The following is a 103,526-nucleotide window of genomic DNA, read 5'->3' as shown; positions in this document are numbered from 1 at the left end:
ATAGCAATTAGCAAATCTGCTGGGAAATCAGGTAGGTGGTCAAGAAAAGTAATAACATAGAACACCGTCAACAAGCTATAAACACTGACATTCAGGGAATTTTAAAATTTCGAGAAATTTTATAAAAACGATTTTAAAATTATACTTAATGAAATCATCACAGGAAAACTGTATCCCAATGACTAAATAGGTTGTCCATACAAAATATGCAATAGGAAACTGCACACCATTCACACAAAACCTTATAGGACATTGCTGAAAGCAAAGAATCAACATATTATCAACTTATTTCCTGTCAGACCTTTTGTACCTTTGACCTTAACAGCTTTTGACCATACATTTATGTAAAACGATTAGCCAAATTTACTTTGAAAATGATGAAATATTAAAAAATTTGATCGATATTTTAAAATAAAATTACTACATTGTCATCACAAATATATGGAACGGTTGTTTTCGTTTTTATTCCTACCTTTATCGGATTATTTGATTGGTTTTTTAATTGATTGGTTATTATATTTCTTTTTATATACTTTCTATATTTATTATAATTTTATTTAATTAATCGATTTAAGTTGTTCCCGCCATAAACTCTAACCTTCAAAGTATTTTCAAAGTTTTGCAATCTTCACCAACAAACAAAATATGGCTTGTTTGTTTGAGACGATAAATAGGCAAAGGGAAGAAATGCTATTTGGCCAAATCTTTTAATTCGTAGCCAAATCTGTATCATGAACAGTGAAATACGAATCGAGTTGACTGGGATGAAATGAAGTCTCAGAAAAGGTCATCATTGGTCATCAAGGTCAAGCATTCAAGTGGAGCTCAATTCCATAGATACTTTTTACTTTTTTCTGCCCACCTGATGATCGGCAAAGAGCTCAAAGCTCAAAAGGATCTATTTTTTGTTTCCCATCAACCTTCTATTATGTTACCAGCTGTTTTGTTACGATATCTTGTCATTAACATCTACTGTTATCCGCTAAATGCCTTGAATTAGTTCCTACCATAAAGTACGTCTTACCATAGATTATACTTAGGTTCCCACCTAAAAACTCTCCATTGTGACAGTGCTGAAAAAAGAAAATTTCATCCTTGTTCGACTAAATTTAGAGAATTTGTTGTATTTTGAAAGATTTCGAATAAAAATAATACGGAAGGGGGCCACCGGATACATCACATTATTATAGACTATAAAATTTATTACGTAAAGAAAATCTTGAAACCTAAAATTTTCATAATTTGTGTAAAATTTATAATATAAAAGTATTATCACTTATGTTTAAGCGCCTAAAGTGAAATTAAATGAACAAACCCATCAAATTTCGCATTATGCGACAGTGTCGCCACCCTAATTTATTTACTTTTTGCAAGACGCGTATTATTCAGGATCGGTATACGTCACTCCTTAGACCTTTTCTTGGAATAAATAAAACTGTGTGAATGAAGCGTAATAATTATGTTTATATTATGTAAACCTACAACTAATTACAACGAAATTTATAAACCACAGTATTTCAACAAGAATTTAGGTAGGTATTATGAAGGACCCATTTTTGTTTGTTTAATCTACAGTAAATAATAGCATAATCAGCCAATAGATGGCGTTAACTAGAACACGTTTTACATTTTGTTAGGCCCATACTTGCAAATAAAAAAGTAGAAAATTAACAAAATGATTCACCTTAGGTAATGTCAATGTATTTCACTTTTCTGTTCTCCTCGCGAAAACCGGTCGTGACATTAAGCAATTGCTAAAATATAAGGGTTGAAATAATTTCAATGATAAGCTTTATACATGATAAAATTAAATTTAATAATCTACGAATAAATAATAATACGTAAATAAATGTCATACATACAAATAATAATAAAATAAAAAATTATAATGACGTAACAAAACTTATAGAGAAATAAGAAAAACCAAAAATGTTCTCTCCGGCGGGGAATCGAACCCCGGTCTCCCGCGTGACAGGCGGGGATACTGACCACTATACTACTGAAGACTTACTGTAGTTGTTTAAATTTTAAAATACATACTTACTAAAAGTAGACACAAAAAATAGATTTTATTATTACGAGGGCAGACGTAGATAAGAATGGCGGGCAATCGAATATTATTGCATAAAAAGGGGAGGCCTATGCCCGGCAATGGGTACTAAAGGGAGATTATAATTGAGATAAGTATCAACCAAGAAAGGCTGACGTCTGAAAGGCCTTAAAACTCATGTCCAATCCCTATGTAGCATGATAGGAGCTACGCCGATACCACGCAATGTAGGATAAGGTCAACAAGAAGATAATGAAGAACATAAAGATTTTGGTAATACAAAGCCCTACATTAAGGTGCCTGTCCACCGGAGCGGAGCAAAGAAACGGAGAAATATTAACAAATAAGATTATACAAAATCAAAATCATAAGATTATAAAATTATTTCGTGTACCCTTAATTAAGCGCGGAATTTAGGCTGCCACGATAGATAGGTCGTTGTACTATGAGGATTCAGTTTCTAGCAAACTTGGACGGAATGAATGAGCCACGTAATTCAACCCGCAACATTTACAACGCCTAATTACTGACGCTAGAGCGTAATATATAATCGCACGCGTAGATATCGGCGGTATGTGGGTAGATCCAGCCTATTTTTGGCAATTAGTTACGCGTCCCGCTTTGTGAGGACCATAGATTATACACTTAATATATTTGGTGAGGACAGTCGTCTATGGGCCCGGTAGCCACATAAAATCAAGCGGGTAGAGAGCTCTTTTTTCCCCTACCTATGCTGATAGCCTTGAGAGGCTATTTCAGCTTCACCCTAACATGTAGGTGAGCTCACGGGGCTCAAACTGGAAGTGTTGCTAACACTGGCAAGAGCAGTGCTTCGCAGAATATACCGTCGGATCGGAAAGCCGACCCACTGAGAAGTTCCGGCGAGAAATTCAGTGGGCTGTAGTATCGGTTAATTCGCTCGTAGAGCCTTTCGTCGCAAGCGTCGGGTTCGACTAGGACAGTGACTGGTGAGAGCTCGTTCTTTCTACGAAGCAATTAAAAAATTACGACCCTTATGAAACTTGTCTAATGCTCTTTCTGTATTTTGTTACAACTTCACAAAGACTTATGCCCTTCACAAGCCACTGCTCCGCTTCCATTGCTCAGTCTTCCATGATTGCTTATTACTATGAGTACTCAATTTTTTATCGCCCTATTATTCAATCGAATCCGGAGGCCATTCAAAATTAACGACTAAGAAAATAAACAAAACTACTACAGCATTTTTGTACAGTTCAGGAAAAATGTATACATTTATTTCCTGTTATTGTTATTCCAACTTACATCGGTATAATATTTGCTACTAAAATCTTACTAAAATGCTACTAAAATCCCGTTTACGGGTTCGTCTCTTCAACTAACTACACTACTAAAATACTTTTTGAGTTTATGTTCTTGACCGAAAGATTTCTAAAATCAGTAAAAATTAGTTTAAGAGTAGGCAGGCTTGGCTCTGCCCCTGGTATTGCTGACGTCTATTAGCCACGGTAGCCACTCAAAATCAGGTGAATCGTATGGACGTCAGCCAAAACGGGCAATATAAAAAAATTGCCTGGTCAACCTTTTTTGTGTGCACTGAACAATATAACATAATATAGGCCTATGTCCAGCAGTGGGCAGATAAAGGCTGATGATGATGATGATGATGATGATGAACAATATAACAGGCTAATAAAAAAATGAAGACACCACTTATTTCTTTTAAAAAATTCTCCCTTACGGGAAACCGTAAGTCGAGTTTTTAAAAGCGTTGAATGGCTATGCAGAAAAAAGAATGAAAGATCTACATTCGTTAAATAAATTACAAACTTTGCCTTAGATATTGCCTGGTAAACGCCGCTGAAATTAGTTTATGTTTTTGCAATGCGATGTTATTTCTAGCCTAAGAGGCTATTCCAATTACTGTCGGACCGGTAGGCGAGCTCACGGGCTCAACTTGAAAGAATTGCTGAAACTGGCCCTAAAAAGAGCAGTGGTTCACCAAAACTAACACCGAATCGGAATCGCCAATGCGACTTACACACCGAAAGTGAGAGAGGCGGCGTGAATTAAAAAAAAAACAAACCAAAGGCATTGGGGGTGTCAAAGAGTGTAGAACCAAATAAAAATATCGACGCTTGAAAGGCAAACGTGACTAAGCGACAATAAATGCTTTGTACATAAATGATAGGCAATAACCATATTCGATGCGCAAAAAAATATATATTTCTAGGTCTATCAAAATCATTTCAATCCTACAGCTATTCTACTACGGGTATTTCAACTTTAAATTAGTCTACTGTAAAGTTCATGCATTGTCGCTTAGTCACGTTTGCCTATCAAGCGTCGATATGTAGCATCTTCAAACTTTATTCGATTGTAATAAATAATTCGAATAAGCCGAGAGAACGAACGCTCATTAGTTGAATATTTACACAGTAATATTATGTAGGTACATCATGAAATAAATATCCTACGTTTGTTCATTTTATCCCTATCACTTGACACACACTCGTGCAGTCCAACTATAGGCACGGTTGTGGTAGCACTGTTGATATGATTCTGATGCGTACATCATTCGAATAAATTTAAAAGCTAAATAAGTAAAACAAAAAATTAAAAGTCTTTGTTAATGTTCATATTTGACGTGCTTTAATTAAATATTAATGCAATTTGAACATGCTGAAATGTAAGTACATACAATCTATATCGGTAACAGCCACCAACTTAAAAAATTGAGCTTATTAATATGTAATCTGAAAAAATAAATAACGAAATGGCCCAGTTAAATAAACTTACAAAATCTTTTTTTTATAGGATTCCGTTAATATTTAAGTTTTAAATATAATTAATTAGTTTACCGCGTCATTTTTCAACAAAAACTACATCTAGGCATACCCTTTCTCTTTTTAAGTATAGAAGCTTTATAATATAATAGCTTTATAAGTACAGAAAGCTGAATAATATAAGCTTTCTTATAACATGGAGTGAAAAGTACTTTTATCAAACTAACTAGTTAAACGTCAAAATTTAGAATTCTGGAGGACAGTAATTTTTATCTAACATCTACAAAATATAAATAGGCAAAGACGTAACATTAAAGTCCCATTTTAGTCTGTTTTTACGACCGTTTTTTTTTTTTTTAGTGTTTTGATGGGCTGCATCTTATCAATATTTTTAATTCAAATAGTCCGGTTCTTTTTCAAAATGACAACGGCAAAACATCATAATCAATACAATCCAGTGAATGAAATTCCCCGTCTAAAGGTCAACTCTTATCAAAGACAACATATCTATATATTAATACGTGAAGCAAAAACTTTGTATCCCTTTTTACGAAAATTGCGTATGAAATTTTCCACACTTATAGAGAATATAGAGTAGAAGTGCACAATGCTAATATTTTTTTAAAATAATGCATAAAAGATACATTAAATCAATAAAGAAAACATTACACACACTACATACCATGTATTTGACGCACACACGCATGCATACTATTTATTGTCAAACTTTTGTTCTTGAAGTCTGTGGTTAAATTAAGAATAGATTAAATATTGTTTGTCTTTATTAATATTTTTTATAGTGTAGCCTTGGCGAAATTTGTGATTATAGAAGTATAAAATACAATCATAATAGTGTACAAACTTACAATTACAATTATAGTCGAATTTCGACTACTGCGGGACCTCTAGTTTTTAATTAAAGCGCATGCATTCCTATTTTACGTTAACTGTCCGACGAACAAAGATATGCATTTAATTAAAACCGATACAAGATTTTGAGTGTACCACGATGATCCATTTTTAGACATCCCATCGATAAATTACACATTAAACCACATTAAAAAGGATAAAATTGCATTCGTAACGTACATTTGTTGATTATCTGAGCTTATCGGCTCATATACGGTAATAAAGGTCAATGTGACTGAGTACCGTGTTATAGACATTGGTTACACGACGTTTGAGGAATTGTCGCAAACAATTCCGTTATTATTATTATTATTATGTACCTACAAAGTTTTTATTCTCGTATTTCGGTAAATATTGAAAAAGCCACGGGCTTACGCCAAGTGGAGTTCATTTTCAGTTTAAGTTTCGTTTGATGTTTCGTCCTGCAAAAACTTCCGAACAATTCGGCACGTATTTAAAATTGTGGCTTTTTGCATGGTAAGAAATATATTTTTGGGTAAATAACAAGCTATAGGAGCTTGTTATTATTATTATTATTATTATTACAAGATTATTACAGAACGATCACGATTTTAAGAATAGGGGGAACTTGGCATCTATATTTTTGTAAAAAGCCGCCCCACATCTTTTGAAGTCGTCGTGGCCTAACAGATAAGACGTCCGGTGCATTCGTGTTGAGCGATGCACCGGTGTTCGAATCTCAGGCGGGTACTAATTTTTCTAATGAAATACGTATTCAACAAATGTTCACGATTGATTTCCACGGTGAAGGAATAACATCGTGTAATAAAAATGAAAGCCGCAAAATTATAATTTGCGTAATTACTGGTGGTAGGACCTCTTGTGAGTCCGCGCGGGTGGGTACCATCGCCCTGCCTATTTCGGCCGTGAAGCAGTAATGCGTTTGAAGGGTGGTGCAGCCGTTGTAAGTACCTATACTTGAAACCTTTGAACTTATATCTCAAGGTGGGTGGCGCATTTACGTTGTAGATGTCTATGGGCTCCAGTAAACACTTAACACCAAGTGGGCTGTGAGCTCGTCCACCGATCTAAGCAAATAAAAAAAATAAAAAATAAAAAAAACATCTTACAAAGCCGTTTTCTTATTCGAACTCGCACTGTTCGCGAGCTAAAAATTGAGACACAATCTGTATTTGTGGATCCAGCCGCTATATTAATTGGCATTCAGCGTGTCACACGCTCTGTCTTAATGAAACAACTGCAGAACAACAAACATTCATCAAGAAATAAACGAAGACAAAAGGAAAACTATAGTTTCAATCTTTGCTATCAGCAAAATTGTTCGTTATTGAATTGATTCGATGAATGAAAAAATGGTAGCTTATCGTCATATTAAATTGAAGAATGTAAAAAGGAAAAAAAAACCCTAAAATTTCTTACGATCCGCGAGAAGACGAAGCGTCTTTATGATAGATATATGACTAGATATGGACTAGATTGAACAGATATATTTGTCACTTGATCTCAAGCGACATTAAAAAATTCGATTCGGAAGACGTAGATTTAACCGAAACCCAAAATGAAACGAAAATGAGGTTTGCGATTTCTTTTAACCGAATTTCCACCAGATCTTCTCAGTTGATCGCGACTTCAATTTGTGATAAATTCAGCGTAGCACTTCTCTTGCTAGGGCAGATATTAGTAAATTCTTTCAAACTGGGCCCTGTGATTCGGTCACTAACCAAAGTCAAGCCAGAATAGCCCTAAGAGACTACTGGCTCATAGGCAAATAAAAAAAAGTGATTTCTTCATGAAAAGTAACCCATATGGAGAGTAACTCATTTTTAAAATAAAAATCGCTAATAACTTAAAGCTTTTAAAAGTAGAATTTCGCATTTATAATATTAGTATAGATAAGTAAGCTAGTAATCAAACCCGGAAAATTATAATTTGCGTAATTACTGGTAGGAAGACCTCTTGTGAGTCCATCCAAGCAATAAAAAAAAAGCTTAAAAATAAAATTTAAGTTATAAATCGTTTTTCGTGTCCTCGTACTTTTATAAGCATTGTCCCACAATTTTCTAAATTAACCCTTTTAGTTCTGAGCTTATTTTCATATATTTTGCAGAAATTGCTAAATAATTTTTGAAAAACAAAAATAACCTGATAAAAAACATTACCTTAAGTTAATATAGGTACGTTAAACTCTTTCAAAAGATTTACAGCCTGAGCCTTTGGAAGGATTTCAGCACATTCGATTCGTCTCAGTTGTTCTCAAGATCCCAGGGGCTTTTTCACATCAGTATAAAGAAAGAAACATTTTCATGGACTCCCAACCCTTAAAAAAAACAGTTTGAAGACAAGTTACAAACTAATGTTAAATACTTATAGGTTTATAGATCTCGCCGGATCTTCTCAGTGGGTCGCGTCTCCGATCCGGTGGTAGATTCTGCGAAGCACTGCTCTTGCTAGGGTCAGTGTTAGCAACTCTCCGTCTTGAGCCCCGTGAGCTCACCTACAAACGTTAGGGTGAAGCTGGAATAGCCTCTCAAGGCTATCAGCATAGGTAGGAAAAAATAAATAAAAAATAGGTTTATTAATTAAGGCATTATACCAAAACAGTTTAAATCGATTTCTAAAAAGTAAGAGGTTCTCAATTTAATTGCATTTTTTGTGTATATTAATTACCTCAGAAACTTCCTTTCTTGTGAACCGATTTTAATGATTCTCGTTTTTTGATTGACAGCTGATACTTCTCAAGTGGTCCCATTTACCAAGACCTGACCAGTAGTTTGTGAGCTAACCTCAAATATGCCTACTTATTTAACTTTAATAATGATATTGTAGTTTTATCATTGTCTAACTCGGTTATCTATTCTGTTAAAAAAATGTATTATTTCCTTTATACGACAACCACACCAATTAATCATAAATAACACTACTGGAATATTTTCTCATAAATACCTAATAGTTATTCTCTTTTTACAGTGATGAAACAAACTTTATATTACATTCAACAATACTTACGTATACAGACAACGTAAAATGTAAAATATTAATGGCTCTATTTCATTTAAACAAGCTGACGGCAAATTGTCGTCAAGGCTGACTGTGAGCAACCAATTGCCGTAAATTGATCTACAAATATGTTTTATTGAAGCGGACCTCCAGTCATTGGCAACTATTGCGTTCATTCGTAAATCGATTGTGAAAGCAATTTAGACGACTCCTCTCTTGTTGGCTGATAATTATCAAAGAAAAGTCATTAGAATTTTTATTGCTTAGATGGGTGGACGATCTCACAGCCCGCCTGGTGTTGAATGGTTACTGGAGTCCATAGACATCTACAACGCAAATGCGCCACCAACCTTGAGATATAAGTTCTAAGGTCTCAGTATAGCTACAACGGCTGTCCCGCCCTTCAAACCGAAACGCATTACTGCTTCACGGCTGAAATAGGCCCGCGCGGACTCACAAGAGGTCCTACCACCAGGAATTACGCAAATTATAATTTTGCGGGTTTAATTTTTGTCACACGATGTTATTCCTTCACCGTGGAAGTCAATCGCGAACATAATTTTTTGAGTACGTATTTCATTAGAAAAATTGGTACCCACCTGAGATTCGAACACCGGTACATCGCTCAACACGAATGCACCGGACGTCTTATCCGTTAGGCCACGTCGACTTCAAAACGAGCTATTTCAGCTTCTCCTTGACGTGTAGATGAGCTCACGGGGCTCAAGCTGGGCGTGTTGCTAACACTGGCCCCAGTAACAGCAGTGCTTCGCCGAATCTACCATCGGATCGGAAAGGCGACCCACTGAAAAGATCTGTGGAGAAACTTGGTGGGCTGCGTCTATGGGTTAATTTACTCGTCGAGCCCTTCGTCGCAAGCGATGGGTTTGGCGAGGACGGTGACCGGTGCTCGAGGTACCTAAAAGCACCGTTAATGGATCGAGAGAATCCGTAATGACGTATTTAGGGCGACGTCGACTGTTTACCATTCGGTCCACAGGTTTAGGTATGTAATTTCCGGCGACCACGACAAGACAAGGCATTCCAAACACCGGTCACTGTTCTCGTCGAACCCATCGAATGCAACGAAGGGTTAGTCGTGTAAATTAACCCATAGGCATAGCCCACTGAGCTTCTTGCTGGATTTCAGTGGATCGCGATACCGATCCGGAGGTAGATTCAGCGAAGCACTGCTCTTACTAGCAAAGTCTCCCAGGCTGAGCCCCGTGAGGTGAAGCTAGCATAACCCCTCAAGGTTATTAGCAGTAGGTTGGCAAAAAAGCTATTTAATAAGATTCCAGTACATTAATTCGTCATGGCCTAATAGATAAGACGTTCTGTGTACTAGTCTCGAGCGATGTGATTGTGCCGGGGTTCAAATGCCGCAGACACGTGTTATTTTTTTGAAAGAAAATACGTATATAATACACGTTCACAAACGACTTCCAAGATGAATGAACAACATTGTGCAATCAATACATTATGTAATCAATGTTAAGTGGTTACCGAGGCCCATGGACATCACAATGTGCCTGACGCCTTGAGACACGACGTCTTGTCGGTATTCTAAAGTAACAAAAATTTTTTTGTGGTTCTGATTTTTGTTTACACAATGTCACTCCTTCACTGCGGAACTCATTTGTGAATAGAGTGAAGTATGTATTTCATTAGAAAAATAAGTACCTGTCTATGGGATTTAAACACCAGCACGATGCGAGTACACAGGTCGTCTAGTCGTTTAAGTCACGACTATAAAACAATAACTAATGAAAACCTCAAACAATGCCTTCGAACACGTCTTATTTGTTGCTAAAAATATGTGTTGTAATTGCATCGTTCGTATAATAATAACAGTTTTGTCTCTTTGAAGTGATAACAGTGATAGCGTTCCTAATAAGAATATAACCTATGGACTAAATAAAATTCGATCAGTCAGTTGTCGAACGCTGTGGAGTTTGCGCGTGACGTACTTTACGTCACAAAATGTAAGTCGTGATTAGTTATTTTTAGATACATATAATAACATGTTCTATTTAAGGAAATAATGTTATTAACTTTATATATTTTAAGATTTCCACTTGATTAAACACAATATCGACATGAATTAGATTTGTTCCATTTAAATAAATAAATAAAAATATTTATAATGTTCTAAAAGACGTATTTTGTTAATTTTTTTCCGTAGCCAAACTTTTTTAAATTATTGAAAATACACGATTAGATTTTAAAAGATTTCAATTTCAAAAACGACAGATAATAGTTTTCTCTCTCTTTCTACCGAAGTTACACTTTCGACATGTTTGTTGATAGAGTTTTACTATTAAATTGTATCTAATTAAATCGAACCAAATATTTAAAACAATATCTTTAAGTGTTACACGAAAAATCCTTCTGTTTGATTTAGAAAAACAGAATAATTTAATAGTAAAACTTTCATATAGGCCCCAGAGTCTAAAAAGTCTGTTCTTAGCCTATCAAATATTAAGTGTATAATTATGTTAGCCTATCTTAAGAATCCAGCGAAGGCCATAAACTCAAAAAAAAAAAAAGAATCCGCCGAAGTAATAGGTAAATAACAATCAAAGAAAACATGACATCCGAAATAAACCGAACTATTACATCATGTTCCATTGACGTGACTTGTACATTAATAAGACAAGTATACAAGTAGCGGAGAACGCAAGATACTTCCAAATACCTAAATATCACAGTACTCGTACATAATAATATTATGACTAATATACAGTAAAATGTTTTATTTATATTATTGTATTGTTATTTATATTTAACTTTATCACAGACACAGAAGTCATACAATATTAATAGACAATTAACACAATGACCTCTTGTAAAAACTTCCCGCACTTAGTGATGAGTGATTACTATGCCCTTATGTAGAGTGGCTGGCAAGAGCTGGATTAGAGAAGCCGGTGATCGTGCTCAGTGGCGAGCAAATGGAGAGGCCCTATGTCCAGCAGTGGACTGCTATAGGCTGATGATGACGCCTCATAGAAATCATAGGCTCGAGACACGAGATCTACATTAGGATTGAATGGTCCTTCGAGCCGAAAAGTATGACTTCCTCAATTGACAAATAAGCAGGACGGCAAACATCTGATACAGTTCAGGGATTGAATGACATTAGCCGAATTTTTTTTAAATTAAATCCTATGGGCTATTATTGTATTGCTGTCGAAGGCAGACGAACTCACAGGACCACAAGTGGTCATGGACCATGAACTTCGGTAATGTCAGGGCCACTGCTATGTCGCATCCAACATTATATAACAAAGCCTAGTTGGAATTGTGACTTTTGTGTCCTGAATTAATTTTGTTTTCATTGAAAAAGATAAAAAGAACGTAAGCTAGAATTAGTTGTCGTGTTCATTGACACTAAGTATTTTCAAGAATATGTACTTTTTACTGTCTTAGGAATGGCTCTTTATTGAAAAACTTGTGTTCTGTAAATCAACCTATATAGTGCTGGGGAAAATTAATCTATTTTAGTATTATTATACACACTATTTAAATAATATTCGGGTCTTTTTGCTGATTATTTTCATTTCATTCTACAGTAGTGAATCCGCCTTTGGTATTTGATTAAAGCAGTAACGATTTAAATAAAAGAATGGAAAAAAGGTAAATTTTATCCATAAAATATTTTATATAAACTAATCATCTTTGTTTAATTCCAGTACCATTAGTAGAAGCTATGAAGATCGGATTTATAGGCGGCGGCAGGCTTGCGTTTGCTTTGGCGAACGGCTTTATTTCGGCGGGTAAATATAATTCAAGAATATTCTTGGCTAATAATAGACCAGTGGAAGCCTATCCAGTCCACCCCATATTTGAAACTTAGCGGTTTTCAGATCGCTTAGACATAATAACGAGAGCATTCATTGCCTTGAGATCGAAGTCTCAAAAATATTGCAAAACAGTTCTCTCGCGAAAATAGGAATATAAAAAATTATATGAATACGTCACAACATTAAATTGAAATAACTTTTCGTCTTCTGATTTTACAGCGATTTGAAGACAATGACCATATGTACATACGTAAAAACTCATTGCTCCATGATCACCAATAAAAACTCTAAATGAGGATCATATTCATTTTCATTGTTTTCATTTTCAGGTCTGGCAAAACCCGACGAAATCACAGCTAGCTGTCATCCTTCCGATGTTGCCAGCGCCAAAGCTTTTCAGGTTTTTTTTTAAATAAAATATCTATACAATTCGTGTCTTATTTATAACGACGTTAAAGAATACAATTATTTATAAACAAAACAATAACGTCTAGTTTAAAAACTAAGAAACGTCTCTAAAATAGCTAAACGAATTAACAATAAATTTTAACTTTCTTTCAAATTCTGTGGAAACTATTCAAGATATTAGATGGAAGATATAAAATTATTGTATTATTATCGGTCCTTGCTACTTGTGCAAATGATAATGGGAGGTCCTGAAGTCTGTGAAAATCAGTTCAATGATTCCGTTACATCCACACAAAGCTATTAACACTAAACACACCATAACGGGCCAAAATGACCCGTTTTGAACTTTTGCATTGAAAATGCATGTATCATCTTATTGCTTTTGCACATTTGACGTCATGACTTTTTCTTACCAATTAATCTACAGTTATTACGTTTTACATTTTTTGTTTTGTTTATTTTGAGGAATATTTGTCGTATCCCGTTAACTACCCGCTATGGTAAAAATAGGTACCAGTAAGTGTTGGTATGATATTGTTAAAACTGTAATAGTGAAAATTATTTTGTTTGCATTCCAGGGCTTGGGAGCTACAGCGTTATTCGAAAACATATCCGTGGTGGAGAGGTCTGAGGTGGTGATAGTATCTGTCAAGCCCGATGTCGTGGTACCCGCTCTTAAAGAGATAAAAAACCTGCCCTCGGCAAAGAATAAACTCTTCATTTCCGTTGCCATGGGAATTACTATCGCTACAGTCGAATCGGTATTGATATTATTAATTTTTATATATTTTATTTCCAACAAAAAAGCTGTTTGCTGCAGAAACTAGACAGAATTAGAGTTTCAATACATTCTACAACAACTTTGTTTTTTTGTAACTCAGACCTGACAAGTATGATTCAATTTTTCAAGCGTGAAAATGTAGCCACAGAAAACTTCGCAGACTGGACTGAACACACAGCAACAATTGAAATTGATTAATAGTAAAGATATATTTTCTAGAATTTGCCTTCTGAGGCTCGCGTGATTCGTGTAATGCCAAACACTCCGGCGTTAGTGAAAGAAGGCGCAGCTGCCTTTAGTCGCGGTACTAAAGCCACAGCGGAAGACGCACAACTGACGTCACAGCTCTTCAAGGCGGTGGGTACCTGCGATGAGGTACCAGAGTACCAAATGGACGCTATAACCGCCCTTAGTGGAAGTGGACCCGCTTATGTGAGTGAATTTTGAAGTTTACTTAGTACATTCTTAGTAAAGTAAAGTCTAAAGAAGTTTTCGTGGCCTAAAGGATAAAACGCGCGGCGTTCGTATCGAGCGATGCAACTATGCCGGTATTCGAATCCGGAGAACGTAGGTATACCATTTTTAAAAATTAAATACTTGCTTATCACATGTTCACGAATGACTTTCACGATGATGGAATAATATCGTGTAATAAAACCCGTAAAATTATAGTTTCCGTAATTACTAGCGTTAGGGCGTCTCGTCAGACCGCACCGGGTAGGGTACCACCACCCCGCCTATTTCTGCCGTGAAGCAGTAATGTTGTAGCGTTGTACTTACTATAAAACTGAAAATTAGAATTAATGTTTTTTATTTTATTATTGCTTAGGTGGTATAAATATCAGAGGTATATAATATAGGTATTAATAACAGAGTTAAATGGTTTTTAGAAATCGGCTTTAACTGAAAATTGCATACTTTTGTAAAAATTTGTTTCGAAAACAAGCGGAGTAAATACGGTCGAAGAACTATGCTATATTTCCCATATTATTTTTATTGTTGATTCTTAGGTTTACATGCTAATAGAATCTCTAGCTGATGGTGGAGTTCGTTGTGGCTTACCTCGCGACCTTGCACTTCGCCTGGCCGCCCAAACCACCCTGGGTTCCGCAGCCATGGTCAAAACTGGTGATCATCCAGCCATGTTGAAAGACAATGTCACCAGTCCCGCAGGGTCTACCGCTGAGGGAACATATCACTTGGAGAAAAACGGTAAAGTCTAGTTTAATTTTTTGGGTTAGATTGGTAGACACGGATGATACTACACCGTCACTAGCTACTCTAGTAATTAAATATATTAAATTTCCTAACTCAGCATACTTGAAGCAATTAACAACTGCTCAATTCATATCATACCCTGTGCCTATGCTAGCGCCATTTTGGAGGATTTTTGAACTGTTATTTAGTGATGAAAGTGGACGGTTCTCCTTACCTCTACCCTCCTTTAAACGATACTCAGAAATTGCCTAGCATTGACAATCCAAAATAAATTATTGACAAGAAATATAAGTCTTGAAGCGTTTAAATTACGATCGGATCCTTTCGATACAAATTCTGATTTTTGTTGTAAATTTTGTGTGGTATTTATATTGTAAATTTTTTTTTAATTGTATTTAATTTTGATATTATGTTGTTTCCAGGTTTCCGTTCTGCCATAATCGGTGCAGTGTCTGCGGCAGTAGATAGATGTAAGATTGTAAAAAAACAATTGAACGATTAGACCGCATAATTATCTACAAATGATCTAGTTTAGTTTACCAAAAAACTTGTGAAAATTTTCGAACACATGTGTAAGAGATGAACGAGATGTGTTAGAGAATATAAATGTTTTTGTGAGAAAATAAATAATGAAATTTAAACCCACTATTTGTTTTTTTTAACCTGTTATTTCTTCGCTTCGAAGTTTTTGGTACAAAAACTGTTTTGACGATATTTAATATGAATTGGCAGTAATATAAAAGTACCGGTAGCAATACAGTGCCATCTATAGGCCATACGAAGCATTAAAAATTGGGTCTCGCATAATACCAACAGGTATATGACAATAAAAACACCCTGTCTAAGTCATAGCTGTCAAAGTCAAAAATCCCGCTTCGATCTGACATAAAGACTTTTCACTAATCTGTGATAACGTCGAAATGGAAAACCAGTTTTGTCCTCTGTTCAAAACGACTCGTTAATAAAATAAAACGAAACGTCACGCCTTTAAATGGAGAGTGAATTGAATTGAATTAAATTGCATTCAGGCTGAACGTGAATCCGTGACCTTGTTAAGACTCAGCTAATAGTATTGTTATTTGTCACGCCCGGTGCTTTTTCAGTTGTTCTGTTTACATGCAAGACGAGCAGGATCGCGGTACATTGTCAGTCAAAACAGAAATAGAATACAAGTCATAAACAGGAGCGCGAAGGCTTCGCAAAATGAATCTTGACCTTATATTTTGTGTTAAATCAACCTACGCCGATTAATAAAGAGACTCCTACGCGGCCCGACGACAGATCCTACGACACAATAAGATTCAATACTATCGAAAAGTTTAAATATAATCATACTTAAAAGTTATCTAAGCGAAAGTGGTGGTAATCGAATTAATGTTTCATTTTAATATGAAAATCACCTAAATCCTCAGATGTCTTTGCTTATCGAATTTGCAGTCAATTGAATGTGAGTACCTATCTCTAATATTTAATTAATATCAATCAACATCTGCACCGTAGAAAATGAACAGAGCGAAAAAATCGCATTAAAAACGTTTTAAGAATCTAAACCAAAATAGTAATAAAATCTAGTTCTCAATCATTTTAATATAACATTAACTAATTTACACATAGTTCATCTTAAGCATACAATATAAGAACAATACCCATAAATCACATTGAGATATTGACATAAAAAATGGAGCAATTTTATAAATTAAATTTTAGAAACTCTTAATTTAATTCTTTTAATAGCAAAGAGAAAAAAAAATTTTTTCTATAACATTTTATTTAAATAATGTGAAATTATGTATTTATTCTTAATAAAGCATTTTTTTTCTAAATAGTTGTAAGCTGAAAATGTTGACAGGATTTCAGCTTTATTCAGATAATTTAGCGATTTCAAAAACTGTTTTAGATTAATAATAAATAGAATTTTTATAATAAAATATATCGAAAATATAATAAAAATATATCTGTCAGTATTTATTAGTCCGCTTGGTGTTAAGGAGGCTACTGAAACCACAAGAAACATTATTCAGGAATTAAATTGAAGTATTATTTGTAATAGAATAATAGGAATTGTAGGATTTTAAGAAGGAACATCAACAATTCTCTGAGCTGTTAAGACTAGTCTTTGACACTAATAGATATATTGAGAAAATCCAATATCCAATTTTCCTCCATATGCTAGTATGCCAACTGGTATGTTAACATACCATTAAAATGTCATAGGTACTAACCACTTAACTCTAAACTAGAATATTAACTCATTCTTCATTAAATAATTAATATTAAAAAAATATATTGTATTTAATAAATCATAAAATAGCAATATATAAATCTAAAAATATTCATAACATATCTTTGTTCACAGGATCATTGTTTGTTATATGACATTATTAAATTTCATTTGATTATTCACATAAGTAAGCAGTGCAATATGAATTACATTATATCTTAAAAGTTTATCAAACTGAAGGAATCCCCCGTGCTACTCTGTCATAAGACGAGAATGGATGAGAGTGATGTTATTGTATCGTCCACTGAAATTATAAAAGGTATGTTTATATATTGATACCATTAAATATTGATGACGATTAATATCTCATTTGTAGTTCTCCTAAGTACATTACGTAACTAAAAGTGATTAATGCATATAAAATTCTCGTTATGGTCTTCCAAGAATTTTTTATTTAAATGGAACTACTTCTCTTGTTTCAATTATGATGAATTTTAATAATAAAATTTGTTGATCGTGATCATGGCATCTATAGAAATATGCTTTTCTGATTATACATTATCTTGTGGTTTGATATGGGCAAAATTTTAAATGAATAATGTTTGAAATTAAAACTTACTTTACAGTGATGAAGACAGTTCACTAGATATTAAGTTTGCGGCTTCAGAAATAATAAATATGTAATGCCCATTTTGATAGCAATTTATCTTTCTTGAAACCTTCATCTTGCAATATGAAGTCGAAATTTGAATTTTATAATGGGTCTACTGGCATCAGAGCCAATGGCTGTTTCACTGCAAATGTAGGCAAGATGGTGGTATCTAGCTTAGTAGACTTAAGCCTTACCATAATGATGTTAATGGAGAAAAAATTAAATTTCAATATTTCACATCTATCTTCTAAGTTATGTTAATACTGGTTTTTTCCCCTTTTTCCTTTAGTATCTATTGAGTATCTTTAGGCTTACCTATAATACACAAGGACATAGCACGATTCTATAGAAACACAATTTTGAATTTATACCAATGAACCAGATTTTTGGGTGAACAGAATTCATGCTTACACTCAACAGCCATGGTCAGAAACTAGTAATTTTTTAACATAACTTTATTTACTTACGGACGCGTCTCGGCCTCCTCTTCCTCAACCATTTCTACGAACCTTGCAGAAGTATTACGAATACTCGGTAATTAGATAGAATTCGCCTAGTACCAATATTCTAGTCTCAAGGTGGACGTCCGCATTCACGTTGTGATCATACCTACCAGCTAACACCAACTTATCTGCATAGCTTATCTGTCTATACACCTACAGCTGTGAAACCAACCTTGAATTTTCTCATTAATAATATTAATAAATAACGGGACCTCTTAGTTTAGTTCCAAAAAGCAACTAATTATCCAATCCAGTTGGTTTTCATCCATAAAATATAGTAACGTTATTATGGTAAACCCGATTCACGAAACAGGTGATATTACGCCCACTGTATAGAATCATCGCTACAAATTTATGACTGTTGATTTTATCGCAGGCGCGATTTCATTCAATATTCAATCCCTAGGTATAAATACACTTACGATAATGTTATTTCTGATGATGTCTTGTTAATCAATGACTTTTTTAAAGAATTTGGTGATCAAAATAGATATAGGTATCAATGTTGTTTTTGAAATAGGGCTCCCTTAAAAATGCATACTCCAACATATACAGGAACCTGGATGTTTTGCTAACAAGATATAACATAGAATTTGCTATTCACGCTCAATCTTACAATAAATGTATATCGTAGCTATTTACCATACCTTAATATACAAACGAACATCATATCGTTTTGGTACAAGACATTCATTTCTCGATGATTTTCAAATATGTATTTCAAATAATCATAATAGTAGGTATTATCGAACAAAAAGACTCACAAGTTTTTTTTTTTTTTTTTAATTATTGCTAGATGAGTGGACGAGCTCACAGCCCACCTGGTTTTAAGTGGTTACTGGAGCCCATAGACATCTACAACGCAAATGCGCCACCCACCTTGAGATATAAGTTCTAAGGTCTCAGTATAGTCACAACGGCTGCCCCACCCTTCAAACCGAAACGCATTACTGCTTCACGGCAGAAATAGGCGGGGCGGTGGTACCTACCCGTGCGGACTTACAAGAGGTCCTACCACCAGTAATTACGCAAATTATAATTTTGCGGGTTTGATTTTTATTGCACGATATTATTCCTTCACCGTGGAAGTCAATCGTAAACATTTGTTGAGTACGTATTTCATTACAAAAATTGGTACCCGCCAGCGAGTTTCGAACACCGGTGCATCGCTCGATACGAATGCAGCGGACGTCTTATCCTTTAGGCCACGACGACTTTAAATAGTAGGTATTATCGAACAAAAAGACTCGCAAGATGTAAAACACACAATAAATATATAGATGCGAATTCTAATTTATAGTCATTTTTTGTTTATTTTATCATTTGTAATGAATTCGATCGTTGACAGTTTGGTTTGATTTACTATGTGTATCTGTTTACAATATGCTACTTTTCTGCCATAACTATTCGTTAGTAGCCTAGGAGGCTATTTCAGCTACGACCGGACGGAGGAGAGCTCACGGTCTCAACCTTATAAGAATTTGCTAATACTAGCCCTAGCAAGTGGTGCTTCGCAGAATCTACCACCGGCTCGAAATCGCGACCCACTGATAAGATCCGTCTAAAAACTCTATGGGAATTGTTACTATCTTCCAATAGACAAGTAAATGATCTAGCAAGTAAAAATAATCTTGAAAGCCAATTACTATTAAAAACTCCTTGAAGCTGGAGGCTTTGTTACACGTTTTTTTTTTGACTTTACTTAACAATACAATTACTAAGTCACATTTGATAACACAATACAAAATAAACATATTCCGCTCCCGCGCAAGCAGTTTCGGGTTGTTAACTTGAATGAATATTAAAAACATGAAATTACAATGTAAACAACAGTACAACATTTGTATCTATGGCTCCTCGAGGTCTGACCTTCGCACGCCACTGATTGATCTGCCGTGAAATTACTCACTACCTACTGTATAGGTTTGTTACCATCACATCTGATTCTGACACCGATCGCCGTTTTTATAATGACTTTCATTTATTTTTGTACAAACTTTGTTAAATCAGAAATATTATGATAAATTCCTGTAATAATCTATATACCAGTAATCATATTAAATATCCTTGCCAAGTATGAACATTTTAAATATAATTATGTGATATTAGTGACTTGTACCAAAACAACGGAATCATTTTTATTTATTATCGAACTAGCGACCCGCCCTCGCTTCGCTTCGGAAGCATTAATTTTTTTTCCTGCGATGTTACCCGCGGTTATAGTCGTACCGCAGGTGACGCCGCGGGGCGAAGCTAATCTTAAAAAAGTAGCCTAAGTTACTCCTTATATCATCAGCTACCTATTAGTGAAAGTCTCGTCAAAATCGGTCCAGCCGTTTCAGAGATAAGCCGGAACAAACAGACCGACCAAAATTGTAAAAAAATATATTTTGGTGTCTGTACCGTATATATATTTATATGCATGTAGTAAAAAGCGGTTATTTCAGTATTACAAACAGAAACTCCAATTTTATTTATATGTATAGATTGGTACTATATGGTATAAACTATAAAACTTACATATTCTTGGAGTATCTCTATTTATGAAACCTTATTAAGTAAGAGTGATATTTTAGAGAAAGTGCAGCGAAAAGTTATTAAAATGGTCAGAATATTAAAAGATACAGCCTAAAAACAGCCAATAATGGACCTTGCGAAGCGTAGATAGCAAGGAAAACATATCAAAACATTCAGGTTCATGTTTTAAAAAAAAAAAATTATTTGTGGTAGCGACAGTTTTTATTGGTACGCCAATTAATAAATTTTATAGGTTTGATTTTTAATACACAATGCTATTTATTCAGCGAATTTTCTTATAAACATTGATGCCCATCTTCGGGATTTGAACACCGGCATATTCGCGTACACCGGGCGCCATAGGCCAAGACAGGTCGATAACTTGGACTAAAATAATTTAATGTCTCGTACGCTGTCTAAGAGTGCATACCAAGTATTATTATGAACTATTACGTCTATTTGCGCGTACTTCGCTATTCAATGTATCTATTGTTGCAAATGATGTGACAATAAAAACCAGCAGCGTAACGACAAGTTCTTTTATTTGTGCGAGAATGCAGAAAGCAGGTAGAAATGGCTGGCACGGCTTGTTTTATTAACACTATCCCCCCTTCGTTGGCTTTGGCTGGCGGCGGCTGTGGCGGTGGCGGTGGCGGTGGCGGAAGGGGGCGTGTTAACATGGCTTGGCGGCTTGGCTGGCGGCAGGGCATGACAGCTGACGTCATATCCGTTACACTATATATTAATACGCGAAGGAAAAACTTTGTATCCCTTTTTACGAAAATTGCGCGGACGGAGGAGTATGAAATTTCCCACACTTATAGAGAATATAGAGAAGGAGTGCAGAATGCTAATATTTTTTTAAATTATGCCTAAAAATACATTAAATCAATAAAAAAACATTACACACACTACCATGTATTTGACGCACACAAGTATGCATACTATTTATTTATTGTCAAACTTTTGTTCTTGACGTCTGTGGTCAAATTGAGAATAGATTAAATATTGTTTGTCTTTATTAATATTTTCTATAGTGTAGTCTTAGAAAAATTAGTGTACAAACTTATAATTTCAATTAATTATAGTCGAATTTCGACTACCGGGCGACACTAGTTTATTTGATTTCAGAACGTCAATTTTCTCTTCATTTGCACATTAGATATTACATTAAATATGAAAGCTTGTAGTATTCACTGCAGCTTTATAGTATAAACATAATTGATATCTACATTTTAAATCAGTTTTATATACTACAATATTTAAGCGAACCAATAATTATATTCAAATCGCGCACTTTGTAAAATTTCATTTTTTGTTTGAAGTTCAAGTTTAGAAGTCGAAAACCTTGACTTCATTATTTACGTTGCGTGTCCTTATCGGTGTCTCAATAATAGAAAATTTTAACTAACAAACTGGCTACTGTAAGTTATTTGTACATTTGATGTGTTAGATTATTCCATATTTGACCTTTTGTTGTTTGTTTCATGTTAAGTTATGTTATTAACATAACTGGTTTACTGGTGGTAGGATCTCTTGTGAGTCCGCACGAGTAGGTACCACCGCTCTGCCTATTTCTGCCGTGAAGCAGTAATGCGTTTCGGTTCGAAGGGTGGGGCAGCCTTTGTAACTATACTGAGATCTTAGAGCTTATATCTCAAGGTGGGTGGCGCATTTACGTTGTAGATGTCTATGGGCTCCAGTAACCACTTAACACCAGGTGGGCTTTGAGCTCGTCAAACCATCTAACTAGCTATAAAAAAAAGTTCTTATTTTACATTTGCTTTTTTTTTTATAAAAACTAATTCTTACTGAACGAAAGGCATAAATACCGAAATTACAATAAAGTTATGAATTTCTACTACTCGTTCGCTCAGTTGAAATCGACAAATCGCACAGCAAAAACTTGTAACTTTCACGGCTACCAAAAAAACTTGATAGATTATTATCCAGAGTGCGTGCAAAAGGCGAGCCTATTAAAAGAAATACACGAAGAAACACAAGACAATACGGTCGCGTATAGATTGTTTTAGAACAAAATTTCCCATCGGCATTTGCCATTTGAAGAGCGGCTCTTCACCAATGGCGGATCCAGGGGGGGTTATGGGGGTTATGACCACCCCTGAGCTAGTTCCAGGACTTAGGTGGACCACTAATTGAATATAATGATTTTATTTATATATTTTGTCACCATACAGATTTTATGTAACTACATACCTTCAATATTTAATTAATTTAATATAATATAATAACTTTGTATAATGGCAAACGTCGAATGGAACGAACGCATCTAAATTTGACTATGTGACCCCCTCCTGGCGCCAAAGCTGGATCCGCCCTTGTTCTTCACATACATATGCACATACGTACGTCAACGTGCACACAACGAGACTTCTAGTGCACACGTACCTAGGTACTCTGGGTTTCTGGTGTTAAGTAATCCTTTGAATGTTGTATGGATCGATTGAGTCTGCGTTCGAACGATGACGCGATGAGATCTGTTAATGGTGCCATAAAAACGGCATTACGTAGTTTCTGATCATCAGAACTAAATGGATCGGTGCTTAGCACGAAATCTTTCGTTTGCACGCATTAATGACGGGTGTTGAATGTGATAATATAAAAAACCCAAATCTATTAGAATATAATTATATGTATGACTGAGTTTCTCGCCGGATATTCTCAGTGGGTGCGTTTGTGATGCGGTGGTAGATTCTGCGAAGCACTGCTCTTGCTAGGGCCAGTGTTAGCAACACTCCGGTTTGAGCCCCGAGAGCTCACGCTAGGGATAAAAAGGATTTCAATATGTAGGTATCGAATATCCTTTGTAATCGGAATATATTTTATAAACGGGTCGTCAAATGGAAAGTAGAATAAAAAGTAAAATAAACCTTATCACCCACCACTATGCCTGAAGTATATATGTGTTTATTTTGTCATCTAGGAACGTATCCCTATAGTTCCATATAAGTAAATTACTATTCAATATTCACGGTTTCTGTATTCGCGACATATTTACGGAACATTAACCCCGCGAATAAAAAATACTTTTTACTGTACACATCGATTACAAATATATATAGCAGTGTCTTGTCCGTGCATTGGCATGGCTGACGTTCTTGAATGACAGTACTCACTCACCGTCAGGTGGGCCCAATGCGACTGACTGACTGAAGTCGTCGTGGCCTAAAGGATAAGGCGCCCTGTGCATTCGTATATAGCGATGCATTGATTTTCGAATCCCGCAGGCGAGTACCAATTTTTCCAATGAAATACGTACTTAACAAATGTTTACAATTGACTTCCACGGTGAAAGAATAACGTGTAATAAAAATCAAACCCGCAAAATTGTAATTTGCGTAATTACTGGTAGCAGGACGTCTTGTGGATCCTCACGGGTAGATACCACCACCGCCCTGCCTATTTCTGCTGTGAAGCAGTAATGCGTTTCGGCTTGAAGGGTGGGGCAGCCGTTGTAACTATACTGCGACCTTAGAACTTATATCTCAAGGTAGGTGGCGGCATTTACGTTGTAGATGTCTATGGGCTCCGGTAACCATTTAACACCAGGTGGGCCGTGAGCTCGTCCAACCACCTAAACAATAAAAAAAAAAGACTGCATAGGCATAGGTAAATTTATTTCAGGCTCAAGTTTAGTATTTCCATCGCGTCTTCTACAAGTATTCTTTCTAAATCTATCCATCTCAATATTTATTATTTACCAAGCCGTTGCAAACTGTCAAAATATAGTTAGGTACGTATGTATATAGAAGACGACTTGTATCCACCGGAATATCAAATGATTTGGTCGGAAACGTCGAATAAAATGTTAAAAGACAAGGACCTCTCGGCCAAACCTACACACCGTTCTATTGAACGTGGGCACATCTGTTTGATTGTCGCGGAGCTGTAAAATTTCAATAATACACTTATTAGGCCCGACACCTTTTTAAACACAAACCGTTTTTTTTTTGTGGGCGACACCAAATGGTCGATTTAAAAGCCTCCGAAATTCCTTATTTTTCCGTGAGCCTTAGACAACAATTTACTTGCTTTAGTCTCTTTTAGCCCACTGAGTTTCTCGCCGGGTATTTTCAGTGGGTCGCGTTTCCGATCCGGTGGTAGATTCTGCGAAGCACTGCTCTTGCTAGGGCTTGAACCCCGTGAGCTCACCTACACGTCAAGGAGAAGCCTGAAATAGCCTCTCAAGGCTATCAGCATAGATAGGGAAAAAAAACTTGCTTAAAGATAAAAAATAAAAACAATTGAAATTTTACAGCTTAAATTACGCTTACGAATCGAATTACACTATCAAATGGCCGAAATTTTACACCGATACGCGATATGAAAAAAAAGAAGGAATTATTGAGACTTATTAGTAAGGATTTACTAAGGGCTTTTATGTAGTGTAGTGTTATTAACCGTATTTCGAAATAGCTAAAGTCGACCAATGGTCTATATCGATGGTAAGGAGATGAGAACGACCGCTTGGTCCCAACCACGATTCATTGTTTAGAACAAGCATCGGAAAACGGCGATACCGATGTCTTAAATGGGCGTACAAAAAAAAAAAAAAAGATTGGGTTCATTTAACAATTCTTCACAAATTCTTTACAAATCTACGGAGGCACGGAAGACGGTACTCCAAATAGAGTATGAAGTGGATCACAAAAAAACCTGAAATCTTAAAACATTGCGGTGATACCAAGATTTTGATGACCTCTCGTTTAATATAATGATACCTCTAGTCTTTGGGCAACGCCCGAATCGATTTCGACGCAGCAAGCGCCTTCACGCCTATTAAGTACCTTATATCGGTCGTAAACAATCTTAAATTCACACGTAAAATCTTAATGATGTCCAAACTATGTTATTACGATTTAAGGGCTACCGATTTGAGGATATAAAGTTAAAACCTATTATCGAATAGACACGATCGCTCTCAGTAGGTGTCCTTAGAGTCTATAATGTACTCAATTTATCAAGTTTTGCATTTGTAGGGCTTCCTTGTAAAGCTGTAACGTAAACCGTTTTAGTACCATACATCAGCCCGCTGAGTTTCTCGCCGGATCTTCTTAGCGGGTCGCGATTCCGATGCGGTAGTAGATGCATTCACGATTCGCACTTGTGCGGGTGAAACTGAAAAGTCATTCGGGCCATCAGTGATATCTCCTTTCGAAAAAAAAAGCATTGTCCTATGTTGGAGACACGCTAGGATTGATTTGATTTACCGGTTCAATCTTTATTTTTGATGCCAATCAATGTGTAATTTGAATAATGGTTGGCGTATCGTTACCGCGAAATGTAACAGCAAAATCCGGTACATGAAGAAAATTTCCTGTCAGGTATGAGATTTAAATCAGTATGCAAAATTGGCTTCAGCCAAGTTTAAAATATCAGCAATTTCCTATTAGACCGGATCTCATGCAATATAGGTGTGTAGCAAAGTGTCAGGTTGACCTTGACGTTACGTAAGCGTATGCAAACCTTAGACACGGACCAAGGACAAGCGCTCGGCGATTTTATAATTCATAAACAAACAGTGAGAACTTCGGATGGCGTGCAGTTAAATGCCACCTTATCCGCTAAATCTGTTTTAATCACGTAATATAAACAAAATTTAGTTTTTTTTAGTGCTCCTATGACATTGGCCGTAAGCAACAGTTATACTTGATCAGTTTATCTTAAGTTTTTTGCAAAGTAATTATTACAAATGTCAATTAAAGGCGAAAAAGTTATTCCCGTTGAATGCTTGTTTTATAACATTACCATTTTAGTTCAACGACCCTGAGGAGGCTGTGTCCTTAATATTTATGTATTTCATATCTGATAAAAGAAACGGCACGTCCAAAATTGTCTTTTACCTTTTCGAAATTAAGTCTTAAGTTCAATTCATGCATACAAGCGCGACAGGTGATTATACTATTTACGTATTAAATCAGTTTTAAAAAGGTCAATGCAACAAAAATGGAACTGAATTCCTTGATTTTAATACAGTTAGTTACCCGCGATTTGAGATTTTGGCGTTTCAGTTACATTACTTCTGACTTTAAAGGAGTGCTATTTGGATGGTGTTTACAGAGCGCTATGACATGTCCTTCTTCAAACGAGGCTTGCGGAGAGTACTTTATGGTAGGCAGCAGCTTGGCTCTGCATTGCTGAAGTCTGGCATTGCTGAAGACCATGGGCGACGGTAAGCACTTACCATCAGGTGGGTCGTATGCTCGTCTGCCTACAAAGGCAATAAAAAAATATTACCGTCAATATTTACTAAGGTGTGAAGGATTCGTTAACCAACGTAGATGAATTAAGAAAATCTTTATTAAAGTAATAAAATTAATTTCTGTTTTCGCCTCTGACTCGAACCACAAGACAAATCGGTTGCACGTAAGAGTAGGAAAGGCAATTATAGCCGCCTGAAGGGTGGTTAACTGAAGCGTTCTTTGATGGAAATGCATTTTAGGTTCAGTTGTAATTGCATTATTAAATTGTAGAGGGTCAATTTTATTATCATTTCGTGCTTGTTGATGTGAAATAATGCTTTATATTAAGCGAAAATATTTTGTGATTCGAGTTTATGAAATATATTATGTGAATGTTATTTTTCACAAAAGAAAGCGGTAGCTAGTAGAGTATTCAAATGTCGACGAATAATAGCTTAATCATCCGAGACAATTTAATAAATCTAAAATTATCACATTGAGACAATTTCTACTAGAATGTAATGAAACTAATAAAAGTGAGACTAAATTGAAGAATTAGGTTAATTATGTCTACGATTAGTGAAAATCGAAGCAATTACCATTACTTCTATTCACGTAGCTTCCTATCTTTAGTACTTTTTATCTTATCTTGTTTCTAACGAACCACCCAAGACTTCGATCCTTAAGAATCTTCGGTGTTTACCCCCTGGTCTTTAATCTTCTGCAAACAGTCGTTACTTGAATCCTTATCAACGCATTAATATTGTCAATTCTCTGGTAACAAGCTCAAAATCAAAATTCATAAATTATTTCTTACAATAATAAGTACTTTCAGTAAACTTAAAATACACATTGACTTAGCTAGAATTTTTTATTATTATCAGAAGTTAGAAATATTTTATTGGATTAGTTTCGGGTGTTTGTTAAATAATGAAAAAATTACACATTTTTCATGACTTCACCGCAAAATTGGGGTGTAAACGTGTGGGAAGGGTAGCGAAATACTCTCCACTACACACACTAGCTTACATATGTATACATAACAAGTTTAAAATATTAATTATTACTTCATTTTAAAACGAATACCTTTTGTGCCTATCATGAAAAGCTTTGTTGTGGATGAAAAATTTACAAACTAATGAATAAACCTAAAAAGAAACAGATCCGCGTAAAAAAGTATTTCATGAAGAAGAAAAAAAAAAAGTCGGATAACAATAGATTTTCCAACACATTTTCTGTCTGTTTGTCGTTTGAATAAATACGCAAAGTTTACATATATAAAAATCCCTTTGAGACTAGTGTTTCCTTAACGGCTTTGTGACATGCAAACAGGGCATGCACCCTTTGCCTAGACAACGCTAGACACTACAAACTTTTCCGTTCGACATTTTCTTGTTTTTGTCACGATCGTTTTACTGCTTCGTGTTTTACAAATTAATTCGAAACTAGTTTGTATAGCATCGGTGTTTTATGGTTTGCGTGTCGAATTTAGGCCACTACACATTTTATAGGAAGGGAATTAATTGATCGCCTACAACCTGTTAAGTTGTCTCATATATGTTTCTGATACCGTCATAGTTTCTGTCTTGCAATAATATTGCTATAACTGCAGCCCTAATCTAATTAATTCTGAGACTACTTGTAGACAAACTGAAAAGCTTTTTGTAGACTCTATTGACGTCTTATAGACTTCCTACGTATCGTTCTGTTAAGGAATCGTACCTACTGAATTTCTCGCCGGATCTTCTCAGTGGGTCGCGATTTCTATCGGGTGCTATGAAACACTGGTCTCGCTAGGTCAGATGTTATCAAATTATTTCAAGCTGAGCCCGTGAGCTCGGTCATCAGAGAAGCCAGAATAGCCCTTAGTAGTTAAATAGCTAGGCAAAATAATTGAATATGCAATTTCGAAAAGGGCACAAGTCGAATATTTTGTCAAATACGTTTTTTCATATACATGTAGTTTTGAGGCTTACCTACACCCATTTTATAATAATTACAGCAATTGAAAATTGCTAATTAACATTAAAATATATCTCAAAAGTTAACATCTTAAATTTTACACTGCTTTAGAAAATAATCAGTTTTTTTTTCATTTCCTGAACATTTTACATTTTCAGAGATGTGCCCTTTTCGAAATTGCATATTCAGTTGTAACTAGGAATCAGTGCTCTAACTTTCTAATCTTACCTTTGCCTTTCAGATAGATTGTATTTCGCAACACTAAAAACGGGCTACAAACCGAAACCCACGCGGAACAGCAAATACTTCCACATCGAAGATGAGATCGTTTACGAGAATTTCTACTTCGACTTCGGTCCGTACCACCTGTGCCACCTGTACCAGTTCTGTAAGAAACTCAACGAGGAGTTGGACAGGAATCCGAAGAAGAAAATAGTTTACTATACGAGCAACAATGAGAATTTAAGGTTAAACGCAGCGTATCTTATTGGCAGCTATCAGGTTTGTTCATTGTTAAGGATGATTTACGAGCTAGTTATAATTTTAAGTTGGATTTTTACTGGAGTACGCTCGGCTATAGAACTGCACAGTCAAGGTTCTATAATTCTGTGAACATTTTGATGGAAATTAATTTAAACAAACTAGATAGCATGTATAGTTTTATTCTTTACTAGCGACTCGCCCTCGCTTCGCTTCGGAAACTGTTATTTATTATTGATTTCTCCACTATGTAATGGATGTTATTATACATATAAACCTTCCTCTTCAATCGTTTGATCTATTAAAAAAAACGCATCAAAATCCGTTGCGTAGTTTTAAAGATTTAAGCTTAAATAGGGATATAGGGACAGAGAAAGCGTATCTTCCGTTTCCCTTTTAATACCTACTTCGTTAACTAGACGAAGCCCACTGAGTTTCTCGCCGGATCTTCTCAGTGGGTTGCGATTCCTATCCGGTAGTGGATTCTGCTAAGCGCTGCTCTTGCTAGGGTTAGTGTTAGCAAATACTCTCAGGTTGAGCCCGTGAGCTCACCTACCAGTCCGGGCGTAGCTGGAACAGCCAACTAGACTACCAGCCAATGGGTAGGGAAAAAATTAACAAGATGCTGTTAATAATACTATTTTTCACCATACTATCCGTACACTTTTGTAGTTCATTGTACATGAGCAGACGTGGACAAAGTTCGCCTTGTGTTAACTTTGACTGTTACTATCTATGGTGGCAATAAAATAAGCAGTAACAATATCTTGATAGAATATGTATATCGCTAAACGCCTTAGAATGTTGGTTCAACATCATTCACAGTATAAGTAATTTAGAGGTCCTTTCATATTAAGAAATTTTACGTCACATTTACTTTAACAACGCTTGGGAAACCAGCAGGCCGGTGCTGATACTAGCTAGAGAGTGGTAAATTTATTATTCATTCGCACCAATAACAAAAGTAGGTAAAATCTATTCAAAAGCTTCGGCAGAAAAACAGTAAAGAGCAAAGTTCACTAGAGCAATCAAAAGTCCCAAGAAAGATCTTAGATAATGTTTTATGGTGGTTAATTCTAACCATAACTCGAATATCGGCATCTAGCTTGGGCATGAGGTTGCATTCGCGAGTGTAAGCGCTTTCAAATGGAATTACGAAAAATCACTGGGCTTTGTTATGGTATTGATTATCATAAAATTAAATTTAAAAAAAAAAGCATTAGTTCGCCAACCCTATATAAAAGTAATAAGTGAACACATACATTTTAGACGAATTTATCTTGAGTTTTGCAAACATATTATACTGGTAAACTATTTCGCGGGGATGTCGCTATTTGTAGAAATGAAAAACCTATGTTTTAATCTCACATTGATAGCTGAGTCTTTTATTTATATGTTTAATTCCTGCAGTTTCCGCCCACTATCTACGCCGGTTGCTTGTATTTTTGTTCCCTTATCTCTGTAGGTAGGTTTTTATAATTTTTATTTTGAGAAATCAAAATCGCTTTAATTTTAACCGTAAATAAATTTACAAAAGCCATAGCGAAAGTGCCAGTAGTCACGGAAGACGTTTATAGTTTAAAAAAAAAAACCTATGATTAAAATCTTAAAACAGTTTTAGGGGAATACCTTTTTGTTGTGATTAAAAGATCTGCCTATATCGCTCCGTTGTTTCCGATACATATCTCATATAGCATGTCATTTCATTTTTTGTTCGGGGACCTTATGTCAAGGCTGGCCGTTTATTCGTATTATTTCAAGCGTTTATTACATTATTTAGGTCAATTAGTTTTCCTATACTCGACCTTAAATTATTAACTACATCGAAATGTAAGGTAAAATGTAAAAGCGGTATACATTTTTAATTGTTTTATTTCAGTTTAAATGGTACTTGTTCTGGATACAATGGCTTTCGTATAATTTATCTAAGGTTTTTAGTACACTCTTGAACTGCAGATTATGAATTATGTTTCATAATATGTATATTTAGTTATTTACCTATACAACAATAAAATTATTTAAAATATCAGCCGGCTTGTGCTAATATTAATACTGTATAGTTTGTTAAGTAAAGCGCTATACACGAGACAACAGAGTGATACAAATCAATCAAAAGCTTAACCCTAGAAATATCATTCTGCGATTAGTCCCGTTTCATCATCATCTTTCTCCTGCCCTTCTCCCAGTCACCTGGGGTCGGCGCAACATGTTTTCTCCTTCCATACTCCTCTATCATATACCATTTCTTCGATCACTCCCCTCTTACACATATCGTCTTTCACGCAATCCATCCATATCTTCTTAGGTCTACTTCTTCCTCTAAATCGAATAGTCCCGTTTATCAAACTATATTTAACACACTAAAAATTCGGGAATAGTAAAATTTTCAGTTTATAATGTAAGTACATGTAGCTATTCTATCTGCTGTCATATTTATAGACGTTCAAAGCATAGAGCCTGGTCTAAGTTTTCTTTTAAACGAATTCATGTATAGTTTTTATCTTGTGGACTTAACTTTTTCAAACTTTTTACTGTTGTATCAATCATTTACTGTTGAAAATTTTAAAACCATAACCATATTCAACATTTATGCCTCCAGATTTATACCTCAATATTTTCTAATAAAAGTTATCGGCTTAGTCTATCTTTCACAATACTTAAACATCGTCTAGGATTTTTAGACCAGACAATCATAAAAATCATATTAAATTATGATTATCTTTTAACCGTTTTCAAATCCAATTGAGTTCTCAATTTCAGGCGTATCTTTTTGATAACGCTGAAGACTCTTCAGACATATTGAACAGGACTTAGGTCTTCTCCAATATGTTTTGATGAAGTTGGCCATATTAATAATAATTTTATTATCATCTAAAATATCATTCGAATAGAAACTAAAACCATGTTTCTGCAGTGGAACGGTTCGACCAATAAACCAATCGAAGCGTGTAGCATTAATATAAATATTCTCAGCAGGTGACCGGTTTGTTAGTTGTTGAAATGCGATCCGCTACCGCTAATTGGGGATAGAGGACGTCTCCCACGCGTTTCATTATTCAATAACACCCTACGGTTGCCTGCCTACGTTTCGCGAGAATATTGTCGCGAAACCGTATGATGACCTTGGAATTTATTTTTTGTCGTACTCGACAGGATTGTTTCATAATTGTATTCGTTAAGTTCATTATCTTCTGATTGATGCATAAGTCGTTAGTTTTCTATTCACTGTTTTCAAACATTGGAAAAGTTTGACAAGTGATCTACATATTCCTTATTATATCGTGATCAGTTAGTTGGTCATGGGTGCATTAGTATTAACCCTTTGAGCGCGAACCGTCGATAGATCGACTCTCTATTAATACGTATAAAGTACGGAGCGTCAGAATACCAACTATTTGCGCAGTTTGAATATATTATATTATGTAGGTAGTAGATTTCGACCTGTACGGATGTGTCTTAGCGCGCGCATGTATAAAGTTATAACATTTACATACATATAAAACAACAATTTAAAATTATTTTGTTGTAAATTTTGCATTGGTTTTTGTTTATTTTTTTAAAGTTAAAGTTTATATTAGGTACATTTTTTTATTATAATAAGCTCAGCATTAAAGGGGTTCAGTAGAACTGCTACTATCGGTGTCGTGCACATACATCCATGAGTCGTCCGTGGTCAGGAAACTTAGAAATATTAGAAACGTCGGAAATAATACAATAACAATTAATCAACGCGAGATTTACCGTAAAAGTTTGTTTTAATTATGGCAACGATTCGACAAACCGACGAAAATACTACAATTAGTGTTGTTCTATAGCATCTTGCCCCGGCTAACACGGACGGATATTATTCTGATAGTTCGATACAGTTATTATAAATATTTTTATTTCAAACTAGCTGACACGGCAGACTTCGTAGTGCCTCAATCGAGAAATAAAATACCTAAAATTTTGTATAAAATAAACTTAAAACAAACAAAAGGAATCCGTCCGACGGGGGACACATCAAAGGAAAAACAAAATTGTTATTTTTATTTAATTCCGAGCATTTTCATATTTATCTACCTTTTGACCCTTCTCTGGACTTCGCAAATAATTCAAGAATAAAATTAGCCAAATCGGTTCAGCCGTTCTCCAGTTTTAGCGAGATTAACGAACAGCAATTCATTTTTATATATAGAAGATTATTGATTTCTAAACTGTAAATATTATAGCTTAATTGCTAAATCGCATGCTCTTCCTTCAAAAGTAATGGACTTCTCAAATAAACTGTGATTATTTAATTACCCAATCCCTAAGGGGTAAAATTTTGAGAAATGATATATGTATGTGTACATTATTTCTTTACCAAACGTTATAAAAAGAATCGAGTTTCTTTAAAAATGACGCATTTCTATAGTGTTATTATTATTCTTATTATATCTCCTGTAGTGTCAAATATCGAAAAATCCCTCTTTGATGACGCTTACACTCTAAATATAATCCAAAATATAAAATCGCTTTAGTTTTTCCTGATCGCAAATACGTTTTTAGTAGCCCGCTTATCAAATCGGTATCAAAACAAAAACATAGATAATATATATTAAACTGCAATTAGAGATATGAATTTGCACGGCCTTTACTGCAAGTTGGGTTTGTTGCGATCCCGTGTTCGTATGGCGACAATACTGTTAACACAACAACAGTAACCTGTCATCATGGCTGTTCGTTTAGACCGGAATAAGAGGCTTTTGGAATTGAAATGATAGATGTCCTTCAAACGGGAACACACAATTGCTTCTCGACAAAAATCTCTTAATACGTTGACTGCCACATAGGTAACCGGTGCCCTACGCGGCGCACCGAAGTAATTATGACGATTTATATCTTCGATCTACATACTAAGGCGCCGGAATATGAGTTGACTCTGGGACCAATCCGCAGATACTGAGTGTACGGTTTGTCCACACAACCCTCTGTTGTGATAATGATAACAATTACAATACTGATGAATTGTTTATTGATATGATTATACTGATTAGGATTCATTGATCTAATTATGAAATTACATTATGCGAGTACGCGACGCCTTGATGATGGCGGTACACGAACTGACTCGAAAATGAATGACTTTGATGTAAAATGCATCGGTATGCAATATGTATCTCGCAGGTCTGCTGGAAGAGATTTCTTAAAGAAATAAGCAGTGCCTTTGTACATAATTTTCCTATTACTCTGTACTATGTATTTTTTTCTGTGCGTACATAAATAAATAAATAAATAAAAATGATGTACGCGCTGGCCCGTACACTGAGAATGAGTCCATTTTTTAAGAGACCTAAAAGTCTAAAGCATACACTAACAAACAAAAGAAGGCAAATTACGTAATCCAGGCGCTTAGTAACAGAAATCGACGTAATTACTTCAGTGCGCCGCGTGGGGCACCGGTGACCTACACGGCAATCAAAGGGTTAAAACAACATCCGAAATATAGATGTCGATTTGTCTTCACTTTAAAATTTTTTCGGTACATCGATTCTCAAGTGATACGCTTACATCGATTTATTATTATATCGATAAGTGAAAGGCTGTTTGGTTTAAGTGAGAAGAGTTTACAATTTGGAAAAAATTATCAGAACAAAAACAAACTTCTTCAGATATTTCAACAAAATAAACTTAAATGAAGTTCAATGTAAAAAAAAACATCGAAATGTTGATGCTAAATAAAACGCACCTTTAATTACAAAGATAAATGTCGCGTATTAACCCAAATGTCGCTTAATACATTGAATGCCAAATGAAAAATCTGGTATTTTCATTGAGGCCACGGTGCTCACCGATGAGCTTTTTACTGAGTTCAGTAACAAGGTCATGATGTGATTCTTATGCCCAGAACAGTTGTTCTGGGCATAAGAATCACCCGCGAGCCGCGTGAGGATTCCAACGTAAACGTTTCCTACAAGCCACAGATTGCAGCTATCAAACAAAACGCGCCTGGAAGTCAGCCACGTGGCCCTTTAGCCGAACCGAACGGCATGGTTTTCAAATCCATTAGAAACTTGTAGTTTTTACCAAGGACTTTTAAAATATCTTAAAAACTAGACGATTAAAGTCGATAATTTTTATTTTTCGTGCAAATTATCGCATTTTATAAATTTTAGAATGAAAATCTCAAGTTGATAAAAATTACTGATTCCCTGATATTGGCTTGGTCCGAATAGTATAGTACGCTAGGCCCGCCGGTGGGTCGCAAAGCGTTCAACGTGTTAAACGAAATACCATTTCACCCCTCGATACTATATTCATTGAAACTGTTACACAGAAACTTCTTTTTTTTTTCTACATAAGCTGATAGCCTTGAGAGACTATTTCAGCGTAACCTTAACTAGTAGGTGAGCTCACGGGGCTCAAACCTGACGACGTTGCTAACACGAACCCTAGCAAGAGCAGTGCTTCGCAGAATCTAATCCGCATCGAAAATGCGACCCACTGAGAAGATCCGGCGAGAAACTCAGTGGGCTGTGTCTGTGGGTTAATTCGCTCGTTGAGCCCTTCGTCGCAAGCGACGGGTTCGACGAGAACGATGACCGGTGCTTGAGGTACCTAAAAGCACCGTTAGTGGATCGGTAGACCATGAAACTTCAATGTTTCAGGTAATATATCTAAAGTCAAGTCCGGCAGCTGTGTACAAGCAGCTGACCGACGGCTCGGAGTGGTCGTTGTTGAATTTCCGGGACGCGTCCGGAGGCCCGCCGCTGTTCGATATATCGCTGCTGGACGTTCTACAGGGCATCAAGGTGGCACACGAAGCCGGCTTCTTCGACTTTGAGCACTTCGATGCCGAACAGTATTTGTTTTACGAGGTAATTTGATAATTTCGTTTGAGTTTTTCAAATTTTTATATAACAACGCATCATGCAATTTTACTGGTGGTAGAACGTCTTGTGAGTCTGCACGAGCAGGTACCAACGCCCGCCTATTTCTGCCGTGAAGCATTAAAGCGTTTCGGTTTGAAGGGTGGGGCAGCCGTTATAACTATATTGAGACCTTAGAACTCATATCTCAGGGTGGGTGGCGCATTCACGTTGTAGATGTCTATGGGCTCCAGTAACCACTTAATACCAGGTGGGCTGTGAGCTCGTCCACCCATCTAAGCAATAAAAAAAATCTCCTACCCTTCTCCCAGTCATCTGGGGTCGCGCAACATGCTTTCTCCTTCCATACTCCTCTATCATATACCATTTCTTCGCTCACTCCCCTCTTACACATATCGTCTTTCACGCAATCCAACCGTTCTTCTTAGGTCTACCTTTCCCGCTATATCCTTCCACATTCATAGTCAAAACTCTTACCAATTTTCATTTCATAACAATGCATTTACATAACAATGCATATCACTAGGTTATGTATGGAAATGGTAGTGCAAGTTAGAGGGGGAAGAGGTCGACCGAAGAAGACATGGATGGAATGTGTGAATGACGATATAAGAGAGAGAGAGAGAGAGCGAGGAGTGAGTGTTAAGATGACGGCTGATAGAAGAAAATGAATGAATGAGAACCACGCTATGTATCATACTTTCAGTTATTGATATTTCGCATTACCCACAAGAATCACAAAAAAAAATATCCGTAACCTCACTTACTTTTGTTTTTTTGTTTTTGCTTATATGTGTGGACGAGCTCACAGCCCGTCGGGTGCTAAGTGGTTACTGGAGCCCATAGACACCTACAACGTAAATGCGCCATACACCTTGAGATAAGGTCTCAGTATAGTTACAACGGCTGCCCCACCCTTCAAAACGAAACGCATTACTGCTTCACGGCAGATTATATCAACTTACTTGATTGACAACTTAATTGATTATATCAACATTTCTGATGAACCTAATAGATTATTAATTTCAGAAAGTTGAGAACGGCGATCTGAACTGGATCGTCCCGGGTAAGATGTTGGCGTTTTCCGGGCCGCACCACCGGTCGCGTCTTGACCGCGGCTACCCCCTGCACAGTCCCGAACATTATCACGACTACTTCCGTACTCATAATGTGAGTTTTTTTTCTACCTATTCTATTACCCTCGAGGGGTTATTCTAGATTCACCGAACTAGTATGTGAGCTCACGGTGCTCAAAGTGATGTAATATAGTATAATAATAATAATAGTCATTTATACTTCTATACTAATATATAAATCTACAGTGGTTTTTACGGATGTTCCGTTATAACTACTGAACCGTGCATCCGATTGACTTGAAACTTGGTATCCGTGTAGAAAATACATGTACTTAATGGATAGGCTGATATTTGTATGAGTGTTGGACTCCCTACACTAGTTGCGGGGGCGTTAATTATGAGAATCTTTGTGGGGGTGAGAAATAATAATGTTAATTTTAAATGCCTAACGTAGAAGACTGGTACAGCTAGTACAATATAATTTCGCTAACGTCATAGCGTTTTTAAATTCACCAAAGAAGCCTTAAAAGCTTATACTAAATTTAGATAAAAAAAATATTGCTTAGATGGGACGAGCTCACTTCCTACCCGGTGTTAAGTGGATACTGGAGCCTATAGACATCTACGACATACATGTGCCACTCACCTTGAGATATAAGTTTTAAGGTCTCAAGTATAGTTACAACGGCTGCCCCGCCCTTCAAACCGAAACGCATTACTGCCTCACGGCAGAAATAGGCAGGGTGGTGGTACTTACCCGCGCGGACTCACAAGAGGTCCTACCACCAGTCAAGAAGTGCAACCTCTTTGACAGGACGTTTCTTTGACTATTTCTTTTCGAATTCTTGTCAAGTCTCTGTCTTAGTCTGTGTCTATGTCTAGTCAATGTAGGTCTTACGTCCTGTCAAAGAGGATGCACGCCACGACAATTCCTTTTTTTAAAAACCTAATCGGGAGACCCCGCGTAACAGTGCGAAGGGTATATATAGATTGAGGGGATATGGCGGTATCACTGCAGGTGCGCGTGTGTTCCAGGTGACCACGATCGTCCGTCTGAACAAGAAGTCGTACGACGCCCGCCAGTTCACGTCCCACGGCTTCGAGCACAGGGAACTGTTCTTCGTCGACGGTTCGGTGCCCTCGGACCTCATCGTGAACCGCTTCATTCGTATCGCGGAGGCTGCTAAGGGCGCGGTCGCGGTGCACTGTAAAGGTATGTTTACATTCAGAATATCATTGGTTATTCAGTTTCAACTAGTTATATATTATGACTTGAACAGATGACTCTCATTTTCCCGGTCAGCGTTCTCGAGTAAATTAACCCACAGACACAGCCCGGTGAGTTTCTCGCCGAATCTTCTCAGTGGGTCGTGTTTCCGATCCGGTGGTAGATTCTGCGAAGCACTGCTCTTGCTAGGATTCGTGATAGCAACGTCGTCAGGCTTGAGCCCCGTGAGCTCACCCACTAGTTAAGGTTACGCTGAAATACTCTCTCAAGGCTATCAGCTTAGGTAGGCAAAAAAATAAATCTCATTTTATTTGTCGCATAAACATCACCCTGCGAACACTCTTCACGCCGTGTATAAGTACTGGGTGTTAGGAGACCGCTTCCGAAAACGAAGACAGACAATAGTATTAAAGACACCTTTAATAACAAAACGAAAAAAAATCGATCCTGATTTCAAAAAAAAATCATATTTTTAAACACCGCGCTCGGGCGTTCGTTGATCCGAGCATCAGCTGTTTTTGATTTTGTGTTTCATTGCTGGTTTTTTTAAATAATAATTTAATGTATTTTTATGAAACTATTGTTTCATTTAGCTGTACTGATACGATGGACCATAAATAATGCTAATAAACCGTTTTAAAAATATGATTTTTCTTTTAAATCAGGATCGATTTTTTTCCGTCCCATCATCAAAGGCGTCATTCATACTATCGTCTGTCTTCGTTTTCGGAAGCGGTCTCCTAACACCCACTATATAGGGTGTAACAAAAACGCCGTTATTTATTGCCGTTGCTTAGCAACCCTGCTTATTGTTACTTTAACCCATAGACACAGCCCACTGAGTTTCTCGCCGGATCATCTCAGTGGGTCACGTTTCCGATCCGGTGGTAGATTCTGCGAAGCACTGCTCTTGCTAGGGTTTGAGCCCCGTGAGCTCACCTACTAGTTAAGCCTGAAATAGCTTCAGGCTATCAGCTTACGTAGGAAAAAAAAAATTGTTACATTAATGATTTAGAATGTAAATTCTCCCATCCACCTTGAGACATGAGGTCTATATCTCGATGTTATTTTAATGTGGCTGTCACATGATTGATGAAATCCCGGTATATTGATGTGCGCTGTGTCGCTAGCCGGGCTGGGCCGCACGGGCACGCTGATCGCCTGCTACATGATGCGGCAGCACGGCTTCACGGCGCGCGAGGCCATCGCGTGGCTGCGGGTGTGCCGCCCGGGCTCCGTCATCGGACACCAGCAGTGGTTCCTCGAGAAGTAACCCTTCAACTATTTATATTAAAAAAAACGTAACGTTACAGTCGACCCCTTGCATTATAATTGGTACAAGCTTCAGTAGTATCGCGCTCGATTTGACGGAATTTGGGAGAGGAACATAATTAATTATTGGAAGCCATATTCAAAGAACCAATTTAAATTAGCAAACAAATTTACACCTTAAATTAGCTAATTTTTTTGCAGCTAGCGACAAAGAAAATTGAATATTTTCTAAAATATTTCGATAAATAAGTGAACGATACCAGTAGTTTATGGACGCATTGCGCATATGTACTTGAGAAAACTGTTATGTCACAAAAAAAATAATAGAATATGGCGCGGTATTGTAAGCTAAGGGTAAACTTGTAAATAAATAAAAACTTTTTTTTTTCAATTCTTCATCTATCTATAAATCTAGTATAAAATAATATTCAGAAACATTCATTTAGAAATTTATAAATTAATCACGTGTCAAAAACTAAATTCGATTAATTGAAGAATTTCTAGAACTATTCAGAATGTCGGTTAATTTGAATCTGTTTTGTTTTTTCTTCGTCCAGTATCCAGTCGCGGATGCACGCAGAAGGGGAAGCTTACCGTCGGCGGCACAACGTCACGGCGCTGCCCGTCTACACTAGAGGGATATACAGCGACCTGCCCCGCGACCAGACGGTGCTCGACAACCACAAACCCGTATCCCTCAACAGCATACTGCAGAACAACAGAGTCGCTAACAAGGTCGGTACTGGTGGTGACGCACTGCACTGCCGCTCACAGAAGTCGTGGCCTAAAGGATAAGACGTCCGGTGCATTCGTGTTGAGCGATGCACCGATTGTTCGAATCCCAGGCGGGTACCAATTTTTCTAATGAAATACGTACTTCTATTGACTTCCACAGTGAAGAAATAACATCGTGTAATAAAAATCAAACCCGCAAAATTATAATTTGCGTAATTATTGGTGTGAGGACCTCTTGTGAGTCCGCGCGGGTAGGTACCACCGCCCTGCCTATTTCTGCCGTGAAGCAGTAATGCGTTTCGGTTTGAAGGGTGCGACCGCTCCAACGTTGGGGCCAATGCTATTTTCTAATTCCACACGTTGGGCGAGTGGTGTTGGGGCCTATGTTGGGGCCAACGTGTAGAGCCAGCGTGAGACATTAAGTGTACCGAGCGTCGGGACTACACAGGCCAATCTTACCATAACACTAATTACCGTTCTAATGAAATATGTACCTTATGAGCTTGATCAAACAAACGTGTATTAAAAATCACACGTACATTAAAGATTTATGTAGTGGCTTGTGGTATAGCATTATAAGCAAGGGTAGGATACTATTATTCTGCTTATTTCTACCACGAAGCAGTCACGCGCTTATGAACTTTTTTGAAGATTTCCACGCAATTATTAAAAGAGCGACTCTTGGATACAAACATAAATAAACTCGCCGCCGTATCACGTAACATCCTCTGGCGAGGTTTCCTCACGCCTATCCTTCTTCATACGAGGCCTTAGGAGCTCATTTCACGCCCGACTCGTTTGTCTTCTGATCGACCAAGACTTTTATAAATAACGAAATGATCAAAGGAACCAGTCGCTTCACCAGCAGTCATTGCAATAAATAGTTCAAACAAAACTCGACCGAGTACAAGGCTATCAGATGTACTAGAATTGTTTAATGAATGATCGCCCTTTCCGCAGCTGGACAACGGCAACATCATAAACACAACCGAAACCGATTCCGAGAACAACGTGACCACGGTCATCGGAAAATACAAGACCACACCGACGCCGATGTTGCCAACGAAGAGCGTCTTCGCGCCCAAACTCAACTACATGCTGCCGACGAACAACGTCCGCAACGCCAACAACACGAACCTGAAGCAGCCGACCAGGATGAGCACGAACTTGAAGAGCTACGTGTCAAAGACGTCCACGTTCCCGCCGACCAGGAGCTCCAACCCGCAGGTCAAGCTCGCGTCTACTGCCAAGCCGTTCGCGAGCAAAAACAGCTTCCACGGGCAGCGGGCCAACCTAGCGCGACCCGTCATGGCGTACGGACACGCCAGCAGCCCGCTCAAAACGTTCACCAGAAAAACCGGGAGCGTCGGCAAAATCACGAGCGACGCGACGTCGGGCAACACCGTCAGCAACGTGAACTCAACCCTATCCGCCTTGACGGAGAACTGCCATTTGAATGGCCAAAAACGTTTACCATCCGAGCCTAATCTGAAAAACGTCTCGCAAAATAAATCCATAACTAATAACATACCGAGGAAGAAGTTGATTATCCGCTCCAACTCTAGTTCAAGGAAGAAACTGCCCAAGGGCAATAATCTGAAAGGCTTGGAGCCAGCGCACGATTTGTCGTCCAGTGATACCAGCGTCACGAACATAGCGGCGGGTCCGCTCGACACGCCGTTCAGGTTTCGACGGAAAAGGGACAAATCCAACAGCCCCGAGCCGATGGACTGTCTCTCCAACTCTATTATAACTGCTGACGTCACGTCCGACAACGTCGAGGAGTCCAGCGACTCCCAAGGCAACAAGCTCTACAAGATAAAGGCGCTCCGGAAGAAATGCCCGGCTTTCGGAGTGAGCTTGCTCAAGAAAGACGGCATACAGACCAGGTCGAGCAGTTGTGCCAGTACTGCGGTTAAGAAAAAATGATTGAAGTGAAGTCGTCATTAGGTAAGTTGTTCGCACTGTACACACAGATTTATAATGTGCATAGCGCATCTAATATATTCGCGTTGTAACAGAAGTCATATCAATGTAAAAAGACATGTCCGAGCAAATTTGAGACTAATTCTTATAGAAAGAGAGTGTTAAACGCTGTTATTCGTGAATCCCACTTGGAAACGACCTCAAATGTATGTAATCTCATTAGTGTAATGTATTGAGGTGTGCTGCGATTTTTAGAGTATCATATACTGTAGTCTAGATCTTATCAACAACGATCGATTTATTGTTAAATTGGAGTTCATTTATTCAACAAAATAATATACTTTTTTTGTATATTTAATATGATTTCGTGTAATTTAAACATGTTGGAAATAGTAGTACATGTATGTATACATCCATCCTAAAAGATTGCAGCATCCTCGACACGTAAGTCCAAAGTGAATTAATGTATACTGAATGGTACTAAATGTTTTTGTTCAATTTTCTTCCGTATTCTGTCCCAAATGGTCCTATACTTTACCTAATCTAGAATATCAGTGGTGCATAAATATAAATTAACACTACTTTTGTTAAAATATGTAGTATAATAGTTGAGAATTTTTAAAACTGTGAAGTTGTTTTTCTTTTATCATTTGTAGTATGACGTCACTATATAATTGCGTGCAACGGACGGAGTTGAGCTATATTATGTCGTCATAGTAGTCGGCGCACTAAAACTATATTGTTATAAATCACAATTTGTTGATATCCTTCATTGAAATGTTAATTTATTGACACTGACATTGTCGGTAGGGATGGACGTTTAAAATATACATCGATGTTTTTTTCGATGTGATGCATCGATCGGTCACATCGATGGTAATACGATGTATTGGGAAATACATCGATGTTTCTTATATATCGATTGTTTTAGGTTAGGCATTAATTAAAACAAAAATATGTATTAATCAGGAAATATATGTATTAAAATTAAAAATCACCGAGACAACACATTTTTTTTACATATTCCAATATTTTTTGTCAATGCTATGTAAAAACAAAAGTTTGCTTAATCTCTTCCCCTTCAGCCGGTTTCTTTGTTCAGTCATAACTAGCCCTGCCTGTGAAAAAAGTCTTTCTGAAGGGACTGACGTGCCAACTATTGTTAAATACTTAAAAGCTATTTTGTACAGCTTCGGGAATTGTATTTTGTAATCTCTCCAAATTTCTAACGGATTTTCTTTAAGTCTTCCAACAGGAGTTCGGAGATAAACGGAAAGTTCGTCAGACAAAACGTCTTCAGATTTGTTAATTTTCCAGTTACGATGCACTAACTTATGGTGATCAGTCCATAATGAAAAGGCCTCTTCATTTTTATCGGACTTGTCAGAATCGGACTCAGGTTCTTCATTGCTATGCAAATTCTTCTTCATTAAATCTTTAATTTTCGTAACAGCATTCGAACAAGCTATCGGATCATTGAAATGCATTCTTTTAAACCGTGGATCTAAAATACTTGCGATAGCCAGAGCATTCACATGTTCTATTGAACCCATTCTTTTATTTATTTAATTAATAGCAAGTTTCTGCACCTCTTTCGCTACGGGATCTTCTATAACAGCTGAAGTTATTTTAGAGAGCATGCAACGAACTAAGGGAATAATTTTACTACTTGTGCAGTATTTATCACCTGAAATTTCTTTTGTAGCCGCTTCTAAGGGTCGCAATACCATGATGACAGACGATACAGTAGATATTTCCGATGCACTCAGCATTGCAGGTGCTCTAGGGTGGCGGAAGAGAATATCATTTATGACACTACGGAGTTCTAGAAATCTTTGTAACATATAATATGTACTGTTCCAGCGAGTATCCACGCTTTGTATTAATTTTACCTCAGCTGCTCCAGCAGAAGACTCCGTAGCCGCAGCAGTAGCTTTACGTAATTCATCACTAGCAATGCAACTCTGTTTAAACCAAGTCACTATTGATTTTACTTTAGAAACAATGTTTCTCCACTCAATACATATCATTGTGCCTTCAGCCACCAAATTCAGAGTATGGGCAAAACATGGGATGTGTTTCCTTCTACCAAACGCTAATTCGATCGCCTTAACTATATTGGCTGCGTTGTCAGTAACAACAGCTGTTACATTCTCTTGATCGATTTTCCAGTCTTGACATACCTTTAAGAGAATTTCAGAAAGATAATCTGATGTATGTCTTTCATCCAATTCGTACACACCTAAGGTGACTGAATATAGTTCAATGTCTATTCCGAAATGTGCTGTGATGCCCAAAAAACTTTTCATATTCAAGGTATCCGACCAAATATCTGTTGTTAGGGTTATATCTTCTATAGAGGACAACATTTTCTTAATTGTTTCTGAAATTACTTCATATTTATCGTCCAGCCAGCGTCTTAGAGTTGTTCTACTCGGGAGCTTATATTGAGGAGCAACTGTTTTCATTAGAGTTTTGAAGCCTTCGTTTTCAACGATTGAGAATGGCTGATGGTCTTTGCAAATCATGAATAACAAACAGTTGTTCAGTTTCCTTGTCTTCGCTCCAGATTCTGAGTAAGAGGAAATATCTTTAAAAGCGGCCTGTATTGTTCTTTGGCGTTTTAAAGGTGTAACGTTTTCGTCTAAGTCTGAATCAATGGTTTCATTTACGGTTTTTGGTAACGGTGCACCGGATCTTTGACTGCCACTGCAACTTGGAACAGGTTGAAACTGAAGTACTCCATCATCCATTTTATTATAAGGCGTAACTTTGGTATCCAGATCCAGAGGATTCGATATTTCGTCTGTAGTAGTTACTGCATTGAATGTAGTTTGTTTCGGCTGAATTTCGAGATAAGCAGCCTTATGAACATTACGAATATGTCCAATTAAGTTCGTAGTGTTTCCAGCAGACTTAATTTCCTTTTGACATAGTTTGCATTTCGTTTTCTTATCGTCAATTTTGTTAAAGAACTGCCAAACGGAACTTTTTTTCTTAGGTCCCATTATAACTGAAAGTAAAAAACAAAACTATATAGGACTGTTTACAGGGAATTTATAATAATACCTATTAACTGCCTAGTAGAATACAAATAAGTATAAGCCGCATTTTAATCGATAATATTAATATAGTAATTATCGATAACTTGGCATCACTACAATAGATAGTATTATTATTTCACGGTAAAAAATATAACCTTTCAATCAAATCGTATCATATTGCGAAATTAATGCATTCGTCGTAAAGTAGGTACATAATCTTCTCTTTTATATCTTAGTTATAAGCACGCGCAATATAAAACGTAAAATATAATAATTGCTTTGTACTTTTTGACAACAAAACAATGTGTCATTTCCAGTAAAGTTTCACTAGCAAAACCATTATCATTATCACTAAATACATTATTCTATTTATTAATACACATACCTGACATACCTGTTCATAAATTAGTTTCTTTTTTAGATTTAAACAAGGCAAAAACTCGTATCGTAACAAAAACACAATATACATTTACACAGCAGAAACTCGGTCGGCCATATTGTTGTTTTGGTTTAATTAATATTGGCAGCACTGATTATAACGTTTCGTTTCTCTTTTCACTCATAGTATAGTAATCTCATAATTTGCGTACCTAATCGATGCATCGAATGAAAAACATCGATATATATTCGATGTTGAAGTATTTACAATACATCGGTTCAAGACGATGCATCGTTACTATACATCGAGTATTTTAAATAAATCGATGTATATCGTCCATCGCTAATTGTCGGAAATTTTTGCATAAATGGGTCTGAATTCAACATGACTTTGTAATCAATAAAATGTCCTTTTTTAATAGAATACGTATCCAGAACGATTGACATACGTTGTTCTGAAGAATAAAGTTGGATCAACTTTTATTTGAAATCTTTTGCTTGATATTCTAAACTGTATACTGTCAATTTAGATTAATTATTGAAAGAAAACTCACGCGAAATAATGATAAATTATACAAACCAAATAAGCATGTAATTTTCAAAATGTCTTAAAAATTCCTTTTCCAATTGAATATTTACTTTTAAGGCTCATTAAATACTAACTATAATAATATAAGAGAATCAAAAAATATTTAGTAAGTGTTAAATTTTAGAACAACACAAATAACAAACTTAAATTTAATACTTACTAAGTATTTTATTTAATTCACATGAAACCACGATCAAACATTTCCGCTGTAAATTATTACAAATAAATTAAAATTAAATGTAGAAGTTAATTCCTAAAATTGAACGAGTTACTAAACGATTATCGGGTTTAAGAATAATATTAATAATAATTATATATTTTTGTAGAATTTAATTGTAAGTGATAAAAATCGATTGCCATTTTGTTTTATTTTTATTAAGGAATGTTTTATCTGTTAATATTCTGTTGTAACATAGATTATAAATTGGTTAATCTAATTTTTGGATGTTAATTATTTACTTTGCAATACCCGTATACATAATTAGATGCTTTATTTTTCATAACAAGTGTAATAGTTATTTAAACTAAAATAGTGCAATGTACTTTATGTAACAAAATTATAATATATTAAGTTTTCTTAAAATCGTTTATGTCACAAATGCAATAACACCACTATTGTGGGGACTTGAAAACTGTTCTTTTTATATATTAAATATTTACAAACTATAAATGCCAGTTGTAGTATATTGTGCTATCTATATATATATATATATACCTTGTGATGTTGATTGGCTTGTCACGCTTCAAGCCATATACATAGTGTTGCTTTGTTTACATTCATTTTTGCGTTGTGTTTAAATGTTATCAAATAGGTAGTACTACATATTTATAATGTTCTTTAAATTTGATAGAGCAAATATACTTCTATTGTTAAAATACGCAATTTTTATTCATAGAATACTTCTCGCAGAAGACTATGTATGCAAGGTCTATGGTCGGTGATTCTTAATGAAAAATATTGAACAAATATTATCTTATGTTTCTTTCTAAAATTTACGAGTTTTCTATGTTTTATACCTTAAATGCGTCTAAATGCTATACTAATAGTTCCTTTATTTTCTATTGACTTTTAAAATATGTATTTACATAGTTAAGTAAAAACGATATCAACTTTTGTAAATAATATATAAATATACATTTCGCTATCCTGCTCTAACTTGACTTGTATTCTTAAAGCGTGAGTGAGACAGTTTGAATTATGACTAGACTTTATGTTATCGGTATTATTACGTGCAATGTATAAGGAGACTATCGGACTACTGTAATGGAAAAATAATTTTGAATTGTGAAAAAAGCTTTAGAAAATCATACGTGTTGTTTATGGAAACTGTTTACATTTTTTCTGCTATGCTCTCATTTAAAAGCGAGTACTCATTGGTTCAGTGTTAGATTTTAATAATGTAATAATTAATGAATATTAGCGATGACCTGCGATGTATTTTGTCTGAATGTTTGTCCAAATGAAGTTTCTGAAGTCTTTATTTTCATAAACTTGTTTATTAAATGCAATATATTGATTTGTACAGAATTCACAGCTACGATAAAAGAATAATCGCGGTTAAAAGCGTCCACGTCGGTTTCCGGTCATACTCGGAAATAGTGTTTTTTTAAAGGTTGGTGAGGCGAGGTAGAGGCCTTTCCAGTTTCACCAGGACAGGTGGGCGAGCAAAGGCTCAGCCAGGAGGGGTGGGATTTGCTAACAGCTGCCCGAGCGCCTCCGAAGGAGACCTAGCAACTCGAGAGCAGCTGCTTCGCGAATGAATCTACTACCGAATCGAAATCGCGACCCGCTAAGAAACTCAGCGGACTGATATACGGGCTAGGCCTATATGTCTTCTGCTTCACGAAACTTTTATATACGCTTAAGTGAGTTTAAGGCGTAAAATACTTAACTACCCCATTTGCTTTGAACATTAATTACTCCTAAAGTCTGTTAGTACTGCACTGGAGTGTGTTTTAATCAACTTAGTTACTCGCCGATCCTTGGGTCGCGATTTAGATCCGGTGGTAGATTCAGCTACGCACTGTTCTTGTTGTTACTAGCGTTAGCATGTTCTCTCGGACTGAGCCCCGTGAGCTCACCTACCAAACCCGCGCAACTGTCATTGCCCCTCAAGGGAGCCGGTAATCAGGTAGTTAAAAAAATGTGGCTAACGATTCCGCCTGGTGGCCGCCGCTATACCTGATCATGGTTTTTTTTTATTGCTTCATAGGTGGATGAACACACGGCTCACCTGTTGTTAAGAGTTTAGACTTTAGAGCCCACAGACATCAATGTAAATGTCGCCACCCGACTTGAGACATGAGTTGCAAGTCTCGGTTTTATAGTACAACGGCTGCCCTTCAAAATGTAACGCAATACTGCTCCACGGCAGAAGTAGGTAGGGTGGTGGTACCTACTCGTGTAGACTCAACACGACAATCCACCACCACCACCACCACCACCAGATCATACTTTGATGTACACTAATTGGCAAAATGTTATAATTTTAATTTTAAATAAAAATGCAGTACGTTAGTGTCAAGTTTTTCTTTTAGTACACGAATCTTATACGAAAAATCTCAATATATATATTTTTTTTAAATGGTCTTGAAAAAAAACTTCGAATGAATCTAATTATCTCATCTGTTAAGTTTTACCATAAATGTGTTATTTGTTGAAAACTAAATAACTCGGCCGATTTGGTTGATTGAATGATTCTAGCGGCTTCCACGTTTGGAACTCTTTACAAATTCTCCAATGACTTTAAAAACATAACTATTAAATTTATATTATTATTGAACTATATAATATGTATATGAAATTAAATTGACTGCTTTTTTAACTATTTATACTGATTAACTTAAAATTGTTGTTTAGATAATTTTTTTTAATTATTAATACTACAATTGAAATTGTCTTAACACTAATTTAGTTTTGTTATACTCCTTCCCAGTCCGATAATAAATCGAACTTATTCTTATCAAGCACATCGAGGGGTGAAAGACTATCTTACCTTATACCTTTAAACGAGCAATTCTTGTATATTAATATATAGGTATATAATGTGAATCTCTGAAACGGCTCCAACGATTTACATAAAATTTAGTATACAGGGGATTTCTGGGGCGATAAATCGATCTTGCTACGATTTATTTTCAGAAAATGTTGTTTTATTCGTGTTTTCAATAATCAACTTTATTGATGATCAACTTTATGACTTCCCGACATCTATTGGCGAATAATAATACTATTTTTTATTGCTTTAAAGACACAACAAGATGGCGTTATAAAAAAAAAACCGACCAAGGCTCGGTCATCATCTAGTTTGGTTTAAGCGACATTTCGTTTAATAAGCGACATTTATCTTTTTTTTTTTTATGATTGAGAGATTACTGGTGGCCCGAAGGCCTTTCCAGTTTCACCAGGACAGGTGGGCGAGCAAAGGCTCAGCCAGGAGGGGTGGGATTTGCTAACAGCTGCCCGAGCGCCTCCGAAGGAGACCTAACAACTCAAGAGCAATTGCTTCGCGAATGAATCTACCACCGGATCGGAATCGCGACCCACTGAGAAGATCCGGCGAGAAAGTCAGCGGGCTGATGCATGGGCTAGGTTGCACGTCGACCTCTTTGTCGAGTTCAACGAGTACGGTTACTGGGGTCCCTAAGCCTGCTCCTAGTATTAGAGCTGAAGGCATCTAATGCAAAGGTTATTGGATCTGATGGATCCGTAAGGACGTGTCTAGGGCGACATTTATCTTAGTAATTAAAGGTCCGTTTTATTTGGTATTAGCATCAACGATTCGACATATTTAATTGAACTCCAATTGAATATGCAATTTCGAAAAGGGCACATGTCGCATATTTTGTCAAATACGTTTTTTCATATTTATGTAGTTTTGAGGCTTACCTACACCCATTTTATAATAATTCCACTAATTTTCAATTGCTAATTAACACTAAAATATATTTCAAAAGTAAATATTTTAAATATTACACTGCTTTAGAAAATAATAAGTTTTTTTCATTTCCTGAAAATTTTACATTTTCAGAGATGTGCCCTTTTGAAATTGCATATTCAATTAAGTTTATCCCATTCCCCAAATAGCTGAAGAAGTTATTTTGTTATGATTTTTTTTCCAATTTTAAACTTTAAATGGCTCTCCTGCAAAGTTGCAAGTTTCGTTAAAGTTAAACCAATATGCCTAGTTAACTTAGTTTTTGGTCCAAGTTTACAGAATATCACTTATTTTAATGAGCTGTGAGACACTATGTTCAATTTACTTGAATACTTTAAAGTACTGTCGACGTTTAAAATATAGTAAAAGATTCTTGCTATGAATTTTTCCGTAAAATTCTATAGTAATGAGAGATATGATATGTTAATTATTTTCGTTAATACAATTTTTTTTATCTATTATGCAATTTAAAAATGTGGGATGTTCAATAGAAGGCGTCATTCAATTTATTATGGGGGCCTGGCGACCACTTAGTGTAACGTGACCCTGAGATTTACTCATCTAGTCCAATAAAAACCGAAAGGCGTGTTTAACCATTTTTTAATCAGTAATAAGTCTAAAAAGACAATGTGTGCGGTTCATGACGTCACGTCACGTCTGTTAAAGTGCGGACGTGAGAGAGGTAACGATATGTTGTACCATATGTCCACTATTTCTTAATACCATTGTTAAATTTTAGTTGATTCATTTTACAACTAAATTAATGGTATTTAAAAATATATAATTTTCAAATGAATTTTTACATTATTGTTAGGAGAATGCTAGCCCACATCCGGCTGAGCTCGTGAGCTCTGTTTTCAATATTGAGTCATTCAATGAACAATACACTTGAGACCTCAACTCTTGTCTTAAAGTGAGTAGTGGCGCCAGTTAGATTGTGTACGTCTGAGGCTATGATAACCCACTTCAAAGCACTGAGCAGCTGGATCGAGAACTTCACAGCCCAGTTTGAAGTAGCAGTAGGTATTTGCTGTTGATTTAATACTCCACAAACAAGATTAGTTCACCCTGGCATATATTCATTTCAAGGTGGGTGGCGTATTTACATTGTAGATGTCTATGGGCTCCAGTAACCATTTAACACCAGGTGGGCTGTGAGCTCGTCCACCCATCTAAACAATAAATAAATAAATAAAAATAAAAAAAATGTAAATATTTTAAAGTACATTAAAAAACATAATCATTACTTTCTTTTTCTGCAGCCACTTCGTTAAAAAGGATTCCATTTATTCGAATTTAGGTCTTGTGTACATTGGTAGTAGGTTTTCCAGTTGTAGTGATATTGATTATAATTGTAATGTATTTATTAATATTTCGTTGTGTGTTAAGGTATAGTCTGTTCTGGCATTAGTGGTGTCACGAATCACTATGTGTGTTCAGTACTTTCAAGACCCACATATTTATTTGACTACTAATTTCTGATTTCCTTTCAAGCCTTATTCTTGATTTCATAAAATGTATAAAACACATTCATAAACACTTTGATATCCAAGTTCAGTTATGAATTATTCACTTGCTTTTGAAATGGAATATGGACCGTTTATTTTGAAAGTGTTGTAAGTCCATTTTCTTTTGTTTCGAGAAAATTAAAGGTAAAAAATACAGGCAAATCATATGAGGTCTGGCTATGCCACCTACCTCTGTCAATTGGACTTACACCACTTTCATAATCGATGATTATGCAATTTCATTTACCGACCGATTTTAAGTTGTAAAAAACATGGGATTTTTTTGAGAAATTAAACACGGACTAGTTATATATAAAAATTTACATTAAATAAAGCATGAATTACGTGATAGCTCATTTTTCTCAAAAATGGAGTTACACCACTTTCAAAATAAACGGTTCAATATATTTAATGACTGAAATCACCATCTATTTATACATTGTGTTGGAATGTTGAGATTATAGTTATGGTAGTGAGGGCGTAGGGACCAGTGTTGAATCATTGAAATATTGGCAGTTTGTTTTCATATTTCACATATATGTATACAGGGATGATTTGTATAACTGAAAACGAATGCTATAATATGATTTCTATGGTGAGAATTTAAAGATAAGAAAATATTATATGCTTCATAAAAATATTTTTATCTACTGCCTAAAAAAACATTTTGTTTTTGTAAAGTTGAGACAGAATTTTTCAGTACATTACTGGAAATCGTATGTTAACTTTGTATTAAATAAAATATTATTATGTATGTTGTTTAATTAATATTTTAAATGATAAACTAATGCACTATTGTTAAAATGTATCAAGTGTGTTAAAGGAGGCATCAGTCTTCGGTGTTTACGCTTGTGCTTAATTAAAATAAAAACAAAACAATTTAATTTTACGTAGTTTTATTTACAATCGGAAGTAGTTATGTCAAGGAGGAAACATCATTTTGAAGACAATTACAAACAATTACCAGCCTATTAATTTATCAAAACTAGAATGTTTTCGATGTGGTGTGGCAAGCATTGGACAGGGGGGACAGTTCAACTGATAAGTATTTTAGACAGTCCATTTTTTTATTGGTTAATAAACATCTGTCCAATATCTTTGGTCCTGTGATGGGATAGCTACTGCCACACACTTAAATATCTTTTAGATGGTATCTACATACAATATTCAGTTCTGTATACTAACATACTTAGTACTTATTAGATATTTAATTAATGAAGTTTGGATTTATATTGTTGAAAATAAGAATATGACTGAATCTTAGTATTGTGTGTGTGCTCTTGGTTCAGATATTTTAGACAAATATGGTGTTTTTATATCTTAAATAATCTTAATTTGGTTTTTTATTAATCTAAAAGTGTCTTTAACTTTTTGAAGCTTAAGAAATCGAGTCAACAGGGCAAAACGCACTGAACCGATTCGAATACAACTGCTGTTCTGAAATCTAGTAATTTTATAGACAGTTTCCGTGATGAACATCGATGTAAGAAATGATACTCATGGAACTACAGCGGGGTAACAGTTCGCCTAAACTATTATGGCCTTATTAATAAAATCTTAGATTAATAATTAGTGGTGTTGCTTTACATTATCTACTTTTCAATTACATCAAACGTTATCTAATAAAAATCGATTTAAAAAAAAAAGGGCTTAATAGCAAGCTATTAATATTTTTTAATCATTGTGAACTAGTCAGGATGTTATGACTAAATAGCCCACTGAGTTTCTCGCCGGATCTTCTCAGTGGTCGCGTTTCCGTTCCGGTGGTAGATTCTGCGAAGCACTGCTCTTGCTAGGGCCAGTGTTAGCAATACTCCGGTTTGAGCCCCGTGAGCTCACCTACACGTTAGGGCGTAGTTGATATAGCCTCTCAAGGCTATCAGCATAGGTAGGAAAAAAATATGACTAAAACCAATGATGATAACATCATTGACTAAAACCAATGATGATAACATCATTGACTAAAACAATAGGCTGTTTTAAAGGTGGCGAAAATTACGTAGAAGGAAATTACATCGATGGTTAGTAAGTTAAGAATAGAACGTTAGAAAGACAAAACTGCGTAAACTAAGACACACCGTGTTTATTATTAGCTCGTTCTTATTTGCTAAATTAATATTCGTACTCAGATACAATGACAACTAGTCTCGCAACAGCGCTGCCCGCGAATTGGCTCCTTTGGTATAGAGACATCGTGAGTTCTAATTCAGCCACTTGAGGGCCTCCCAGTGAGCACAGTAGCGACACTACGCAGATATTGCCCGACGGACGCATGCTGTAAATACATGTAAACATTAATTTCTGAGTTTTATGTGTATTTTAAGTGATTCTATTTTTATAGACTGCTATTTTTAAATACGCTTTTATTAGCTTCATACTTTGAATGACTGACTAATGCTTTTCAGGATATTATCAAAATAACCTTTCTACTCATATCTGTTAAAAAAATTTAACTACTGATACCATGCACCCCACGCTTTTTTTTACAATAAAATCATTTTTTCTTACACTATTTTTAATTCAAATTTATTAAGATTTATTTTCTATTTTTTAGTGTAATTTTCTATAAAAGCGTATTTTTTTAGTTTTTAAACTATTATTTATTGGTTTCAACGCATATGATTGTCACGTTATAAATGCTTGAGATATCGACATAGTCAAAGATAAGTATGTACCTATTCATTATTTTAAAATTGATTTTTCTAAATATTAGTAAGAAGGTAATATTTAAAAAAATCCCGCACAAAAATTTGTTATATGCGTTCATTTTATACGAATAAATATAGAGAAAAGAGGATACGATATTGTAGGAAACCATTCTTTAGCGGTACACTTGGGTTGGCTGCGTTTTTAACATCGCCAATATTTATCGATTATCGTAATTAGACCACATAAAAATATTACTCGAAACATCGCAAATCTGTTGGTTGCACTCCGTGTGAGGCTTGAACGCTTATCATTCTCATTTCGAAGCTGACCACAGAGTCTTGCCACGAAGGACCGTGCATCGTGAATAGGTCCACCTAAAACAAAAAAAAAACACTGTAGGAAAGGAAAAAATCTCACAGCTTAATGTTAAATGGTCATCACAACCTATAAATACCACAGCGTGAATGCCGCCATTCATATAGAAATATAAGATTTCATTACTTTAACTCAATTTTATTACATTAAAATATAAGGGATATTTTAAACTGAACAGTAAATTTAAGTAAAAAGTTATTAAGCATATTAAAATGGACAATAGTTACTACCTACTGATAATAAACGAGACTCCGGCATAGGTATCAAATGTATCCGCGTATGCATCTTTTGTAAAATAAAACAAATCAGATAATATGATCCCAGAAGGATCATTTTTCAGTATGAAACATGTATAAAGGGTGTGAGAAAAATTATACCTGCATCAGACCCTAAACTCGGATACATTATCTATGCCATGGGAACCAGTCTCTTATAATTGAATATATACTGTTAAATATACAAAACAAATTTATACAAAACATACTATTGCTTGATCGAAGTGAGAATCGAGCCTGCAACCCTCAATCTAGCAGTCAAGGGCATCGATAATGCGCCATCGGATCAGTCATAGACAATTACATAGATAAGACCAATAAAAACCCAAATTTGAAATGCTCCTAGCCCCGGGAAGAAGTTATTCTGTACAGATTGCTTAATTGCCTCTCTTAAACCATTCCTTCTTCTAGCATTACGGCATAAACTGACCATTTTCCCTGGTTATTTTAAACTTTAAATAAGAAAACCTTTTTTTTATTGCTTAGATGTGTGGACGAGCTCACAGCCAACCTGGTGTTAAGTGGTTACTGGAGCCCATAGACATCTACGACGTAAATGCGCCACCCACCTTGAGATATAAGTTCTAAGGTCTCAAGTATATTTACAATCGCTGCCCCACCCTTCAAACCGAAACGCATTACTGCTTCACGACAGAAATAGGCAGGGCAGTGGTACCCACCCGTGCGGACTCCCAAGAGGTCCTACCACCAGTAAACCTTCTTCGTTCGTGTGATTATTTACTGGAAAAACGGCAAGAGAGATACTCACGCTTCCCGAAGGCAGGAATATGTTTGCGACGAACGTTATGAAGTGATAGCTGTATGTACTGGGCAGCTGCAGACACGACCAATCTGACACCAGGCACGTTCTCTGTATTCTTGTGCATCGACTGTAAATAAGTTTTCGCGGTTTTTTTTATTTTTTATTGATTAAATGGGTGAACGAGCTAACAGCCCACCTGGTGTTAAGTGGTTACTGGGGCCGATAGACATCTACAACGTAAATGCGCCCACCCACCTTGAGATATAAGTTCTAAGATCTCAGTATAGTTACAACGGCTGCCCCGCCCAAACCGAAACGCATTACTGCTTCACGGCAGAAATAGGCAGGGCGGTGATACCTACCCGCGCGGACTCACAAGAGGTCCTACTACCAGTTAAAATTAACTACTTATCTCGCTTACTGGCGTAAGTTAGGACATCATGCACCAGGCTGTGGTTCGTTCTGTTATATCTCCATGCTGAACCCTAAATAGTTTATTCTCGAACCACTGACTAGACATTCCGAAGGGATATAGGTTGTAAAGACGAAAAAGAAGGCAGTTGTTGTAAGTCGGAGTTAGGACGCGGCTGCTGAGTCCCTCTGAGAATTGTTATCTTTTTAATTAATATGATAAAGTTTTATGATAGATATCCTTTTATTTTTGTAAACGAGCTCAAATCGCATAACAGTTCGGGTTTGAAGGACGGGGCAGCCGTTGTACTGTGAAACTGAGACTTTGAAATCATTTCTGAAGGTGGTTGACGACATATTTTATATGTTGTTGATATTTATGTGCTCCGGTAACCATTTAACACCAGACAGACCGTAACCCGAATAAGTAATACCAAAAAAAAAATCTAAGTAATAAATTTATTGGATGTACAATAAAATAAAGAAATCAATGAGAAACTAAAAATTTCTTGTTGAACGCATATCAATACTACTTCAAAACACGAATTGCTTGTTATTGAATGCGCTTTATAGAAATATAGCCTATGTTCGTCAGGGACAATGTCGGCTTCTAATGGAAAAAGATTTTTTCAAATCGGTCTAGTAGTTTCGGAGCCTATTCGAAACAAACAAACAAACAAATCTTTCCTCTTTATAATATTAGTATAGACTAGCGACCCGCCCTCGCTTCGCTTCGGAAACTGTAATTTATTATTGATTTCTCCACTATTTAATGGATGTTATTATACATATAAACCTTCCTCATCAATCACTCTGTCTATTAAAAAAACCGCATCAAAATCCGTTGCGTAGTATGTATTTATTTAAGCATACATAGGGATATAGGGACAGCGAAAGCGACTTTGTTTTATACTATGTAGTGAAGAGAAAATAACTTACTGCTTAGACTCTAGTCTATATCCAGTCGGGCACTCGATCTTGTGACAGTGGTAGCTTCCTCTTGTATTCTGACACACATTTCCGGAGTCTGACGTGCGGGCACACGCAGCTTCTCCCGTCTCGCATTCGTCTATGTCTAAACAATGAAACAAAATATTTGAATAATCCAGCATGTTATTTTCTTACCCCAAAGCAGACGTGTATTACGATGCCCACTGAGTTTCTCGCCCGATCTTCTCAGTGGGTCGCGTTTCCGATCCAGTGGTAGATTACGCGAAGCACTGCTCTTGCTAGGGCCAGTGTTAGCAATACTCCGGTTTGAACCCCGTGAGCACATATCTACATGTTAGGGCGAAGCTGAAATAGCCTCTCAAGGCTATCAGCATAGGTAGTAAAAAAATGTATTACGATTTGAAGCATGTGACGGTCACTCGATAAATATTTTTTATTGCTTAGTTGAGTGGTAGTGTAAAATGGCCATAAGAGCCCTATCATCATCATCATTTCAGCCTATCGCCGTCCACTGCTGAACATAGGCCTCTCCAATAGATTTCCAGTGCGACCGGTCCATTGCCACCTGCATCCAACGAGACCCAGCGCTTTTTACTAGGTCGTCGGTCCGTCTAGTGGTAGGGTAGGTGGCCGTCCCACACTGCGCTTGCCAGTACGTGGTCGCCACTCCAGGATCTTTCTGCCCCATCGACCGTCCACTCTTCGTGCTATGTGGCCGGCCCATTGCCACTTCAGTTCACTAATTCTACGGGCTATGTCAGCAACCTTCGTTCTTCTACGGATAAAGATTAAGAGCCCTATAGATATCAACAATATTAATACCGCTACAGACATAGACATGACTGCTAAATTTCAGTTCCATAGTACAACGGCTGCCCCGCTCTTCAAGCCGAAACGAAGTAGTGCTTCACGGCAGCAATAAGCGGGGTGGTGGTACTCACCCGAACCGGCTACCACCAGTTTGCGGCGGTGCTTACGTTGCTATAGCTTTTACCCCTGCAACCGCTTAAGCTCAGATAAGCCACGATCTTATCTATACTTACAATAGCAATAAATGATTCCATACCAAGATTTCAAAGTTATTTTGTGTATTTACAATTAAGTTACCTATGCAACTTCTGTTGTCTTCAGAAAGCCTGTAGCCAGCAGGGCAGGCGCATCGATAGCTCCCTGGCTCATTGACACATTCGCCGGCGCACAATTTCCCTCTAATACGGACAGACGTCCACTCTTCGCATTCGTTTACGTCCACGCACGTCCTGGAATAACATCACGAGGAAAGTTTTAGAAAGCTCATAGTAAATTATGACTATGTTTACTGCGATGAATGACAAAACATTTAATTATACTTTCAAAGGTATGTACATAAGACGATAAAGCATCATGAGAAACTAGATGACGGTAGATTAAAAAAAAACAAGAGTTTTTCTGTCTCATGCGAGGTTCGGACGTGGGTTGTTGAGCGACAGGAGGTTTTAGTCAGTTCGACTCCGACATATACTCCTGACCAAAAAAAAAAAAGCCCATCAACCCTCTATAGTTTGTAAAACGGAACATAAGTGTTTGCACCTATTATCGTTGCCGACTCGATAGCCCCGCTTGCAGTAGCACCGATATCCGCCCCATGTGTTGGCGCATCCGTGCTGGCAGACGTTCGGACTCTCGCTGCACTCGTCTACGTCCACGCAGACCTTATCGTTCGAGGCCGCGTTGCGGAAGCCTTCATCACATTCGCACCGGTACGAACCAACTGTGTTCTTGCATCGGGAGTACGATGAGCACGGCTAGAATTTACAAATAGACAGTTGTTTGGAAAAACGACATTTACGACATTTTATATATTACTAGCTGATCCGGCAGACTTCGTAGTGCCTCAATCGATAAATAAAAGACCTAAACTTTTGTATAAAATAAACTTAAAACAAACAAAAGGAATGCGTCCGACGGGGGACACAACAAAGGAAAAACAAAATTGTTATTTTTATTTAATTCCGAGCATTTTTATATCTATCTACCTTTTAAACCTTCCCTGGACTTCCAAAAATAATTCAAGACCATAATTAGCCAAATCGGTCCAGCCGTTCTCGAGTTTTAGAGAGACTAACGAACAGCAATTCATTTTTATATATAATAGAAAGACTAGTGACCCGCCCTCGCCTCGCTTCGGAAACATTAAATTTTATTATTGATAGCTGAGTGCCGCGATGTCACCCGCAGTTATTGTCGTACCCTGGGTGACTCCGCGGGGCGAAACTAGTCTAAAAAAAGTAGCCTAAGTTACTCCTTCTATCATCAGCTACTTATCAGTGAAAGTCTCGTCAAAATCAGTCCAGCTGTTCCAGAGATTAGCCGGAACAAACAGACAGACAGACAAACAGACAAAAATTGTAAAAAATATTAATTTGGTGTATGTACCGTATATATAGGTATATTCATATTATTATGCAATGTAGTAAAAAGCGATTATTTCAATATTACAAACAGACACTTCAATTTTATTTATATGTATACCTAGATGTCGACGCAACGTCACTATTTAGTTAACTAAAAATAGTTAAAAGTTAACTGTTTCTTTAATGTGAACAACTGTTTAAGAGAGTGTTAATGAGAATTAATGACTAACCTACCCCCACTTTCAATTATAAATACAAGTGACTATTGTCACACAAAACACCCCGCTTCGATAAAGCGGCACGACACGAGAACCCTCTTATCGTGGCCGCCGGTAACTACATTCCCGATCCTGCGGACAGAATGGAAAGCAGTCGACGTCGCCCCAAACACGTCATTTCGGATCCTCCCGATCCACTAACGGTGCTTTTAGGTACTTCAAGCACCGGTCATCGTTCTCGTCGAACCCGTCGCTTACGACGAAGGGCTCGACGAGTAAATTAACCCTTAGACACAGCCCACTGAGTTTCTCGCCGGATCTTCTCAGTGGGTCGCGTTTCCGATCCGGTGGTAGATTCTGCGAAGCACGGCTCTTGCTAGGGTTCGTGTTAGCAACGTCATCAGGCTTGAGCCCCGTGAGCTCACCTACTAGTTAAGGCGACGCTGATATAGCCTCTCAAGGCTACCAGCTTAGGTAGGAAAAAAAAAAAAGAACGCACAAAACACCGGTCATCGCTCTCGTCGAACCCGTCACTTGCGACGTAGGGCTCGGGGAGTAAATTAACCCACAGACACAGCCCACTGAGTTTCTCGGCGGATCTTCTCAGTGGGTCGCGTTTCCGATCCGGTGGTAGATTCTGCGAGGCACGGCTCTTGCTAAGGTTAGTGCTAACAACGTCGTCAGGTTTCAGCCCCGTGAGCTCACCTACTAGTTAAGGTTACGCTGAAATGGTCTCTCAAGACCATCAGCTTAAGTAGAAAAAAAGATAATGAAAATAGTTACATTGCCATGTCTGCATTCGTCGATGTCATCACACCCGTTCTGTCCAACAAGTCGGTGACCGGCTGGACACTGGCAAGAATATCCGCCGTAGAAGTTTTCGCACCGTTGCAGGGGACCACACTCTGATGTATTCTTTGCGCACTCATCGATGTCTGTGTTAAGAATTAAAAATATCGAGATATATTAAATAGCCTAAAAAATATGGTAAACTTTTCGAAAACCCTACACGTTTTGTGTTTTTTTTTATTGCGTAGATGGGTGTACGAGCTCCCACATAACAGACATAAGTTGTAAGGTCTCAAGTATAGTTACAACGGCTGCCCCACCCTTCAAACCGAAACGCATTACTGCTTCACGGCAGAAATAGGCAGGGTGGTGGTACCTACCCGTGCGGACTCACGAGAGGTCCTACCACCAGTAAGAGTTGAGATTTCTTTAAAATTCTCATTCATAATCAGTCGCGAAATAATCTCGCACTATTTAGTTTATTCATCGTGTTCACTCAAAAACGTCAAATTAACTGGTGCTTTTAAATTAAATTTAGAAGTTTCACTCGAAAAAACCAAATAATAGCAACGAGCTAGTTATTTACATCAAAATGCCTCAAGTTCTGTTCAATATATTATTATGTGCAATTCCTCAAATTGTCCAAGCTGAAATTATTAGATCGCTTACCTACACACCGCTTATCCTGTGTTACTTTATAGCCCCAAGGACACGATGATACCACAGCTCCACGGTCTGAGAAGCGGGTGAAGCTAGGTCTCAGAGACCAGGGCCCGCGCTGACCGTATTGCGCACCCACCGTGATCACGTTGGTATTGTCGGGGTAGCGGGGCTCAGACGGCGAGTACGACGGAGGGGGTGGGTGTGGGGCAATCGGTGATATGGGTGAAGCCGGCACTAAAGACGGATCTAGAAACAATAATTCCTGTTTCGGTTTTCGGGAGTCATAACTTAATTAAAATTAATTTGACGGCTTAATCTTGCGTCTCTTATTGTCATTATATCATTTGCAATGTTTCAATCAATCAATACATGAAGTTTTTGTTAAATGTAACCAATTCAGTAGCACAATGTTCACTGTTGAATCTAAACTATATATATGGTCCGAGCTTAAACCAAACAGATGAATCGGGTGTAATCTGTACTCAGTACAGCCGTTCTTTAAAAAGCCATCTATGATGATAGCAAGCTTACTATACCAAATAATTTACAGTAACAAATACTCTTTTAAAATTTTACATCTAGAAAATGAATATCCAATGGAGACCCAATATAACTTGAAACAATTCACGAACCTGCAGTAGGTTTTTCGTTTTCAGCTCGGCATCGCCATCCACACACACAGCGGAAACCTCCGTCGATGTTAACACACTCCTCATTTCGAGAGCACGTTGCTTTGTTAGTCGCGCATTCGTCGATATCTGACATAATGCAAATAGGTACTAAATTCATCATCATCATTGTTCAGCCTACAGACGTCGACCGCTAGACACAGGCCCGTATAAATTCCAAATTGTTAGAAGTTCACCAAAAGTGACCATATGAGTTGCGATGGTAGCGTGAGGAATTACTGACCCTTACTTTTTGAGCATGCACGATTACAGTAAATTCAGAGCATATTGTGGAAATGCTTAGATAATTTCATGGTGCCAGAACTGAAAGACTTCTGGTTTTGACCAACATCCTTCCATATAAATGGGGCATCCTCACATACTTTCGTCCAATAGGTCTCTGCCAAGAGTACGTTAAAATTTCCCTGCCAAATTTATCTCCAGGAGATAACTGTTATGGACTTTTCCTTGTGGGGTTATTTCAAGCCTTAAACTTATAACAATAAACCGATTTCTATGCTCGATTTAAAAGAAACTAATTGCTTCGACATCGCGGCCTTAAAAGTCGCTCAGTCGTCATTGTAAATTTTACTGTTCGACTAAAATTGACTAAATGAATTTCTTGAACGCGGAATCATGGATTAAGAAGATTTTATTTTAAGAAATAAATTGCCAAAAACTGTACTTTGATCATTAGTAAACATTTTTTATAGAAGACATCATGTGTTTTTTATTTATTATAGCGACTCACAAAATTTTATCTTTTTTTTTGGAGCACCCTGTATTTTCCCTTAATTTAAAACATAGTAATTTACGTTAACACTGAACAAACGATTTCTGTTGGAAGAACTTACCAACACACTTTCCATACTTCGTGTCATAGGTGTATCCCAGCTCACAAGCAATCGCTGGATATCTGCCTCTGGACCGAGGTGGAGTATACTGCCACTCTGGTAAAGATACTGAAAATATGTAATAAATATTATACTCAAAGTCACTAATATTGTTACCTAGCATGCGGTTATCTATATCTATACTAATATTATAAAGAGGAAAGATTTGTTTGTTTGTTTGTTTGTTTCGAATAGACTCCGAAACTACTGGACCGATTTGAAAAATTCTTTTTCCATTAGAAGCCGACATTGTCCCTGATGAACATAGGCTACTTTTTTTTTTTTTTTATTATTATTTTTTTTTTGTTTCATGTGTGTTTTAATGTTTCCGAAGCGAAGCGAGGGCGGGTCGCTAGTTGGTTATAAATTAAACGATCAGTAGTATCGTATTTCTCGCTTAAGTCTATTCTTGAATATATTTTTATTGCAATTATAAAAAGACGAATCCCGTGATCACGGTGATAAGGGGCTACTTATAGATATCGGCAATGGAAAGGGCAGGCCGCCTAGCAAAAAGCAGCTTTAGAAGAATTTTTAAATCCGATAGACATTTGAAAGTTCTTTTGATTATTTAATAACACACTGTTTTATTACTCGACGTAAATTGGGTGCAAGCTCAGGAGCTGTTATAGTAATCAAATTCGCGTGCCAACTGAATTTCTCGCCGGATCTTCTCAGTGGGTCGCGATTCCGATTCGGTGGTAGACTCTGCGAAGCACTGCTCTTGCTAGGGCTAGTGTCAGCAAATTCTCTCAGCTTGAGCTCGTGAGCTCGTCTACCGGTTCAGGCGTAGCTGAAATAGCCTCTTAGGCTACCAGCGAATACACCAAAAAATTAAATTCGCAAATGCGCCTAAGCTTAGTAAGGGCATATGTGCGATTACAGGAGAAACAATTGCTTACTTACAAAAGCCGGTAAGCTCCAGAATAATAATCTAATCGCATACTGTCCATTCAAGGGTTCTCGAAATATATTTTATCAGCTTCACAATGCTTAGGTAATCATCAAATTTCACATTAAAATAAGACAACAACGGAATTTCTTGGGCTTCATTTTTCTCTAAGAACATTGAGCCTTCCTCGATTAACAATTGCTATGTTTTTGGGTAGTTACCAGAAATAGTCCTTGGAGTGGTAGTACTGGTCGTTGTTGAAGTAGTGCTGGTTGTAGTGGGAGGTGGAATGGGTATGCACCATCCTTGCTGGTTTCTTTTAAAGCCAGCAATACAGTCGCAGCGATAGCCGCCTGCTTTATTTATGCAGTCCTCTAAGTTACTGCAGATATGACTTCTTTCACATTCATTTATATCTAAAACAAAACACGTAACTGTAAAATGGAGCAATTCAGATCTACTATTTGGCTTCTAGTTTAAGGAATCTCTTTATATCTCAATCTATTAAGCTGTGTACATAATAGACAATAAGAAGGTTTGCTAAAAACTTGCATTGATATATATATAGAAAAAAAGCTTATATTTTTACATACGTTCATACATTTTTTAAACTTCATTTAAATACAGTACATACCAACACAATTGCCAAAGAAGTCTTTTTCATATCCGTTTAAACAATGTACTTCGTTAGGGTCAAACGCTGGTGTATCGGTAGCTTCTGGCTTGTCCCTTCCAATAACATTTGTCCAAGTTTCTTTAGGAATTGTGTTTGTATCCAGTTCGATACCGCCATCATCTTCTTTTTCTTTTTCAATAGTTATAGGGTCTTTTGGCCTTGTCACACCCGTGACATATCCAGGTCTAAACGGCGAAGGTCTTCTAGAATTGTCTGGTCTACTAGGGCTATGAGTAGGTCTTCGAAATACCTCTGTAGTAGTTTCTGGTTTAATCGGCGTTGTTATTTCCGGTCTTCTCGGTGTGTAATCTGATCTACTGGGACTGTAATCTGGTCGTCGAGAAATTTCTGTGCTCGATGTAACTTCTGGTTTTTTTGGTGTGGTTGGTTCTACCCGACTAGGAGTGCTCGGTCTACGATTATACGGGTATGAAGGTCTTTTTGTTGAAGTCGTATATCTTGGTCTATCATAATATGGATAGTAAGGGCGAGATCGTCGTGTTGTTAATGTTGTAGGCTTAGTAGTTGAAGTAGTTGTTCTTTGGGTCGATGTGGTTGTTCTTGGTGTAGATGTTGTTGTTCTTTGTGTAGATGTTGTTGTTCTCTGTGTTGATGTTGTTGTTCTTTGAGTTGGATAGGTTGGTCTGGTAGTTGACGTTGTTGCTGCAATTTCTGGAGCAGTTTCATTGTCATCCCTATAAGAGACGTGAATTAATGGGCAAACAGAAAAACAAAGATTAAACTGAAAAATGAATAACGTAAAACATCAGATTAAACATTTTAAATATTAAAATTAACTGAGCAATGTATTTTAGGAATCGCCAAATTTATTGCTTTACCACTTTCATTTATACTACACACATAAAAGAGTAGTGGATTAAAATTGAAAGAAAGAAATTCCTTAAATTCAATAAAAAACAAAATTAAAAAATATTATCAGTAACTTCTTTTACCTATAGAGATTTAATTTATATTAGCTGCCACGAATCTTAGTATATAGGATTACCTTTTATTTCGTTTTTTTTCCTACGTAGTCGTTGGTAGCTTAACTATTCCAACTTCACGCGGCCTGGTAGGTGAGCTTACGGTCTCACCCAGAGAGAATTTCGAACACTAGCAAGAGCAGCGCTTTGCCGAATTACGTTATAATACTCATTGTAAAAATGAATATTTTAAAAAAATCTAATAGTTAAAAAAAAAAGCTATTTTTTGTAAATTGGTGGTAGTCATTTTGACGTTCAACAAGTATGTACTTTCATTTATTTTGAAAAATTTTTTTTTATTTGATTTGATTTGAATCTACTACCGGATCGGAAACGCGACCCACTGAGAAGATCCGGCGGGAAACTCAGTGGGCTGTGTCTATGGGCTAGTTCGCAAGTCGAACTCTTCGTCGGTGACCGGTGCATGAAGAGCCTAAAAGCACCGAGACGATACATTTTGTAGTTTTGATTCGTTTTGTATGATTACTAACACTACTTACTCCGAATCGTAATATTCGTATTCATATAGCGGCGGTACCGGTGTGGTGGAGGTAGTGGATGGTTGGCGATAAGTACATGTAAATGAACCAAGAACATTGAGACAGTGCAGACGTGGACCGCAGTTGTCTAGCTTCAACGCACACTCGTCGATGTCTAAAATGTAAATGTTCTATTTGAATAATATCATTATTGAAAAAAATATTTTATAAAAAAAAACTTCAGAGGTGTCAAGGGACACCCGGATGGAACGAAGTTCCTTTCGATTAATTAGTGAAGGAATTGTAATTTTTTTTTAAGTTATAATAATAAATTACGGCGTTATGAAGAAGAAAAAAACAATACTATGAACTAAATTACTATTGTTGAAACGCTATCTCGAGAAACTGTACTCATTACGCGGACCAATCGGATACGAGCAATGTCACGCGATAAGCGTCTACACGTTGATTGGTCAGAATGACGGATCTAAAAAGTGTCGTGACAACTTTTCGTAAGAATTTTTTCCGTCTAGCCCCCTTTCACAACGCGCGATAAGGAACTTCGTTCTAATCTAATAATCTAAAATGAAAAATAAACTTGATTAGATCATTTTTTTTTTTCATATTACCGTTATTATGACTTAAAGTTTGTCGCCAGATTTACGTGTGTAAATTAATTTCATGAAATACATACATATTACATTATATATTACATAATGTTTTTTTTGTTTATTAATGAAGGAATGTTTCTAAATTAGCTTGCATGATTTGACCGAAACTACTTACTATAGATGTTGAGATTACAATTTAAATAAAGATATACGAAACATAACTTCCGAAAAAGGGGGAAAAACTTCAGCAATTTTACAAATACTGTAAAACTAGCTTTCGGTAAAAGTATTGTTAAGCCTGTTACTATACCAATGAATACGTAAGCTATGTGACATATAATATGACATTTTCTTCATTAAAAGTGGCTTGAAAATAGCTGATTTAACTGTGCCTTCATAAATGTACATGAATCGATGGTCCTTTGTTTACAAAAGCAGACTTAAACTTAGACTTACCCACACAGGATTCCAAAAGGGAATCTAACTCGAAACCATTCTTGCAGCGACACTCATGCGCGCCGTAAGTATTGATACAATTTTGAAATTCATCACAAAGATGCGTTCCTTCGCGACACTCGTCGATATCTGTGTAACAATAATCACTCAAATAGCTTATACAAATTGTAAGCATTGATAACTCAAAACAATTTATTAGAATATTATAACACAATAAGGATATCCGTGTTGTAAAAATATAGTAAAAGTGGCCTATTAATATAAATTATTATAATAAGTAATATTTAATAATTTTATTAATATTTTAAATTTTAATATATATTTAATATTTAATAATTAATAATTTTATAGCAAACCTTCGCAAACCGTTCCACCTGGCCGCAGTCTCATTCCTTCTTGACACTTGGTTTTGGCGAGTCTAGCAAGAACGAACGAGTAAATTTGTTAATTATCAAATAACACAACTGGAGACTTTTTTAATTTATTGCTTAGGTAGGTGGACGAGCTAACGGCCCACCTAATATTAAGTGGTCACTGGAGCCCATAGACATTTACAACGTAAATGCCGCCACTTATCTGAGACATGACTTCTAAGGCCTAAATTTTTACAGTACAGCGGCTGCCGCACCCTTCAAACCGAAACGCATTACTGCTTCACGGCAGAAATAGGCATGGCAGCATTTTATTATTTATTCATTAATTTATTATTATTCCACGGACTTGTAAAAGAATTTACGAACCACATAGTGTTTCATGGTTACTGGATGCAATAAATATCACAACGTGACCACGCAGCTTGGGACACAGAGTCTACGTTGTAGCACATTTAAAACCATAATGCATTACTGCTTTTTTATTTTATTGCTTTGATGGGTGGACGAGCTCACAGCCCACCTGGTGTTAAGTGGTTACTGGAGCCCATAGACATCCACAACGTAAATGCGCCACCCACCTTGAGATATAAGTTCTAAGGTCTCAAGTAAGTTACAACGGCTGCCCCACCCTTCAAACCGAAACGCATTACTGCTTCACGGCAGAAATAGGCAGGGTGGTGGTACCCACCCGCGCGGACTCACAAGAGGTCCTACCACCAGTAATTACGCAAACTATAATTTTGCGGGTTTTGACTTTTATTACACGATGTTATTCCTTCACCGTGGAAATCAATCGTGAACATTTGTTGAGTACGTATTTCATTAGAAAAATTGGTACCCGCCTGAGATTCGAACACCGGATGCATCGCTCAACACGAATGCACCGGACGTCTTATCCCTTAGGCCACGACGACTTCCCAAGGCAGAAGTGTGGAACCTGATGGTGAATGTGTTACATACCTCCGTGAATTACACGAAAACTACCTGTCTGTGGGATTTGAGCAGCGGCATAGTCAACCTTCGTATTATTGTCCAAAATTGTTGTTGTTTTTTTTTTCTTTTTTTTTTATTGCTTAGATTGATGGACTCACACTTTATCACTCAATATAAACTATATTAGGGACTTACTTGGGAAGAGAGCTGATCTTTGATTTGCAATTGTATGCTCCGGGTAAATTAACGCATATTTCAGTCCTCTTACACACTTCAGTGCTTTCTTCACATTCATCGATATCTATAAGGATAAAATATTTATTTCTACTAATACTAATATGATATTAATTATATTACACGGAACTAGTGGTGGTAGGACCTGTTGTGAGTCCGCGCGGGACGGTACCACCGCCCTGCCTATTTCTGCCGTGAAGCAGTAATGCGTTTCGGTTTGAAGGGTGGGGCAGCCCTTGTAACTATAGGTACTTAAAACTTATATCTCAAGATGGGTGGTGCATTTATGTTGTAGATGTCTTTGGGTTCCAGTAACCACTTAACACCAGGTGGACTGTGAGCTCGTCCACTTATCTAAGCAATAAAAAAAATCAAAGAAAATACAGTAATAATTTTTTTTATTTATTGCTTAGATGGGTGAACGAGTTCACGGCCCACCTAGTGCTAAATAGTTACCGGAACCCATAGATATCAACAACCTAAATGCCGCCACCCACCTTGAGACATGACTTCTATGTCTTAGTTCTATAGTAGAACGGCTGCCTCACTCTTGAAACCGTAATGCATGGACCCGTGTAGGCTCACAAGGATCCTTACCGGTAGTAACACATTGTAATAATAATTAATTAAGAACACATGCTTATAAACAATCACAATTGTTTTACTCACTTACCTTCACAAATTCCTGTAGAGGTATTAACCTTAAACCCTGGAGCGCACCTCTTGGAAACGTGATCTTGACAGAAGAAGCTACCGTGAGTGTTTATACAGTGTTGAGAAAGTCTTTGACAGTCATCCAAACTCTCCTCGCATTCATCGATGTCTGTAAAATTAACCAAGAACTCAATATTTTTTAAATAATTCAAGAAAATTAAACATCCACACAGTGGCAGTTTAAAAATAATTCAGTAAAATAGAATCGATTGATTGAAGTCGAACACCCAGACCCCAAATACCAAGTATATCGTTCACAATGACACTAACTTGAACCAGAAATGTAAGTTATATACTTACAGTAGGTACTTTAGGTTGTAACTTTGTTTTAAGCGTCAAAACGAAACTGTCTCGGGCCTTTTTTTCTCCTACCTGATGGTCTTGAGAGACCATTTTAGAGTGACCTTAACTAGTAGGTGAGCTCACGGGGCTCAAACCTGACGATGTTGCTAACACGAACCCTAGCAAGAGCAGTGCTTCGCAGAATCTACCACCGGATCGGAAACGCGACCCAATGAGAAGATCCGACGAGAAACTCAGTGGGCTGTGTCTGTGCGTTAATTTACTCGCCGAGTACTTCGTCGCAAGCGACGGGTTCGACGAGGCCGTAAAGACACTATAAGAATGTACACTAACCGATACATTCGTCGTCTGGTCCAGCTCTGAAGCCTGGAGGGCAAATTTCATTCCTTACTGGAGCCACAGGTGTCGTCACTTCGGGTGCTCCAGGAGCCGACTCTATCACTGGCTTGCCCGGTTTTCCAGCGCATTTGTAGCCTCCTATCGTATTCTCGCAAAGGTATTTCGGACACGGCGGTCGTGGTAGCTGACATTCATTTATATCTATGCAAAATCAAAATATAATAACAATTAGAAGAGTCTATAGTCTGATGGCTAAAAAGTGGGTAAATTCTTTTAGTAGATACCAATACTATGGTATTTCACAAATGACATCCACGATGAAGGGCTCACGATCGATTAGTTGTAAAGGTAGCAGCATAAATTGGTATTTACTAGTTTTAAGGTGTGTTATGATTCTGAGGGGGTACGGTCATATAACAATCATGTTTCAAGGATGAAATATCCTAGCCTTTATGAGATCCATCGAAGACTTCGGTCTGAAGTTATTCAGGTTGTGATGTTTATTTACGCTTATAACTAGGAAGAACCGAGTTTGTGTCTTTCTAGAATAATAAAGTGTTTATTAGTGTTCTCAAATTTCAATTTCAATTAATATCATATTAGTATCGTTTTTGAAAACGCTGATCTGATCTGGTGGCTGGCTGAAAGAGTTTTCCTAAAATGCACCCGAAAAAAATATACTTTTGTCTTTTTTTCTTCTGTTTTTGGAACTAAGTTCCTTATGGGACGCTGCGGAGGAGTACCCTAACCGGGAAAAAACGTCCGTAACGTAAGATTTTTATTAGTAATGCACACAGTGTACGACTTAACTTTGTAATAACATACAAAAATAACATTGTTTTTATTTATTTTTATCAATAAAAAAATCATAATAAAAAATGAACTATACCCGAATAATTATTTTCTTTATACCTCTATATAATAGAGATACTTCTATATTATAGAACTTAAAATTAATATTTTTATATATATATATTTTTTGTATAATTTTCAAATAAACCTCACCATCACAGACTTGATTAAGAACATTCTTTTTGAATCCCGGCGGACAATTTGATCCCACGTCGCGTTTGGTTGTCGGCTTGAGAGGAACACACTTGTACGAGCCGGGAGTGTTGTGACAGACGAATCCTTCTTCTGTGCAAATGTCATCATCGGCTTCGGCGCATTCGTTGACATCTAGATGGGAATAAATGGACGTATACGTAATGGACGACGGTAAGACGGTAAGTAGTTCCATGGAACAATAATAATAATACATAGTACAACAACAATACACAATAACTTCAACTTTTTTTTATTGCTTAGATGAGTGTACGTGCTCACAGCCCACCTAGTGCTAAATAGTTACCGGAGTCCATAGACATCGGTATCGGAAACGTACGTGACATTTATCTTTGTAATTAAAAGTGATTTTTGTTTGGTATTAGCATCAACCGTTCGATGTTTCCAATTGAACTTCAATTAAGTTTACTCCATTCAAATAACTGAAATATTATCTCCAAATTTTAATTTTTAAATGGGTCTCCTGTAAAGTCTGAAAAATATCGCTTAAACCAAATAGCCTTCACCCCTCGATATAATAAGGGCTCATATTTTTCGGACATACAAAAGCTTATGAACGTAATAAATGTTTATCACTGCTATGATCCTGTGGTTTTTAAAACGAAGTTCCTTATGGGACGATGCGGGGGGGTACCCTAACCGGGAAAAAGCGTCCGTAACGTAAGATTCTTATTCTTTCATTCATTAATATAACTATTGTATTGATTATGAAAATTCTATAATTGCCTATTATTAATACTGTTCAGATTTGGCTTTAAAGATTAGATCGCCAAAATTAACAGGAAATATATCCGAGGAATCCTACAAGCATACCTACTACTCATAATATAGTCATAGTATGTACCTTTACACGACTTTTTATCGCTATGCAGCCTAAATCCATCACGGCACGAACATCTTATGGTCTCTTGCTCGACCTCACAGATTTGGGCACAGGAATCTTTAGTGCATTTGACCTTGGGTTTTGCTGTCGATGTAGTTGTGGATTGTAGCGTTGTCGTTTCAACTTTTTCTGTTGTCTCTGGCTCATTAGCAGCGGCCTACAAGCACCAAAGTATTTTAAACATTTTGAAAAGACACGAAATTAAAATACCGTAATGTTAAGTTTAAAAAAATGGGTAGCACATAATATAATACAAATAAGGATCGGCCCATAAGTCCATTCAATAGTTGTGTTAGCTTTGCATACTTTGTTATTTTAATAACTCGATAATTAAATGAAATTACTGATGATAATGTTTCACGTTTATGTCAAGATTCTCGTTATTAATAATAATAAGTATAATAATAAATAACAGGGAACAAATTACGCACGGTCATCCGACCCCAAAATTAGGATCCCTATGTTATGGGTACCAGAGACTGACATACAGACTTATATAATAATATGTTTGAATATATACTTATATAAACATAGCCCGCAGACAAAGAGCAAACCAAGTAAAGTTAACGTTAAAGTTAAAGTATATTATTAATTTACTGACGTTCCCTTTATTTAACCAATGCTAAATCAAATATCTTTCAAGGCCATATATTCTTTGAAATAATGTTATATTATATTCCGGAGACTCTTAAATAACTTTAAGATTTAACGAACGATTATGAATAAATCGTTTTTTTTCAGTCTTCTTTCATAAAGTTCACATTCTGATAATGACTTGTGAATAAGTTGCTTCTGTGTGCAAAGAAATACAGATGTCAAGATATATTTTTTACATCAAAATAGACGGCAGCTAACATTATATTCAAATGTTGACGAACAAGTAAGTTGTCTGTGGCCGCGAAAACTCAAATGTCGGCAATTAAAAAGATTAAATTAACAAACACAAGATTATATCGTAAAAATAGGTACATTAAATTTTGACAAAAGCGGAGAGGGAATGATAAAGCCTATTTATGATTAGGAGTCAGCAAAATAAATTACTAAAACAATTTACCGAACAACACTGATGAAAAGCTTTCTTGCGTAGAATCGTCGATGGACTATTGTACTCCTCATTAACTGGCGTACCGCAACCTTCCAATCCTTGAGTCTTTCCAATGGTGCGACCAATAGAACACTCCTCACAGCAGGCCTGCAAAATAAGTTTTAATTGACGTCAGAGAACACACAGGTGACGTCAGAGAACGACAGGTGGCAGTAAGCAGTGTTATTACTTAAAGAAGACTTAAAGAAGTCTCTATGATGCTTTCATTGTAATAATGGCTGAAACTTATTACTTGTCTTAAGAGCTTCATCAATTTCAGTCATTAGCCTTTTATTTTCAAGAAAGATCGGTGTTGGTCTGCTCTTAAACACTGCTCATAAGGCTCAATCATATAGCAACCTCAATCATATAGGCTCAATCATATAACAACACATAATGCTATTACGATAGGGTGTCTCACGCCAATTAAAAAAAAACCCGTCAAAAAACCTGTACGAGCTAGCGATAATTTCAACAAAACGTGGTTCCTTTTTGCGGCCATCGATGTCAGTAAAGCATACGGTTGTGCTTCTCACGGTCCTAAGTGGCTAACAAAAAACCTCTTTCTATTGAAAAATATTCTTTTAAGCCTCATTTGAAGAAAGATAGCTAAACCTAAGGTTAAGGAGAGTTCCTTCCAGGCGGATAATATATGCCAAAAATGAGCTGCGGAATTGCACTGTGGAATACCAGCGATTCTAGTTAGTAAGGTTGAATTCTGCTCCGATGACGAATGTGGTGGAAGAGCGCGAAAGATTACTTATTCGGGATCCTGATTATCTACAACATCCACTGCCGCATATAAGCTTCTACTAATGTAAATGCCAATACGGCAATGACTGGTTCTGCATGCAGCTGTTTCCAGAAACCTTCAACAAATCTTCGGTCTACTTTAGGGCAACCCTACCTAAAGTATTATTATTCTTAATGGGAATAATCTTATATAATTTCTCGAAGCATTACCCATAGCACATATGATACAACACCAAGTTCTTGTGTTAAAACCATGAAAAGAAAAGAAAAACATAACATTGACATGAAATCTATAGATATAAACCTAAAAATACAATTTCAATAAGCTTCAGGTACGTACCTGTCCGATGTTGGTAGCGATGCTGTTACATCTCTTCGAACTCGCCAACTTTACCCCGGCAGAGCATTCGTCCTTTTCCCTGGAAATAGTTTACCGTAATTAAAATACAGACATGACATTATTTGAATCACATTATTGTTCAAGTATTTTCTCTGGTTTGCGCTAGTTTTAGGCATTAAAATATTTTTTACGGTCAGTTCATGAACACAAAAGTTGTAAAGGATGTATTCGAAATAGTTATATGATGACAAATGATAAAGGCGACATATTAAGCATAAAAGTACACATTACGCATTAGTGATAGTCAGTAAAATGTTACAAAACACAATTTTGTTAGCCTAAGAGGCTATTCCAGCTACGCCCGGATGGGTAGGTGAGCTCACGGGCTCAACCTGAGAGAATTTGCCAATACTAGCCCTAGTAAGAGCAGTGCTTCGCAGAATCTACTACCGGATCGGAAACGCGACTCACTGAGAAGATCCGACGAGAAACTCAGTGGGCTGTGTCTATGTGCTAATTCACTCGTCGAGCCCTTCGTCGCAAGCGACGGGTTCGACGAAGTCGGTGACCTGTGCTTATGGTGCCTAAAAGCACCGTTAATGGATCCGGAGGATCCGTAATGACGTGTTTAGGGCACCTACTTATGCTGTTTCTCGCAGCATGCCTTTAGCGCCGTTATACAGGTAGGCAATTGCTCAGCATCTATGTCTTCAGGCGGCTGAATAGCTGAACAGTCCGTGGACAGCAACGCAGCGCCTTCCGCGTGGGTGCAACATGAATCTGTCACTGCCAATGTCTCTTCCGATGATAAAGCTATGAAAATAAGTAAAAAAAATCATCATTAAATATTTATAACTACTGATACCATGCACCCTACGATTTTTAGAATGAAATCGTTTTTTCTTAAACTATTTTTAAATCAAATTTGTTAAATTTTTTTTCTATTTTTTAGTTGGATTTTCTATAAAAACGTATTTTTTTAGTTTTTTTTTTAATATAAATAAAAAATGTGAGATCAAATTGTCAATCGTAAATGTAGTTGAATATTAAAAATATAGACTATAAAATTCAAGTAGAAAATTTTCCTACTAGTTAAGATCAATTGCGATAAACCAGACATCATTCAATTCTTTTAAGCACACTCGTCACGAGCCAAACTGCGTGGGCGTGTTATCACTTATCAACTTTGACATGGTTCGTAAAAAAGTCGAGAACTTATTGGAGATCCAATAAGTTTGCTACAAGATATATATATATATTTTTTATTGCCTAGATGTGTGGACGAGCTCACAGCCCACCTGGTGTTAAGTGGTTACTGGAACCCATAGACAACTACAACGTAAATGCGCCACACACCTTGAGATATAAGTTCTAAGGTCTCAGTATAGTTACAACGGCTGCCCCACCCTTCAAACCGAAACGCATTACTGCTTCACGGCAGGAATAGGCGGGGCGGTGGTACCTTCCCGTGCGGATTCACAAGAGGTCCTACCACCAGTAATTACGCAAATTATAATTTTTGCGGGTTTCATTTTTATTACACGATGTTATTCCTTCACCGTGGAAGTCAATCGTGAACAATTGTGAAGGACGTATTTCATTAGAAAAATTGGTACCCGCCTGCGGGATTCGAACACCGGTGCATCGCTATATACGAATGCACCGGACGTCTTATCCTTTAGGCCACGACGACTTCATATATGGAGTTGATTTTAAAAAGAAATCACATTTATACCTCAGTTTTTCACATAGCGGTAAATAATAATTCTTTGGGTTCTTATAATTATTAAAAAGGTTTTCTTTTTTATCTTTGGCCTTTTCTAAGCTTTTACATGCATTGACATCCGATTCTGAGCTATCTTCAGAATTTAAATTTCGAGTTCATAAAGTTGGTTTAATATCAAAGACATACTTCCACCTGAACAGACCAAACCTAAAGCAGGCTACTATTTAAGGAATTTAGTTAAAAAAAGTAGTAATTTAATAAATCGATATAATTATTTAAAGTAGAGATAGTTATTGGAATGAATAAAAAGGCATGCAAAATGTGCTAATGATAATACGAATAAGGAAAAACAATATATCACAAGCACGGGGATCTCTAGGCTACTAATAACTTTATTTTTTTTATTTTATTGCTATTGCTATTGCTTTAACTAACTCAACCCGTGTCCACCTAATGCTGAGTGAAGGTCTCTTCGAATGCACCCCATTCTCTTCGGTCTTCTTGCCTTTGCACTTTGACCAGGTCATCAGTCCACCTCGTTGGCTGTCTGCCCACGTTACGACGTCCAGAACGATGACTCCACTTCAGTACTTTTGTGCCCCACCGATTGTCAGTGCGACGGCATATTTGACCGGCCCACATCCACTTTTCCGAGCAATCACTTTGGCTATGTCAGTCAAACCAGTTCTTCTGCGGATTTCGGTATTGCGCATTCTATCCCGTATAGAAATGCCTAACATAGCCCATTCCATGGCTCTTTGCGTGACTTGCATTTTGGTCATAATTTGCCTTGTGAGCGTCCATGTCTCGGCCCCATACACCATCACAGGGAGAACACGTTGATCGAATGCCCGACGCTATTACGACGAATTAACTAACTAACTAAGCTACATTTCGTAAATTAGCTAAAGTATTAATACAAAAATATTTAGGTCTTATCCGAAATCAATACGTAAGCAAGTTGCTTGAATATTAAACAACTTCTATTAATACTCGTTTCAATAGCGCTATTAAATTGCTCATTTGCAGGAGCCGACATGGTTTGATGTTTCGATATTGGCATTAATGAAAATACACCTACGTAGAAGATGTCTCGTAAATAAAAATGCTTTTTGCTTATTATATATAACTAGCCGACCCGGCAGAATTCGTAGTGCCTGAATTGATAAATAAAAGACCTAAACTTTTGTATAAAATAAACTTAAAACACAAGGAATCCGTCCGACGGGAGACACATCAAAGGGAAAACAAAATTGTTATTTTTATTTAATTCCGAGCGTTTTCATATTTATCTACCTTTTAAACCTTCTCTGGACTTCCACAAACAATTCAAGACCAAAATTAGCCAAATCGGTCCAGCCGTTCTCGAGTTTTAGTGAGACTAACGAACAGCAATTCATTTTTATATATATAGATAGATAAATTCTAATAAAATTAGCTTTTTGTCTTCAATCTTCGTTATCAAGAGTGCTTGATATTTTTCAGGTAACATAATTTACCTTTTTTCTTTTATTGCCCTTGTAGGCAGTCGAGCATACGGCCCACCTAATGATGAGTGGTTACCGTCGCCCATGGACTTCAGTAATGCCAGGGGCAGAGCCAAACCGCGGCCTACCGTTAAGTACTCTCCACAAGCCTCGTTTGAAGAAGGACATGTCATAAGAGATCGGGAAACACCGTGGAGGGGAGCTCATTCCAAAGTCGGATGGTACGTGGCAAAAATATCTCTGGAAACGCACTGTGGATTAACGCAGTGGCTCCAGGTAGTATGGATGAACTCTACTCCGATAGCGGGCGGTGCGACGGTAAAAACGAGATGATGGTATCATCTCAAACAATTCCTCAGGGCACCATGTTACTATTCCGCTCTTTCTCGGTGTATCACGATGCTATGATATACATACATGCCTTTATCGAAAATACTTCCTTAAATAACAATATACGTCTTAAATAGAGTTTTTTAAAGTTTCGTATGCTTTGAAAAAGCTAACGAAAACCCAAAATAGCAATATATATTTGTGTCATAAAACTATATTTGATTAAACACATTAATTACAACAATCTTTCGCTCTGCGAAATCAATATACTAATAATACGGCACTTGATAATACCGTGACCCGAACACACTAGATGCAAAGATATATTAGTAATCATATCATTTACATAACACAAACATTATTTATCTTAATATTTTCACACTTGTGTTCTATTTGAATAACTTATATTATGGGATTTGATCCATGCGTTATTAACTAAATATTTTAAATAAGACCTTTAAATGAATATGCAATTTTGAAAAGGGCACATGTCGCATATTTTGTCAAATACGTTTTTTCATATACATCTAGTTTTGAGGCTTACCTACACCCATTTTATAATAATTCCAGTAATTTTCAGTTGCTAATTAACACTAAAATATATCTCAAAAGTTAATATTTTAAATTTTACACTGCTTTAGAAAATAATCAGTTTTTTTCATTTTCTGAACATTTTCTATTTTCAGAGATGTGCCCTTTTCAAAATTGCATATTCAAATAAATAGGCACTGAACTCAATTCTTGCTGGATCTTATTGCCCAAATGGTAGAATGGGATCATCACTACAAAATGATACTACGGGATATAATTTTTATTACCATTCTATTCAATTCTAATTCTTCATTAACGATTGAAGACGAATTTTATTTGGTGAAAACGGTTTCAAAGCAGTTTTCCGAGCATTTTTTTGCTTAGAGTTTAGATAGAGCTCATAGACATCAACACACCTTGAAACATGAATTATAAGTCTCAGATTTACAGTACAAACCCGGTCTTCAAATCAAAACTGAATAATGTTTTGCGGCAGAACTAGGCGGGGCTAACCTAACCTAACCTATACGATATCATAAGATATCGTACCACCAGTAACCACCCAAATTATAATTTGGCGGGTTTTATTTTTATTACACGATCCTATTCGTAAATCGTCGAAATGATTCGCTAAGTACATTATGCTAAGTACATATTTCTTACGAAAATTGGTACCGGCCTTCGGGATTCGAACCCCACACAGTCGCGTCTCTCGATACGAATGTACCGGGCATCGTACCATTTAGGCCACGACGATTCGAGTCTGCGTAAACAGCACGTCGACTAACTTCTCAACTGTATTATATGTGCATTCATGGTAATGTTAACGATTGAGTTCCACGGTGAAGGAATAACGTCGTGTAATCAAAATTGAAACCCGCAAAATTATAATTTTCGTAATTACTGGTGGTAGGACCTCTTGTGAGTCCGCGCGGGTAGGTACCACCACCCTGCCTATTGCTGCGGTGAAACAGTAATGCGGTTCTGTTTGAAGGGTGGAGCAGCCGCTGTAACTATACTTGAGATCTTAGAACATATATCACAAGGTGGGTGGCGCATTTACGTTGTAGATGTCCATGGGCTCCGATAACCACTTAACACCAGTTGGGCTGTGAGGTCGTCCAGCCATCGAGGCAATTAAAAAAAATGAAGCTATCTTATCTTCCCTCCAGTTAATCTTAATATTGGGAACAAAAACAAAACAGCCTATATTAAACGTTAAGTGGTTACCGAAGACAATATACTGTGATTGCTACCCTTTTTTTTCGGGTAGGGGGCTGAACCTCATACGAAGAGTCCGCGCCTAGGGGGCACGCGAAATATGTGAAACTTGACCTACTTGACTACCTAGCGTATTTTCAAGCCCCCTAAAAATAGTCATAATAACATATCATTCAACATTATCTGAGAAGAGGCATAAGAAATTCATAATTCAGAGCTCCTCGTGGCGTATTTCGCTCGGCTAGAAAATATCCCCGGACGGAGCCTAATGAAAATTTTAATAAGCCCACACTCGTTTAGAAACAGATTACCGCGTACACCGTTTAATTTGGGACGCAACAAAACAGGTTATAATGATTTTAACATTTTGCGGCTTATTGTCGAGCTGTGCCCGGGTGGAAACAAAATGTATCTCTATACTGAGGAAAACAATACTGTTAATGGAAATAGCTCTTTCATTCACATCTACCTAATTAACCACGCAAGGATCAATTGAACAGAAAATACTTGGAAATTGAAAAAAAACAAAACCAACAGACAAGTGTCTCTTAAATTTTTTTTTAATAATCTAACAAATCAAAATTATTTAACATAAATCAATTTATACAGTAGAGCAAATCTTCCAATGCGCTTAAAGGAGGCACAGTTCCCAAGATACTGGCTGCGTTACCTCATTGGACAGCCAAACTCACACTCTGTGCAAAGTACCAGCCAGCCTTAGCATCACGTATAGCTTCCTTCAAGCGTTTGGAGATTTCAGAGTGTCTCTTAAGCCTAGAATAATTTACACATTATTATTTATATATATAAAAATAAATTGCTGTTCGTTAGTCTCGCTGAAACTCGAGAACGGCTGGACCGATTTGGCTAATTTTGGTCTTGAATTATTTGTAGAAGTCCAGAGAAAGCTTAGAAGGTAGATAAATATGAAAATGCTCGAAATTAAATCAAAATAACAGTTTTGTTTTTCCTTTGATGTGTACCCCGTCTGATTCCTTTTGTTTGTTTTAAGTTTATTTTATACAAGTCTTTTATTTATCGATTGAGGCACTACGAAGTCTGCCGGATCAGCTAGTATTTTATATATTATTGAAAGCTCTGTGATTGTTCTTGACCCTGAATATCCAATAACAACTATATCGAGTTTTATTACAATTGAATCAATGGCTTAGGAACACAAGGAACGAAACAGATATTGAGTTTCAGTCAATGGGTCTTCTAGTGAAACCCGGTAACGCTTAATTGTCCCTAATTATATGAAAAACAGAGATTTGTTAAAACTACTCGCGCGCCACCTGTCGTTCATTAATGGCGTTATAACAGAAACCTTTCCCACAGTGCCAACCGCAACTGTAGCAAGTTTTATCACAATCGGATGTATGATTCAGGAAAGTCTTAAGTATAAACACACATGCAATTATTTTTTATATTTATATTTTTTTACGTACGTACGTTTATTTTTTAATATATCGATAAACGCACTTTGATTAACGTGGTGTGAAGTAAATTACGAAGACCAACATCAAAGATTCTCAATTTTAAGAGGTCTCAAGAACTTAAGCTAGAACTTTAACACTGCGACTTAGTTAAGAAAATATAGCTGCAATATCTAGATCAGCCTTTCCCAAAGTGGGCGATAACGCCCCCTTGTGGGCGCTGCAGGCCTAAAGGGGGGCGGTAAGAGACCCAGAAAAAAAAGGGGCGTTGTGTAGAGGCTTGGGTGACGATTTGTAATTTCATCCAAGAGGACTCTTAGATACCGACTGAGCTCTCACGATAGTGGTTTTTAAGTAGGTGAAAAAATGAGGTACTAAAAATTATTTATTCTCAATGTGGGCAGTAGACAAAATAAGTTTCGGAGCCCCTAATCTAGATGATCGCGTAAGCGTGCGTGTGTCCGCTGATGATAATTATTCGTTTTTTTATTATGATAAGAGAATTACTGCGCGCTCAGAGGTCTTTTGAGGTTGTCCACGAAGGATGAACAGTCACAAGAACTCAACCAGGAAGGACAATTATCAACCAGAGAACCAACTGTGAATTTGCAGACGAAAAAATAGTTATTGTAACTTTAAACGACGTAATTTGCTTTTGAGACTAAGAGCCGTAAACAGACTTCACGTTCACATCAATACGGCCCTGATAATACAATATTTAATCTGTTATATATGCTGACGGAACTTCAGACTTTTCGGAATTAAAATAATGAATGCTGACGCCCCATTGATCGCAACGTTTCTAGTGCATCAAACGTAAGATTAATTGACATGTGATACTTCGAATTACTACGGGTTCAACTCGCCGGGTTATCCGCGGTAACGTCATGCCGGATGTAAATATACAAATAAATATAAACAATTTATTAGCAAACACGTTACAGTTTAAAGATAAATTTAATTGAAGTTGTGTGCCTTTGATATTCATCTAATACTTAATAATATACTTGAACATAATTAGACAACGAACATAATAAAGTCGTAATTTTTTAAATAGAGTAATTGAAATATATAACCGCAACTTTTCAAATAAAGCGTTATTGATTCTCACATTCAAGAACACAATTTATACGCTGCTCAACTTTTAGTATAATCAAGTTGAATTTAAAAATAATAGGTACGAAAACAGGTACTAATTATTCTACGGAAATACGTAGTTAGCACGTGCACAGGTAGGATTTTCTTATATTGCATAGTTGGGTGGACGAGCTCACAGCCCACCTGGTGTTAAGTGGTTACCGGAGCCCAGAGACATCTACAACGTAAATGCCGCCACCCACCTTGACATACGAACTCAAAGATCAAATTATAGTTGTAGCGGCTGCTCCATCCTTCAAAACCGAAGCGCATTACCTAAGCTGATAGCCTAGAGAGGCTATGTCAGCGTAACCTAACTAGTCAGTGAGCTCACGGGGCTTAAACCTGATGACGTTGCTAACACGAACCCTAGCAAGAGCCATGCTTCCCAGAATCTACCACCGGATCAGAAACGCGGCTCACTGAGAAGATCCGGCGAGAAACTCAGTGGGCTGTGTCTGTGGGTTAATTTACTCATAATCTATAGTTAATTAGGGTTCGTAGGGCGTATTGTAGGCTCGCACGGGGAGAAACCGCTTTCTTATTAATTTCTACCGCGAAGCAGTCATGCGTTTCAGTTGGGAATGAGGCAGCCATCATACATACATACTGGTAGTATGTAATATTATGTATGATGGCTGCATGTATGCATATATGTATACTTAGTCTAGCCATAAATACTGTTACAATTAAAAATAAACAAAATATTACATTTGAATTTGGATCTGTCATTTTTATATGATTGCTCATTGAGTTTTTTCATTTTGGCGCCAATACATTGTACAATATTTTGCGATATTAAAATGGAGTGGGGTGATAAAGAGAACCGAACCGCTGTGATTGCATTACGAAAAGTAGGTATGGAGCCAAATGCAATTTTTAAAACTCTCCATACGCTTGGTATTAGTAAAATGTTTGTGTACCGGGCTATTAATAGGTGCAATGAGACCTCCTCTGTTTGTGACAGAAAAAGATCTGGCCGTCCACGTCGTGTCCGTACGAAAATGGTGGTCAAAGCAGTAAGGGAAAGAATTCGAAGAAATCCTGTCCGAAAGCAAAAGATTTCATCTCGAGAGATGAAGATAGCACCTAGAACCATGTCGCGTATTTTAAAAGATGACTTAGGCCTTGCAGCCTATAAGAGACGTACTGGTCATTTCTTAACTGATAATTTAAAAGAGAATAGGGTGGTAAAATCGAAACAACTACTGAAGCGGTACCCAAAGGGAGGTTATAGAAAAATTTTGTTTACGGATGAGAAAATTTTTACACTTGAGCAACATTTTAACAAAAAAAATTACCGTATTTATGCTCAAAGCTCTAAGGAAGCTTCCCAATTAGTCGACAGAGTGCAACGTGGGCACTATCTGACTTCAGTGATGGTTTGATGGGGTATTTTAGCTATGAAGGAGTGACTGAAACATACTTTTGTGAAAAAGGTATCAAAGCATCGGCATAAGTGTATCAAGACACCATTCTGGAGAAGGTAGTAAAGCCCCTTAACAACACTATGTTCAATAATCAAGAATGGTCCTTCTAGCAAGACTCGGCGCCAGGTCATAAAGCTCGATCTACGCAGTCTTGGTTGGAAACGAACGTTTCAGACTTCATCAGAACTTTTTTTTTTTTTTTTATTGCTTAGATGAGTGGACGAGCTCACAGCCCACCTGGTGTTAAGTGGTTACTGGAGCCCATAGACATCTACAACGTAAATGCGCCACCCATCTTGAGATATAAGTTCTAAGGTCTCCATTATAGTTACAACGGCTGCCCCACCCTTCAAACCGAAACGCATTACTGCTTCACGGCAGAAATAGGCAAGGTGGTGGTACCTATTACGCAAATTATAATTTTGCGGGTTTCATTTTTATTACACGATGTTATTCCTTCACCGTGGAAATCAATCGTGAACATTTGTTGAGTACGTATTTCATTAGAAAAATTGGTACCCACCTGCGGGATTCGAACACCGGTGCATCGCTCAACACGAATGCACCGGACGTCTTATCCGTTAGGCCACGACGACTTCTGACTGATGAATACTGGCCGTCGTCTAGTCCCGATCTTAATCCGCTGGATTATGATTTATGGTCAGTTTTAGAGAGTACGGCTTGCTCTAAACGCCATGATAATTTGGAGTCCCTAAAACAATCCTTACGATTGGTAGTGAAAATTTTTCCCATGGAAAGAGTGCGTGCTTCTATTGATAACTGGCCTCAACGTTTAAAAGACTGTATTGCAGCCAATGGAGACTACTTCGAATAAGCTTTTTATACTTTAAATTGTTTTATATTTATGTATTAAGCTAACACACTGTAAAAGTAATAAATGTTATTTGCAATATAATTTTTTTTATTTTTAATTGTAACAGTATTTATGGCCAGACTAAGTATATATGCTGCATCTATGCCTAGATGGCGTAGTTAGGTACTACCACTCCGTCTATTTCTACCGTGAATCGGTTGTACTTACGTAAAACGAGACTTAGAACTCATGTCTCATAATGGGTGGTGGTATTTACGTCGTTGATGTCTTTGGGCTCCGGAAACCATTTAATACTAGGTTAGTCGTAATCTCGTCTACAAATCTAACCAAAAAATTCAATTCCAATAAGGCTTCGACCTCATAAATACGTATGTGAATCGAAACTAGCGAATCGGGCTATTTTATCTACAAGATAACCATTGGGAAGTTATTAAAGCTTAATGTGAACAATTTCGTGCACACATATTGTTATTAAAGATTACGACTTTTGTAAATAATTTTCTATTAATTTAATATTATTGTTATTTTTTTTATTTCATGCAGATTGATAAGAAAGAAGTGATTTAATAACTCCTTTTAAAATTTTAATTTCTATCTTTTGTTTTCTTGTTTTGAATACCATTTCAGTTGTATTGGAATCCCATGTGTGTCATAAAATTGATAAAGGTTTAACTCAATATCACACAGATTTTACATTAACTATATTTCTTAAATTAATTCATTTCACAAATTCGTCCTCCATATAGTCAAATGCTATGAGGACCGCCGTTCTTATTGTTTCGTGGTCTACTTGTATTTCTTCTAAAGTCTGTGTCATTTTACAATGATGTCTTACATTTCCATATTAATAATTGACACATTAAGCCTTGACCTATATTCTTATTTGCTTAAACATACAAATAACATTATTAACTTTCGAAGAAATCTAGATTCGCGGTTATCTATTGGATTCGGCAAACGCACAGTAGTTAGACCATTAGAAATAAAATAAATAAGAATAGTCAAAATAATAACGCTGATAGTTTCATTAACTTTAATTAGCTTACCGCAATAAATCTATATATTTATACGTGAAGCAAAAACTTTGTATCCCTTTCTACGAAAATTGCGCGGACGGAGGAGTATGAAATTTTCCACACTTATAGAGAATATAGAGAAGAAGTGCACAATGCTAATATTTTTTTTAAATAATGCATAAAAGATACATTAAATCAATAAAGAAAACATTATACAACTACATATCATGTATTTGACGCACACACGCATGCATACTATTTATTGTCAAACTTTTGTTCTTGACGTCTGTTGTCAAATTGAGATTAAATATTGTTCGTCTTTGTTAATATTATTTAGTGTAGTCTTGGCGAAATTTGTGATTACCTATAGAAGTATAAAATACAATCATAATAGTGTACAAACTTACAATTCCAATTAATTATAGTCGAATTTCGACTACTACGGGACCTCTAGTTTAATTAAATGTATAAAGAACTTAGTTTGCCAGAAAAAAAATTTAAACACTTATTTGGGGGGCTTAATTCCTTTAAATAGATAACCACCGCGTTTCTCTTCAACCTAACAGAGCACATGATTTAAAATTGAATTATCGAATATTCTAATGTACTCATTACTGTTACAAACGTTGACAACAATTACAATATTTAAACAAATGTTCAAGAAATAACCAGACGCTTACTCACCATTGACGGTCGAAAATAAAAACGTAAAAATCACTATGAACTTCATTTTGCACTTAATAATACACTTAAAAACTTTTAATGCACTCGCTACCGATGAATCACATTTTAGTTCGAAATCCCGTGAGAAGTTCGGATGTACGACGCGGCTAGTCTAAGAACGGTTCGAGTTGGTAATGTACCCGTTCTCCGTGGTCCGGGTCAAGCTAAACTATGTGTAACTGATAAGATTCTGCGCATGTCTGTTACAAGCGCGGGCATAGTTCGGCCGATTTGTAAAAACAAAATTATTTATGTAAATTCGGCGTATTTTTTTATTCATTTCTTTATATGGCCAAGCAGATTGGCTCTGACACTGGCATTGCTGAAGTCCATGGGCGACGGTAACCACTCACCATCAGGTGGGCCGTATGCTCGTCTGCCTACAATGGCAATAACAAAAAAAGTTGAGATCGTGATCTGCCTGATATTGAAGATGCCTATGGACAAGTCGCGTAATTTTAATTTAGATTCACTTGTCGTCCGCGATACGATTGTAGAATATCATGGTGTAATCATCGATATATATAAAAATGAATTGCTGTTCGTTAGTCTCGCTAATACTAGAGAACGGCTGGACCGATTTGGCTAATTTTGGTCTTGAATTATTTGTAGAAGTCCAGAGAAGGCTTAGAAGGTAGATAAATATGAAAATGCTCGAAATTAAATCAAAATAACAGTTTTGTTTTTCCTTTGATGTGTACCCCGTCGGATTCCTTTTGTTTGTTTTAAGTTTATTATAAGTTTAGGTCTTTTATTTATCGATTGAGGCACTACGAAGTCTGCCGGGTCAGCTAGTATTCAAATAAAAACTAGAGTTAATGAACGAGCTCATGGCTCACCTCGGGTTTAGTGGACATTGAAGCTCATAAATTACACAGTAGGAATTTTACGACCTGTCTTAAGACATGAAGTCGAAGTCTGTATTGGATTATATAAAAGTTGTAACGCCCTTCAAACCGGAAAGCATGACTGCGTCGCAGGGGAAATGTTTTGAATTGTGATAAATACAGGCTTCAATATTCGGCACAATCCTCAGTAAAATTTAGCCCACTGAGTTTCTCGACGGATCTTCTCAGTAGGTAGCGCAGTGATTCTCAACCACTGTTCCGCGGCACTTTTGTGTGCCGCCAAATTTCAAAAGTGTGCCGCCAAATTTTGCGAATATATAATAATGTTAATATTATTAAATTATATCATTTTAAAAGAAAAATATTTTAAACTTGAATATATAATTTAAATCCACAAAAAAAAAATATAGTATATTTTAGTTTATTTCCTAAATTAAAATTTTTTGATAAACTATTTATGCAGTGTGTTGTAGTAAGTAAATAATTTTTATCTCTTTTTTTGTGTGCCGCCAAATTTTTAAATCGTTAAATATGTGCCGCAACAAGAAAAAGGTTGAGAATCACTGCAGTAATGTATACGGTAGATATAACAAAATAACATTCTTGACTTATTTTTGTCTGTCTGTTTGTACCGGCTAATCTCTGGAACGGCTGGACCGATTTTGAGTAGGAGTAACTTAGACTACTTCTTTTTTAGAAAAATTCTAAAATTATTATATAATAAAGTAATATAAAATTTTGTTAAATTCCACGCGGACGAAGTCGCGGGCACAGCTAGTAATAGTAAGTAAAGTGTACGAATTGCTATGTTTTTTTTATTTTATTTTTTTAATCTGTTTTCTCTGTCTTACGATATGTTTCATAAACAGCATCTTTCTTGTTAGCAAGTAATGTTCACTTTTGTTCCGTCCAACTACACAAAATGAAAATAAAATATCGTACGTATATTTTGATTTTCAATGGTTCAAATCGAACTATTAAAATCAAACTATTGAAATTGTACTCGGTTCCATTATATATAAGTATAAATATAAAGAATAAATAAATGACCATTATATATAAATTATGAAAATGGCTAGATAGTCGCAAATCGGATTTTTTAATAATTTTCATGTCCTGATAATACACGCCGAACCGAGCAAAGATGTATTAAAAAGTGACAACTTTTTTTCTATTTCTTTAAAATAAATTAATAATTTTTTTTTTAATAGGTTGAGAATTCATGAAAAGACAAAAGATAAACGAATCCGCATTAAGGTAATTTGTTCAAAAAGCCTTATGCCTCACAATTCGAGATTCGTAGACCACAATGTATGTGAAGATTGGCCACAGTTAACTATTATGTTAACATTACAGGTGACAAGGTTATTGAATTTTAAATTTCTAGATGATTATATTAGAAATCTATTTTTTTTTGTTATAAAATACATATATTCACTTGTATGCAATAAATTCTATTGCTAATCAAAATGCTTGTTTACTTAATTCTCCAAACGAACTTAAGACGTTTAATAATATATATGTAACCTCTATATGATTTAAGAGATAAATCTTAAAAGAGGTTAATATGTTATACATGTGGCGTAAATGGTACTTTGAATATTGAAACATTAATAGAAGGAACATTAGAAATATTAAAAACATTTTTAAATATTGAAATATAAAAAAAAAAACATAAAAACTGGTGAAGCAATAACTTTGAATGTTGTTTCTCTTTATAGAGCAACTCAGTTTGTGCTATAGTTTTACTGGGCTTAACTTTCTTTGATGTGAAAAAAATAAATATAAATAGAATATATATATAAATGCATATACGTTAGTATTACACTGTTTCGCGTTACAAGTATCCCCAATGTAAATGTTTCCACCCCCTTTGAGGAATGAGGATGAAGTCGCAATTGGATTGTGCATGTATCGATTATTTTTATTTAAAAACCGTTCATAATTCCTTCTCGGTATACTCGAATAGGCAGAATTATCGTATTTACCCGTGAAGAAATTGATAAAAAGATGCATTTAGTCAACAATTCCGAAAACAGTCCGTTAGTCCTTTTTTGAGGCCGTTTGAAGTCATAGTTGCGCAAAGGATAAGATACTCGGTATATACTTATCGAGCAATAAAACTATACCGGTGTTCAAATACCGTGGGCAGGTAGCAATTTTTCTAATTAAATACGTTTTTAATATATGCCAACGAATGCCTTCCATGATCAAGGTTCAATTAAAAAACTCATGAATTGTAGTATGCGTAAATACTAAACCATTGAGTCATAAACCTCAAAGTCTCAAGGTAGGTGGTAGAATTCACGTTATGATGTCTATTGACGCCCGCGACTACGTAACACAAGGTAGGGCGTCAACTTTGACTACGCGATAAAAAAATATAATAAATCGAAAATATTCCGCGTGATTAACAATAATATTATGGTAAACGTTCATTGACTGGATATACACACGTAGGAAATACAAAATACTTGCTAATTAGTACGAGTAAGCAACGCGTAATTTGTTAAGGGCAAGATTGCTATGTTTTTTTTTTTTTATTATTTCGCCTTACACTAAGGTGACGTTCTACCATGAATGTTGCTAAGCGTATGTAATTTGTTGGAAGTTTTTGATACTAATTAACATGGCGCGAGTGTAGTTCCAACATGGAAGTAACATCCTCCCGACTCCCCCACTGCAGGCAAGTCGTTCAGAATTAGCCGCGGTAACTCCATTCCCGCCATCGAAATCTTCGGCCAGCCCATTCCGTGGTCGGTCGTCTTTACCACATGATCTACAAGCGAAGTGAATTGTCCCTTCGTAACAAGGCGACACTCTACAAAATTTGCATACGTTTTTTTCATAAAAATAAAAGTATAGTGTTCGCTCAAGCAGCCCGCATGCTCTCTTAAGGTCAACTCTCTCAAGGTCATCCAATCCCGTTTTGCAGGATAGCTGTCGGAGCACCGTGCTACGTGAGAATCGTCGAACTTCACGACTACCTAAACATATAACCGATACGTAAAGCATTTAAAGGAATCGTCAGAACGCTACTTCGACAATGCGGCGCGACACGAAAACCCTCTTATCGTGGCCGCTACTAATTACATATCCGACTCAGGCGACGCGGTTACGCAAAGCCGCTATCGCCCGAAACATGTCTTGTCGGATCCCCCGGATCTACTCTCGGTGCTTTTAGGCTCTTCAAGCACCGGTTACGGCCCTCGTCTAACTTTTAGATTGCGACGAAGAGTTCAATGTGCGACCTACCCACAGACACAACTCACTGAGTTTCCCGCTGGATCATCTCAGTGGGTCACGATTCCGAACCGGTGGTAGATTCTGCAAAGCACTGTTCTTGCTAGGGCTAGTGTTAGTAATTTCTCTGAAGTTGATCCCGTGGGCTCACCTATTCGTCAGCGAGAAGATGGAATAGTAGGTCGAAAAAAATATATACCAGAGGCGCCAAAAAAAATGTACCGGGTTTCATTTCAATTCGTTTAAAAATAATGATGTAGAAATGCAGTGAGAACAAAACTACAATGAACCTTTTCTGCCAGCACAGAAGTAAATACAATTATAACTTATTAAAATAACATAGGCATACAAAAAAATTATTTAAACTACTGCTTAAATATGAATGAGAGCACTATTAATAACGAACAAACACACACACACACACACACACACACTACAACTACTATCCAAGCGCCCGTTTCAATGACCTAAGCGAGCGGTCAATTTTAGCGCATCAATAAAATTTTGATTTTCAAATTTTATCAAAGACTATTCTTTACTAACCTCGTTTATAAACACAATACCGATGACTGTACGCGTTAATAAAGTAAATATTTGGAGGGAAGTAAATAGGTTGAGTCCTAGCTCGAGTCTTCCATCGAATGTTGAAGGGAAAAAAGAGCCGGTAGATATTGCCAACCAGTTTTTAGAACATTTTAAAATCTCATCACCGTTAGATCCATCTACTCGAGCGCATTGTTATGACGTCAGTGGCCCTGAGGTGCGTTTCTCAGCCCGTGACATCGCTGCGGTAATCAAAAATATGGCTAGGGGTAAGTCTCCAGGACATGATAGCCTTAGTATTGAACATGTACAAAACGCGGGTGTTCACCTACCTAGAATTTTGGCTTTATTGTTTAACTTATGTTTAAGTCATTCTTATCTCCCGGCGGAAATGATGAAGACTATAGTCACGCCCATTCCTAAGAACAAAACAGGTGATCTGTCAAACATCAATAACTACAGGCCGATTTCTTTGGCCACAATTGCAGCTAAAATTTTGGATAGCTTACTAAATAGTTGCCTAAATAAACAAGTGCATCTTAATGATAGGCAGTTTGGTTTTAGGAATGGGTTATCGACTGATACTGCGATAATGACACTTAAGAGTACTGTGCAGTATTATACTGGGAGGAAGACACCTGTACACGCATGTTTCCTAGATCTGTCCAGGGCTTTTGATCTTGTTCGATATGATTTACTATGGAATAAGTTAGCTAGGGAAGTAAAGCTGCCGCCTGAATTAATTAAAATTTTTCAGTATTGGTATGGCAATCAAAATAATAGTGTGAGATGGGCCGCTGCGCACTCTGATGCGTACCGTTTAGAATGTGGTGTGAGGCAGGGGGGTCTAACCTCACCTTTGCTATTTAGTATATATATGAATAAGCTCATCGATGAGCTCAGTAGTGCGGGTGTCGGCTGCATGATCGATGGAGTTTCTTTTAACAATATTAGTTATGCAGACGATATGGTATTGCTGAGCCCATCTATGAGTGCACTCAGGAAACTTTAAAAAATTTGTGAGAACTATGCTGAGTCCCACGGGCTGAGGTACAATGCCAAGAAGAGTGAACTGCTAGTGTTCAAAGCGCAGAACAAAACTTACGAGAACGTACCTCCAATCTGGCTAGCGGGCGCAACGCTTACACAAGTCAAACGCTTCAAGTACCTCGGTCACTGGGTAACAGAGGATGGTACGGATGATTGTGATATAGATAGGGAGCGTAGGGCGTTGATAGTAAGATGCAATATGCTGGACCGCAGATTTACTGGTTGCGATAGCTATGTCAAACTTACAATTTTTAAAGCTTATTGCCAGAATTTTTACGCCAGTAATCTGTGGACCACATACACGCGGAGAGCTTACAATGCCCTACGTGTCCAATATAATAATGCGTTTAGGATGATGTTGTCACTGCCGCGCTTTTGTAGTGCATCCACAATGTTTGCGACATCTCGCACCGATGACTTCTTTGCAATAATGCGGAAGAGAAGTGCATCGTTATTGCGTCGAGTTCGTGACAGTGGCAACAGTCTTTTGAGAATCGTATCGAGCAAGATCGAGGGACTGCTGATCAATAGCCTTTGCAGTAGGCACTTGGAAGGAGAAGAAAAAAAAAAGGTATAAACTGTATATAATGATAGTTATGTGTTAGATTTTTTTTTTAAGTTACTAACATAGATTATAAGTAATTATTACTAACAAAATGTTACGGTTTAAAAAAAAAAAAAAAAAACAAATAAAGTGTTAATAATAATAATAATAATAATATTAAAAATATATCAAGAAATAATTCATCGTTGTAATTTATTCTATTTCCTTTAATATTTAATCACATTGTAATATTTTATTATTAATTACAATGTATTATTAAATTTATTTACGTGCAAGAGTGAAGCAAAAATTAAAATGGCTTAAAATAATTTAAGGATGGCGTAAGTTCAAATTAAATTAAAATTGCTAAATTCAGTGACTTTTATTTATATTTGACTCATTATTTTGTTGCATCCCATAAGAAATTGTTAATAAAATTACGAAAACATCGACTTCGAAGGCAAAACATCAATTTAAATAACAAAAGAATTTGACTTAAATTATGTAACTTGTACTTTTGAGTGAACTAAATAATGTTTTGGCGGGGAAGTCTGCGTCACAGATAAGACAAGCACATTCGTTCATTACATTCATTCCCACAGCTGTCAGTTTATGATTGTAATATAAACGGTACCTGTAACATTCACTGAATGCTAAGGTTAAGCTAATAGGTTATCTTCACATTAGTGATAATGTTTTTGAAAATTTAGGTCAGAAATAAAACGGGACCATTTTCGAGACGAAAATGACCGATCGAAACAAGAATCTATTACGAGCCTGCGATGCGCTGCCAGAATTTACGGATCGTCCAGTGCATCATAACCCACGCGCCCCCTAGGCCCGGAATACTCGTAGGAATTATCCGGCATAAGCGCATAGTTCGATACAAATACAACAGCCCGCATTACCCATTGAGCCACGAACACTCGGATCCAATACCGTCTTTACCATAAGGGCACACGGGGCCCGTGCCCAGGGCCCCCATTCTCAGGGGGCCCCGAAAGACCGACAATTTCTCTCACACGTTTATTCTCAAAACATTTTTGTCGGGCACATTACACTTTTTTCACAAATCAGTAGTCAGAAAGTATTTAGAAGGCATATACTATGCCTATAATAGAAGATTTTGCTCAACAGAAATCCCGAAAGAAACCGTTATCGAAATCGTAACCAAAAAACCAGCAGCATTCTAATATCATTAATGACATATTATATCATCCTGTATTTGATTACGTATAATAAATGGTCATACTCAGTAAAAAAATGTTATTATAATTAGTTTTTTTTACTTTCCAAAAGGGCCTCAAATTCTTGTGTGCCCAAGGGCCCCATCCTAGTTTAAGACGTCCCTGCTCGAATCTTAGAGGCTGTTGAAAATTAGAATATGGAAATAAAGCATTGTGTGGTTTACGATAGTTAAATTTTTTCCCAATAAAACAATTGATAACGCACAATGTAATACATCTATCATTAAAATCAGTCATTAGGTCAAGAGCGACAGATAAAGTACGGTTCATAAATTGCTAAATGTTACAATATATCGGGCATTTATAAACATCCTCCGAAAAAATGCTGTTAATCAAATCATATCGCATTAAAGGAGGAATAACAGAGAATTTTCTGGATGGGAAACCTTTATTCACTTGGTGTCACGGAACTTTATTTTCAAAAACAACTTGATAAGACTGCCGTTTCTCCGTTATTCCCTAATTAGTCGTTGTAAAACTCTCCACATAATTTCTATTCCGATTTCAGTATTTGCAATAAATTCAAATAAGGAACCGAATATTAGCAATACACGTATAAAAGTAATTTATATACAAAGCAGTTAATAGTACCTAATATAAGGCAGTTACTGAAAATAAAGTAAGTCTAGAGATAAGAGCTATTTGTTTCCAAATTACAAGAAAAATTTAAACGTAAGCCAAACTAGCATTGATACACCCTGGATCCTGAAACTATCAGGTCAAATAAGTATTATGATAACCACCCAATTGGAATAAAATCAGTTTAGCATAATAAAAACTATCTATCAAATATATTATAGTAACAAAATTGAAATATAATAAATCTTATATTTATCTATTATTATTTTTAGTTGTTTTTTTTTGTATGAATATCCTTTATTTTTGATCTTCGATCGATCTGCGATCTCCAAGGCGTAGTCTGGAAAAGCTTCTCATTCTTGGTCAGGTAAAGGGGAAGCGAGCCAAAGGTAGGGCACCAACGAGACACTATAAGGGGATAGTTGGATGCACCATCCAAGTGGATGGATGGACAGGATGGATAGATAATACTTGCATACGTGTGGTTGCAGTTCTCAGTAATGATGGAACGGCAAAGCAGAAGAAGAAGAATCCTTTATCGGAAAATAAAAAATCTGCTCTAAGGAGTAATAACTTCCCAATTAAAAAAAAATCATCTTAAATCGATTCTGTTGATTAGATGATTGAGACAACGCAAAGATATTATCAGATAAATTACTGTTTACTTAGATCGTGTCAAGCTTAATGAAGAAAACATTATAAAATAAACAGATAACGAATTCTTAGAATTGTTAATGACTACACTTAAATTCTGATAAGCAACAAGATAATTATAATGGTCATCTAATTCAGTATTATTTATTCAGTATTTCGTTACTTCTTCTTCATTATTTAATACTTCACTGGATAGACGCTGAATTTGATATTTGTTTGAGCGCCCCGATGGTTGTAATTCGCTTACTTTTCTCAACTTTCTTACTTCAAATTGGTCATTATGAACAAAAAGGATATTAAGTAGAGGCATCCCCTTAAAACTAGTATCCAAAGAGGGAGATGGTGTCACGAGTGTTTATTTCTACGTGTATCATTTTTTATAGCTAAGATGGATCAACGAGCTCACGGCCCAGCTTGTCTTAAGTGGTCATCAGGGCTTATAGGCATCAGCCATATCAATGCGCCCGCCTTTAAACCTAAATGCATTACTGCTTCGCGGCAGAAATATGCAGGGTGGTGGTACCCATTCGTGCGAGCTCACAATACGCCCAACCATCAGTATGGTATGAGGAAGTGGCTGTAATTCGAAATGACTGGAATTACATAGCTATAATAACTTATTAACATATTAACTATTTAATATTAAACTATTATCGTGGAAAAAATATCAGCAAACGTACAATTAAAAATAAATTAATGGTTTTTAAAAACTTTAGAAATAGACAATAAAGACAAAATGGGATAATGTTTAATTAAAATAGTCATTACTTTGTGTTTTAGGTTATTTTTAAACATTGCAAAGGCTTAGCAAAATTGCTGATAATAAAGAATAGGAGTTAGGGTGTGGAATGAAGCACAGTCAACATTTAAAGCCACATCTTACGGTTTTCCTAATTTTAGGCCGTTATCAAAGCGCTTAAATAACACAACAGCCGTTCCTTTCTTCAGAGTGGAAGATATGACCGGACGTACCAGAATTCTGCTTGTTCGCGGCACGAAGCAGCAAGACTTTCCAGTTTTAAAGGTGGGATAACCCTGATACAATACGGCTGTGACCTCGATCTCGTGTCTCAAGGTCGATGAGTTCCAGTAACCACTTTGAACTAGTTCACCTAGCAATGCAATCCAAAAGTAAAGCGTATCCGGGTGGTGTGCGTCAAGTGGGAATAAAGCAATAGGTACTCCGTTGGCGAAGACTGGTCTGGTCGTTAAAGACCTGTGGCTGAAGTATACAATCATCCAGCTTGGCGGTGAGGAGCTGAGCCGTCTCATTGAGCTTCACAATCCCGCTTGATGAATCTCTGCTACCGGCCGAAGAAGTAGTAGCCATGTTGCCAGGTGCTCTAATTTTTTTTTAATTGCTTAGATGAGTGTACGAGCTCATAGCCCATCTGGTGTTAAGTGCTTACTGGAACCCATAGACATCTACAACGTAAATGCGCCACTTACCTTGAGATAAATGATCTAAGGTTTCAAGTATAGTTACAATGGCTGCCTCGCCCTTCAAACCGAAACGCATTACTGCTTCACGGCAGAAATAGGCATGCTGGTACCCGCGCGGACTGACAAGAGGTCCTACCATCAGTAATTACGCAAATTATAATTTTGCGGGTTTTTATTTTTATTACACGATGTTATTCCTTTACCATGGAAGTCAATCGTGAACATTTGTTCAGTACGTATTTCATTAGAAAAATTGGTACCCGCCTGCGGGATTCGAACACCGTTGCATCGCTCTACACGAATGCAGCGGACGTCTTATCCTTTAGGCCACGACGACTTTCCTGAAAGCGGTCTGCCACGTCTGCCAATTGATCTAGAGACTGCTTAGGTTGGGATACTACTTTTGTATGTGTCGGAAAACTTGATCGGATACCGATGGTCTGGCCAGGTCTTGCAGATGACGCAAAAATTGTGACGGATTCTATCGCTCAGTCCTTTGCCAGCGAGTAACACACCTTCTTTCCATGTTACGCGATTAGGGAGCTAATCAATTCAATCCTGATTCTCTCATACTTTTTGGTTGTCAAATACCTTGTTCTTTCACAGTGAAAAGGTCAAAAAAATGAGCTCTTCAGTAATAACGTAAATTCCGTCTTTCTGGAATGTTAATAGCTTCTTACACGGCTTATTCGAGGTTTATTGCTGTCATTTGCTGAATGTTATTGCAAACGTCAAGAATGACCTTTAGCAGTTGAATTACGTAGGGCGGTTTGTTATTTTCAATGTATGAAAATAGTGAATATGTTATTTAAGTTAATTTTTTATTTAAAATGTGCGTACTGGAGAAACTGTGTTCTGTTTAGATTATACTGAAAGTTGGAGTAACACAGAGGCTCCCAAAATTTGCTGTTTTGGGTGTATCAGTGAAAAGGTCGCGGGTAGGTATTTTTTTTGCATGCACGCCATATTTGAAATTCATCAACATAATGTCCAGATACAGTAATGTCAAGAAATGCATATTTTAGGTCTGTTTACTGTTTTAAATGATGTCAGATAGTACCTATTTGCAGATCTTTGTTTCAGACTAGTTGAATTATTTGATTGATCGGAGTTGTCACTGTTAAGTTTATGTGTAAAGTTTAACAATGTATTTATTAACGATACATTAATATATCGACGCTTGAAAGGCAAACGTGACTAAGCGACAATAACTGCTTTGTACATAAATGATAGGCAATAACCATATTCGATACGCAAAAAAAATATATTTCTAGGTCTATTAAAATAATTTCTTCAATCTAAGTTGAAATATTTAATATTGAAATTGTTTAACTTGAGAAAATCTTAGGTTATTTGAGTCGTCTATTATCAAAGGTGGCAATCTGTGCATTTGGACAAAAAAATGTTATTGATATGTCAATACAGATTGATTTAAATATAATCGTCTCCTTCAAAGAATACGGTTCAAAACCTGCATTAAATAAAGGTTAATACTTAATTTAATATATAACTTTTATTTATCTAAGATGTCATTCAGAAGAGTTTTGTGACTGCCAATGGAATACAAAGTCAATAATTCGTTTTTCTGATTTACCAATAATTGTCCAAAAGTCACATTGCCGGCTTTGATAATAGTAGACTCATTTATTATTTAAAATTTATTTATATCAACATGATAATGGAAGGAAAATTGTATAATAACATACATTGAAATATATATATAAGTAGTTAGCAGCTACATACGTTCTCAGTACCGCTGCCAGATGCGTGAGAGAAAGAGACGCCAGACAGACTGACGCCGTAACGCGTTACGTAACGAAGTGGTTTAACCTCCCTTAAGAAGTTATCACTTCAAAAAACAAACATGGACACAAATGAAACAACAGATACAGTGTTATATTTAATAATTAATTTATTTATGAATAACAAAAAAAATTCAATTATTTTATTTCCTAACATTTCTGTTGACTTTATCATAGATCTCGGGGAAGGCTTCCTTGCAATTAGGCAGCGAAGCCCGCACTCTGTCGTAAAGTTTATGGTCGAACATTTGTCTGAATTCCTCCCTCGTTGTGTAGGTATCGGCATATAACATTTGGAAGCCTTGGTTCTGGATCACGAAGCTCTCTACGCGACGCGTCGATGCAATCTAAAAGTTTGAAGTTCGTATAACTTTCTGTACTTATAGTCATAATCTACTGTGATTAAAATAAGTTTTCAATCATCTGCGTATTTTTAGTGTAATTTAAGTTTTGTTTTGACATCTTCACTTTTGATGACTACGCGACAAAATTAAATATATCGGAGACAGTCATTAGTTTGGTAGCTAAACGCAACGCAACACAATTTCAAAAAGATCGCGGCGCGATTGCGATACTGTATCGTCGGAACTCGGCTAACTTCGTGCTACGACAGAGCCTAGCCGATGGAGGCGCGTAGACGCCATTACAGACTTACCAACCAGCCTTCTTGTAGAGCGGAGCCTTCGTCCTAAGAACTGTCATTCGTTTTCGTTTGCTAACGTCAAGAGAAAATTTCTAGCTTATTTTAAGACAACAAACGTAATTGGCGTACTCAATATTTCTCTTAGCTCGATGACCTTATTTGCCCCTACGATGTCTGACGATGGTGTTAATAATAATTTGTGGCTTCTCAGACATATTATATATAAAGTACATACTGTGTTCGTTACTGTTCGTAGTGTGTTCGTTGGTTCAAGATGGGTGACGGCATATACGTTGCTGATGTTTATGGGCTCGGGCCACCACTTAACAACAGGTGGGCTGTAAGCTCATCCACCCATTTAAGTAATAAAAATTAATAAAAATGTGCGTTGAAGCATTATATTGTAATAATTGGCCATTAACATTTTAAAACAATTAACCGAACTGATGCTTTGATGATCCTGGATATTTTTCAATTCATGATTCACGCACGATTGGGTACGACCATTCTGCCTATTTCTCCAATATCCTATTCCTCTATGGGATACATGGAGATCGTCATACATCATTGTCTATGGGCTCTGTTAGCCACTTAAGACCAGGTAAGTAGGTCTGAGACGAACATGTAGTAAATTTTTTTTTTATTTATTTTTTTATATTCATCTTTCAATTTAGTATCTTGTCTTACTGTTTCAAATCCTTTGGCTTTTGGAACGCCATACACTCCGATATCGACAAACATCTGTGATTCCTCGCCAGGTTTTATCTTCAGCTGTCCAGGGTTGTTGAATATTTTGAAAGGACACAACCATATAGGGTATACCTGAAAAAATAACTCTCAATGGATTCCTTTCGATTTTTTTTTGTATATGAAATAATATATTTAAGTAGACAAAAAGTTTTACTTTGCTATATATTATGTCTCGTACATAAATAAATAATATTTCGTGCTACTAAAATGCTGTAAAATCAAACCCGAACAGAGTTGATTGTATAAATTAAATTAGCAAAATTTAATTGAATTTTTTTTATCAAATCTTTTGTGCATATCTGTGTAGATCAAGCTCAAACACAAAATATGAGTCACAAAATAAATATCACTCATCTCTAATACAATAATCGACCTCTTTTGAGTCTGCACGGGTAGGTACCTACCACCACTCTGTCTATTTCTGCCATAAAGCAGTAATGCATTTCGGTTTGAAGGGTGGAGCAGCCGTTGTAATTACTGTAAAAACTGAGACCTTAGACCTCACGTCTCAAAGTGGGTGGCGGCATTTACGTTGTATGGGCTATGGGCTTCAGTAACCACTTCACATTAGATGGGCGGTGAGCTCGTCCCTCACGTAAGCAATAACAAAATAATATAAAAAAAACACAGAAAACTTTCCTAAATGTCTAGCAACAACTATACCTAGTTTTATTACACTCAGATGAATGATTCAACACGTTGATTGCGGGACCATTGTTGTAAGACTTTCAGCCAGTGCGTTTGAGGTCTTATCGAGGCAAGATCGGACTTCTTTGCAGTGCGTATGAGGTATGATAAGCCTCACAAAGGACCGTTTTTTAATATGACTCATGCCCATAAAAATCTGGACATAGTCGCCTCCCGTTTGGAGCCAAAGAACACGGATATGACTGCCGCATCAGAGGACTATCGCGCACTGCGTATTACGCATTTAACGTATTAAAAACATATAGAGAACACACAAACAAAGAAAATTAAAATCGAAAATTCAGTTCAATTGTACTTTTATTAATTAGATCCGTCGTAAAACTATTTACCTCGAATTCGTCGTGAAAGAACGCAATCGCTTTCTCCAAGAGCTCAATTGGTATTAGCATGTCTTGTATCACGTGAGCCTTGTTGTACAACTTGGTGACGGCTTCAGGCTGCGTCAACTTCAATAAGGAGACCTCCGGAGGCATCAACCAGCCGAACAAGTAGCGGAAAATAAAGTTGTTCCCAAAAGAAATTATGTCCTGGTGGCAAAATTACATTTATAAGTCACTTTACCTTTTGGTTCTTTTTAATACGCTTTTATTAACTTCAGACGTATGTATGTGTATGTTTGTAACGGAATCTTTGAACATGATTTTGACTCCCTTCAAAACGTCGGATTAACTCGAAATTTGGTACACTTATTAAGGACCGATGACAATTCAATATTAAAAAAAATATTGAGAAAATTGAAATTCAACTAAAGAATGAAAAATAAATAATAGTTTAAAAAAACCATAACAAAATACGCTTTTATAGAAAATCCAACAAAAAAATACGCAGTTATAAATATTTTATAAACAGATATGAGTAGAAGGGTTATTTTGATAATATCCTGAAAAACACCCCATGCTTTTTTTACAGTAAAATCATTTTTTCTTACACTATTTTTAATTCAAATTTATTTTCTATTTTTTTGTTGGATTTTCTATAAAAGCTTATTTTGTTAGTTCTTTTAAACTATTATTTATTTATTATTTACTGTCTTTGCAGGCCGAAAAGCACGACCCGGCTAATGGTAAGTGATTAGCGTGGCTTATGGACATATACAATGCCAGGGGCACAGCAAAATGCCTGCCTATACTGAGATTTCTAATGTAAATTCTTGATTCCACATCATCGCCGACAAGTACTTAAATAACTGAAATAGGCGTTTATTTCAAACCATTAGTTCCGACGGAGCAGCGGCCCGTCCAATGGCTAGTTAACCATATAAATAATAATTAAAAAATTTGTTCTTACTTGCAATTCCCAGAACAGACTTCTAGTGTGACGATGGTAGTAATCTCTAAGAGGTATATACTCTATCGCGGTGCGCTTTCTTTTTAAATGCTTCTCCACTTGTTTGAAGAACCATTCCGCGTGCCACACCCCTATCGGGTTGAGCTACAGGAAATAGGAAATAGTTTTTATATAGTTTCATAGCCAGTCTAAAGAGATCCCCACAATAGACAATGAGTAATATCCGAGTCTGGAGTCGATACAGTATATTTTGTTAATATCACTTGGCTTGATCACGTACCAATTTAATTTGAAATACACCTTTAGTCTCTTCCAAATCTGAAAGTAGATGACAAACCTCACCTTTCCATCTCTGCCGACTTCATCCACCATGTCTCCTAACATGAGCACGCCCGTGTCTCTAGTGTAAAGCAAGGCCTCAACGAATTGGTGAGGGTTCGGCTTCAAAGATTCTTGACTGAACCGCTTTGCTAGGTCGGAAAGATTGTTGAAAGGGTAATAATGTATGCGGACATACCTGTGAACAATGACGCGTAAATTTATCATATTATATTGTTACGCCGGTAAGAGTAATCACCATCTGTCATCGAATAGCAGAAACTAATATCAAAACAACTAGTAAAACCGAGAACGCTCGAGAAGTGCAACACCATCTATTATTAAATAGCGGAAACATATCGAAACTACTCGGACCTATCAGGAATGTTGTCGGTAATTGTAGAGATTTCGTCGTGTCGACTATAGAAGTGTTGCAGAGATGACACGAAAGCAGTTAGTTATCGGATCTACTCGAAGCGAAGCTGAAGAAGCGAATTACGAATTGTAAGGTGTTCTGTAAGTATTCTAAGTGTTAAATAGAGTTTGAATTTGTACTTCGGTGGAAGTTTTATTTATCTCAAACCCCAGCGCGTAACAATATTCAGAAGATATTTGAAAAAATTATGCTGAAATTATAATCAATGTAATACAATGAAAATTCAACCTTATTTCTCAGTATGGACAGTAACAGTCACGTTGATATCTATAGTCACTTAACTATAAGCACCTTTAACAGAACATTTAACACCATAGAACAGGTAGAAGAGGAACTTACCTCTTAGCCGGAATAACATTGATCACAACTGAAGTCAGAAATCCAAGTGTGCCATAAGACCACGGAACAGCGTAAAATAGATCGGCGTTTTCGTCCTAAAATAGAAATAAGTATATGCCTTAGTTAGGATTATTTTTGAGCATATACTTCCAAGCTTTTTTTTTATTGCCCTTGTAGACAGACGAGCATATGGCTCACCTGATGGTGTGGTTACCGTCGCCCATGGACTTCAGCAATGCTAGGGGCAGAGCCAAGCCGCTGTGTGTTAAATGGATAGGTACCGAAAAATCACATCATGAAGGCTCCATCCGGTTTGAAACATGAAGTCAAATTCTCAATTGTATTGCATAAAGACGTATGGAGCGTGACTTCATCCACTTAACTCTAGGACCACAGTACTACACTAAGTAATTCAGTTTGTATTCATTGCGCATTCAAACAATGCGAGTATTCCATCAGTAAGTATCTACAGTTGGTGCGGATGTGCCGCTTTGTCGAAGTGGCGGCACGACACGAGAGCCCTCTCATCGTGGCCGCCGGTAACTACATTCCTGATCCTGCGGACAGAATGGAAAGCAGTCGACGTCGCCCCAAACACGTCATTTTGGATCCTCCCGATCCACTAACGGTGCTTTTAGGTACCTCAAGCACCGGTCATCGTTCTCGTCGAACCCGTTGCTTGCGACGAAGGGCTCGACGAGTAAACTAACCCACAGACACAGCCCACTGAGTTTCTCGCTGGATCTTCTCAGTGGGTCGCGTTTCCGATCCGGTGGTAGATTCTGCGAAGCACGGCTCTTGCTAGGGTTCGTGTTAGCAACGTCGTCAGGTTTGAGTCCCGTGAGCTCACCTACTAGTTTAGGTTACGCTGAAATAGCCTTTCGATGCTATCAGCTTAGGCCTACCTAAAAAAAAGCGGGCATGAGGCTGTCGTCTCGAACAAACCTTACTACAGTTAACGACAGAGCCGTCGGCGAGAACCAGCTCGTACTCCAGGCACACATGCTGAAAAAGCCCGTGGACGTGTGATGTTGTCTCCACGCCGGTTCCCATC

At 36.7% G+C, this 103,526-nt stretch overlaps 5 protein-coding genes across 9 annotated transcripts in view; 2 read left to right on the top strand and 3 right to left on the bottom strand.

The window, feature by feature from the left end:
• Nucleotides 1-4,580: 4,580 nt before the first annotated feature.
• Nucleotides 4,581-15,561, top strand: LOC114239630 (uncharacterized). 2 transcript variants are annotated; one of them, XM_028169922.2, is made up of 7 exons: nucleotides 4,581-4,718; nucleotides 12,399-12,482; nucleotides 12,839-12,909; nucleotides 13,496-13,678; nucleotides 13,918-14,130; nucleotides 14,709-14,910; nucleotides 15,339-15,561. In XM_028169922.2, the coding sequence occupies exons 1-7, from the start codon at nucleotides 4,709-4,711 to the stop codon at nucleotides 15,416-15,418; spliced, it is 843 nt and encodes a 280-aa protein (XP_028025723.2). In that variant the 5' UTR covers nucleotides 4,581-4,708; the 3' UTR covers nucleotides 15,419-15,561. The 2 variants fall into 2 exon arrangements, with proteins under 2 accessions (XP_028025723.2, XP_028025724.1); XM_028169923.2 differs by lacking the exon at nucleotides 4,581-4,718 and adding an exon at nucleotides 10,631-10,688.
• Nucleotides 15,562-15,822: 261 nt separating this feature from the next.
• Nucleotides 15,823-42,682, top strand: LOC114239583 (uncharacterized). The gene is made up of 9 exons (XM_028169862.2): nucleotides 15,823-16,363; nucleotides 17,273-17,456; nucleotides 29,216-29,475; nucleotides 36,084-36,293; nucleotides 37,335-37,475; nucleotides 38,417-38,594; nucleotides 39,740-39,878; nucleotides 40,439-40,616; nucleotides 41,577-42,682. Exons 2-9 carry the CDS (start codon nucleotides 17,411-17,413, stop codon nucleotides 42,543-42,545), a joined length of 2,121 nt encoding a protein of 706 aa, XP_028025663.2. The 5' UTR covers nucleotides 15,823-16,363; nucleotides 17,273-17,410; the 3' UTR covers nucleotides 42,546-42,682.
• Nucleotides 42,683-43,991: 1,309 nt separating this feature from the next.
• Nucleotides 43,992-46,151, bottom strand: LOC149499477 (E3 SUMO-protein ligase ZBED1-like). 2 transcript variants are annotated; one of them, XM_089739443.1, is made up of 2 exons: nucleotides 45,981-46,151; nucleotides 43,992-45,555 (listed from the first exon to the last, which is right to left on the bottom strand). In XM_089739443.1, the coding sequence occupies exon 2, from the start codon at nucleotides 45,548-45,550 to the stop codon at nucleotides 44,108-44,110; it is 1,443 nt and encodes a 480-aa protein (XP_089595569.1). In that variant the 5' UTR covers nucleotides 45,551-45,555; nucleotides 45,981-46,151; the 3' UTR covers nucleotides 43,992-44,107. The 2 variants fall into 2 exon arrangements, with proteins under 2 accessions (XP_089595569.1, XP_089595568.1); XM_089739442.1 differs by having other exon boundaries at nucleotides 45,972-46,102.
• Nucleotides 46,152-54,067: 7,916 nt separating this feature from the next.
• LOC114239576 (uncharacterized) lies at nucleotides 54,068-86,243 on the bottom strand. The gene is made up of 24 exons (XM_089739440.1): nucleotides 86,000-86,243; nucleotides 74,808-74,979; nucleotides 74,167-74,245; nucleotides 73,044-73,181; nucleotides 71,951-72,146; nucleotides 71,047-71,220; nucleotides 70,036-70,242; nucleotides 69,359-69,508; nucleotides 68,647-68,752; nucleotides 67,501-67,562; nucleotides 67,145-67,273; nucleotides 66,099-66,252; nucleotides 64,574-65,310; nucleotides 64,161-64,355; nucleotides 63,009-63,116; nucleotides 62,119-62,244; nucleotides 61,493-61,732; nucleotides 60,818-60,969; nucleotides 58,993-59,207; nucleotides 58,531-58,682; nucleotides 57,412-57,547; nucleotides 56,068-56,188; nucleotides 54,904-55,022; nucleotides 54,068-54,274 (listed from the first exon to the last, which is right to left on the bottom strand). Exons 1-24 carry the CDS (start codon nucleotides 86,043-86,045, stop codon nucleotides 54,112-54,114), a joined length of 4,077 nt encoding a protein of 1,358 aa, XP_089595566.1. The 5' UTR covers nucleotides 86,046-86,243; the 3' UTR covers nucleotides 54,068-54,111.
• Nucleotides 86,244-98,076: 11,833 nt separating this feature from the next.
• The window catches only part of LOC114239636 (delta(24)-sterol reductase), an 11,207-nt gene continuing 5,757 nt past the window's right edge, over nucleotides 98,077-103,526 (bottom strand). For all 3 annotated transcript variants that reach the window (XM_028169933.2, XM_028169934.2, XM_089739441.1), the window contains exons 4-10: nucleotides 103,418-103,526; nucleotides 102,473-102,567; nucleotides 101,722-101,896; nucleotides 101,380-101,523; nucleotides 100,422-100,619; nucleotides 99,322-99,456; nucleotides 98,077-98,338 (exon numbers count right to left, since the gene is read on the bottom strand). The exon at nucleotides 103,418-103,526 is cut by the window's right edge and continues 116 nt beyond it. In XM_028169933.2, the coding sequence (XP_028025734.2) occupies nucleotides 98,135-98,338; nucleotides 99,322-99,456; nucleotides 100,422-100,619; nucleotides 101,380-101,523; nucleotides 101,722-101,896; nucleotides 102,473-102,567; nucleotides 103,418-103,526 (1,060 nt within the window). In that variant the 3' untranslated portion in view covers nucleotides 98,077-98,134. The remainder of the gene's footprint in view (nucleotides 98,339-99,321; nucleotides 99,457-100,421; nucleotides 100,620-101,379; nucleotides 101,524-101,721; nucleotides 101,897-102,472; nucleotides 102,568-103,417) is intronic.

The sequence above is a fragment of the Bombyx mandarina genome, chromosome A1 (assembly GCF_030267445.1).
Source record: "Bombyx mandarina strain Sakado chromosome A1, ASM3026744v2".
Classification (NCBI taxonomy): domain Eukaryota; kingdom Metazoa; phylum Arthropoda; class Insecta; order Lepidoptera; family Bombycidae; genus Bombyx; species Bombyx mandarina.
This window is presented reverse-complemented; position numbering and strand designations above follow the sequence as displayed.

Bases quoted from the DNA above. Each gene is read 5' to 3' on its own strand.
- LOC114239583 (XM_028169862.2), top strand. From the start codon at position 17,411: ATGGATGAGAGTGATGTTATTGTATCGTCCACTGAAATTATAAAAG. The intron at 38,595-39,739 runs GTATGTTTACAT...CTGTGTCGCTAG, and splicing joins GGTCGCGGTGCACTGTAAAG to CCGGGCTGGGCCGCACGGGC. The intron at 40,617-41,576 runs GTCGGTACTGGT...CCCTTTCCGCAG, and splicing joins ACAACAGAGTCGCTAACAAG to CTGGACAACGGCAACATCAT.
- LOC114239630 (XM_028169922.2), top strand. The intron at 13,679-13,917 runs GTATTGATATTA...TATATTTTCTAG, and splicing joins CTATCGCTACAGTCGAATCG to AATTTGCCTTCTGAGGCTCG. The intron at 14,131-14,708 runs GTGAGTGAATTT...GTTGATTCTTAG, and splicing joins GTGGAAGTGGACCCGCTTAT to GTTTACATGCTAATAGAATC.
- LOC114239576 (XM_089739440.1), bottom strand. From the start codon at position 86,045: ATGAAGTTCATAGTGATTTTTACGTTTTTATTTTCGACCGTCAATG. The intron at 64,356-64,573 runs GTATGTACTGTA...GTTTTGTTTTAG, and splicing joins CTTCTTTGGCAATTGTGTTG to ATATAAATGAATGTGAAAGA. The intron at 54,275-54,903 runs GTAATATTTTTA...ATGTATTTACAG, and splicing joins ACAGATTTGCGATGTTTCGA to CATGCGTCCGTCGGGCAATA.